Below are 128,441 nucleotides of genomic sequence, written 5' to 3' on the forward strand. Positions count from 1 at the left end.
GATAAGATTTTTCTTTTTCTTTTTTAAGGAAAGAAAGAACTTAATAAAAAGAGAAGATATCACTTACCGTTTTCAATGGTGGCCACTGTGGAGGTGGCCACAATTCTTAGATCTAGGGTTTTTCTATAGCCTTTAATTAATTGAATTTTCCATTTTTTAATTTTATAATTTAAATGAATATCATATTTATTTTTTAATCTTATCTTGAAGTGCGCCAAACACTTGATAGGATTATATATGTCTGCCTTTATTATCCAAATAATTTAATATCCTACTTTATCCTATCCTATTCTGATTATTATCCGGACGACCAAACGTAGCCTAAATACTTGACTAGACCCGAACTAATAAACCGGGATTTTATAGGTTTTCTGGGGTCTACAATGAATCTTTGAAGATGCGATCGTTATTGGATCAAGAAAGATTAAACCTTAGTTTTGGAGTGCAGGTTATGTAGCTTTTCCGTATGTTGCGATGATTCACTCAGAAATTACGAGAAGGCATATGTGATTACAATTGGATACGATTGGAGAATTGATTGTGATGTGGTTTGGTGTGAACAAAGTTATACTCTAAAAGGTCCTCCAACGTCGATCAAACCAAGCAAATGTGGCATGTAGCTTAAAATGTAGACATATTCGTCTGGCATGTACGTTGGCATGAAATGTCATACTTTTGGCCTCGTTATTGAGATAAGACAAAAGCTTCGATTTGTCCCTCTCGTCTTGTATGAAGTGGAAGAGAGAACCTGTTCCTTTTGATCTCTCACTTCTACGGCTCACATGTATTCTCATGTATGAATAGCGACGGATCTAGAATCCAAAGGTCCGGGGACCAAGCTTGTGCTTGTTATTTAATTGTATAAGGCATGACCTTTTGTGAGTATCTTTCACTTCCAACATCCTATGATACTGGATTTAATTCCAAGCCATTGAAGCCATATAACTCAAAATTACAAAAATCAAGCTTGAGCATAATGTTTGTAGTTTTGATGATCCGAAAATCATGACAAAGACAAAAAAAAAATGCACAAGGAACGCTGATTACCCATTTTTTTACGGCTATCGTGGATACAACTCGGTCATAGAGGCCTCATTTCTCGAGAACTGGTTAGTTTTGTTTCTTGATCCCTCGACCTCAGATTCCCTCGAATTGTAATCCTGTGTAGATGACGCATCAAATTCAATGGTGCTGTGCATGAAGAACGCGGGTCTCAACGGCACTTGGAGATCGACCAAGTGGTTGTTAAGCATGAGGAGGACTGAGGCCATCGTTGGCCGACTAGCCGCGTTTTCTTGGACACATAGTAGACCAATGTGGATACACCTCTCAATTTCAGTACTTGAACCAGAAGTTATAAAGGGATCAATGATGTTCGATATTGATCCTTCCCTCCAATTCTTCCAAACCTGCGAAAATTTGACAAAAGTTGAGTAGATTGATCTTCAAAATATTATGCAAATTGAGAAGGTATATTCTTATACTCACATAGCTTATTAGGATCTCAATGTTATTGTCCATGCAGTGATTGTTCCTCTGACCACTTATAATCTCCAGAATCAACACTCCGAAACTAAATACATCTGACTTGACCGAGAAGTTTCCGTTCATCACATACTCTGGCGCCATGTATCCGCTGTGCATCACAATAATTCTACCATATTAGTTCTGTTGTTTTCTTTGTTCTATTGGTAATCATTAGCTCTAGGAGGTTGTGGCACTTACTGGGTCCCCACGATTCGGTTTGTCTCTGCCTGAGTTTGGTCCAACTCAAAAAACCTCACCATACCGAAATCTGATATCTTAGGATTCATGTCAAAGTCCAACAAAATGTTGCTTGCTTTGAGGTCCCGATGGATGATACGAAGTCGAGAGTCTTCGTGTAGGTAAAGCATCCCTCGAACAACACCCATTATTATTTTGTATCGTCTATCCCAGTTGAGATCCACACGCTTTAGGGGATCTATGTGTTTTGATGGAATCACATTCTGTTAGACATCTATAAATCATTTTGCGAGGATCTAATTTCACATATGGCAACTCGAGAAACATACCAAATATGACTTGATCAAGGCTCGAATTGGGCACAAACTCGTAAATGAGAAGCTGTTCAACTCCTTCCAGACAGAAACCTAGGAGCCTGACCAAGTTCCTATGTTGTAGCCTAGCTAGTAACATGACCTCGTTCTTGAACTCTACTTCACCTTGGCTGGAATTTTGCGACAACCGTTTCACCGCGATTTCCCGTCCGTTTGAGAGCTGACCCTGAAATTTCACCAAAGAATGTCCTTGTGAGTATCGATTGGTACATTGAACCATTTCGAAGATTCTTAGATTGATGTCATCTTTGACTACTTGGTTGCTTAAATTTCGAATACAAGAGAGTAGAGGATGTGCTTTGTTAACTATTACCCTGTAAACAGCACCAAAACCGCCTTGTCCAAGCTTTTTGGAATCAGAGAAGTTATCCGTTGCCGCTCTAATAGTGCCAAAATCAAATTGCAGTGACTGTGCTGTGCTAATTTCATGGACAACTTCACCTGGAAAGACAAAAACACGGTCATTCAGAGCGAGCATCATTATCTTATAGTTTCACAACGGAAGTTTCACAAACTTTTAGTTCATATAATTGCAACTGCAGGTATTACTAATAAAACTTAAACCTTTAATCCTCATAGAGTTTTTGGCCTAAATGTCGAAAGCCATCTTATTATTTTGCTGGTGCAAAAGCGTAGTCATTTGTTAACTTAATTATTTTCGTGGTCTTTTCGGACCACATGAACAGTTGGTGTTCCGATGCAAAAGAATAAAGACTCGCCTTCAATACTCTGTCTGGGCTGCTTCATCTTCCTTTTCACTTTCAGGAGCACAATGACAACGCCGATGACAAGCAGTGCCGAAACACTTGTGACGACCACAATTATCACGGTCCTCGTCGAATTGCTATTTCCAACTGCAAGAGCTAAGGCACAATAAGTTTCATTGCTCTTTGCTTACTAAGTAATACACTGAAGACATTACTAAAGCGCCATTACGACTACGGAAACGAAACTCATGTCGAAAAGATATAACGAGAACAGATACGGACCGCAAATTACGATGTGAAAATACAGCGTGCTGTTCTCTGTCAACTCAAGGGAAAGTTATTTGGATTTCTGGATTTTTCATCCTACCAATTTTCATCGAATAAGATTCGGAATATATTGGAAAAAAGGATACCACAAATGTCTTAATTTTTATGTGGTGGTCACTAGAGGGTCATAATTTTTTATTTTTTTTACTTATGTTCCATCACTTATTATGACACTCATTTAAGTGTTGTGACTTTTTTTTTTCTGATCATTTGAATACCATAATTCTTTTAAAACATTCATCACAAGTGCCATGTCACGTTGGATTTATGGCATTTGGATTAATGTTTTTAACAAATTCTTGCACGTAAGTAATCCATTGAAAGTTATGTTACTCAAGTGAGTATCGTATGAAGTGGTGTCCCTATCCCCATTCACATTATTCACTAAACTTTTTAAGTTTTTAGAATAATCAGTTGCCTTTTCAACTTCAATTTCATTACTTCCAAAATTTTCTTACAGAAATCAGAGTACAGACAGTAAAATGGTTTACAAAAACAGAGCGGATCGAGGAAATCAGATGCAGGTTTGCAAATCTTTTGCAGAGTTAGACGTTCCCAATGTGCACATACGGGACCAATATATACATGCGGACCACCAACGATGGATTTCTCATCTTTGAGGAACACCACAAAGGAGGTGACCACCATTGTAACCCTAAAGATAGTTGCCATGGATTGTAACCCTAGATTGATTTAGATCTCTCTCTCTCTCTCTCTCTCTCTCTCTCTCTCTCTCTCTCTCTCTCTCTCTCTCTTAGATAACCACTGTGGTAGAGAGAGCAATAATCACAGTCGTCGTCGCCGGGTTGGATTGCCATCTCGGGCGGCGGTGATTGAGTCAATCGTCCTTTAGTCTTAGGTCTTGTTTTTAAGTTATTTGAATATTTCATTTTTTAACCCCGTCCTATCTGATGTTCCTAAAAACTTTACATGTCATAATATGTTTCTCTTTCAGTAATCGGTCAAATCAAAATATAAGTTAAAAAAATATGGAGGAATTTCTTATCAAACTTATAAGTAATAAGAGATTTTTTGGAAACTCGCTTATTTGGTGATGTTCATTTTTTTTTATTGATTGTTGATCATTTAATACACAGGTCTCATTTATTTGAACACCTAATAAGAGAATTTCGAAAAAAATTGCTATTATGTCTAACATTGCTAGTCAATCCTTTTCTGATTGGCTTCATTTTCGGACAATCAAACACAATTATCGAACATCTGTTAGTTGTAGCCTAAACTCACAATCGCATACGACAGCTTGTGAGCCATGAATGCCATAGTTTGTGATTCAATGAAGTGACCGTAATAGTTGACTAGTAGCCATATGGATGCATCAAAGAGTAAACGTATATTATTTTCCCGAAAATATGGACCAACCGATAACTTCTTTTTTCCCAAAAAAAAAGTATTTATTCAACCTACCGATTAAAAAAAATAAAATTACATGATTTATTGAGCATATATTAATAAAAAAAATCATATGATTTATCGAGTATGTAGATTAAGCTCATATGAACAATTGGTTGCGTGAATCTCATGGGAAACCCGGATATTTATAGGAAAAAAAAAAGAAAGAAAAAAAGATACAAACATCGTGTGCCTAACTCCGGAACAAGAGCCAACATACCAGGTGGTGGAGGCAGCACATCTGCCCCCTTCGATGGCGATGGCGGTGGCAGTGGGGGTGACGGCGGTGGCGGTGGGGGAAGTGGCTGGCTAACCTTGTCGAAGAACTGATTATTGGTCTCGTACAGGATCAGACAACTTGGCACCATGAACCGTCCTCCTGTGTACCTGGCACAGCAGTCCCTGATCGTCTGGACGCCTATCACCAGGCAGTCGCTGCATTGCTGCTCCGTCAAGTCCGGGGTGCACTGTACCAACGCGTAGATCATGTCAGGCCCCGCTGATTCATTCCCCGACGCGTACTTTCTCAGCGAGCCGCCACTCGCCGCCTTGGGCCATAGATCGTTCAGGAGCTTCTTCAGCGCTGCGTCGTACGTGTCTGGGCTCGAGACGTTGTAAGGGGTTCTCACCACGTAGGATGGTTCTGTTGCGACTGCGCCGAAGAACGAAGCGTCCGAATACCGGATGACGCAGTTATCACCGTAGAGGAGTGCCTCCTTCAGGAGGGGACAGAGGCGGCGAATGTCGGAGGCCAAGACATCGAGGCAGGCGCGGCAGCTCAGGGCGGTCAGGTCACCGCGGCAGAGGCCAAGGGCGTAGAGGGTTTGGGAGGTGCCGGAGACGATGGTGGAGGCATTGAAGGAGCCATAGGAGAAGGACGAGGGGTTGGCGGTGGAGATGGAGGAGAGGAGGGTGGTGAGGGTTGTTTGGTAGGGGCTGTTGGCGGTAAAGTTGCCGGTCGAACCACAGTGGGTCACTGGGAATTGGGCGTTTATGGTGGGAGCAAACATGAGAAGAAGCAAGAGAAGGAGATTCGGAGGATCCATCCTTTTTTTAAAAGATTTTTTGGGTGTTTTGGGTTTCTCTTTGATAGAAGTATAGCTCAACAGGCTCGTTCCCTAGACAATATGACTACCGTGATTAATAGGATGCAAGACATAATGTGTTGACTCATTTTATATAAGAGTGGCCGCCATGCCTAGCACGCTAGGCCCAACACATTATTAATTTGAGTGCATATTATTTTATAAGACATTTAAAAAATCTTTTGTACTTTTCCATTTGGATCGACATCGTACATCAATGCTTAGAGTCGTAAAGACCTTGAATTGAGTTTTAAATTTACATTGATAAGAGAATACGTTCAACATCACAGAAAGTTACATCTTGTAAAACCTTAAACAATGGAAGGCTATAGCCATCATCCACCTCACTAATTTAGCCTAAAAGGTCCATTGTCAAATTGGGTGGCCAAAATACCATTTTTAAAAAGCATTGCAATACTAAATGACCTTAAGAATTTAAATACAGTAAATTTGAAAATCGCAAGACACATGCGAAGTGTTTAATCTTAAGAAAGTGAATTTGTTGAAATATCTCATCAGAATTTGTTGAAATATCTCATCAATACTTCAGCAGAAAAGAAAAACAAGCCGCATCAAATCGGATTACCAAGCTTTTGCAGAGTAGTTGCAGAGTTGCCGTGTTTCTCACGGGGCAACGTTCAAGTCTCGAGAAACTGTAGACTCCTTTGACTGCCTCTCCGTCTTTTGCAACTAAAAAAAAAACAAAGCAACGAGGAAATTGAGTCGAAGAAGCATTGACTCTAATGGAAAAGCGCATACTCCTTTCAATGGAGTCTCTGTCTTCTGCAATTATAATAGGAAAGGAGTCTCTTGTCTTTTGCAGGCATCATAGAAAAGCATTGACGCCTTCTGCCGGGTCTCTGTCTTTTGCAAGTATAATAGAAAAGCAAAGACAACCGGCGATTTCCAAGCAATGTGGAATCGTTACCGGTGGAATCTTTACTAAAGATGATGTTTTCTCAGCAGATGATTAACCAGATATTAAGGAAATTTGTCAGCCTCTTTGTGATTTTAGTTTCAAGTTTTATTAAGAGCACTCAACGAGTAAAATCCCTAAAGCATTAATTCAATATGGGTAGTGCGTCCTTAAGATCGCATGAGGAAGTGAACCAGTTGAAATGTGCAAAACTTATCTAAATTTCACTTGACCCGCTACACCAAGAAAGAAGTCGAAATGTTGACACGGCATCTTTATATTACTTTATATGATCCAAGGAAACTTCGACTCAAATCTCCTGTTCCATAATTTAATAATAGAAGCCTAGTGTGTAGTGCTAGTGGGAAAGACAGAATCTGATATGGTAAACCAAGGACGGCCTCTGACCAAAAAGAAAAAAAAAAAACCAAGGACAATCAAAAGGTCTCTTGAGAAATAACTAAAACATAAAAGATTTCAGAAATGAAAACGAAAGAACTAGCGGGTTGAATGATTGCTAATGAATGGATGAACCATACTTTGATCACCTAACTGGAAGATCCAGCCAAATTTTAATTCACAATAGGCTATTAACCACTAATGATAAATGTTTAGGGTTAAGTGCAAAAAACTTACTTTCCCTATGACATGTTTTTTTTTTTTTTTTTTTTTTTATCGAAACATGTAAGTATTATTTATGCATTCGTCAAAGTACATCCCGACGCTATTGCATCAATAGTAACAAGATCCTGCAAAATGTAAGGAGTAAAGATGTTCCAATTATGGGCTAGGTCAAGTCTGCCATGGGCCTTGGCGGCCCAGTCGGCTGCTCCATTGGCCTCCCTGCAACAGAACTGCAGACGCACGATAGGGTATTCAGGGAGCAGAGCTGCAATTTCGTTGAAGAGCGATCTTTCTTCCCATGGTGACTTCTTCTTCCCATGGACGATATCAACCAAGATCTGACAGTTAGATTCGATTACTATCTTTCCCGTGTATATGCCTTGATTCCTCAGATGATGCAGAGTGAAGGTGAGCGCTTGAACTTCCGATTGAAATGCTGAGGCTACTGGAAACCGTTTGGTGTAGACATCTGTTAGGATACCCTAATGATTTCGACTAACACATGCCATCGTTCCTTCTTGGCTACCTGGGTAGTAAGATCCGTCGATATTGCATTTGAGGAAGTCGCGTTCTGGAGGTTTCCACAAATGAACGGTGTCAACAGTGGCCACCCCTGTTCTGGATCTGTCTGTGCTGGAGCTGCTCACTACTGAGGAAGATCGGAGGCTGGACAGGGCAAGGGCGTCGTCCACTGCTCGATGGGGATCCGGTGGGCTGTGGCGAAAAATCCAGCTGTTGCGCATACACCAGACTTGCCACAAGATCTGCGCTATTGTTGCCAAACTAGGTATGAGCCTTTGATTTGTTGCCCGTTCCGTGATCCATACATCAATCCTCTGTATTGTAGTAGATGAGACTGAAATGTTAACCTTAGGGTGCTTCCATACGTCGATCGTCCATGGACAGAAAAAGAACATATGTTCAATCGTTTCAGGGGTCCTGAGATTACATAGACTGCATATGGGAGAGGGAGAAATGTGTTGATGAAACAAATTAGCCTTAGTTGCAAGGGCATTATGACAAAGTGACCACATAAAAATGCGAATTTTGGGCTCTGTATGCATAGACCAAATCTTGCGCCACAATATTTGTGGGTTCTGATGTGATGAAGATGTCTGGGGAACCGTTGATGTGCGTGTCATGCTAACCATTGATCTATAATTACTCTTTACCGTGTGATTTCCATCCTTGGTAGGCATCCAGACTAACATATCTTTAGCATAGGCAGGTCGTATAGGAATTTTAACGATTTCAGTGCTTACCAAAGTATCGAATAGCTGTTGAATCAGAGGAAGATTCCATGTTTGGGTGAGAGGATCAATAAGATTGGCCACCCGTTCTAGCTCCTCCCTAGTTACCGGTCCACCTATTGTGCCGATAGGTAGCCACTTATCTTCCCGAATCCTTATATTCATGCCATCCCCAATCGACCAACTGATATGAGGTAGGATGGCCTCTCGGCCGAGAAGGAGACTCTGCCATCCCCATGAAGGTCGTGTACCTCTAGCTACCTTTTGGAAATTCACTGAACGAAAATACAACCCCTTAAAAACTTGACCCCACAACGAGCCAGGTTGGTGGATTAGTCGCCAAGCCTACTTCCCAAGCATCGTTTTGTTGAAAGCCATCAAATCTCGAAATCCGAGCCCTCCACCATCCTTATCAGTTTTTAGCAAATCTCATTTCTTCCAATGCACACCAACCTTGTTTGGGTCAGCTTTCCACCAAAATCCGGAAATTTTATGTTCAATAAGTTTACACAAAGATGTTGGCAGTTTGAAAACGGACATAGCATATTGAGGAATTGCCTGTACAACCGATTTAATTAGGATCTCATTTCCACCCTTAGACAGGAATCTTTCTTTACAGCCCTCAAGTTTTGAATGTAGTCTCCCTAATATCCAACCAAATATCTCCCTTTTAGATTTACCCCACTCTGACGGAATACCTAAATATTTACCATACCGATGTAACACCGGCATTCTAAAAATACCCGCCAAGTTTTCCTGTAAGGTGATCGGACAGTTTTTGCTGAAAAAAGGCCTGATTTGTTCCGATTTATAACTTGGCCCGTTGCCATACAATATTGGTTAAGAATATTAGCAAGATTCTGACATTCCATCAAAGTGCCCTTGAGAAAGAAAACAGAATCATCGGTAAAAAAGAGATGCAATAGTGTCTGGCATGAGTTATTCAACTTTATACCTGTAAGATGGCCAATGTGAATCACTTGGTGAATGAGAGTGGATAGAAGATTCGTCAGTAATATGAATATATAAGGAGAAAACGGGTCGCCTTGTCAGAGTTCTCTTGATGGCTGAAAATATGAAAGTTGTTCTCCGTTAAAGCGAACACTGAAAGAGGCTGTGGTTATGCATTGCATTAGTAGCTTCACCCATTGGGAATGAAATCCCAATCGTAGTAGATAGTCCTGTAGAATATCCCATTCAACTTTGTCATAAGCCTTTTGCATATCTGTCTTGAGGAGTACATTAAAGTGTTTCTTCCTTTCCCTCGTTCAAAATTGATGTAGTACCTCTTGTACAATGAAGACATTATCATATATTTGTCTCCCACTAACAAAAGCAGCCTGCTCTTCTGAGATAAGCTCACAAAGCCATGGTTTCAGTCGATTGGCCAATACCTTGGATATAATCTTGTATGCGTAGTTACAAAGGCTGATAGGTCTAAACTGGTCAAGGTTTTTAGGATGAGTGGTCTTAGGAATGAGAGCAATGATGGTCTTGTTAATGTCTTTAGGCAATACCCCGGAGCGGAAGAATTCCATGACTAAGTTAAGCAAATCATCCTGGAGGATATCCCAATGGGTTTGGTAAAATAGGCCGTTTAACCCATCAAGACTCGGTGATTTGGATTTCCCCAGCTGAAAGGCTGCTTGTTTCACCTTAGAGGCAGTGACTGGACTCATCAAATTATCATTCATATCAGCCGATACAATCTGTGGACACTGATCCAGAATTGGAGCATAGTTACGAGGGCCTCCTGTTGTATATAACTATGAGAAGTAGGCATTTGTTAGCTCCTTCAAGGCCTGATTGTCCCTCACCCAGTTGTGAGTCTCGTCTTGTAACATACCTATCATATTTCTCTATCGTCGTTGAATCGTAATTGCATGAAAAAATTTGGTATTCTTATCCCCCCATCGCAACCAGTTTATTCTAGAGCGCATAGCCCAGTACTTTTCTTCTTGCTACCATATAGTTTTAATCTCATCCCGAAGCTGAGAAGCTACCACTGTGTCCGTTCCAGAATTGTATGGTTGATTGATAATGATTTGAAGCTGTTGTTGTAATTGTTGAACCTTCAGATGGCCGTTAGAAAATTTTGAATGGCTCCAAACATGTAAGGCACGAGAAACCAGTCGTAGTTTATGCATAATGTCTTAATTACGTACCTTAACTGAGTTCCATGCTTTGTAGATTACATCTCGGCATTCTTGGTCTTGGATCCAGTAAGCTTCAAAGATGAACGGCCTAACGCCCCTTTTAGGTTGAGCTGAATTTGTCAAAAGAAGGGGGCAATGATTTAAGCCCATGGCCGGCAAAGCAAACACCTCTGCAGCAGGATATAGAAGTCTCTGATCCATTGTGCACAGAACACAGTCCAGTCTTTCCTTAATTAAGTCATCCCCAGCCCTATTATTCATCCAGGTAAAGGCGCAGCCCTTATTCTCTAACTCCAGCAAATCACAGTCATTGATTATAGTCCGGAAAGAGTTTAAACGATTCCAATTTGACTGTCGCTTTCCAACCTTTTCCCAGGGATAAAGGATCTCATTAAAGTCCCCAATGCAGAGCCAAGGTAGAGTATTGGCGTTGCTGATTCTTCTAACGTCCTCCCAGAATAACTAGCGATTGTGGAAAGATGAAGGAGCATGAAGACAGGTTAGCCTCGTCAGCCTATCATCCATGGAGTCACAACAGAGCATATCAAAAAGGTACTCCGAACACTGTTCAAACTCTAAAGATGCTAAGTCATTCCAAAAAACTTCTAAACCCCCTGCTATACCGATCAGGTTGCGCATAAAAGAGTTGCTGAAATGTAATTGACGTTGCATTTTGTGAAGCACTGATTCCTGATTCTTAGTTTCCATTAAAAACAAAATGTCGGGTTTTTCCTTGGCCGTCATGGCTTTTAGTGCTTGAACCATCAGGGGATTGCCCAAACCCTGACAGTTCCAACATATTAACTTCATTTGTGCATCAGTGGCTGTTTAGGGCCAGCCACCATCGCCCACTAAGTCACCTCACACGCTTCTAGAATTAATGTATCCAAAAACGAAGAATCATCAAAATCACTACAAGCTAAAAGTTTCAGATTATATGGGGAATACCTCTTTGGTTTTTTTGCTGATCCCAACTTCATTAGAGCCATAGTCCCTTTCTGTTTTTTTGTTTGTTGGTTGTCCATGGTGGGGTTGATGACGTCTTTCTGTTTTGCACTTGCAGGAATCTTGGCTGTTGTTATTCCTTTCTCACTTTGCATCCTTTCTCACTTTGCATCAACTGTGGTTGAATAGACGGAGCAGTCACTCCTTTATCTGAGATATGCAAAGCTGTCGGTGAGGGCAGAGGAACAATGATATCTTGTTGAGTCGACATTGGGACCGTGGGCATCAAGATTGGAGGCGTCTTAGGAACGGTTTCATCATTCAGTTCAGCGTCCTTCGGTGGATGATAGAACACGTTCCAGTAAGGACTATGCTCTCCTGCCTTCGCTCTCAGCCAATGACCGTAAGCCATCTTGAGTTTACCGTCCATTTTAGCCTCTTCAAAGGGATACGTAGGATAGTATGAGGCATAATGGCCTATCTTCCCACATGAGTAACAAAAGTGGGAAAGCCGTTCATATCGAAAGTTGATCCATAGAGTTCTGCCATCTAGGCGAAGCAGCTTGCCGGATTGTAAAGGTTCATTCAAGTTGACTTCGACCCTAACCCTTCCTGCTTTTAATGAGGAGCCATCATGAAAACTTGGTTTGATCTCTAAGACTTCTCCTACCTGTTTTAAAGCCTTGCTAATAACATGCTCAGAACTCCATTCCAAAGGTAATCCGAAGATTTGGACCCAAAAAGCACAACGACTAAAGTCATAGAGATGTAAGGGTGTGTTAGGAACCCATGGTTTAAGGATTACCAACTGATTGCCAAAAAGCCATGGTCCACCTTCCAGAATCTGCTGTTTCTCAACTGCAGAATGAAATTTTACTGTATATAGGCCTTCCTCTCTCAGTGAAAAGTCAACCTGGTCTATCCGCCATACTCGCCTCAAGGTACTTTCCAGTTGTTGACACCTAATTTAAATTCAATTTTTAGAAAATAAAAGATTAGAGGGAAATTTTGAAAAGAAATTTTGAATTCAAAATAATTCAACAGCCGGATTTTGGAGCCATTTCTTTGTTGGAGAAGTTGAGCGAAAATCTCCACCGGCGAGAGGTTGAGCAAAAATCTCCACCGGCGAAACAAACTCGAATTTTCGCTTTATAAATAGAGGGTTCTTCTTCACCTTTCGGCGGGGGGGGGGGGGGCGGGGGGAGCGAAGGTTATTTTTCGTCAAAAATTGAAAAGTGAAGAAAATAAAAAGAGGAGAAAGAGAGTACGAAAGCAGAGGAGAGTGTGCGGCTGCAAGGGAAAAAGTGAAAAAAGAAAGGAAAAGCCAAAGTAGAGGGGAAGAAGTGATGGGACATTTACTGTTCATCTTCTTCCCCACATTTGCTGCCCAATCGTGAGTTTCTCTTCACCCGCTGCGCTCGCATCGCCGGTCTCCACCAGCCATCGTCGCGCCGACTCACGACGACCCAAGCGCCGACGCCCAGCGACACCACCGCGCTTCCGCAACCCGCGACACCGCCGATTCCGAACCGGCCCACACCTCCGCTGTTGCTGCGTCCGCGACCACCCGGTGCTCGACGCCCGACGACCGCACCTCGCACCAGCGAGCTGCCGTCCCGACGCCCGTTGCAACGACCACCGCCGCAAGTCTCCTCCCGTGACGCCGGCCTGCGCGCGCCGACGTCCTCCCCGCTTTCCGTCCGCCGCCGGTGATAGCTCCGCCATTGCGCCCCATCCCGAGCCACCATCGCCGCGACGACCCGACGCTGCGCCCTCCTCCGAACCGACGCCGTGACTGCCGTGATCTGCGGTGCCCATCACCGCACGCCTCGCCCCTTTTGCGGGTTGCCGTGCTGCCCTCCGACCCGGCCGCCGGATTTCTCGCCGTGCTGCCCTCCCGGCGACACCCGACGCCACCGCCTCGAGCTCTGCTGCCGCCGCTCCTAATCCGAGCCTCTGCCGTGCTCTCGACCTACCGTTGCCTCCCCGTTTTTCATTGCGGGGCCTCGGGTAGTTTATTTATTTTTATTTATTTTTATACTTATTTCATGATACGTTAGCTTATTTTTAAGTCTCATTATTTGAATTGTAGTATTGTATGTTAATTATTTGTATTGTTTAGACATTATCCTTAAGGCTTTATCCAAGATTTTTGTAATAATTAGTTTGATCCGAGAGACATCGGATCATTCTTTTAATTACATTAATTTTGGATTTCTTGGTGAAATTTTAATTGTTAAATCATAATAATTATTTAATTTGATCCGTAAGACTTCGGACTAGATTATTTAATTATTTTGAGTTGTTGTGATGATTAGGGTTAAAATAATTGTTAATTTAACCCGTGAGACGACAGGTTATTTTTTCAATTATTTTGATCCTTTATTTAGTGGCTATATTAATTGTTTAGATTTAACCCTAATTTAATAATTATTCAACCTAAAAAAAAACTAAAAAGAAACTAAAAAAATCAAAATATTTAGAAATTGCATAAGCATATAGGACATTAGGGTTTAATATAATAGACACGTAGTTTAATTAATCAAATTTTTAGGATTATATTTCTAGGATTGCATTTTTAGATAATATTTTTAGGACTGCATTTTTAGATATTTTAAAAGAAATAAGTTAGGATTAGACTTAAATAGCCTTTTTTAGAGTCTTAGATATAATTGGCACATTTTCATGTTCTCATTTAAAAAAAAAAAAAAAAAAAAATAGTTTTCTAAGACGGAATAGGGTTTAAGTCAAATTAATCCCAAAAATGGATTAGAAAATTACTTTAGATAGCTTGAGTAGGGTTTTTATTAGTTTTGAATTTCAATAAAAAAAATATACGAAAATACAAAAATTTAGGTGCATGTTAATTAGTTGCATAATATGATCATTTAACTAGAATTTATTAGTAAAGTTAGGTCATAAGGTGCATAATAACTAGTTCGCATAATAGACCCATTTAATTAGAATTTCCACATTAATAAGATTAAGTCATTTAGTATATAATTAACATTTTTTAAAAGAAAAAAGAAAAATTAGGTGTCATGTCATTTAGAAATCATGTTTAGGGCATGCATTTTTATTAGCATTTTTTTATTGAATGTTATTTTATTGATTGTGCACCCGCATGACCACCATTTGCATGTTAGTAGCTTAAGTTAAAATTAATCAACATCGCTTGCAAAATATTTTTGAAATTAAAATAAAAGGTACCGAAAGGGCGTCAGATTAATCTAGCGTAATCATGTCCCCGGACCTATTGAATCTCTGGTTCGCAATAGTAAAGTATTCTCCCCTACTTTATTTGGGTTTCTAACCAGCCCTAATTGGTTAGTGGCGGCTCCAAATAGAATTGCATATTTAAATAGATTAATTTCTATCAAGTCGCGATTGGTAGGACTTGGGAGGGTTCGTGCCAAGTTTTCGGACTTAGTAATCTATTAACCTAAACTTTTAGGATTGGCCCTGAAAATTTAGGTCGCGACAACAGTGCTGGAAAGTTAATAGCTGATTTACATAGTACTTTACCCACTAAAAGCAAACGGCATTCGTCTAATTGCTCAGGTTGGAGTTCCTCTTCCAAAATGTCTATTTCCCGTGCAGGGCATAGCCTTCCCAATCGTTTACACAATGCCGCTATATGCAAGGAATCAGCACTATTATCCGAAGCCATGATCCTTAACTCAAACGGTATGAATGAGAGCAGGGCAGTATGATTTTACAGAAGTAAACAGGGGAAAACATCGCGCCTCATGCAGTACAAACTTGGCGATGGTAGAAAATCAGCGCTTGAGTAGTGTCCGAAGGCCAATTCAGATTATCCGACCAGAAAGACCCATTACTTCAAATAAGGAATTTCATATCTTATACAAGAATCCTCCAGAAACCAAGGGAAAGACTGAATTCTTAGTAGAATACTGAAATTGAAGTGTGTATTACCCTACCAAAGTCACAAGCAGAAACCATGTAGTTCAAGCTTTCTTACCGAATCGGATAACGACAACCAGTCTAGAGAAGCGACGAAGCGACAAATTGGAGACACATTCTTCGGCATCTGCAGTGGGTGAAGAACAACACACGAAATTGAAAGGAGAGCGGAGGGATTAGAGGGAGATTAGGGTTGCGATGGAGCAGTAAACTACCATCAATGGGTAGGCGATGCTCCACATGTTGAAATGTACATTTTTATATCAAAAGTTAATATGTAAATTTAAAGTACTTGCGTTTTAGGTGAGAGTACAACAAGTGTTCTTAAGTAACAACCTAATTCCACATTTTCATTGCACCCTCTTGTTCTAGGACCTAATCTTCTATTCTCCCCAATTTAGATGTTATTAATAATAGATTACCGAGAGAAATGGGTAAAAGAAATTTCCATCACACATATTGCTATTAAATCAGACTCAATGACATGGAGTAAACACATCATCGATTGCGCATGTAATCTACCACTTCTTCTAGAGATAAGAAATGCTAATAATAATAGATTAGACATACTTATCAAATCATTTATACCATATAGGTAATCCCATTGATATACATGAATGGTTGAAGAAGTTTGATTCAAAATGTGGCTCTAACGCAGTCAAGAGGTGGCTCAAAACATGTGAAGTTTTTGAACTTTCAAGACTTGTTTTCTTTTTTCTTTTATTGTTGAGAAAATTGTTGAAAAAGTCATAAACCTATTTTATGGAGAACAATTTAGTTATAAACCTTTTAATTGTACCAATTTAATCCTAAATATTTTAATGGTTTGTTAATGTAGTTCTAAAATTTTCAATTGTGTCAATTTAATCATAAACTTTTTAACGATTTGTCAATTTAAGTCTAAACTTTTTAACATTTGCCAATGTAATCCTTGTAGCCAAATATCCAAATAATATGTTTAGGACTAAATTCATATAAAGAAATTTTGATGATTAAGTTGGTAAATCGTAAAAATGTTTAGGATTAAATTAGCATAAAGAAAGTATGACTAAATTGGTAAAATATAAAAAGATTTATGATTAAATTGATACAATTAACATGTTTAAGATTGAGTTGTTTTTCGTATAATAAGTTTAGGGATTTTTAGACAATTATCTCTTTACTGTTCATTAATTTTTTTCTTTTTTGAAAGAAAATATTTTATTATTCATCTTTCCTTTTCTTTTTCTGTCACAATGATCAGCATCTCCAATTACGAGCCAAACTAAAAGCCACCTTGACGCATAAAGAAGCTCACAAGAACTATATTGGAATCCTCTACTAGTTATAACCCTAATTTAAGGGAAAACAAGGATAAAACATTGTGTCTCGATTTCTCTTCTTGCTTTTATTGTCATTTTCCTTGTAATTCTACCCTAAAGCCTAACAATTACCGCTTCTCGATGGACTTAAAGACCTTCAATTTGCTAAGGTATACAAAAAAAGGTTACACAATTAAACCTCGCAATCAAAATACGGGTGGTCGCAAACAGAGGGGCTATATGTGTGTGTGTGTGTGTTATCTATTTTAGAAGGAATGTAATGAAAATTAATTATTTAATTAAACACGAATAAATATAAGTACATCTTCAAAATTTTAAAAAATGACACGTACGAGTGCCCTAATAATGATTAAAAAACAAATTACTCCCAAGAGAATGTCTAAAACATTCGGCGTATTCGGCACTTGGTCCCCCACCATGATTCGGACCAGAAAGTATAGTTGTCCAATTCTTCACGTTAGGCATGTTTGGCCAGAACCAATCCCTGGAAAAATCAATCAGGCTCGTCGACAGCCATTTCGACAATTTTTGCAGTCAAGCTGCACGTAATCCATCAACTAGCACTAAATGTGGATTTTGATGGCACCATAGATCTCGTGGGTTTAGGAAGTCGCGATGAATAAGATTTCTCTCTGTTTTTTTTTTTTTTTAAAGGTCGGAAACATCATTAATTTTTATGTAAAAACATTAAGAGTTGAAGGCTGTGTTAGAACCATAACTCATATCTTGTTATTTAGACAAGCACTGTGATTTTTAATTCGCGTGCATCTTAAATAGGCTGTAATGAAACGAATTGTAGCCATAAGGAGGAAAAAAAAAGTCTTAGCTTTATCTAGAAGCGTTCTAGTGTTGAAAAATGAAAAAGCGATCTCAAAGACATAGTTATACGTAGTATCGGACATAGAAAAGATTCCTTCTCTTAAAAGCCAGCCTACACCTTGTTTCTACCATATTTGTACATTCATTTATCGAGTATTATAAGCGTCCAGCATGGAACCTGAGACACTAGAGCCAAATTTCAACTTCTTTCATTCCGTCTTCAAGTGTTAAACTATATTTAGTTTGGATTCTTGATGTCCTTGACCGATGATCTACATGTTTTAGACAAAAAGTAAGCTTGTGCGAGAGCCTTTAACACTATCAGTAAAATTGTTCTTCTGAGATTGGGGCAGAATGCAAACCTATCTAACTGATGCTCTCTCTTTCTGGTCTACTTTGGTCTTCAGATATTGCAATACGATGCAATTTGACTTGGTGAAAAGAGGAGGCATAAGCAATTACCAGTGTGACTTCGTACATTGTAGTCAAGAAAGTAATTTTTTTTGCCAAGTAATCAACAAAAGGTAGTCCGGAATCTATTTTATTGAAAACATTTTAGTTAATGCAAAAGAGTATTTTCGATCAATGAGTAAAAAACAAAAAACCAATACAAACAATGTATATTGGAGACGAGACATTGAGATGGGGCCGGAAAGACCATTGTTCAAACACCGACAAATGGGAAAAAAAATCTAAAAGTTTTGTAGAGAGCACGATTCTTGTCAATAGTCAGATGCAATTGTAGATCTTAGGAACATCAGCGAAGTGTTCATACTCTCAGTTACTTCGATTGCTTCATGGAAAAGCAAATGATTCTACTTTGTGTTTATAGAAACATTTAAGCGGCAAAATAAACTCTCAAAAGCATAATGCACTGTCTACACTTTGATACTAAAGATCAATTCAAAAAAGCCACAAGATTGAAATGGAAAAGTATGCTAGAATCTTATGGAATTGACACACCCACTGATAAATGAATCAATATTTGTCACGATGACTTGTATTGAATGATCTTTCAGTGATATTCTCGAAAAGAAGATCGACAGGTGACCAGAAGCTCAAACAAGAACAACACAGGAAAAACAACGTAGAGCAGGTTTAATCCATGTATTAAATGTTGCTTCACCAAAAAGCATCGATCCCATCGCTTCTGCACTGTACCACAAGTTCTTATCAAGGATAACTTCAGATGCAGCTAATCGTACTACATGGTTAGGCCTTCTTTCCTGTGCCTTTTGCTCCTTAGTTTCTTGTGCAACCACCATGAGTATCAGTCCATTCTGATCCACATCCATAGCAAAACTGAACCTGGCACCTGCAATTGCAAGACACCAAGGAACAACAACAAAGCTCAGAAAAAGTAGAAAAGAATGAATAATTGAACATTCGCAAACTCAGGTACCACTAACTTTGCCGAAGGATTAATAATAAAACACTAACCAGCACGATCTTCAATACCAGCCAGTGACAGAATTAAGCAAAGTGGCCACAGTGCTACTTATATAAAGATAGTGTAGTTTTGAATATCACTGATAAGGCTTGATGATTTATGAAACGTCCTATGCTTAATTATCAAACTACATACTGACCACCGCCTAGTCAAGCAGATTTCACACTGAATTCAAGCGTATTTTAACCATTAAAATTTGATGAATAAAGCTGAGACCTTGTACTTGAATTACATTAACAAGAGCTCATCTGCCTTTTATGTCATTTGAATTTTGAAACCCACAATCGATGACAATTCTTTTGTAAAACTGGAAGATTCCCTATAAAATCTGTTTCACCAACTACACACAAGCAACGTCTCTGCGACATCTATAGGATCTCAACAAAGAAGCTGTAATGTGTCAAGCTTCTTGATTTGGCTTGATAAATGATTTGCTAACAAGTAAATCTTTTCAGGGAACGTATCACGAAACTGCAAATGATGTGAGCACAGCCCTAAATCCTCTCCACATAAATTTGCATTTGGGGCATCTTTCTCATTTCCTCTCCTTTGCAAGCTCCCTCACAATGAGATCCTCAATCCCTCTCTCATCTTCATTCAGTGACTGAAACTCCTCGCATGACACGCTAGCGTGCCACGGCACGGAACACTCGGCGCAGAACAACCTATGGCAATACGGGCGCTCACTCTCTCTAATCACCTGCCCATCATCATAGTCCATGATCAAAAGGGCTGAGCGGTTCTGGAAAGGGCGATAGAACTTCTGCGAGTCGAGAAACATTGCCTCGCACAGCGATTTCTGCCCGATGTAGAGAACATTCTCAGGGAGGATTTGCCTGCAAAAATTAATCTGTAGGACACCCTTGCACTCCAATCTTGGGCATTTGATGGTGGTGAGTGTTGGTGTTTGTTTCGATAAACGAAGCATATGTGCATAAGTAAATTAAAATCAAAGTTTGATGGGAGCGGAAGTAAAAACGCTCATACACGTGTTTCCAAAGCATTTTTCGTGCATTTTAACAAAAATACATAGAAGAGCTAAATGGGCTAATCATATTAACCTTGTATTGTGCTTCAAATTTGGTTTTGACATTCTTTGGTTCTGAGCACGAATGTCTGATGTCCTTGTAGCAATGGTTGTGACATTCTTTAGACTCTAACCACGAACGTCTGACGCCTTCTGTTAACACCGGTTCTTTTAAGCACAAACGTTCAATGTCCTCACATCAATGGTTCTGACATTCTTTAGACTCTGACCACAAGCGTCTAATACTTTCTGGTAAAACCAGTTCTAACATTCTTGGACTCTTGACCATCAATGTCTGATGCCTTCCGATAATACTAGTTCTAACGTTCTTCAAAACGTCTAATCTCTTTGCAAGCTCTAACGTTCTTCAGATCCAGCCCCACAAGTGCCAAGCCTGTAGTTCAGACACATCACCAATTTTCATGTTGAATAGAAGAGAGATTTTGAAAGATCTCACAACCACAATTGTGCTAGCAATTGCTATCGTGTGAGTGATTTTGTTGATCAACATCAACACTCTCAATTATCGATTGTCAATTATCAATCATCCATCATTTAGCAATTTGCTCTCTGTATTACCTTTTATAGCCAGTGTGGATCACATTTAAATCGGCGCATTAACTCTAAACCAATTTAAAATTAATTCGGCCTAACTCCTGATAGACGTAAGTTCTAATACCGTTACAAACACTAATTTGGACATTAACGCTGTAACTATTATAGAGCATTATTCTAGACGTTTATTTGTGACTATTACAAGTTTTTATTCTGGGTATTAACTTTGTAACTGTTACAAATATTTACTTTGACTGTTACTACTGAAACTATTTAGAACATTAATTGGTCATTTAAAACTAAAACCGTTTCAGATCATTAAATTGTTCATTTATTTTGAAACTGTTTCAAATCATTAATGTGACCCTTAAGTTCTGAAACCGTTTCAGAACTTAATGTGACTGTTAAATTTATAACCATTTCAGATCTTTAATTTAGCTATTGATTCTAAAATCACTTTAGATCATTAATTATGCGATTAATTCTAAACTCACTTCAGATCATTAATGCAGCTATTAATTCTAAACTCAGTTTAGATTATTAATTCGGTCACTAACTCTGAACACACTTAAGATCTTTGATTCAGCCGTAGAGTTTAAAACCCACTTCAGACTTCGTAAACTCTAAAGCCCCTTCATCAGAACTTTTATTTCTAACCCAACTCAATCAAATTGGCTCAATTGCAAACACATTTGGAATACTCTCTCTCATTCAAATGTCATTCTAATTGGTTATGGTGTGTGACATCTCTAGGTTTATCACTGAGCTAGCAGCAGAACTTGAATTAACACACTAGCACAACCAAGAGAACTAATTGTCCAAATTAATCTCCTATTCCTGCAAACCATGAGTGACATCTAGCAATATATCATGGCTACCCCGATAGTGAGAAATGTTTTCAAAACATAATGAACCTATCGGCTTTGGCGACCGTGTAATTCAATCATTCTATCTCACCATGTCCCGATCAAATAAAGGCCATGGAACTATTGGTCAAGCCACCAATTTGATCATATGCCCAAATCTAATTGACATGTATTTCTTCGAGATATGAACGATTGATTCTTGATTATAACCCTAGCCGAAGATTTCAATACAACATCACGATTAGATCGCATAGGACATCAATCTTATATATCCATATATAACAAGAAGATAGATTCAATATTGCGGACACATGTGCCTTCGTATGTGAACAAAATATGACCACAAAGTACAGAGATGGTTCGACAAAGTGTCAATATGCACATTTGTGAACCATAGCCATCCAACATACAAGTCAACATTGTGCCTCAGGTTTAAGGATCTTACACCTAACCAAAGCATGAACCATCAGACATTGACCCCACTAAAAGCTTTTATGTCGCCAATCATTCTATGTATGTCACGTTTAGTGAACTTGCCCAAGACAAGCACCTGTGTTCTAACTCAGATATCATAATACCTAATGACATGTGACTCGTCATCCCCTCAAGTATTCTATACTAAATGGTGAAGCTTGAGAACACATCGGTCTCAACATGATCGTTAATAACCTCTCAATGATCCATCAACCGAGAACTGTTTAAAGATTCACATAACTATAACTTGTTACACATATTCTTAACACCTTAAGAATAGGTTCGAGCATAGTTGATCTTATAGACTTCATTCATATAAATTGGACAATGAATGAAAATCTTATTTGCCAGTAAATAATCATTGATATGTAACTATTACATGGTTGCTTTAAGTCATACAGCTAACAGTGACACTGTACAGGACTCTGCTCTCCACATGCCTACTTAGGCAGAGAGAGAGAAGGGTGTGAGAATACACGGTCGCGATCCTGAACATCTCTTTGGCCTCTTTTATTTCTGTGCAAATCTCGCATAAGCTCTCTGATGACTCACCACCATCTTTTTGAACGCCGATCTCGACTAGATCTATGATTTTCATTTGACTTATGTTTGGGTTTGCCTCAATCACTATGACATCCTGAATTTCGACCCCGTTTCGATAATATGAAATGGGATTTTTGTCGACACGTCTATGGCCATTTTTTTCAAAGCTGATCACTCTTGAGTTAACTAACCTATTATGTGAAGCCGTTAAGGGATATAAACGCAGCATACTTGAGAATTCGATTGGGAATCGATCACTCAACTGTGATAATCGACAATGGTCAATACGACACCGTTATAATCAATTAATGATCGGATATAGGTCGATTTGATGGAAACACGCAATTGAATGGTGGATGATTCCACCTGATCGCAAAATTCGTGTTGAATGGCACTAACCCAATTTTCTGTTGATTCTGTACTCGGTACCTATAATTGAAACCTTGAGATTTTTACAACAATCGAGAATCACCGACGAGTTGGAGATTCATAAACGTGGATCGAAAATTATCGATCACAGGTCAAACGCGATAAAATCTCTAAGAGCTACTCGGTAGGTTGGGTCGCGCTAAAATCACATTCGGTCGATTTTAACCATGAAATTGAACTCGGTTTTAGGAATCAAACGTTCGAGCGTGTCACGATTTATTTTAAGGACGTTGTCTCATCTTTCAAAGACATTTCATCAAGCTCGAAATTTTGCGGAAAAATCAATTTTGGACAAAAGAAATAGAAGAAATTCGTATGGGCTGCTCTAAGGGGACTTTTGGCCACCAAAAAGACTTTGTGAAGAAATGGGAGAAAAATACCCATTGGGTGGGTTTTTGACCTTGGGGGACAAAGAAGATGAAGCATGAAGACTTGTGTGGCATAGTGATGATGAAAATAGAGATATTTACGCTTAAAGTCTTTGCTTGGCTTGACTTTCTCCTCCCTCCTCACTCTCTCTCTCACACGCTTAAATCCTTTCTTCCCCCCCCCTCCCTCCCTCCCTCTCTGCCGAAGCAACCCCTTCCTCCCTCATCTCTCTCCTTTCTTTGCTTTCATTGATCCCCTTCCCTTCAACGGATCCCCTTTCTTTTGTTCTGCCACTCCACTCATGCCAAGACTCGACCCACCATTCGCCCATCCTAGTAGCATCCTTCACACCATTTTCATCCACCAAGTCTCCTCCCCTCCTCACGCCAACAAACCAGCCCTCCATTTCCCTTTTTCTTTACCACCAGAGCAGCCCAACACCACAGCCGAGCCATGTCCGTTCCGATCAATAGCTTAGCCCACTCCACCGCACCACCAGCACCGTCCCAACCTCACAGCCGCACCTGTCTGGCTCGCCTGGCAAGCTCAGCCAAGCCGAACCGCCCACCTTCTCCTTTGCCTAGCAAGCACCAGCCTTGGACGAGAGCTTGAGAGGCCATCATAGCCTCCGTCGAGCCTCCATTGGAGACACGGTAGTCTCGAGTTCTCGCTGCCGTCGTGTTGCCGTCCCCGTGAGCCTGCCGCCATTGAATTCCAGTGAGTTAACTCCCTAATCCTTGATCAGGTTGTTAATTGCGCTTAAGAGATTATATTAGTGTTAATTAGCATGGTTATAGTAGTGCTAAGAAAGATTAGTGCTAAGAAGGATTAGTGTTAATTAAGTTTGATTAGCTTAAATTCGGATCCGCTTATTGGACCATCGCTGTTTGCCATTTTTGTGGGGAAAAATATGCTACAATTTTGAGGTTGCTTCCTTCTTGACAAATGTTTTAGACATCTTTAGCTATGACATATATTTTACTCAAGATTTTAGGGATTTAAAAGAATGAGATTTCAGCTTCGTTATTTGCAAAATAGAATCTCGGATTATACTGGAACCAGTGACCTTTCGGTGTTCAATGGATTTTTATCAACTCTTAGGGTTCAAATTTCGAAAGAGTTCCTTCACAAAAGTTGTTCATCACATCTTTTAGTTTAATATAGTCAAATTTAATATCAAATGGATAAGTTTTGGACTTCAAACAAAACTGATTTTGGAAAGCAGAAATTCTAGACACGGTCACAGTTTTTGTAACGGTTTGAGCGATTCAATTCTCTTAATATAAAAATATCTGGGTCAAGATATCTTCACAAAAAATTTTCTTTTAAGTTTCTTTTATAACATATTCAAATTTGATAATTTTCTGAATTTTTTTTGTTATGTTTCTAGAATTAAACTTGGAGGCGCACGAGTGGCCCGGTTTCTACCAATTAGGATCGGTTATGGTTTTGTAGTTGTTCTTGGTGTCGTGCTTGTTGGATATTGTATATTTGGTGATATGGTTGACTTTTGGCATGCTTAGAACTTATGTGTGATATCATGATGTTGATTGCTCTTTGTTGGGTGTTTATCATTATTGCAAAAAGGTGACCTTATGAACTATTAAATAGAAAATAAATGAGGTGTCGGGTCCGGACACCAAAACTTATTTGCTCAATTAAACAATGGGATTTTAAACTAGGTGCATGCAAAGTTTGACGGATTAATTTTGAGTACATGGGCGCCTATGAATTATTTTCTAAATGTTTTGAGCCAAAAAAAAAAGAGAGAGGGGTTACTAAGGTTTGTTTTCAAAATAGGGTGGTTGGAAAATAAATTAGAAAAGAAATATGGTGTCAGGTTTGGACGCCAAGTTTTATGTGCTCAATAAAACGAGGAGGTTTTATGCTAGATGTGTGAAAAATTTGGCGGGTTAATTTTAAATACGGGACCCCATACGAATTTATTTCGGAGAGTTTGAACAAAAAAAAAAGGTGCCAAGTGAATTTTAAAAAGGGGTTTTGGGGGTTCTTGGCTACATGTTGGAAGCTAAGAGTTGGCTTGCTTGATGGGGCACCTACATGGTTAGGTTAATTAAGTACTTCAGTTTAATTAATCGCAATTTATTTATTTAAGTGTAATTTATTTAATTAATTATAATTGGCGTAAATTGTGACGGAATAGCCGTTTTGCAGAATTTTACGCTAATCGTCGTGGATGTGTTCATTTGTGAAATTGATTGCTAAATTATGCAATTGAGTGCTTGATGGTAATTTTTTATTATTATTATTATAAAAATATGATTTTATGGCATTTAATTAGAAAAATACCGGGTGTCGGTTTTTGATACCAAAAATATTTTATGTACTATATAAAATCGTGAAATTTTGAAATGGGAGAGTATCACATTTTATGATTCGATTTGACTGTGTGACCACACACAATTATTTTACTGGGAATTTTTAATACGAAGAAAATTGGCCAAGTCCATTATTTGAAATGGAAGTATTTGAGTGCAAAGTACGATGTTCTTGGCCAAGTTTGGATGTACATGTGATTGCTATTGGAACCCGTCACCCGATGAAAGTCAGGGAGGCGATGCCTGATTAAGTTTGGATGCCCTTAACAACGAATGCTAGTCGCAATGGAAGCTGGGCCAATGCTCCTACGGGAATGCCGTCTCGATATAGACGTTGCCATGCTCGACAAAGCGAGATGATGCCCGATTATGCCGGATGACCGCTGACTATTGAGTTGGCCGTGGTATAACTGGGACATGCCTTAGTGATTGAGATAGCCACACCTGATTATGGGCAAAATTGTGTGGCATGGAATGGGACATGTCATAACGATTTTACCTTATAATCAGGACCCATGTGATTGATTGATATATGAAAATGATGTGTTTCAATTATTGATTATGCTTGATGCATATATGTTGAACTAATATGCAGGGACGTGCTGAGGCAAGGTAAGATCTGAATGGTGCATGTTTAGGACTGCCTCTGAGTGAATTCTCGTCCTAATCAGAGTTTAGGGTGTTGACTTGCTGAGATTTTCTCACCTCATCATGGTTTAATATTTTCAAGTCCCTAGTGTGGATAACCCAGAGCCCAAGGTAGAAGGGTCTGGTGTGTAGGTGGCCTAGTAGTTTCTTTTTGAAACAAGACTTGTGTATAGACTGGTAGGACCAACTTGATATGTATATAAAGCGTGTTTTGTGAAAATCGGTCGTCCTACTTTTCTATCCTATGTTTGATTGTTGTTTGGGGTTTATTAGTTCGCTTTTGTATGTGTATAAAATGAATGGGTCGGCGACGCATCCTAGGAACGTTACAATTTAGTCGACCGCCGAGGGATGTTCGCATGCCTAGGGTTCGGGCGTGACAGTCACAACCACCAAAGACGAGGAAGACCCACTATCTCTTTTCGAAGTATTCATATTCATCACACAGGAGACTTCCAAAAACTCCGGAAACTGCAATTCTTCAGCATATTTAGAATCCGATACTTGAGGAACATCAAACAATAATGACAAGAAGAGATCATCTTGCGAGAGAAGATCAAAGTGCTGCTCCATCTCTCAAGTTTCTTTCCTTTTAATGTGCTTGTTTTGTGGCTTGTTGGTCTTTTGAAGGTCGCTTTGCTTGTTTTAAGATATCAAGATGAAGTGCACTATGCACGAAACCTTAGCGGAGAAGCTGCTTAATATGATTGGGACTTTAATCCCATCTTTAGGAGATTTTCTTTTTCAATCTTAGTTGTTGGATAATGCTATCATTTTTTGTTTAAAAAAAAAAAGGTTTTTACTAAGCTAGCTTTGCTTGGGTCAAGTGAAGATGAAGGATAATGCTTTCACATTGAAACTTTGATTTGTCAATTTAGGAGGATATCAAAACAAGAGGTCTTGAAATTTTATCTTTTCAGATCTTTTATTTGCCTTTCAATTATATCTTCCTGCATTTTAACCCTGGTATAGTTCCAGTCAAACCATTATAAAAAGCGTGATTATGTTAACAAAAAAGCATATTGGATCTATAATGTAAATGAGGTTGGCTTTGTATGTGTTTCGAGCTATGCCTTTCAATGTATGACCAATTGCTAGGCCTAGAGAAACTTAAATTGATAAAATAATTGAGAATTTGTTCTCTAGAACTCGAGATCTAAGGTTTGGTTCATACTCAATTTAAGTGCTTCGAGCTATGTCTTAAAAGGTAATTCTTCACAAATCTCCTTGCATCGAGCATATATGTATATAACAGTATGTATTTAACTAAATTGGAAAAGGATTTAAGTTTCATGCATAAAAAATGGCTCAATATATTGCCTGAGCAGTACACAAAGTAATCGCTAGGAGTATAATTTGAACTGCTTTGAGCTAACTTTCAAAAAAAGTAATTTGTCATAAATCTTCTAGCATTGATCATATATGTATATGACGGCATGCCTTTGACTAAATCAGAGAAGGACATTGTTTGATGCATAAAAAAATGGCTGAATATATTACTTAAGTAGTATACAAAGATTGTAATCATTGGGATTATGTATAGTATGATTTGAACTGATTTATCACCTATTTTCAACCCAAACTCTAATATTTGGTTTTTTTATTTATTGGAAAGACGTAATATACTATTAGTTTGTTTTCTTATGGGTTCAATTGAATAAATATTACCCTTAATCTTGTTAAACAAATATGCAAGAACCTTCATATCTTTATAATCTCAAAGTTTATATTTCCAATACCAAACAAGAAAGAAAAAGCACCTCCATATATCCATAACAATTATTCAAATCAAAATAAGTACAGGATATTGTGAGTGTGAGTAACATATGTTTTTAGTATTTTTCATACCATAGAATTCAAGTTCAAGCTCAAAGTCGAGCTCTTCAGCTCTAGTTCGAGTTAAACTCAACCTATGTACGGAGATTTAATTTTGGTGATCAACCTTAGGAAAGTGAAGTTTTGGCTTCTAAAACATTTCATCAAAGTAAAAGCTCTTACTCACTAGGTCATTTAAACTCAAGGCGAGTGTCACAAACTCAATTTATTTGAGCTGAGTTTTTGAATTTCAAGTCCTCTTGAGTCACACTATCACAGCTCATGTTCTGCAATGACAAGGGCAATGATCTAGATGTCCTTCAACTCAAAGGACGAAGCCTCAAACCATAATCAAAAAGTCTAGCTCCCAAAAGCCTCCATTGATAACACTCTCACCCTATTGGCCACTAACCGAGGAACTTGAAAAGATTGAAAAGGAATGGGATAAGCGACCATAGTCTAGTGAGTAGTGCTTATCTCTTCAAAGTAGGTCGACTAGCTACTATGCAGTATAAAGCAATACTAGAAAGTTGTAATCCAAAATCACAATATAATATACATGTTGAATGAAATATGTATTGTTTCATTTCATCTATATATAAATCGGAAATACTCATTTAAATTTACCATCATAATTCATAAATCAATGGTCAAGTCCATTGATCAATTTCAAATCACATAATCAAAAGGCTATCCATTGACTAATTTATTACTCAATATCCTACCATGGTTATGGCACGTGACAAGGCGACTAAGGTTCTCTCCTTGGCAAGTTCTTTATCTACAAAGTCGATGGCTCAGCCAAAAAATATATCCTTAATCGATACACATACTCACAAACCCCTCACTAGGTTCAAAGTCATATTGAGCATCAAACAAACATCATCCAATATGAGAAATCCAATCCAAACTTAAATCTTATAAATTAAATAAATAACTTTTCGAAACTAGTCCATCCGCCATTTCACAACCATTTTTTAAATCATTCATAAACCAATTCACAATACCTTGCATGACACACTTTCTAAACATTTCAATGAGTAGTAAATGCTCAATCTAGCTATTTATGCAACAATAATGTAATTTCTTAACTCGTACTAGATATTATCCATATTGCTTTCGAAATATTAATTTACAAACTTGAAGAAGAGATAGTACCACTCATCTTGGATTGTCTATGATCAAACAACGTACCTATACGCACCAAGAACCTTGTAATCCTAACAATTAAATAAGAATCGATATCAAAATCGAATAAAATACTACAACACCTATATAACGGCTATACCAAATTTAAACGTTAACGAAACAACTTCTACACGCTAACAGACCTCTCAACCAAAGCATATATTCAAAGTTATCTACAACATGGAGTTTGAGTGCGAAACTCAGTCACACCATAATTCTCTCTATCAAACTCCATTTCAAGCGTGTTTACAGTTAAAAAAAAGAAGAAGAAGATCTTTTGAAGTATTAGAAGACTCATAACTCGGTCGACCCAAATTGAGCCAAAAACCATCGAAATTCAACTTCAAAGCCGCTAGTCGCACATTGTTCACCACTCATGGCCAGCTTCAAAAATCTGTGTCGAGTAAACTACAAGTCCAAATTGAGTTTCCTAAAATCTTACGGCTCTAGAACGACCTAAACTATTATATATTTGTAGCTCAACAACTCCCTAATCGAATTTTGTAGTTTAAAATTCACGGAACCTCAAATTTGTGCCCTAAACCCAAATATTACTTTGATTAGATGAACAAGGGTGTGAACAATTATCGGACATTGCAATACATAGTTAAATTGGCTTGGCAAGGCATCAGGGGCACAAAATTCTCTTTTTTCTTTGTCTTTCTTCCACTTATTTCTTCTTTCCTTTTTTTCCCTCTCTCTCTCTTCCTTTCTTTCTCGGGCGTGCTCTTAATCGTGGTCTTCTTTTCCCCCTTTATTTCTTCCTTTTTTTTTGGGCCCTACACACGTTGACCAAGAAAAAAAAAAGGCAACTCTTACGCACACAATTTCAAGAATCATTAAGCAATATGAGGCGTAGTAAGAAGATATGATGATGTCAAGCTTAAGCAACATCATGTATTGATAATCTCTCAGATAAATTACAATTAATGGATACTTTTAAATTGGGAAAATTGCATAAAAAGTCTTAAACTTATTGAACTTATGTTAATTCAATTTTAAACATTTTAATTATGCCAATTGGATCATAAACATTTTCACGTTTTGCTAGTTGAGTCCATTTGGGCAATTTTTGCCAAAAATCACTAACATGAACATTGACCGTCTTATATGACATAATTGGTGCTAAAGTAGACAATTTGTAAAAATATTTTATCAAAATTTTAAATTACTTTTTGAATTTTTTTTTATTTTTTTTTATTTTGTTTGTTTAGTGAGGGAGGGCTCGATGATCTCACCTCAATCATGCCATCACTGGTGGTTGGGAAGGGTTGTGATGCCTTCCCCCAGCATAGGCGAGGATCGTTGGCCCTTGCCTATGAATAGTGATGGTTGACTAGTGATCTCACCAGCTAGAATTGTTTTTTTAAAGAAAAAAAAAACAAAACAGAGAAGAGAAAAAAAAAAGGAAAAGGAAAAGGAATAAAAATAATATAATTTAATAAAAAAATAAAAATTATTAAAATATTATAGAAAAATTGTCAACGTTAATACTAGTCGTGCCAAGCATGATGATTGGTACCCATGTTAACAATTTCTACTCAAATTAGCTAGATGGACCTAACTAGCAAGACGTGAAGAGGTTCAGCACTCAATTAGTACGATTAGAATGTTTAGGATTAAATTAACAAAAGTACAATAGGTTTACAACTTTTTGGAAAACTTCCCCTTTCTAATGTCTCAATAGAACAAACTTTCTAGAGCAATCTAGTAATTAGAATTTCTATCTTGGTGCAGCAAGCTTAATTTAATGAGTCGGTCAATTGAAAAAAAAAAAACGATGGACTCAAATAACATTTATTGAAGAGTCAAATGCACCACTTATGGGAGACCCACCAGTCGTGACATCATCGCTTAAAATACCTAAGTTTTACATCAATATTTAGATCTTAAAATTTGATATGCTTGACAGGAATTGCGGTCAAACTATAAATAACACAGCATATGGGAACACAGGAATTCGAATTTGACTTGTCTTACCTAACCCATAAAATATGTTAGTAAACTATAGTATGTTGCGATTGTAATCAATCGGATGCATCACGAGGGAAAAAGACCTGGCTAGTTTCTATAATACATGGGACGGGAAGTCAACAAATTCAGTTCACAAAACTTACATATATTAGAAAAAAGATAAGTAGATGATAAGATGAAAGTGGTTAACCATCTGAAAAGCATTCAAATGGTGGAACCGATTTGACTCAGTAGAGAATTGGAGATAAATTCTCATGATTTTCTTGGCAGCTACATATATGTTTAAACCAACTACCGACGTTGAGGTTACCTAAAATCACGCCTAAAATAACCTAGTCCAACACGAATTCTATGAGAGCAAGCTGTTCTGGCTGTTCTTGTCTTAACACAAATAGTACCAGGCATGACTTTTCGTGAATATCCTTCACTTCCAACATCCTATGAATCTGGATGTAATCCCAAGCCAATGAAGGCATATAACTCCTAAATAATCTAAGGAAGAATCAAGTCATGAGAATGTAATTTGATGATCTAAAAACCATGACAAACACAAAAAGTAATGTGCAGGGCACACTAATCTCCCATTTTCTAAGGCTACCGTGGGAAAGGCTCGGTCATAGAGGTCTCGTTTTTTGAGAACTGGTTTGATTTGCTTCTTGATTCCTCGACCTCAGATACCCTCATACAGTAATCCTCTGTGGACCGCATATCAGATTCGATGTTGTTGTGCATGTAGAATGCGGGTCTTGATGGCACTTGGAGAGTGACAGAGTGGCTATTAAGCATGAGAAGGACCGAGGTCATCGTTGGCCGGCTAACCACATTTTCTTGGACACATAGTAGGCCAATGTGAATGCACCGCGCTATTTCAGTACTCGAACCAGAAGTCATGGAGGGATCGATGATGTTTGATATTGATCCTTCCCTCCAATTCTTCCATACCTGCAAACATCGTGACAATCATTGAGCAGATTGATCCTTGGATTATGCAAAATGAGAAGGTATGTTCTTAAACTCACATAGCTTATAAGGACCTCTGTGTCATCGTCCATGCCGAAAAGAGTGTTCTTTTGACCACTCACAATCTCCAAAACCAACACTCCAAAACTGAACACATCTGACTTGATCGAGAAAGTTCCATGCATTGCATATTCTGGCGCCATATATCCACTATGCATCACAACAAGTCCACCATGTTAGCTCTACAGTTTGGTTTGTTCTTTTGGTAAGCATTAGTTTTGGGAGGTTGTGGCACTTACTAGGTCCCCACGATTCGGTTAGTCTCGGCCCGAGTTTGGTCCAACTCAAATAGTCTTGCCATACCAAAATCCGATATCTTAGGATTCATGTTTGAGTCCAACAAAATGTTGCTAGCTTTGAGGTCTCGATGGATAATACGAAGCCGAGACTCTTCGTGTAGGTAAAGCATCCCTCTAGCAACACCCATTATTATATTGTGGCGCCTATCCCAATTGAGATTCGCACGCTTCAGGGGATCTACGCATTTTGGTGGAATCACATTCTATAAGACCTCTATTAATCATTATGCAAGGATCTGATTTCATGAATGACAACTCAAGAAACATACCGAATATGAACTGATCAAGGCTCGCATTGGGCACAAACTCATAAATGAGAAGTTGTTCGACTCCTTCCAGACAGAAACCTAGGAGCCTAACTAAGTTCCTATGTTGTAGCCTGGCTAGTAACATGACCTCATTCTTGAACTCTACTTCCCCTTGGCTGGAATTTTGCGATAGCCGTTTCACCGCAATTTCCTGTCCATTGGAGAGCTGACCCTATAATTTCACCAAATTAGGTCCTTGTGACTATCAATTGGTACATTGAAGCATTTCGACAAGTATTGGATTGATGTCATCTTTTACTATTTGGTTGCTTAAATTTTGAATACAAAAGAGTAGAGGATATGCTCTATTTATTATTACCATGTAGACTGCTCCAAAACCGCCTTGTCCAAGCTTCTTGGAATCAGAGAAGTTATCCGTTGCCGCTCTGATAGTGTTGAAATCAAATTGCAGTGACTCAGCTGTGCTAATTTCATGCACACCTTCAACTAGAAAGACAAAAATGCGGTCATTCAGAGCGAGCATTATTATCTTTTCATAATTTTCATAATGAAAGTTTCACAAACTTTTATTAAATCTAAACCCTTAACCTTTTGACCCTTATAAAGTTGTTGGCCTAATTGTCGAAAGCGATGCAGCTCTTACCACTTCGCTCGTGTAAAAGCATAGTCTTTAGTCAACTTAATTATTTTCTGATCTTTTTTAACCTCATGAACAGTTTCTGTTCCAATGCGAAAGGATAAAGACTCGCCTTCAACACTTTGTCTGGGCTGCTTCTTCTTCCTTCTCACTTTCAGGAGCACGACGACAATGCTGATGACAAGTAGTGCAGAAACACTTGTGAAGACCACAATCATCACAGTCCTCGTCGAATCGCTCTTTCCAACTGCAAGAGCAAAGGCACACTGATTACTAAGTAATGCGCTGGAGAAATGACTAGCGCCATTACGACTGTGGAAATGACTAAAGCACCAATTACGATGTGAAAAACACATCACGCCATTCTTTGATAATTCAAGGGAAGTTCTTTGGATTTCTGGATTTTGTCATCCTATCAATTATTTTCATCTAATAAGATTTGGAAAATATCACATTATTCTCTAAATTTTTAAGTTTTTAGGGATAATCGATTGCCTTTTCGACTTCAATATCATTACTTTCATGCAATCAGAGTAAAAACAGTTAAACGGTTTCGAAAACAGAGTGGGGCAAGGAAGCAAGTTTACAATTTTTTTGCAGGGTTATTAGACGTTTCCATGTGCACATATAGGACCGATATATACATGGTGACCACCATTGTGGTTTGATGGATTTAGATCTCTCTCTCTCTCTCTCTCTCTCTCTCACGGGTCCCATTTTCTTCAACACCTAATAAGAGAGTCTCGATAAAATTTCTTAGTATATCTAACATTGCTAATCAATCTTATTCTGATTAGCTTCATTTTTGGACGATAAGATACAATTAAGGCAAGTTTTAGCATCTCTTTTCCTTTGACGACGGACGGTATAGTTCTAGTTATAATCAAAGATCCCATGCTGTTTCGTGTAACCAATGTTTCAATTATGGCTTCGCAATTTTCTTTCCCTTTTCTTTTTGACTGAATGATGAGACGTAACGAACATCTGCACTCATATCTTGACCAAGACTCACAATCTCATATGACAGCTTGCGAGCAATGAATGTAACTCAATGAACTGACTGTGATAGTGACTAGTATCTATGTGATGCATTAATGATTAAACATATCTTCCTTTCCCGAAAAAATATGGACCAACCGATGCCTTCTTTTTTATCAAAAAGCAGAAAAATTACATAATCTATTGAGCATAAATCAACAAAAAAAAGAAAAAAGAAAAAATCTTATGGTTTGTAAAGCATGTAGATTATGCTCATATGAAGAATTGATTGTGTTTATCTCGCACGAAGCCCGTATAATTTTATAGAAAAGAAAGACAAACGCCTTGTACGAAACTCCTGAACGAGAGACAAAATACCTAGAGTTGGAGGCAGCACATCTGCCTCCTGTGATGGCGATGGAGATGGTGGCGGCGGCGGAAGTGGCTGACTGACTGGGTCGAAGAACTGATGATTGGTCTCGTACAGGATCAGGCAACTTGGCACCATGAACCGTCCTCCTGTATACCTGTCGCAGCAATCCCTGATCGTCTGGACGCCTAACACCAGGCAGTCGCCGCATCGCTGCTCCGTTAAGTCAGGCGTGCACTGCACCAACGCGTAGATCATGTCAGGCCCCGCTGATTCGTTCCCCGACGCGTACTTTCTCAGCGAGCCGCCACCCGCTGCCTCGGCCAACAGACCATTCAGGAGCTTCCTCATCGCGCCATTGTACGTCTCCGGGCTCGAGACACCGTCAGAGGTTCTTGCCACGTAAGTGGGTTCTGTGGCAACTGTGCCGAAGAACGAGGCGTTTGAGTACCGGATTATGCAGTTCCCGGTGTAGAGGAGTGCTTCTTTCTGGAGGGGGCAGAGGCGGCGCATGTCGGAGGCCAAGGCATCAAGGCAGCCGCGGCAGCTCATGGCGGTTAAGTCACCGCGGCAGAGGCCAAAGACGTAGAGGGTTTGGGAGGCGCCAGAGATGGTGGCGGAGGCATTGAAGAAACCATAGGAGAGGGACGAGGAGTTGGTGGTGGAGATGGATGAGAGGAGAGTGGTGAGGGTGGTTTGGTAGGTGCTGTTGACGGTGAAGTTGCCAGTCGAACCACAGTAGGTCGCTGGGAATTGGGCGTTTATGGTGGAAGCAAACATTAGAAGAAGCAAGAGAAGGAGATCTGAAGGATCCATCTTTCTTTTCTTTTTTTTGGGTTTGTGGGTGTCTTGGGTTTCTCTTTGATAGAAGTATTACCCAAGAGACTCCTTCCCTAGACAATATGACCACCGTGATCAACTGGGTGCGATACAGAATGCATTGAATCATATTATATAGAGGCAATTGCAGTATTTGACACGTCAAACTTGACAAATTATTAGTTTGAGCGTATATGACATTATTTTTTAAGACATTTTATAAAATAATCCTTTGTACTTTTCCATTTGGATCTGTCTTATTTCAATGTTTAAAATATGTAGAGACTTTAAGTTGAGTTTTAAACTTACACTGTTATAAGAATACGTTCAAGATGACAGAAAGTTACATTTAGTAAAACCTTTTAAAGGATGAAAGGCTAGAGCCATCATATATCTCACTAATTTTGGCCTAAAAGATCCATTATTGGTTAGGGTGGATTCGGAATGGGTGGCCAATATATCATTTTTAAAGAGCATTATCATACTGAATGACTTAAAGAATTTGAGTTTAGTAAATATGAAGAACGCAAGACATAAACCTAGGTTCTAATATAAAGAAATTAAATTTGGTGAAATGTCTTATGAAAATTTAACTTATTTTTCATCGTTAAAATAAATAATTTATCGCGTCATCAGTGCTTCAGAAGAAAGACACACACAAACCACATTAACCCCGATTGCCAAACTCTAGCAGGGTTGTTGCAGAGTCGTCGTGTTTTTCAAGGGGCAACCTTCGAGTCTCGAGAAAGTATGACAAGACAACCGGCGATTTCCAAGCAATGAAGGAGCATTGACTCTCTGATGGAAAAGCCAAGACTCCTTTCTCGGAGTCTGTCTTCTGCAATTATAATAGGAGTATCATTGTCTTCTGGGGGTAGATAGAAAAGCATTGACGCCTCCTACCGACTCTCTGTCTCTTGCAAGTACAACAGAAAAGCAAGGACAACCGGGGATTGAGTGCAACAAGAGTTCTGGTGTGACATAATTGCACTTAACTTTTCCATGCACCCTTTTGTCCTCGGACTCCGATCTGCTATTCTCCCCAATCTAGATGAATCTGCACACACATCACTAGATATTTAGCCTCCCCGATGTGGAGTAAACACATCACCGACTGCGTATATAATCTACCCTTCTTAATTATTAGGATTCACCCCAGTGGCCATTCTTTCAATATAGAAGAGGGAGGTGAGAAGTTCAAACCCCACCTTCTTTGAACGATGAGAACGGAGATGCGTAAGTTTCAGGAGTGGGCTTCGACTCCCACACCCTACAAAAGGCAGGGCAAAAGTCTGAGAGTGTGAGTGTAAAATAGAAATAAAGTAGGACTGACCAAAAAAAAAAATCTAACACTTCTTAAAAAATGCTAATAATCATAATAGATTAGACAAAATTATCAAATCATTTATGCCATAAAGGTAATCCCTTCGATATACATTCATGGTTGCGAAGTGTGATTCTAAATGCAGCTCGAACACCATCAAGAGGCAAACTCAAAACATGCGCAAAGTAATATTTTGAATTTCCAGATTTTTTTCTTTTTTCTTTTGATGTTGGGCAATTTGTTAAAAAAGTCTCAAACATATCGTACATATGACAATTTAATCATAAACATTCAATTTGTGTTAATTTAATCTTAAATCTTTTGACGATTTGTCAATTTAGTCCTAGATCTTTCAACTATGCTAATTTAGTCCTAAATATTTTGATGATTTGTTAATTTAATCCGAAACATTTTGACATTAGCCAATGTAGTCCTTATGGGAAAATATCCAAATAATAAGTTGAGGATTATATTAGCAATTCTTTAAAAGATTTAGGATTAAATTGATATAAAGAAAAGTCGATGACAAAATTGGTAAGTCATTAAAAGTTTTGAGATAAAATTGGTATAATTAAAATGTTTATGAGTGAATTGGTTGATGTATTATAATTTTACAATTTTTGAACAATCATCCCTTTACTGTTTATCTTTTTTTCTTTAAAAAAATATTTACTGTTCATTTTGGAGATTGTAGAGGCGAAGAACACCATGGCTCTCGATAAGCTGGTGGGGCTGTGGATGATTGATCCAAAGAGAGGTAAGAGGTTCTTTTTTAAGTTACGCATTGTCTGGATTTGATATGCAAAGTTTAGTCAAAAAGAAAGAAACAAAAAAGATGGATAGTAAAAGAAAAAGAAGATGAAAGGAAAAGGAAAAAAGAAAAAAGAAAAAAAATCTCAAAATTCAAAAAAATTACTCGAAATGATGTTGTTTTGAGTAAATTTTTTTGTCAGGTTACCAACATGCCACGTAGAGCGGGTAGTGATGACTAATTCATTACATCAAAAATTTAAGGTGAAAGTTGGTTGGACAGACTACGTCAGAATTTCATAAAAAAAAAAAGAATTAAATTAAAAAATTAAAAAGTTAATGACTAAATTAATATTACTACATAAATTTGGAACTAATTAAGTAATTTTTCCCGCACGTTCATTAGCGTATACTTTAGCATGCAAATGAGCTATATATCCTTTACCATGCATTTTCATTGCGAGACATGACTTCGTCTATTTGACCAAACCCATTTCTTACACAGGTGCTACCACTTCTCAACACACTTTATACCTTCAATTGCTAAGGTAAAAAAAAATAAAAAATTACACAGTTAATCCTCGCAATCATGATATGGGTGGTCGTAAACATAGAACCAATATATATATATTAAACGGAAACGTAATGAAAAACAATTATTCAATCACAAATGTATATATAAGTACATCTTCAGTCGAGCGCTGTTATTTTTAATTCGTACACGTCATAAGTAGGCTAAATGAAACGGATTGAAGCTATTAGGAGAAAAAGAAAAGTCTTAGCTTCACCCAGAAGCGTCCTAGTATTGAAAAATGAAAAAGCGATCTTAAAGACGTAATTATTTGTAGTATCGGACATAGAAAGGACTTCTTTCTTAAAGGCCACCCTACCCCCTGTTTCTACATATTTGTACCTTCATCTATCGAATATCGAAAGTGCTCAGCCTGGAACCTGCCACACTAGAGCCAAATTACAACTTCTTTCGCACTGCCTTCAAGCATTGAAATATGTTTACTTTGGATTCTTGATGCCCGACTGATTATATACATAGATCTTAGATTAAAGTGATTTTGTGTGAAAGCCTCTAACACAATATCAGTAAAGTTCTAAGATTGGGGTAGACTGCAAACCTATCTAACTGATGCTCTTCCTGGTCTACAATGGTCTTCAGATATTGCAATACGATGCAATTTGACTTGGTGAAAAGAGGAGGCATTAGCAATTACCAGTGCGAAATGGTATATTGTAGTCAAGAAAGTTTATTTATTTTTGGCCAGGTAATCAACAAAAGGTATTATCTCAGCAACTTCTGCTGAAAGAAGTAGCTATTTTGTAATCTACATTCTTGGGTCCATTTTAGTGAATGCAAAAGAGTATATTCGATCAATGAGTAAATGACTAAAAACCAGTACGAACAATCTAAATTGGAGATGAGATATTGAGACGGGCAAGGAAAGACCATTGTTGGAACCCCGACAAAAGGAAAAAAAGAAAGAAAGAAAGAAATCCAAATGTTTTAAAGAGAGCAAAATTCTAGTCAATACTTCGATGAATGGCAGATCTTAGGAACATCAGCAAAGTGCTCATGCTCTCAGTTACTTCCATTGCTTCACGGAAAAGCAAATGATTCTACTTTGTGTGTATAGAAACATTTTAAGCAACAAAATAAACTCTTAGAAGCAAAATGCAGAGTCTACTCTATGGTAATAAGGACAAGTTCAAACAAGCCACATGATTGAAATGGGAAAGTATTCTGGAATCGTATGGAATTGACACCCGTTGATAAAATGAATCTATATTTGTCACTATGACTTGTATTGAATGATCTTTCAGTGATATTCTTGAAAAAAAGATCGACAGGCGACCGGAAGCTCAAACAAGAACAACACACCCTGGAAAAAATCATAGAGCAGGTTTAATCCATACACTATATGTTGCTTCACCCAAAACATTGATCACATCGCTTCTACACCATACCACATGTTCTTATCAACGATAAATTCAGATGTAACTGATTACATGGTTAGGCCTTCTTTCCTCTGTCTTTTGCTCCTTAGTTTCTTGTACAACCACCATGAGTATCAGTCCATTCTGATCCACATCCATAGCAAAACTGAACCTGGCACCTGCAATTGCAAGCCGCCAAGGAACAACAATGTAGCCAACAAAATGTAGAAAAGTATGAACAATTGAACATTTACAAACTCAGGTACCGCTAACTTTGCCAAAGGATTCATAATAAAACACTAACTAGCGTGATCTTCAGTACCAGCCATCAACAGAATAAAGCAAAGTGGCCACACTACTTACATAGACAGTGTACCATTGAATATCAGTGATAAGGCTTGATGATTTATGAAACGTCTTATGCTTAATCATCAAACTACATACTGACCATTGCCTAGTCATGCAGCTTTCACACTGTATTCAAGTGTATTTTTACCACCACAATTTGATGAAATACGCTTGGACCTTGCACCTGAATTAAATTATTATGAGTTCATCTGTCTTTTATGTCATTTAAATTGTGAAATCCACAATCGATGACAAATCCTTTCTAAAAATGGAAGATCCCCAATAAAGTCTGTTTCACCAATTGTACACAAGCAACAACCCTTCGATATCTATAGGATTTCAGAAAAATCTCGACAAAGAAGCTGCAAGGGGTCAAGCTTCTTGATTTATCTAGATAAATTATTCGCTAGCAAGTAAATCTTTTCAGTGAATGTATCACAAACCTGCAAACGATGTGAGCACAACCCTGAGTCCTCTCCACGTAAAATTTGCATTTGGGGCATCTCCCCCATTTTTCCTCCTTCGCCAGCTCCCTCACAATGAGATCCTCCCTCCCTCTCTCATCTTCATTCAACAACTGAAACTCCTCGCACAACACACCGGCATGCCAAGGCACGGAACACTCGGCACAGAACAACCTATGGCAGTATGGGCACTCGCTCTCTCTAATCACCTGCCCATCATCATAGTCTTTGATCAAAAGCGCTGAGCAGTTCTGGAAAGGGCAATAGAACTTCTGCGAGTCAAGAAACACTGCCTCGCACAACGATTTCTCCCACATGTCGAGAACATTCACAGGGAGGATTTGCCTGCAAGAATTAATCTGTAGGACACCCTCACACTCCAATGCTGGGCATTTGATGGCGGTGACACTGTCCTGGACTTTGGTCTCCACATACCTGCTTATGCAGAGCGAGCAAAAGCTGTGAGAACACACGTTCCCGATCCTCAACATCTCGTTGGCCTCTTTTCTCTCTGCACAAATCTCGCAGAAGCTCTCTGATGACTCGCCACCATCTTTCTGAACGCCTATCTCAACCGGGTCTATGATTTTCATTTGGCTTATGTTTGGGTTTGCTTCAGTTACAACCACCAAAGATAAAGAAGACCCAGTATTTCTTTTTGAAGGATTCATATTCATCACAGACGAGACTTCTAAAACCTCCTGAAACTGCAACTCTTCAGCAAATTCAGAATCTGATACTTGAGGAACATCGAACAATAATGACAAGAAGAGATCATCTTCCGAGAGAAGATCAAAGTGCCGCTCCATTTCAAGTGTTTTTTTCTTTGAATGTGCTTGTTTTGTGGCTTGCTGGGCTTTTGAAGGTCGCTTTGTTTGTTTTATGCAGTGCGCTGCGAACGAAACCTTAGCGGAGAAGTTGCTTTATATGATTGGGACCTCCTTCTTCAGTAGTTTTTCTTTTTAAATTTTACTTTTTTTGGATTGTGTTATCATTTTTGTAAAGAAAAGTTTTTACTAAGCTAGCTTTGCTTGGGTCAAGTCGAGACGGAGGATAAAGCTCTCACATTGAAACTTTGATTTTGTTGCATAATTTAGGAGGATATCGAAATAGGGGATCTCGAACTTTTACGTTATCATATCTTTTATTTGCCTTTCAATTAACCCTGGCCTAATTCCAGTCTAACCATTATAAAAGGCGTAATTATGTTAACAAAGAAACATATTGGATTTACAATGTACATGAACGTGTGTATGCATAAGTAGACTAGAGGATAGAGCTTATGTTTTTCCTAGGACTCAAAAAACTTCTCATTTTAGAAAGGTCAAGTATTTTTTCCGTTGGAGGATGGTGGTAAAAACACGGTTAAATAAAGTGATCAAAGATATATATGCTCCAAAAAGAAAAGCAAAAATTCTTTTAATTGAAATTGTTTATAACAAGGATCTTTATGTGGTGTCAATCTATAAGAAAGGAAAAACAAATTTGGATTAGGTCCCAAGAAGGAAAAATCTCCTAGTTAAATCCAATTATCATAAAATCTTAATTTGAAGAAGATTGATTTTAGATTTGAAAATACTTTTTAATCAAAAAAATTTCAAATCCAATTATATCCAATGGGTCCTAGTCAGTCTTTTACATTTGCTGTAAATCTCACAACACTGTAATGGCATCGAAAAACTATCCTTTTTTGTTTAATAATTAATTGAATTCATAGGAAGAACAAAAAACATACCTTATTCTTTATTCAATAACCACTCACATATCTATATTAAAAGTGCGAGATACATATCTCAATCTTACTTTTGGATATTTTGACACCTAAATATTTGCTAAATATTTTAATATAAAATTGCATAAAAGGAAACCAAGGATCAATTTGGCCTTTACAAAAATGTTTTTCGCATCACCTAGGTATTAATATAATTAGCTTTTACTATTTTTTTTATTCCCCTTATTTTTCGGATAATTATTTTTAAGAGAGAGAGAGAGGGCAATGCCCACGCCCCAGCCCTCCTTCTTTGTCTTCCGTGTGGGCCGAGACCCATCTAGCCCCCTCACCTTTGCGACCCACGCACCCCTCCTCCTTTCTCCTTCCTTCCTTCTTCCCCTCTCCGCCTCTGTGCCTCACGCACAGAGACCGACGACGCGCGGAGGACAATCTACGGCAGAGAGAGGGAAGTAGGCCGGCAACGGATGGGACTCGCCTTCAAAGCGGAGCAGGTGGGCAGTTGAGAAGACGGCCGGTTCGGCCGCACCAAGGCCGGTCGGCACACCGAAGACAGGCGGCCGAAGCCTCCGTCGACCGGCCCCTCTCGGCCGATAAATAGAGCTCCGGGCGGAGGCCAAAGAACACACACGAAGAGAGAGATCGGAGGAGCGACCTCGGAGGACTTCCCCTGAGAGACATCTAGGGAGGCTCGAGAGCGAGCAAACCCGAGAGGGCCGGAGAAAGAGGGAGATCCGAGGAAGGCCAGATCTGTGAGCGAGCTAGAGAGAGAGAGAGTCGCGAGTGTGAGCCCCTTCGCCGGATGCAGCACCAGTCGCTTGGCCCGATGCCACCGCTGCTTCGCCACCAACGAACTCCAAGCGTTCGACGATTTGCCCGAGAAAATTGGTGGTCGGGATTTGGGTTGCCATGACCAGAGAGTGATGGTCGGCGATGGTGGCTGGCTGGGCAGAGGTTGAGTCGGCAGTCGACAAACACATGTTTGGCCACAGCAAAACCACAAGACAAATACAGCCGTGGAAAATAGACCATAAGTTTATGGAAAAAAAAAATTGAGATTGCATCACACTTGTATTATTAACATCCTAATTTTTTTCCTACGGCTATGACATATATACCTATCAATTTCTCCTAAGTAAAAGATCATTCTCATATTCAATTATATTTAACTAGTGATTTGATAAAGTTGTATTGTTCAAAGTGGTGATGATTATACAGGAACATTTCCAAAGTCTCATGAACAATATATGAGCAATTGCTAGGCTAGAGAAACTTAAATTGATGAAATAATCGAGAATTTGTGTCTCTAGAACTCGAGATCCATGGTTTGATTCTTACTCAATTCAACCGCTTTGAGCTATGTTTTAAAAAATGTAATTCTTCATGAATCTCCTAGCATCAATCATATATGTATATGACGGCATGTCTTTGACTAAAAAGGACTTAGTTTGATGCATAAAAATTGGCTCAATATGTCACTTGAGTAGTACATAAAATTCGTAATTGCTAGGAGTATATATAGTATGATTTGAACTACTTTGCACTATGTTTAAAAAAAAAAAAGTAATTTGTAACAAATCTCCTAGCAACGATCATATATGTATGTGACGACATGCCTCTGGATAAATCAAAAAAGGACTTAGTTTTATGCATGAAAAACTGGCTGAATATATCACACGAGCAGTATACAAAGATAGTAATTGCTAAGAGTATATATAGTATGATTTGAACTAATTTATCAACTATTTTAAATCCAAACTCTAATAGTTTGGATTTTTTATTGGAAAAACGTAATATACTATCAATTTGTTTTGTTATGGGTTGATTGGATAAATATTACCTTTAATCTTTCCAATAATTATGCAAGAAGTTTTTCTTTTGTTTTGTTTAGTTATTTATTTATTTATTTGGTAAGGAATTATGCAAGAAGTTTAATATCTATATAATCTCAATATATTTCCAATACCAAACAAGAAAGAAAACACTCCTCCATACATCCATAACAATTATTTAAACCAAAATAAGTATATGATATTTTGAGTGCAAGTAGCATATTTTGATTATTTTTTATCGCTCAAAATTCAAGTTTAAGCTCAAGGTCAAGCTCTTTAGCTCCGGTTTGTGTTAAACTTGAGCTATGTACTGAGATTTAATATTGGTAATCAACCTTAGGAAAGTGAAGTTTTGGCTTCTAAAACATTTCATCAAGTAAAAGCTCTTAATCGATAGCCCATTTAAACTTGAGGTGAGTGTTGCAGTCTCCATTTATCAGAGCTGAGTCTTTGAATTTTAAGTCCTCTTGAGTCACATTGTGACAGCCCAAATGCTACAATGATAGGGGTAATGATTCAACCGTCCTTCTACTCAAAGGATTAAGCCTCAATCCATGCCCAAAAAGTTGAGATCTCAAAAATCCCCATTGATAATACTCTCGCTTTATTTGCCATTAACCAAGGAACCTACAAAGATTGTGAAGGAATGGGATGAGTAACCACAGCCTAGTCAGTAGTGCCTATCTCTTCAAAACAAATCAAGCAGCTATTATGCATGTATAAAGCAATATTAGAAACTCGTAATCCAAAGTCATGATATATATATATATATATATATATATATATATATATATATATATTGAATCGAATATGTATTGTTTCATTCAACAAATCTTTATATAAAAATAAAAAATATTCATTTAAATCCACCATCACAATACATAAATCGGCGATCAAGTTTATTAATTAATCTCAAATCACGTGTCAATGGCTCATCCATCAACCAATGTATTGCTCAATATCCTATCATAGTCACAACACAACACGACGTTTAGTGATAAGGCGACTAAGATTCTCCCCTTAGCAAAGTCTCTACCTAGAAAACTAGTGGCTCAACCTGAAATGATATCCTAAATTGGTATGCATATCCACAAACCTCTCACCGGGTTCATAATTATATTGAGCATCAAACAACTATCTTCCAATACTAGAAATCCAATCCAGAATTAAATCTTATAAATCAAATAAATAACTTTTCGCAACATAATCCATTCGCCATTTTTTAACCATTTTTTTTTAAATCATTCATAAACTAGTTTGCAAAGTAGTTAATATAACTTCACAACACCTTGCATACACATGCTTTCTAAAGATTCGTAAATATGGAGTAGTAAATGCTTAATCTGGCTTTTTATACAACAACAATGCCATTTCTTTACTCATACTATATGTAATCTATATAGTTTTTGAAATATGTATTTACAAATCCAAAGAAGAAAAAGTACCATTCACCTTGGAATGCCTTTGATCAAACAACATTGTTATAGGTGCTGACAACCTCATAATCTTAACAATTAAGCAAAAATCGATATCAAAACTGACTAAAATATTACACAACTATGAAATGGCCATACTAAACTTAAATGTTAATGAAACGACTCCTACTCCTAGGCATTAAAAAAACTCTTAACCAAAGTAGATATTCAAAGTTATTTACAATGCAAAACTTGAGTACAAAATTGAGTTACATTGTAATTCTCTCCATCAAACTCCATTTCAAGTGAGCTTACAGTCAAAAGGAAGATCTTTTGAAGCATTGGAATACCCATAACTTGGTCAACCCAAAATCAAGCCGAAAACTATCAAAATTTGGCCCTACTCTTGAGGGTTAAGAGTATGCTCCTAGATGCATATTGTGCTTTATTATTTGCATTCTCGCATTTTCATGGTTCGGTAGTTTTTTTGTAATTTGCTAAACTTGAAAACCATTTTATTAAGTTCTTGAGCATTATTTTGAGAAATAAATGGAGTCTTTCGTTCAGCAAAAAAATAGTTGCAATTTATCAAATTGAATAAGACTTGATGTCACAAATTGAATAAGAATTGATAATAGAAATTTAATTTGTAATTTCATCTAAAAAAGACTTGTATTTTCTCAAACAATGTTTGATAATTTCGTATGAAATTTATAACCTGAAAACATTATTAAATTAAAAGCCCAAAAGCCACTAGTTGTGCATTGTTCATCATTTGTAGCCAACTTTTAACTTTTTTTTTTTTAGCAAACTGTAAGTCCAAATTAAGTTTCGTTAAAATCTTACGATTCTACAACACCATAAACTATCATTTATATATATATATATATATATATATATATATGTAGCTCAATGACTCCTTAATCAAACATTATAGTTCAAAATTCATAAAACTTCAAATTCATGTCCTCACCCCAAATGTCACTCTAATTAGATGAACGAATGATGTGAACAATTACCAAAAGTTGCGATACATAATTGAATAGGGTTGGTGAGACATCCGTGGCACAAAATCCTCATCTTCTCTTTCCCTTTCTTCCTCTTCTCTCTTCTTTCCTCCTTTTATTTTTCTCTCTTATTCTCTCTTTCTCGAGTGTGCTCTCAGCCGCGCTCTCCTTTCCCTTTTTATTTCATTTTTTCTTTTTCGTTTTTTTGGGCCCCACGCATGTTGACCAAGCAAAATTAAATTGCAACTTTTGCACATAATCCAAGGAATCATTAAGCAATATGAGGCGCGTAAGAAGATATGATGCTCTCAGAGCAAAAAAAAAAGATATGATGCTGCCAAGCGGAAGTGACATCTTGTATTAATAATCTCTTGGATAAATTACAATCAATAAATTCTTTCAAATGAGGAAATTATCTAAAATGACATTAATTTATAGCACTTTTACCAATCCAAACTGAAATCTTTTAATGGTGTCAATTGAGTTTTAAACATTTTCATATTTTACTAATTGAGTCTATTTAGGTAATTTTGCCAGAAATCACTAATATAAACTCTAGTCATCCTACTTAATATGGCAAGACCGAAGTAGATAATTTTTAATAATATTTAAAAAAATTCAAATTTTTTGGATTACTTTTTGAATTTTTTCTTTTATGCTCTCTCTTTTATTTTTTTTACAACTCTAATCAGTAAGAACTGGATGACCTCACCTCGATCTTGGTGAGAGCGCGAAGGCCCTTGCCTTTGGCTTGCAAGGGTTGCGATGCCCCCTCCCTCAACACAAAAAAAAAAAAAAAAAAAAAGGAAGAAGAAAAAGCCTAGGCAAGGGTTTGGCCTTGTGGATTGTGATGGTTGATTGATGACCTCGCCGGCTAGAGTTCTAAAAAGAAAAAAAGAAGATGAATAAAAAGAAAAATTAAAATAAGTTAATAAAATCGAGAAAATATTAAAATATTATTAAAAATTGTTTACATTAACGTCAACTATATCACATAGAATGATTGGTATCCATGTTAGTGATACCTAGCTAAATTGGCTAGATGCAATTGATAGGCAAATGGGAAAATGTTTAAAACTCAATTGACACAATCATTATTAAATTGGTAAAAATTCAATAGGTTTGGAATTTTTTGGACAATTTTCCTTTCAAATATCCCAATAAAACAAACTTTCTATCGCAAGTCTAGTACTTAGAATTTCATTCTTGTTGTAGCAATCTTAATTTAATGCATCGATCAATTGAAAAAACCAAAAAAATGGACCGACGCAAATAACATTTATTGAAGAGTCAAATGCACCACTTATGGGAGACGTGCCAGTCGTAACATCGTTGCTTTTAAATACCTAAGTTTTATACTGTGAAAGAAAGAAATAAGTTTTATATCAATAAATGAAATATTTAGATCTGAAAATTGACGGGAATACTATACTGCAGTCAAACTAAATAACTCTGCATATGGGAACGGGGGGTTCAAATTGGTCTTTTCTCACCTAACCCATAAAATATGTCGGTAAACTATAATGTATTGCGGCCATAGTCGGATGCACCACAAGAGTAAATGACCTGCCTAGTTTCTGTAATACACGGGATGGGAAGTCAACAAATTCAATTCATGAAACTTACGTGTATAAGAAAAAGGGTAAATAGATGATAATATGAAAGTGGTTAACTATATAAAAATCATTCAACTGGTGGAACCAATTTGACTAAGTAGATAATTGGAGACAGATTCTCGTTATTATCTTGGCAGCTATAGACATTCTGTGTATCTTATATATCTGTTTAAATCAAACTACTGACATGCAGCTCACCTAAAATCCCGCCCAAAATGACTTAGTCCAACACGAATTCTGTAAGAGGAAGCTGTTCTTGCTGCGCTTATCTTAACACAAGTAGTGTCAGACATGACTTTTTGTGAGTAACATTCACTTCCAACATCCTATGAATCTAGATGTAATCCCAAGCAATGAAGCCATATAAATCCTAAATAATCTAAGGAAGAAGTAAATCATGATAATGTAATTTGATGATCTGAAAACCATGACAAACACAAAAAGTAATGTGCAGGGCACACTGATCTCCCATTTTCTAGGGCTACCGTGGGTACAGCTCAGTCATAGAAGCCTCATTTTTCGAGAACTGGTTCGCATTGCTTCTTGATTCCTTGACCTCAGATACCCTCAAATTGTAATCTTGCATGGATGGCATATCAGATTCGACGCTACTGTGTATGTAGAATGCGGGTCTCGATGGCACTTGGAGAGTGACTGAGTCGCTATTAAGCATGAGAAGGACTGAGGCCATTGTTGGCCGGCTAATCATATTATCTTGGACACATAGTAGACCAATGTGGATACACCTCGCAATTTCAATACTTGAACCAGAAGTTATAGAGGGATCAATAATGTTTGATAATGATCCTTCCTTCCAATTCTTCCAGATCTACAAACATTTGACAAACATTGAGTAGATTGATCTCTAGAATATTATGTGAAATAAGAAGGTATGTTCTTATACTCACATAGCTTATAAGGACTTCCGTGTCATCGCCCATGCGGAAAAGAGTGTTCCTTTGACCACTCACAATCTCCAAAACCAACACTCCAAAACTGAACACATCTGACTTGATCGAAAATGTTCCGTGCATTGCATACTCCGGCGCCATATATCCACTGTCCATCACAATAAGTCCACCTTATTAGCTCTATAGTTTGTTTTTTTCTTTTTAATAAGCATTAGCTCTAGGAGATTGTGTCACTTACTAGGTCCCCACGATTCGGTTTGTCTTGGCCCGAGTTTGATCCAACTCGAACAACCTCGCCATACCAAAATCGGATATCTTTGGATTCATTTCTGAGTCTAACAAAACGTTGCTGGCTTTGAGGTCCCGATGGATGATACGAAGTCGAGAGTCTTCATGTAGATAAAGCATCCCTCGGGCAATGCCCATTATTATCTTGTGCCGCATATCCCAGTTGAGATTCGTACGCTTCAGGGGATCTACACATTTTGGTGGAATCGCATTCTATAAGACGTCTATTAATCATTTTGTGAGGATATGATTTCATGAATGACAACCTAAGAAACATACCAAATATAAACTGATCAAGGCTCGAATTGGGCACAAACTCATAAATGAGAAGCTGTTCAACTCCTTCCAGACAGAAACCTAGGAGCCTGACCAAGTTCCTATGTTGTAGCTTGGCTAGTAACATGAACTCGTTCTTGAACTCAACTTCCCCTTGGCTAGAATTCTGTGATAGCCGTTTCACCGCAATTTTTTGTCCGTTGGAGAGCTGACCCTGAAATTTCACCAAATTAGATCTTTGTGAGTATCATTTGGTACATTGAAGCATTTCTAGGAGTATCAGATTGATATCATCTTTGACTATTTGGTTGCTTGAATTTTGAATACAAGAGTAGAGGATGTGCTTGGTTTATTATTACCATGTAGACAACACCAAAACCGCCTTGTCCAAGCTTCCTGGAATCAGAGAAGTTATCCGTTGCCGCTCTGATAATGCTGAAATCAAATTGCAGCGACTCAGCCGTGCTAATTTCATCCACAACTTCACCTAGAAAGACAAAAACGCTGTCATTCAGAGATCATTACCTTTTCATAGTTTTCATAATGAAAGTTTCACAAACTTTTAGTAAATGTAAATCCTAAACCTTTTAACCTTTATAAAGTTTTTGGCCTAATTGTCGAAAGCGACGCAGCTCTTGCTAATTTGCAGGTGCAAAAGCATAGTCATTAGTCAACTTAATTATTTTCATAATCTTTTTTAACCTCATGAACAGTCGTCGTTCCAATGCAAAAGGATAAACACTCGCCTTCAACACTTTCTCTGGGCTGCTTCTTCTTCCTTTTCACATTCAGGAGCAGGATGACAATGCTGATGACAAGTAGTGCAGAAATACTTGTGATGACCACAATAATCACAGTCCTCGTTGAATTGCTCTTTCCAACTGCAAGAGCAAAGGCACATTACGTCTATGATCATTGCTTGCTGCTTACTATGTGAAAGATACATCACGCGATTCTCTGATAACTCAGGGAAAGTGTTTCGGTTTTCTGGATTTTGTCATCCTACCAATTTTCATTTAATAAGATTCGGAATATATCACATTTCCTAAATTTTTAAGTCTTCGTGGATGCCTTTTTGACCTCAATTTCATTACTTTCATCAATTTCTTACGAAAATCAGGGTAAAGACCGTAAAATGGTTTACAGAAACAGAGTGGAGCAAGGAATATCCAATGCAAGTTTGCAGAATTTTTGCAGAGTTATTAGAAGCTCCCAATGTGCACATATAGGACCAATATATACATGCGGATCACGGCTATGGATCGTAACCCTAGCTCGATTTAGATCTCTGTCTCTCCCTTAGATGACATGACTGTGATAGTTGACTAGTATCAATGAACTGACTGTGATAGTTGACTCGTATCCATGTAGATGTATGAATGATTAAACATATATTCTTCTGCCAAAAATATGGATCAACCCGTACCTTCTGCCAAAGAGCATTTAAAAATTACATGATCTACTGAGCATATACTAATAAAAAGAATCTTGTGGTTTAACAGAGCATGTAGATTAAGCTTATATGAAGAATTTGATTGGGTGAATCTCACGCGAAACCTGCATATTTTTATAGAAAAGAAAAGACTGAAACGCCGTGTATGTAACTCCCGAACAAGAGCCAACTTACCTGGTGGTGAAGGCATTGCATCTCCATCCTGCGATGGTGGTGGCGGAGGCGGCGGAAGTGGTCCACTGACTGGATCGAAGAACCGATTATTGCCGTACAGGATCAGGCAACTTGGCACCATGTACCGTCCTCCTGAGTACCTGAGACAGCAGTACCTGATCTCCTGGGCGACTAGAGCCAAGCATTCGCTGCATTGCTGCTCCGTCAAGTCTGGTGTGCACTGCACCAACGCATAGACCATGTCAGGCCCCGCTGATTCGTTCCCTGATGCGTACTTTCTCAATGAGCCACCACGCGCCGCCTCAGCCGACAGACCGTTCAGGAGCTTCCTCCTTGCTGCGTCGTATGTGTCTGCGCTCGAGACATTGACATCGTCGCCGGTGCCTGCTACGTAGTCGGGTTGTAGCACGACTTCACCAAAGAACGAGGCGTCCGAGTACCGAATGATGCAGTTCCCGCTGTAGAGGAGTGCCTCCTTTTGTAGGGGGCAGAGGCGGCGCATGTCGGAGGCCAAGACATCGAGGCAGGCGCGGCAGGTTTCGGTGTTTAAGTCACTGCGGCAGAGGCCAAAGAGATAGAGGGTTTGGGAGGCACCGGAGATGGCAGCAGAGGCATTGAAGAAGCCGTAGGAGAGGGACGAGGAGTTGGTGGTGGAGATGGAGGAGACGAGGGTGGTGAGGGTGGTTTGATAGGTGCTGTTGGCAGTGAAGTTGCCGGTCGAACCACAGTTGGCCGCCGGGAATTGGGCGTTTATGGTGGAAGCAAACATGAGAAGAAGCAAGAGGAGGAGATTTGCAAGATCCATTTTTTTTTCTCTTTGGGTGTGTCGGGTGTCTCTTTGATAGACCCGACATGAACGAAGGGTTTAATCTTAAGAAATTAAATATGTTGAAATATCCAATGAAAATTTATCACGTCATCAATACCTCAGCCAAAAAAAATAAATACATACACGCACACCACATCAAAGAGAGACCCGAGACACCTAAAGAGAAAAAAAAAAAAAAAAAAAAAGAGAGAAGAAAAATGGATCCTCCAAGTCTCCTCTGCTCGCTCGTTTCTCACGTTTAGCAAAACTGTTGCAGAGCGGTTGCAGAGTTGTCGTGTTTCTCATGGGCCAACGTTCGAGCCTCGAATAAATATCGACTCCTTTTACTGACACACCCCACATCAAAGAGAGACCCGAGACACCCAAAAAGAAAAGAAAGAAAAGAAAGAAAAAAAGAGAGAAGAAAAATGGATCGTCCAAGTCTCCTCTCCTCTCCTCGTTCTTTCTCACCTTTACCAAACTGGTGCAGAGTGGGGGCAGAGTGTCGTGTTTCTCATGGGGCAAAGTCTCGAATAAATATTGACTCTTTTTACTGCGAGTATAAAAAGGCGACCGGCGATTTCCAAGCAATGAGCAACTGGAGTCTCGACGAAGCATCGACTCAAATGGAAAAGCAAAGTCTCCGTTGTACGGAGTCTCGGTCTTCTGCAATTATAATAAAAAAGCGTTGACGCTTTCTGCCGAGTCCGTCTATTGCCCCGCAATTGCCGAGCAATGTGGAATCTTTACTAGTGAAACCATGACTAACAATATTATGTTTTGCGACGGGTGATTAACTAGATGTCAAAGGAAATTTGTTTGTCTCTCCTTGTGATTTTAGTTTCAAATTTCGTTTAGAGCACTCCAAAAATAAAATGCCAAATGCATCAATTGATGTAGATAGTATCCTAAAGATCGCACGGAGAAGTGAATCACTTGAAATGTGCGAATGTTGATCCGGGCTGATCCAAACTTCACTTGCTCTGCTATACCCAAGAAAATAGTTGAAAAATAATGTTGACACAACATTTTTATATTACTTTGTTCGGTCACAGGAAACTTCCATTTAAATCTCATATTCCATAATTTAAAATTAGAAGCCTAGTGTGTAGTGCTAATGGGAATGGGAGAATCTGATATGGTTACCGAGGACGACCAAAAAGTCTCTTGACCAATGGCTCAACATAAAATATTTGGAAAATGAGAAAGAAAAAACTTGCAAACCGATTTATTGTTAATGAAGAGATGAACTGTACTTTGATCTCCTAAGCGGAAGATTGACTCCAGATTTCAATTTCCGATTGACTGTTAACCACTAATGATAAAAGTTTAGGGTTAAGGTACCGCTATATATATGTAATCTTTAAGATGCGGCTTTATTTTGCTTCTAAGACGATTTTTACATATACTTAACGGAAGCCATAGATCCTGTGAAATTATTTTTCAAGTTTGAGCTGTGTACACTAGTCTCACTTTTTAATTCAAATCAAATCTGGATTCTAGGGGCGGCAGAAGGTGGTTTCCCCCAGAAGGTGGTTTTCTAATCTGTGGGAGAAGTTTATCTTCGATCAATTTAATTTTTTGTACTTTCTTTATATTGCCAAAAACATAGAGGGTTTGGGAGGTGTCAGAGACGGCTGCAGAGGCATTGAAAAAGCTGTAGGAGAGAGACGAGGAGCTGGTGGTGGAGATGGAGGAGAGGACGCTGGTGAGGGCCCCTTGATAGATGCTGTTGGCAGTGAAGTTGCTGGTTACGAGGAACCGACACCCTTCGAGGGCTTTTATATTGTGTCGGACACTTCGATACGTGTCCAACACTACACGTGTCAAAAATTCGATACTGATCAACTTTTTCGATACTCAAGTTGAAATTTAACATACGAGTTTCGACATGTGATTCCAATATCGATGTCGACTTTAAGAATTCACTAAATGAGATGTCAAAATATAAATGTAAAAAAAAAACACACAATAATAAAAATAATAAATGATATTAATAAATGAAGAATTAATGTTTTTAGTGCATATTCATTATAGGCTTGTTTATTTATTTATTTATGAATTTGATTCAAATAATAGTAAAAATGATAATTTTTTATTTATATATAAAAATATATATTTAATATACAATGTGTCCAAACGTGTCGGAATTTTCTATTTTTTTATAAACGACGTGTCGCATGTCTCGTGTCGCATGTCAAGTATTGGTGCTATTTAAATTATTAGTTGAACCATTGTAGGTCGCTAGTAATTGGTCGTTTATGGTGGAAATAAATAGGAGAAGAAGCAAGAGAAGGAGATTTGGAGGATTTTTTTTTTTTTTTTTTTGGTGTTTCAGATCTCTCTTTGATGTAAGGATTACTCAATAGGCTCAAGGCCTAGATAATATAAATACCATGATGGATAGGGTGCAAAATAAAACATGTTGATTAATTTTATATAGGGCGGCCATCATGCCTGGCATGCGAGGCCTTATACATTCTTAGTTTTAGTGCATATTATTTTATAAGATATTTAAAAAATCTTTTATACTTTTCTATTTGGATCAACATTTATTTAAATGTTTAAAAGTTGTAAAGAACTTGAGTTTTAAATTTACATTGATGTATGAATTCGTTCGAGATCACAAAAAGTTACATCTTGCAAAACCTGGAAGAATCAAAGGCTAGAGCCATCAGTCACGTCACTAATTTTGGCCTAAAAGATCCATTACTAGGTTGGGTGGATTTGAAAAGGGTAGCCATAGTACCATTCTAAAGAGCATTTAATGACCTAAAGAATTTGAATTTAGTTAATATGATACCACACCAAATAAACAAAGAATTTAATCTTAAGAAAGTATCTGACTGAAAAGAACTTAAGAATGTAAATTTCTTGAAATATCTTATGAAAATTTACCAAGTCATCAATGCCTCAGTGAAAATAAAAAACAAAAATGACAACAACACGGATTGCCAAAGTTTTGCATGGAGCTGTCGTGTTTCTTAATGGGCAAAGTTCGAGTCTCGGAAAAGCAATGACTCCTTTTTTGGAATCCGTCTTTTGCAAGTATTAAAAAAAAAAAAAAAAAAAAAGCAAAGGAAACCGGCAATTTGCAAGTAATGTGGATTCGAGTCTCAAAGAAGCATTGACTCCTTTCACTTAGAATGACGATTTACAACCAAAGTGGAATCTTTGCTAAGGGTGATGTTTTCTCAATAGATGATGGCAAGGAAATATACTCATCTTCGTGTGATTTTAATTTCTAGTTTTATTGAGAGCACTTCAAGGGTAAAATCTTGGCTGCATCAATTTGATGTGGGAGAATATGTCCTTAAGATCAAGCTGATCTGGGCTTCACCTAACTTGCTATATAAAAAAAAGTTGAAAAATAATTTTTACACGGCATTTTTTATCACTTATTCGGTTATAGACAACTTCCACTAAAATTTCTTGTTCAGTAATTTTGAAATAGAACCCTCGTGTGAGTGCTAGTGGGAATGGGTGAATCTAATATTGTAAACCAAGGACAGCCAAAAAGTTTCTTGAACAATAATTCAACCTAATATTAACAATTTTCATTGAAAATCGCTGATATGACAATTTTTCATATAGAACAGCCAAAGATAATTGGACTATTATATTAATGATTTTTGGCGAAAATTGATCAGAATGCCTACATTAAAATTTTACACAAGGGTTTGAGACTGAATTGGCAAAATTAAAAAAAAAAAATTATGACTGACTTGACATATATACAATAAGTTTAGGACATATTGAATTAATTACATTATCGATGCTTATATCTGTGAATTTTCTAGCAAATAATTGCAATACATGATGCTTTGGTAAATTAAAATGATTCATAACATTGGTTTATAAAGTAAGCTGGCATACTTTTGTAAGGTATTGAATATACTTTGTTTACCAAATGAAAAACCGTTAGAGACTAAATATTGTAATTCACAGTTCCGAATATATTAATGTGAATTTGTATGTCAATAATTGATAGGGGTGTGCAGCCGGACTGGGTATACCCGAGAATCAGATAAGCCCACCCGGAAGACAAGGTTGGGAACTGGTTCCCATTGAAATTAGTTCGGGAACCGGTTCCCAAAATTCGGAACCGGTTTAAATCAGTTTGGGAACTAGGTTCGATTGATTACTCACTCAGGAACCGGTTCCCAGATCAGTTTTAGAATCGGTTTTGTAAGTATAAGTCCAAAACCGTATTTTTTCCCCTTATTTCTATTCTTACTCCCGCAATCACAGGGCGTTTTTTCCTCTTGGCTCTCTCAAACACGCACATCACTCCTCCTTCATCGTTCCTCTTCCTCACTTGCTCCCCCCCCCCTCTCGCACCGTCCGATAGACGGACGGTGTTCATCGTCGCCAAATTCTTGTGTACTACGTGAATTAGCTCGCCTAATTTATCTTTTGTAGAAGGTTTTATGCTTGCATAAATGAGTAGCTTCATATAGTACTTGTAGTAATAAGACTAATATTAGACCCATGTTTGTTACTAATTATTTGCCTTATGATTTTATTTATTATAATTAGCCATATGGATCCTTAATTCTTCGTTTAGTAAAAAAGTTCATGTATTTATTTACTACAAGTGCTTAATGTTTCGAGAAGGATTACGCTATTTTCCCATGTAGTAATACATAATTCGAAGTCGTATAGGATATTGGGAGATTGCAAAATAGGTTCCAATGAAAATAGGGTTAACCCTGGAACTAGATCGAAAAAACGGGGTGGGTCGGGTACAGGGTCCAATTCAAATAAGGTCAAGTACATGGTCCACAAAAAGGGAACTGGTTATAACAAGATCGGGTACATGGTCCATATCTAAACCTTACCCACCCTAGACTTGATCACCCCTGATGATTGATATAATCAAGGTTTAGACTAAAACAATTAGCTATCACAAATGCCATATCTTTTGTTTCTTTCAGTTGGTTCAAATATTTAATTGAAAGAAAGGTGGAAATGTTCCAAACAAGACTTTAAAAAAAAAAAGAAAAAAAGAGAGAGAAGTAAAAAATGTCAACATGTAAAATATATTGAACACTGTATTAAAATAATTTAGGCTTGAGCATAGGATTACGCACTCAATTTCTGGTCATATGAATGAAGAAAATGCTTTATAAGATTGAAGTTAACTTTCTTATTGTTGCGACCTTCCCATAGACAAACCATCAAAAGGAAAAGCTAATGGATTCCTAAGCTTACACTCAGCACGAACTCTTGATTATTCAATGAATGATCAACGAATCATTCAATTCTTTTAAAATGGACATTTGTTTACACCAAAAAATGACTAACTTTTTTTTTTTTGGGTCAGTCCTATTCTATTCCTACTCTAACACTCACTCTTAGACTTTTACCCTGCCTATTGCAGGGCATGAGAGTCGAAACCCACTCTTGAAACTTACTCGTCCCCACCCATCTCCCCTGAGAATGTGGGGATTTGAACCCTTCACCTCCCCCTTCTATGTTGGAAGGGTGACCACTAGGATGAATCCCAATGGTTAAAAAATGACTAACTTTTGATTATTATTGACATGCTAAACTTAATCAATGAGAGCAGAGTTTGGTCATTTATTAATAGAATCATTGATCACTTGAAGAATTGACAACGTAAAGAATCAATAGCTTCAAGGAGTCAACAAAAGGTAGAGTTAACAATTTCGGATGCAACTGTAAAATGAGTAATCATCAATGTAGTGGAACAAAGCAATCGTCAAAATGGTGAGGTCTAACAAACCGTCCAAATGGAGTAGATGAAACCATCAAATGGTAGAGTCAATATTGTTGATTATCGTAGTCTTTGGAAAGCCCCCACCCCACGCCCTCCCTCCCTCGAACAACGCACAAGACCTGTTATATGTTATTTTGAATTCTTCAATGTAGCTATCGTTGTTGTTGAAATACTTTATCGTTTATTATATTTCAGCGTGTATTTTAGCTGTAGTTTTTAAATATATGCTGTTGATTAAATTCTGACCTTGCATCTTTATGTTCTCTAGTTTTGACATCGATTAAATTTCTATAAAATTTATGTACTTTCAGTTATGTTTGAAGTGAAATTACTAGTTTCCTTATGTAATTGTTTTATTTTTTCTTCTAAATTGCGGAACCTACCTCACGTGAGGTAGGTTTCGCAATTTCAATTTGATTTTGACTAAAAGAGGTAGGTACCGCAATTTAAGGGATTTTGTCACAGACACAAATTTCGGCAAAACACCCCATGACCAAAATTTTCAAAGATACTGACTTTATTAATCCAAAATTTGATCAAGAATCAATCTTTCCTAATTTAGCAATCCTCATGTGCTTTTCACATATCAAATTCGGCTATAAGAGATAACCAATGGGTTTGGCCTAATTTTATGCTCTCGCGGGCTTAACCTAATTAAGCTCAGAGCCTCCCTTCTTAATTTAGTCCAATTATAATACAATCTATGTGGGCTTAAGTAAAATGCTCTTGACATCTAGATGCAATTTAATATGTTTTTGTTTAGGTAGGGTTCAACCCTAATTTTCTATGTAATGGATAACTAAATATATCACTTAAAATTAGATGCCAATACTTATCCTTGAATAAGGACTTTTAATTGCTCTTGAAGCATGTAGTTCCTTCTACCCTGATTTTTTTTTTTTTTTATGCACTAGATATATTTAAAGATTTCTTTCACAGGTGACCACCACGACGGGGTCATGTCTTCCAGCCTATGGTTCTTCTTCTTTAGATATTTGAAGGATGGCGTCAATCAACCAAGATGATAGTGGTTGCCAACCCAAATTGCATGCTTTTTTTTTTTTTTTTTAACTGTCGAGTCTCCTAAGCGTGAGTTCAGGTGATGCACATGTGATATTATCCTGGCCTCACTATTCTTATTCGACATTCAACCACCAACACTCGGTGATCACCGAACTCAAGTGGCCACCGTGTGGTGGTTGTGGGCCTCAGTGGGCCGCGACTTAGTGGTCTGATCTCCATCACCTTTTTCTATCTATCAAGTTGATTACATGACCTTGTGTTCCTCCAAAGCTGAATAAAGTCGAGTGAGTTGGGCTATTTTGTTCTCAACCTCAAGCGGAGACTTGGGAAAGAAAAGTCAAGGCTGTGAACTGCCGTGGACTAGTTTGTTCCTCCACTGCTATCTTTCTTGGAAATTTCTTCATCCAAAAACGGTACATCCTCGAACGACATCTATCACTTCACTCATCTTTTTGTGAATTACCAACCTTAGATTTGCCCTCACCTTCCAATACTTAAGTCTTCGCCTACAGGTGTCACTTCTTCCTTTCCTTTTGCCATTCACCATTTTGATTAAACTTCTTAGCCCCTTATTATATCACCTCTATCTAAAAACTTAAACTATTAGTTGAAAGCGTAATTTGGCATTCAAATATTCTAATACTTTTCTTCGTGTGTGTTGCCTCGATTTAGCCTAAGATTAAGTGCGAAAATATATAGTAAGAAAAACAGATAAGAGGTCCGTAAAGATTTGAACTTAAGAACTCATGCTTTGTTCCATGTAGAATTTATGAAACTATTGCCAAGCGTAGTTTAACATTTAAATATTCTAAAAGTCAAAATGAGATGTTAATGTTGTTTGTAAAGAATTTGTATTTTCTATTTTAGTATATGTTCGATTGCCCTGAAATTGGCTTTATACCGCATTGTTAATATATTTGCCCTTAATCGGAAAGCAGGCCTACTTTACAAAACAATAGAGAATTCCGTAATACCTTTGCACTCAATAAAAATAAAAGACAAATTAGCATCAGTAATATTAAATTAACATACTTTATTTTAGCATAATTTATTAATACTTATATTAGTTTCAACCTTCAATACAACTATTGAATAGATTTGAATCGTCATTATGACTCTGACTTATTTTAAGAATAAGTGATAAGTTATTTGTTATTGAGTATATATATATATATATTATCAAAAGTATCCTGATTACATTTAAGCTTTGACATGGCTTGTGAGTTTCGTTTGAAGTAAAGTTGTTGATTTCTTTATTTACCTATGATCATGTTTCGAGTCTCTACAAAACTTGTCTTCATTGATTAAAAATCAAAGAACAACTTTCAATGAAAGGTATTTCATCTTGAAAGAAATTCCAACGAAACAATGAGTCCATTTCAAACAAAATGTTACATTCATTTTGTTTGTATTAGGGTTAAGGGATGCTTGATAGGTATGCGCATAATTAGGTAATCATCGATACTATCACATAATCAAAGATTTCCTTCTATTTTAAGGGGATCACAATCCTTTTTCTTCCCAAAATACCCACAATATTTATTATAGAATTTTGTCAGTAGGGAAATGCATAAAATTATCACTTTTTTTTTTTTTTTATCTCTCACATTCTTCGATTTTAAAATTTAAAACTTTTCTACCTTATAAAAATCCTTACCAAAAAAAGTTCACATTCATGTGTATATATTTTTTTCATATTGTATAAAAAAATTCTTTAAGTTATTTAATAATTCACATATTTCACAATAAAACGATGATACAAAATTTTGAAATGTTCATTTTTGCATACATGCAACATGTGCGCACTTTTTCTAGTAGATATATAAATAGATAGATGAACTCTGTTATGTTGTAGCAATGTATAGAGACCAGTTATCATGACCTTGTTATCTAAAGACGTGTTAAACCCTTTCAATGCACATGTCTATAAAGTTATCAACGTTCTTTATATCTGAAAAATTCCAATTTCATTGGTGATAATATCTATGATTGAAGAATAAATATTTGTACAGGCAAAAACTCACATAGATGGCAAGATAAGGAAAATTTCTGAAATATTCGTTGGACGGTGAGAAGGAAAGTATCTAAATTTACCTAAAATTCCCTTAGTTACGATAAATTATTATTAGAAATTTCACTTGAGGACCCAGCCGGGAGGAGGACAGTCCAACACGAGTCCCCTCCCATCTTGTCATGTTCTATTTTGCCCCGCAAGGAAATGATCTCCCACTCGTCGTTTTCTGCATGTGCGTGCAAGCAAATATCTCCACGCACTTGCAAAAGGAAATTTTACGTGTATGGCTAGGATTTGTCATAAGACCCACTTTCCCGCTCGAGGATCAAGATTGTGCACGGCAAAGCCAGTCAAGGATCCCTTTATCTCTCTACGATTTACTTTCCAGCTTCTTTTTTTTTTTTTTTTCTACTATACTTTTTATTTTCAGATTTTACCCTAATTCTTTATAAAATGTGAGAATTGAAACTCGCTCTTAAATTAAATCATTATCATCTCAATTCCTCTAAAAATATAAGGATTTGAACTCTTTATCTCTTTTTTTTATATTAAAAGGATGGCACTCAAGCAAATTCAATAATTCATTTATCTCTTTTCGAGAAGATTGAGATGCATGATTTGTCCCTCCGTCAATCACTCGTTTTCTGGCAAAGAAAGAAACAGAAAAGATTTAATGAACAACCCCAACCCCGAGACAGAAAGCGTGGACTAAGTAGATATTTCGACGAAGCAACCTGTGTAGGAGCTACACCAGCTATTTGTGTTCATACATTATTAGCCTCTCGACACTAATCAAAGAAACACCCAAAAAATCTCTTCCCCTCCCCCCCAAAAAAAAAAAAAACTAAGAAGAATGGATCCTCCGAGATCTCTCTCTCTCTTCCTTCTTCTCGTGTTTGCTTCCACCGTTAACGCCCGAGATCCTTTCCGATTGCCAAGGTGTTACAGCAACTTTCACCGCGGACGCCGCCTACCCGACGTCCTCACAAACTCCTCTCCTCCATCTCCACCCTTAGCTCCTCGTCCCTCGCTTGGGGCTTCTTCAATGACTCCGCTCCCGTCCCCGGCTCCTCCGAAACCCTCTATCTCATCGGATCTTGCCGCGGAGACCTCACTGCCGAGAGCTGCCGCAACTGCCTCAGTGGCTCAGCCATTGACGTCACCCGTTCCTGCCCCGACACGAAGGAGGCGATCTTCTATGGAGAGAATTGCACTGTCCGGTACTCTAACACCTCGATCTTCGCCACAGTTGCGATTGAACCCAACTACATTTTGACCAAAGTGCGCAACGTCTCAAGCCAGGTCACGTTCATGCTGGATACACAGATGGAAGGTCTGTGGCGCGAGGCAGCCGGCGGTGGCCCACTGAGGAAGTTTGCTACAAGGAACATGTCTGTGGGGCTTGACACGATTTACGCGATGGCGCAGTGCACACCAGATTTGACGGAGGAGCAATGCATCGAGTGCCAAGAGACAATATTCAGCGACATCAAGAGATGTTGTCTCGGGAACGCAGCAACGAGGACCACGGTGCCGAGTTGCCAGTTCCATTACGAGGTCAATTATCGGTTCTTTGACCCAGTTGCCGAGCCACTTCCGCCTCCGCCTCTGCCTCCGCCTCCTCCTCCGCGGCCGCCTCCAGGTACGTCAGCTCTTGCTCAGGCATTAGGCACGTGGCTTTCTGTTTTTCTCCTCTTTTAATCCGGGTGGATTAAGATCATCTGATTATTAATTATACGAGTTCCACATGAGATTTGTATGATTAACTGTTCAAACAAGTTTAATCTATATGCTCCATAGACCATCTAATTAATTTTTCGGTCAGCGCGTTGGATAAATACAGTTTTGCCAAAAAGAAGGTACGGAATAATTCCATATTTTCAGCAAAAGAAGCTAGGGTCCATGCCTCAATCTTTGGGGCATGGACATGGCTAATAGTCGGCTGTCATGGTGAGTTCATTGAATCAAAAGTTACAGCAATCGTTGCTCACAAGCGGTCATGTGAGATCTTTAAATTAATAATAAAGTGAGTTTAGGCTAAGGCTAATGAATCATTAGCAGATGTTCATTAATTCTCCTCATTCAGTTACCACTGTTCGTGAATTGATATAAACACAAATGTTTTTAAGAATGAGAGAAGTAGATCGACATCTAAATCGATCTAGGGTTAGAATCCATATCAACCATCTTTAGGGTCACACTGCTGGTGGTGAGCACTGCTAATCGTCAAAAAAAAAAAAATTGAGACAAATTGTCGAGCTTAAATCAGCCAAAAAGAAATACCGTATGGGAAACATATGTCTGAAAGTTGTGCTTGCAACAGCAAGGCAATTTATGGTCCAATTACCCTTAAACCTATTGTATGGATGTCAAACCTTTTTATAAGATTTTAATGTAGTCCTTCCGGCCACTTCTTGTCAGAAATCCCTGCCATGGCAATGTGTGACATAAGATGACTAGCAATGAATGAATTGACATGTCATTGATTTTCTTGCAAAAATTGATCCGGAAGGATTACATTCAAATTTATCATCAAGGTTTAGGATTAAATTGGTTAAATTTTAAAATTTTAAAACTAAATTAGTATCTGTACAATAGAATTAGGACTAATTGGGTAATTTTCCCTCTAACTTGGTGTGTGGGTTCATAAAGAAGACCAAAATTGGACTTCTTGTGGCGGTGGTTGATATATTCATAAGGTTAATGTGAATAGGGTTTTAAAGAGGGATTTAGACCCAAGTGCTCGCGTGCTGCAGCAGCCGCAATAATTCCCTATTGCCGAAGTTAGTAGGTGATCAAACTTGGGTTGTTAATCCAGAAATTTTTTTGCTTCTTAATATTCTTCATTTATTCGTCTCCGTCAATTTACCAAAAACTGAAACTGATAAATGCTAGAATTGCAATTGAAGTTCAGACTTTCTCGTTTAAGCCTCTCTATTTAGATTTCTCAAGCCCCTTCTTGCGTTTCTAATTGCCAATCTTCACGCGTCAGTCTTAGGCCATATTCCTACCTAGTGAAGCAGTGTTAGAATGTTTATATATCATACACGCTTTCATCTAAATTGTTTTTAGATTATTTTAGCAGTTGTCGCATATACAAAATGGAAATTGTGCAGGAAAAAGCAACAAATCTACCATGATAACCATCGTCATTACCGTTCCTATTGGAGGTGTTATTGTCCTTGTCTTTCTCATATGTTGTTTGCTTCGAAGAAAGGGAAAGAAGACACATGAAGTTGTCAAAGGAAAAGATGGTAAATCAACTATTTGCCTTTGTTTTTTTGTAAGCTATTTACGCCAAATGAGCATATTATGAAATTTCTTTATTTTCATAAGGAATCGTATATGTTAATTAGACGAATTAAGAGTTCGTTTGATATAAATTTAGCACATATAATGGAAAATATCAAGAACAAAGATCAGATTCTTCATGCTCTTTCAACCTTCAAAACTACACTTGACTGCACAAGCAATCATAATGCCATCAATAAGTTTGGAAATGTAACATCTCATTTCTGGCCTTCAAGATAAATAGATGCAGCAATTCTACAAAAATTTTCCCAAACACCAATGAAAATCTCTCCTTTTTATAGCCTGCTGCATCAAGACAAGTCAAACAATCTCAGTGCTTTCATGACATAGAAAGCAGTGAGTTCAGCCTTGATTAGAAGACTATCTGTCAATTTCCTGAAATATAGGCAGCTTATCCTCGACCGCAAACCAAAATATGAATTCAAATCTCAGCAAATTAGATGAAAATCAAATCAGCCAATACCATTCGACTCTTGTGGCTCTTTTCCTCACAATCTCCAAAGCTGAAGCAGAGATAAGAATGTCACAAGAAGCAGCAGTGCAAGAATCTTGGTCATCCAAAGAAGCCTTTGAACAAATTACACCACAAACAGCTGCATGGGCCTTTTCCATTTAGAGCATAAATCATATCAGCTGCTTTTGCAGTTCAAAGTAGCAGAATCGTCAAGTACTCTCCTTGGGAATACATCCAGCAAGATCCCATTCGGATGCCATGAGTCATTCTAGAGGGATATAGATTCGACATGACCAACCATAGAACGGGGCCTCAAAATGCTCCTAACGTTTTGCAAGTCTCTCCAAGCATAAGTAGCATCTACACCACAATTAACAGACCTAGCAGTACCTTCAGCATGAAGAAGTGATTGTGATACAAGATTCATTTCATTACTTTATTACCGATATTATTGATGATATTATAATTTTTTTCTTCATGACCAATCAAGAGGGAAAGATTTCACTAGGGTAAGGGGACAACCATGCCAGCCTAATCCAATGCTCTTCATTGTGATAATGTTCCCAAGCACCGACAACCATATAAATGCCACTAGGAGCCAATGTCGATACAATTTGATAATCAAATTGCGTTTTTTCTTAATTTAGGTGCAAATGAACTTACCACCGTGGAGTCCTTGCAATTTGACTTGGCTACAATACAAGCAGCAACAAATGATTTCTCTCCTGAAAACAAGTTGGGTGAAGGTGGATTTGGTGAAGTTTTCCAGGTACATATTACATATAACTTAGAAACAATGAAGAATGCTTTACATTTGAATTGAAGATAATGGTGCCGAAAAAAAAGGAAAAAAAAAATGTAATGCTTTTTTAGGTTAGTTTTTAAAAAGTTGTGATAAGGAATTACACGGTAAATTCAACACACTTTAGGGTAGACTTCCGGATGGACAACAAATCGCGGTGAAGAGGCTATCTCGAAGTTCTAGACAAGGTGATGAAGAATTCAAAAATGAAGTTCTATTAGTTGCGAAGCTTCAACACAGAAATCTTGTACGACTGCTCGGATTTTGCTTGGAGGGAGATGAAAAACTACTCACCTACGAGTTTGTGCCAAATAAAAGCCTTGATTACTTCTTATTTGGTATGTTGCAATTTAACCTTCTTATGTACATTTGCTTCAAATAAAATGTTTTAGCTTTCACTAGCTTTGGAAAACTTGAAATTAAGAGGTTTTCTGTTCTTTCAACTTATTATAGTTTTTTAATTTAAGCTACCTTTGATCGATGAGAGCCAAATATATTCACCTTGAGTTTTTGAATAGGTGCCACATGCTAGCACATAATGAGTTTTGGTGCATCAATGCAGATCCCCAAAAAAGTAGTCAATTGAATTGGTCATTACGATATAAAATAGTATCTGGGATCGCTCGAGGAATGCTCTATCTACACGAAGATTCTCGTCTCCGGATCATCCACCGTGACCTAAAATGTAGCAATGTCTTGTTAGACAGTGAAATGAACCCAAAGATTTCAGATTTTGGCATGGCAAGGATTTTTGGAGTTGATCAAACTCAAGCTAGCACAAATAAAATCGTGGGGACCTTGTAAGTCTTAGGTCTTGAGTAGATGACTTTGTCATTGGATGCTAGACATGCTCATTTTATCCATTTAAGGATACTCATTGATCTGCCTATAATTATGCAATATACATGTGGCTAATGTTCGGTTTTACAGTGGTTACATGTCTCTAGAATATGCAATGCATGGAAAGTTCTCGGTGAAATCTGATGTTTATAGTTTTGGCATACTGCTTATAGAGATCATTTGCGGCAAGAAGAATAACTTCTACCACCAATTGGATGGGGGAGAATATCTTGCTAGTTATGTAAGTTTCGCTATGCTATAAAAGCAAATATTCACACTGCACTCTTTGTAAATTTGGTCAAGTGAAATTGAAATTCCTTTGTAAAAACTTAGTCATTTAGCCTAAAGAAACACTTATGGTCCTTTTCCATAGTCATATATGGATATTTGCTAGATTCAAATGTCTTGCATGATGATTCATTGAATTAATGCCACAATTTTGTGAAGATTTTCGAGAATTATTGTTGTAGGTATGGAATAAATGGAGGGATGGCATGCCCTTGAAAGTGTTGGACCCGGCTATCATGGATTCTTATTCAAGAGATGAAGTCCTTCGTTGCTTGCACATTGGCTTACTATGCATTCAGGAAGATCCAGCTATTAGACCCACCATGGCAACCGTAGTTCTCATGCTCAACAGCAATTACTTTCAACCCGCCATTGCCTCGACATCCAGCCTTCTTCATCCGAAGTAGATCGGGGGGACTAAGCATCCCAATGAAAGAGCTTGGATTGAATCAATCTACTAGTAGGACCATGCCTTCATCAACCAATGATATGTCGGTTACTGAATTGTACCCTCGGTGAATGGCTACATAAGTGAAAATTATTCTTCTTAGATGGATTCATGGTGAGATTGCTTGGCCTTCCACCGTGATTTTTTATGATCCATCATAAAAAATCAATGTATTTGGAGAATAAGTTATTGATTGCTTAAAGGGATTGTATGCATTTAAAAGAATATACATGTTATTCATCATAGTTATTAAGATTCTTCTAAGTTGTTATTACTATTTGAAGCTAAATCATACATCGATCCTCTGTAATTTTGCACATTTATAAATTTTTGTGCATCCATTAGGATGAATACTACTTCTCTTGTCTAGACTAAATAATGCCCACTAGACTATACATTTCTTCACCTATTAGTTGGGCTTTGGTGTTGTTAAAACTATACCTGTAGGCTGTAGGTGCTCAATATCCGATAGGGTTTCTCTTGGGCATTGGTCAACCTTGGTGGGATTTGTGGGCCCTTATTGCATAATGCCAATCTTATCTGGCCCATTTCCATGAAATCCCAGTTATCCACCATTTCTGTGAGGCCAATCAATCAACAAACTTGAAGCCCTCCCTTGTAATTGGTTGCCTATAGCCCATCTTAGCCCTTTTGAGCGATCCTTTGTTCAAAAGCGTTCTTTGTTGTTCGGAAATTGTTAGTTGAAGAAATTAAAACAATCCCTTCAACCAAAAAGGAAAAAAAAAAACCAAAAGTTTTTGTATTCTTTGACAGTATTTATAGCTCAAGACAAAGATTATCTAAACACTTTGTGAATGCACTTTCTCTTACAAAATCATGAATAAATTGGTTGTAGTTGTGTCTTTTTAGTACTTTCATTTATTGATGTAACTTTTTCATTAGTTGTCACAGTATTTAAATTATATTAGCTCCATCAATATCTTGTCATGGAGTTGGCTAGATGAGTGCCTAATTGTTATCCTTCCACAACAATTCTTGGTGACAGGTTTTGCAAAACCCTCACCAACAACGGTCACTAATCTACAAGCCACCTATAATGAGAGTTTTAAATCGATTTTGACTTCTTACTTTTTTTTTTTTTGTATGGTTTTGCCCATAGGCTATTGGTTTCTTCTAGTAATGTTAGCTCATCCACATAACTACAACAATACCTTTTTAAAGAAAGACTTTGAAGGAAGACAATGAAGCAAGTCGGCTCATGTTATGGACGTATTGTGTTCGAGTTTCAGTACATAACTTTTTCAAGCATAAGATTATTGGGAATCAATTTATACCAAATACAGTTATCTTCTCACAGTATCTATTAATTTAATAAGCTATCCATTTTTGAATTTCCTAGAACCCACTTGACAAAACTTTTTAAGTATTCAAACATTAAAAATCACCCGTGGAAGGACCATACTAGGTGGTGATCACAGTAAGCTTTTGGGCAGCTTAAAGCCGTAAAGCCCCAAGGACTTTGGAGAAATAGGGCCAAGAAGATGGTCCCATTGTACTGGGTGGTTTACCCACTGTTTTGTTCTTCTCTTGTTCGATAAATTAGCGGCAAGAATTTAGTCAAATCGCATTTATTCATACATGTCTTCTCTCCTTAACCTTTGAACCAAAATTTACCCAATTAATCAATTAGATAGCAAAACATCAAGTGGGGATTTCATATTCTAAAGATCGATTTGGTAAAGACATTAAGTGGTCCTCCTAAACTTCTAGAAGGTCAACCCAGATTTCATGTTACACTCAGGTGACTAGCCTAGAATATCGATCGGTCTAGTGATAATCAATTCAAGGCGAGCTTCCCCCATGTACAGGCACGCCTTCTTTTTCTGGATTTATTTTTTCTATTTTAAGGTTTTCTTTTTTAGTGATGATCTATATGGGGAACTGGGCTGGTTCTCTATGTCTAATTCTTATGCACAAGCCAAATTCTAAACCATTAAAAATATGTCATGAGTTTTTGTTTTAGCAAAATATTAGGCTTATTATGGGCGCACATGACAACCATTCTGTTCTAGAAATAGTTTAAAACGAGAAATAGATTTTTCTATTTCTATTTTTAAAAGAGTTTATAAGCAAAAATAACCGTTTGATAACGATACAAAATTTCTACTATAAAAATAGAAATTCGTTTGATAACGATACAAAATTTCTTCGTTTCGGACGGCGGTGACGACAACCGACGACCTTTAATATAAAAAATAAAAATAAAAATGATTTAGTAACAAAAAAATAAAGAATAAAATAAAATAAAATAAAATAAAATAAATCATAAAAATAAAATTAAAATATCATTTTATTTTAAAATAAAATATCCTTAAAAATAAATTTATTTTATTTATTCTATTCTATTTTATTTTACGAATAAATTTATTTTAAAATCAATAAAAAATAAAAATAAAAATAAATTTATTTGGCAAAACACTCAAGGCAAATAAAAATAAATTATTTTTAATAAACTAAAAATAAAATGATAAATAAAAATAATTTATCTATTTTTAATAATTTTTTAATAAATTTATTTTAATTTTTAAATGAATAAAATGAATATATTTATTTTTATTTATTTTTATTTTTAATAAAATGAGGAGAGGCAGAGGAGGAGGCAAAGACGTAGAGGAGATGAGGGAAGACTCATCGAAATTAGGGTTTAGTGGGAGAAATTGTTTCCGATTTCTCTTCCAAATCAATTTATGGAATAGAAATCTATTCTAGAAATAAAAAAACTGAATAGGTTTATCAAACAGGTTTCTATTCCAAAAATAGGTTTGGAATAGAAAAATTATTTCTGGAATAGAAATTTTGGTTATCATGCACCCCCTATATCTAATTTATATAACTGATTTATTAAATTATATGTCGTGCTATTATTAATTTTTTAATATAACCAAATATTTAGAGGATTACTCACAATTTGACATATATCCTATTAAAACAATTTTGTAAACTATTTTTAATAAATCTAGCTCTTTGGTTTAAGATGGTCCTAGTCAACTTTATGAACCTTCTCTAATGGTCTACGCCTATGGAGATATCCCTTCCTACCCTAGACAGTATCTCCACCTGAAATTGGGAAAATTGTCCAAAAAGCCCTAAACCTATTGCATTTTTACTAATCTAGTTCTAAACATTTCAATTTTATTAATTTAGTCCTACACATTTTCATTTCTTACAAATTGAATTCATCTGGCCAATTTTGGTTGAAATTCGCTAACATGGATACTGGCGATGCCACATGACATGGTCGACACGCGTTAACAATTTTTAATAATATTATAATATTTTTTTGAATTTTTTTATACATTTTTTATGTTTTTTCTTTTCACTTTCTTTTTCTTTTTGCCTAGAGCTGTCATTGGCCATGCTTGTCGAGCTAGCCTCGCCTACCACAAGTGAGGCCCAATTGAGCAAGGGTGAGCCTAACCCTTGCCTAGGCCAAGGCGGCCTCGTTGGGCGTCACCTCCATCCAGGCTGGTGAGGGGAGCCCTCGCCGAGGCCTGCCCTTGCCTAGGCAAGTGTCGGCCTCGCCCATACCAGATCTAGTGAGGGTGCCTTGGCTTGGGCAAGGCCGACCTTCACCAAGTCTTGCCTCGGCTAGGGCAAGCCTCGCCCGGGCTCACCCTTGCTTAGCCGGGCCTCACCTATGGTGAGCGAGGCTAGCCCGGTGGCCATGGCTTATGGCTAGCCACCGGATAAAGGAAGAAGAAAGTGAAGAAGAAAGAAAGAGGAAAAAGGAAAAAGAAAAAAACTTAAAAAAAAAACGAAAAAGTGTATACAAAATTTAAAAAAATATTAAAATATAATTAAAAAATGTTTATGTCGGCAGCAATCATGCCACATAGTATTGCCGATGTTCATGTCAACAAATTCCGGCCAAAATTAGCTAGATGAACTCAATTAACAATAAGTGAAAAAGTTTAGGACTAAATTGACAAAATTGAAAAGTTTAAAACTTTGACAAAAGTGTAGTAGATTTAGGACTTTTTGGACAATTTTCCCTCTCGAAACCTCTGCAACTTCTCGATCTCATTTTTTTGGTAGACTTTTACTAATCAATTGAGTGGAAATGAACAAACAAACTTGTTTCCTATTTTCATTCAACATGATGATCTTACAAACTTGAAATAACTATTTTGATCATGCTCATGAAATGGTTGAAAACCCTCCCTGTTCATGTCCATTATGTAGTCAATCAATAGTGCCTATACTTCTTGTTTGGGCTTACACATTGAATTGCAACTTCTTTCATGATAGAAAGAATATTATTTTCTATCACGTGGCTAAAGTTAAAAAAGTCAAACACTCAAGTCGACATCACCACAGTAACCCCCACAACCTCGACCAGCCGGCTTCAAAATACATATTAAGTCAAATTATTCCTTATTGCCAGCTTTGCGTCTCTACCCAACAGGTCAAGCACGATGTCTCCTAGATAAAATGAATGCAGGAGTGAGATGATGTCTCACGTTACCTTCTCTTTCCCTTCACACCCACAACAGTTCCTTTCTCAAACACAAGCATGTGAAAGTTTCCTAGGTAAACATAGATCTCTCTCCCTCTCGTGGAAAATGTGTTTGCTCGGATTGACTGTCCGTTTTCTGGCTAACAATATGGTTACCCAAGCATTTTACTTTAAAGATGGATCCAATTCTACACAGAGTTGGTGACACTGATGTAAGCCTTGTAGAATCTTTAATTCTTTGGTTTTGAGATTTTCTTTTTTAATGACGAGAAGATCCCTTTTGATTATGCAAATCAATAATCCTCGTGGGAACTGAGTCGGCTCTATACATCTCCAAATTCTAAACCACTGAGCCAACTGTCATGGGGTTTTGTTTCAGGAAAATACTAGACTTACTAAGATTAGTTTATACAATTAATTTATTAAATGAGGTATCAGGCCATTATTGATTCTTTTATATAACAGATTATTTAGAGGATCACTCACAATCGTACATATCTCCTAGAAAAACAGTTTTGTAAACTATTTTTTTTTTTTCACGATCGAAGTTTTGTAACCTAATTATAAAATTGAAAGCTATTTTACATTGCATTGAGATTTTGCCTTAAAGATTAAAAATTAGAAAAGAGAATTCTTTGTAATAAGAGTCTGCTAGGCTAGCGGTACTGTTACGCTATATTTGTAACGGTGCTCTTGTGGGACTCATCTTTTGCAATTAGAGTATAAAGCTTCCAAAGTTAATTGCCAAAATTGGCATTTATGCTGTAAAACCACAAAAGCCAAACCCCTTAAAAGAATAACGAAAAAAAGAATCATATCATTTAGCTCAATATTAAACACCTATAGGGAACAAAAAATCAATTTAAACATAGGTTTTCATATTTAATTTAGGTTTCGGTTGCTAGTCTCACCAAAATCTCAAATTAGTAGGACACGTTTTCGAACTGGGCATTAGGTGATCATTACCAGAGCAAAAGAACTAATGCTAAACGAGCACTCGCCCCTCACCTGCTCTCAATGCCGACGTGGCCTTCGTATCGTAGTTTGACTTTGGCTACGATGCATAGTGTTTGTACTTTGTCAATCAGTAGCTTGATTATTATCATATTTTTTCGACTTTGCATAACTTTTCCAAAATAATTTTCTTGTATATACGAAACCATTTAAAAATCAAATTATTAGAGAACTTTTCCGTCACTTTTTCCCGTCACTCGTAAAAGAACTTCAGGCCTCTGGGAATTGTCTACACTACACTGGTTTGCTAATTCCTACATACTTAGAAAAGGATCGTAAATGACTGGGAGCTACTCTACGATGAAGTACTTCTATATCCCTCAGAGCGAATAATCCGAAACTTTCGCACGAGTTGTGTCATTTCATGCTAATTGTAGGGTAAAAACATTGTCACATTTCGTAGTAATTTTTCATTAGTCCTTTTCTGAGCCAAACAAACTACTTCACATCCTTTACTCAATCGGCATTGCAAGTATTTCCATTGGCATTGGGAGGTGACTAATTGAAAAAGTTGTTCGGTAATTTTTGGTGCAAATCAATTATACACACGCAAATGCATTTCGTGAAGCAGTAGTAATGTGTACCTGTGTCGAAGATTTTAGCCGTGGCCTACAAGGAGTTGTACTAGGTCAACAAACTTGTCCAATTGGGTCCAATACATTTCCTCACGTAAAATCAAGGAAAGTTCGAATAGTTTCCATGGCAACGAGTACATATGAACCTAGTCCAAGGTACTCTCCGTACTCTCACTTGAAACTGAGATATTGGAGTTACATGTTATCTCGACTTTTGTTGGTTAAGTCTCCCTACTCAACAAAAGAATGCAAATCGCGCAATCGACCTTGTCAGTGACCCTGTACGAGGCCAAAAAGGTGACCATCCTCGTCGTTCATCTTCTTCTCTTACCCCGACCTGAGTATTGATGGCCTAATAATAGTACAGTATTCACAATTTTTCGATGAATCCAATACGGTGTGAACATAAACCAACATCCAAAGTGTGTTCACAATTTTGCGTCCTAGATTTCAAAACATGTCATTTTATCTTCTAAACTTTTTCGATCAATGATGCAGCAAAATCAACACATAATCTTAGGTCCCCATCTCTCTCTCTCTCTCCACCTCCACCACAGCTCACACGGTCCTCACCTCATTGTCGTGCCTCGCCACTAGCAGCAATCACTTCCCCATTGGATTGGTCTATCCTTCCACAAGTTCGCCTCTCTATCACAAAAGGAGGAGGGTGGTGATATTACCCGTGGAAGTAAGGAAGAAGCGAAGGAAAATATAAACGGGAAAGAAAAGGAAATGAAGAAAAAAAAAGGTATAAATTGGAAGAGTAAGTTTAGATTGCTTTGATTACTGGGGTTTGCTCCATGGTCACTCTTCCAACATGGAATGGGGAGATGGGGAAGTCGAATCCCCACATTCTTAGGGGGGGTTTGAGTAAGGACGATTTAATTTCAAGTGTGGGTTTTGACTCCCGCACTTTATAAGGAGATAATGCAAAAGTCTGAAAGTGAGGATTAGAGTAGGAGTAAAGTAGAACTAACAAAAAAGAAAAAGTTTAGACCGTTTTCTTTTTATGTTAATATGTCATCTTCTCAATTTAGCAAACTCAAAAGGTCAAGTTACACTCATCAAAAAAGAAAAAAAATAATGTCAACTTACTCTAATAACAAAGAATCTTAATCCATCATAAAATTTAGTTGGATGTGAAGTTTTTTTTTTTTTTTTTTGATGATCTAGGGAACCCGCGCACTGTACCAACACAGACAGCCCAACAGGCTCGGGGTAACGAGGGGTAAACCCTGGGGCGATGCTAGTGGAGGACCCACCACCCCGACGTCGCACTTAAGATCCCGTGCGACCAGCGGGATTTGAACTCCTCTCCTCTTGCAAAGGATCATGGGAGCACTTATCCAACTAGGCCACCATAGGCGGTGGTGGATGTGAAGTTTATTCATATATAAAAACCAGTATGATGCCCGAGCTGTAAATTCCAAAGCACCTAACAACTTTTCCTTAGAAAAGGCACGTCCTTCATTGGAAAAATGAATCGGAAACGAGAGTGAGGTATTATGCTGCATAAAACAAGAGTTCCTACATTTTTTTTAGTACGAAGACGAGGATGAAGTTTCCTCTCTCTTTCCCTCTCATATCCAGTTAGGTCGACATCCTTAGACTTTTCTTTCCCAAGTCTCCGCTTGAGGATGAGGACCAAAGGCTGCGCATTTGGCAGTCGGGATAAAATTTGGGATATGATATGATTTGTCCTATCCTACGTTTGGTGCTCGCTCAGGATAGGATAAAATTGAATATAGGGGGATATAGGCAAAATAAAATTATCCCATGAGGGGTGAGATAAAGATAAATAGGATTTCTAACGTCTATAATAGGAAAGTTATTTTCTCGAATAACAAACTTATTAAATTAAAAAAATTGAATTTATATTTCAATATAAATAATATTTGAATTCTAATTTAAGAAATTAAAAATAAAAAAATTATTTTTAATTAATCTTATTTTAATTTATATATTCAACTTTAATTCTATCTTATAATAAACATTCAATCAATAAATTAAATATTTATATTTATTATATATTTAGGTCTATTAGTACAGTTTGCTATTTGACAAAGTTGTATTAAAAATGATGAAAGGGGAAAAAAGAAATAATAAAAAAAAATATAAAAAGAGGAAAAATAAAATAAAAATAAAATAAAAATAAATTAAGAAATAGTGTTACGAGAGATTTTTACCATCTTCATTTATAAACATTTAGGTTCATTTATAATGATATACCCTTTATATAAAAAAAAATGTACATGATATGATGTGAATATATCTGACTTTAATATTACGATTCACAAAACAATGGATATAATATAAAAAAATCTCAGGATTTCATATCATATCCTATCCATTCTTATCTCGATTAGAAATCCGAATGACCAAACGTAGCCAAAGAGTCCCACTCGGTCGACATTATTCTGGTTTGGAAAAACGTAAGATAACGTAATTGACTTGCTTTAATGACGGGACCATTAATCCCAAGGTTCATGCTTCCATTGGCAGGAGGAGGAGGATACGTTTGCATGACATGGGCCTATTTCTTATTTGGTAAATCTCAAATGAGATAGCGCAAATTATTTGGTAATTCAAGATAAAATTAAGAGGAAAAGAAAATTATATAAAGAATCTCACTATCAATCGAAGGCACTTACAATCGGACCACCATGTCGTGGCCGCCTAAGGCCAATGACAACCTAGCGTGGTGGTTGCCTAACGCTCAATAGTGGATAACGATAGGGAAGTGAGGAAGGAATCATGCGAGCACCACCTGAACTCGTGCTTAGGAGACTTAGCCATTGTGGTCTTAGGCTGGGGGCACCCAAGCTTGCAATGCAGGTTGGTGACCACTATCACAGTGGTCGATTGAGGCCGTCCTTCGCATATCTAAAGAAAAAGACCAATATCACTTTTTCACCCCATCTTTTATATATATATATATATAATTATAAGGTGGTATTTCCACCAGTTTTCGCACATATCGATTTATTCACCTCCTCGAGATGCATGATTTGTCCCTTCTCATTATTGGTTGAAAGCCTGATGCTATCCCATTTAGGGGTGAACGTGGTTCCCGGGTAGAACCGGGAACCGGGGAACCGCGGTTCAATTCCCGGTTCCTGGTTCCGGAACCCTTTCGGTTAGGGCTCAAAAAAAAGCCCTCTTTGATTTTCATGACACTTCCAGTCTTGGTCTCGGATGCTTGTGTTCTCTCTTCGCTTCTCTCTTCGCCCTCTGCTGACTGCTCAACGCCACTTGCGATTCTCTCTTCGCCATTTGCTCTGCACTTCTGTCGGCCGCCGCGTCTCTGAGTGACCCCTACTCGCTCACGCCGACATCAAAAGCCCTCTGCAGCAGATCCCAAGCCCCGCCGCGCCTCGCCTGCAGCCCGCACCGACCCGCGACGACCCGACGTCACTCCTGCTCCGCCCACTGCTCCTGCCCGACGCCGCTGCTCACCCCCGCCGCTGTGATCCCGCGACGCCGTTGCTCTGCCTTCGCCGTGCCCCGAAGCCTGCGACTCGCAGCGCCCTCGCCTAGCTTCGAGCTTTCCCCGAGCGACGCTGCTGCAGGTTCTCCCTCTCTCCCTCTCTCTCTCTCGATCGCTCTGTCTTGCGCTCGATCTATCCTCTCTTGAAGTTTCGTTAGTGGAAAAGTTTGTCTAGGTTTGATATTTGAACCGAACGAGCTCTGGATTCTGAAATGACGATGCTCTGATAGGGTGATTTTGTTTGTGGATCTTTCTTTAGCTGCTTTTGTTTACTGGCCGCTGAATTGGCAGTTATTGTGAGTCCGGTGTTGCTGCTCAGTTTGCATTTCTTGCATATATTTGATTGAAGGGTGTTAAGCAAGTTTTACCTGAATCGGGTGACAACTTGAGGCATGTTCGGAATCCAAAAACTAGAAGTGGAACAAGAAAGAGCACAGTTTCCATAGCTTTATGGATTTTCAATTTGGGGCTCTACGTGTAAGTTGCATCTTCTCTGTATCTGGAATTAATTTTATGCTGTTATGGATACACACGTGCCTCTAAATGACTAAAACTTCCAGGAACTAAGGGTCTCTTTCAAGTCTATCAAGCATGAACTTCTGGTCACCCACAGAAACTATTAAGAGGAATTCAACAGTGTTGGTTGGTTTACTAGAATTTTTCTGTCCATCAATGCAAATCTTTTAATTTATGAAACGATTTCAAAAATCCACTCAATCTTTTTTCTGCAGGAATACAGGTTGAAGCATTAGCTGACGCAGCAGAGAACTATCACCAAGTTTTTGCAGAAAATTGGAGGCTATTTAATGAGGTTCAAGATCTAAAAGGTGCATGAATTTCTACTCGCACTTCCAATACACGTGGCATTTGTGAGGGTCGCAGCTTTTGATTTTTGTAGCTTGTGTGTTGCACAGGTAATATCAGAGTGTATTGTAGGATTAGGCCCCTACTTCCTGGACAGAGTGGAAAACAGTCGATCATCGAACGTATTGGTGATGATGGACAGTTGGTTGTCGCTAATCCCTCCAAACAAGGCAAAGATGGCCATCGCATGTTCAAGTTCAACAAGGTGTATGGTCCGGCTTCTTCTCAAGGTTTCTCTCTCTCTATGTTAATCATGTTCTTTTAAAATAGTCTCCGGGTATTTACATGTAACTATTAGTCATCTATGTCTTGTAGATTTTTTTTTTCTTTTAAGCTGATTTTATCTCAGTTTCTGATTTTTAAATCCTCCAATTAAGAATGTCTTGCTTCTTGCCTGATTGTTGGCAGAGATGGTATATTCTGACATCCAACCCTTCATTCGTTCTGTTCTTGATGGATATAATGTGTGCATATTTGCTTACGGCCAAACTGGTTCAGGAAAAACCTATATGATGGTACAAGTCCTCTCTACATTTGAAATTTCCTCAATAAATGTTCTGTCCTTACAAACTTACTCAATGTTATGCGATGGCATTGCCAAAGTGGTCCTAGTGCAGCGACTGAGGAGAGCTGGGGTGTCAACTATCGAGCTCTTAATGACCTTTTCAATATGTCTGAGAGCAGAAGTAGAGCCGTCGTGTATGAAATCTGGGTTCAAATAGTTGAGATCTACAATGAACAAGTGCGAGATCTACTCTCCAGCGATGGCTCTCAGAAGAAATATCCTTTTGCAGCATTATAGTTACTTTTAAGTTAAATTAAATAAGATTCGTTTGTCCTCATTATGGAAGTTCCAAACTTAAATAGGAAGAAGTACTTGGTTTTCGTTAACATGCTTACACTAGGGATTTCATCAATCTCTCATGCAAGTGGTCTAGCTGTTCCAGATGCTAGCATGCATCTTGTGAGAGCAAGCTCGGATGTTATGGAACTAATGGACATAGGACTTAAGAATAGAGCCGTTGGTGCCACCGCATTGAATGAAAGAAGTAGCCGCTCGCACAGGTTCTTGATCTGATGTTCTGTTTTCAATTGATGTTCTAGATCCTAATGCATTTCTGTGGTTCCGAGATGTAATTTTATTTGAAATTTTGTGGCGATAGTGTCATCACTGTACATGTTCGTGGGACAGATGTGAAGACTGGAAGCGCATCACATGGTTGCGGGAAGCGAAAGAGTCGACCGCTCAGAAGTAACTGGTGACAGACTGAAAGAGGCACAGCATATAAACAAGTCATTCTCTGCCCTTGGAGACGTCATTTTTTCTCTTTCGCGGAAGAGTCCTCATGTGCCTTACTGTAATAGCAAGCTCACTCAAGTGCTACAGAGTTCTTTGGGTAATTCTCTTTATAATGCCTTGAATTTGCTTATCTTGTCTCTATAAGATTGTAGAATAGTCCAAGTACTTGAGAGTGAAAATCAGAAGCACTTCGAAGTTTCTACATGCATCCGTATATCCAAAAGAGTTTCCTCATGTGCCTTACCGTAATAGCAAGCTCACTCAGTGTGTTTATTATTGTTTCTAAAATGCTGTTTGCTGTTTGTGTTATCTCTTCGATGAATGACACGTTTGTTTATTATTGCTGCATTCATTTCCATTTTTTTAAACTAAAAATGAAAAAAAAGAACCTGTTAGAACTCGGAACCGACCCGGAACTTGTGACAGGGTAGGTTCAGGTTCTTATTCTGACGGGTAGGTTCCGGGTTCCAAAAATGAGGAACCTGTACCCGAGGGTAGGTTCCGGGTTCCAAGCGGAACATGTAAGGAACCGGGAACCGCTCACCCCTAGTCCCAGTTACCTATCGAATGCAATAAGCTTGTTTTACCGAGGTACTAAGATTGCTGTCACGACTACTCTTCATCCATCTCTCATTGCCAAGATAACCATTCACAAGCATAACTCATGAACTTGAATGACAATAATAATTGGTATTTCCTTGCTTTTGTGCTTCTCAGTGACTTCAATGAGAGATCAAAGTGGGTTGAGGTACATTATGATGTTGCAAAGCCATATTGGTATTAAGAAATCACACGTCAATTCCAGAAAAATAATGTTCGTAAACAATTCACTAAGCAAAATATAATAATAAAATAACAGAATCAGAAGAACATATCAGAAAATTTATTAATGAATTTCAACTAAACCCGGGCTACGTCTCCACGTAGAGGTACTCTGTGAATCCACTAAATTTCGAAAAAGTTGAAATACAATTATGATATTCTTTTAAGATTAGAGTACAAAAAAATTGAGAACCCTCGTAAAGAAAAAAAAAGTCACTTTTTTTCTTATATCTTTTCTTGCCTCTCTATTTTCTTTTTAGCATCTTGCCGTCTAGCGTCTTGCCATCGCTAATATAAATGTTTCACTTTCAACCTAAAAGCAAATCTGATAGAAAAGACAAAAAAGTCCTTAAAAATATTTGGCTTCATCTATAACAATTGAGTCTACGAGAAGTGTTCCTATTGAGATGTGGTTCATACTCTCCATCAATAGAATGGCATGGGGGTTCATATTCCCCATCTTCAGTTGGACATAGCCCTAATTTAATTTAGGGATAAGTGCAATAGAAGTCTTAAAACTTGTAATGAAAATGTAATTGAGTCATAAAACTTGCAAAAAGTGCAATTAAGTTATAAAACTCGTTAAATTGGTTTAATCGAATCATAAAGTTAACACCGCCTAACTTTTTAACAAAAAATGCTAACGTGATATTTAAAATGAATTTTTATTTTCTATATGGCTTTTTAAAATTATCTTTATTCAAATTAGATTTAAAAACTAGAAAAAAAAGCTAAAATTTATTTTAAAAACAAAACAGTTAAAAAAAAAAAGAGAAAAAGAAAATGGCCGCCACTTCCGCCGTCGCCCTCGGATCCGGCGAGCCTTGCAGGCCCCACGCGACGGCCGACGAGGCCTCGCCCAAGGCGGGGATGCCTCGCCTAGAGCGGGCGACCCTCGCTCGAGGCCGGCCACCCCCGCTAGTCTCCAGCCCCTCCGACGATGATTGCCGTCCTCTCCTAAGCAAAGGAAGTGCCTGCCATTTTTTTTTTTTTGAATTGTTTTGTTTTTTAAATAATTTTAGCTTTTCTTTTCTAGTTTTCAAATCTAATTTAAATAAAAATAATTTTAAAAAAACCACATGAAAAATAAAAATTCATTTTAAATGTCACGTTCTTTTGCGCCACATTAGTATTTTCCATTAAAAATGTTGACGATGTTAACTTTATGACTTGATTAAACAAATTTGATAAATTTTAGGATTTGATTACACTTTTTACAAGTTTTAAGACTCAAATGTATTTTCGTTACAAGATTTAGGACTTCTATTACACTTATCCCTTTAATTTAAGAGTGAACCAAGATAGAATTTTGCACTTCAAATTTTTTTGCTCACTTTTACTCTCTAGTTTTCTTTATAATTATGTGGCTAATCCTAACAGTTCCTCCCGGCTCGATCAAATACTTCCATGTTCTAACAAATGGGATTCCAAGACTGATAATATTTCTAGAATGTTGTAATTTCATGGAAGCTATTTTGTAGGCACGTCAAAGTCAGATTCTACATTACATAACACGCATGTCCCATGAAATTTCAAGTTTCTTGTAATTTGTAAACAAAAACCTGTCGAAGTATATTTTCTTCTTCCTTTTGTTCCAGTTACAGGCATGCAGATTGGGTTTAATTCGCATATCAAGTTTTCAATCATGCACGGCCTTTGCTTTAGTGGTTTTGTACCTCCCAAGACTTTGTTCTACTACGAACTACCACGACTAGCAGACTTCTAGATTAGATAAATCAAATGGACATATTTCCTGGATGTCTTGATTAGTTCCGTTTGATTCTAATGATCGTAAGTGTCATCAAAAGAATTATGCTTTTTTTCATTTCCATTTTGTCATATGCTGTAATTCCACTGCACGATTTCGAATTTACAATTTGAATTTCTATTAATAGAACCTATACGAACCACATTTAGTTCTTGATGAGATATTCCTTTTCATTCAGAATAACTTCTGATGAACTTTTGACAATGCTTTAGTACTTCCCCCCCGTGCACTTTGCTCTCTCGTGCTCAGCAAATTGGGTTGACCTTCGACTAAAAAAAAAAAAAAAAAAAATGGGGTTAACCCGATAAGAGTTCGTTTTGAAGGTAAGGCAAATTGCGAGGGACTTAGGACGTGATCAACTGCCCGGACAATGTAAGAATCGAAGAGCAAATACAATTACTTTCAATAGTCCAGAATATTTCAAAAATATTAGTGACTTATATGTGACCTAAAAATTTACCATTTTAGGATGATTTTGTTGTCATTTCAAGTATAATGGCATATCAAGAAGGATTGTGTCTTATATTTCGTCTTTTGTAATATATATATATATATATATATATATATATATATATTATATTTGAAAGTGCTAGTATGAATATCTAAAGAGGGGGTGAATAGGTGTAAAAATAGATTATGCAAAATGTAGTGAAAATCTTTACTTTTAACCTAAGTCCGAATAACAATGACTTTTGAAACCGAGTCCGAAGAACAATAGACTTTGAGCGAGTTTAGACTTTAGCAGTTAAATAGAACTACGAATAAAATAAAGAAGTTTAGGGATGAGAATAAGAATACATAATTTATAGTGGTTTGGCTTAGATCAAACCTACGTCCACTTTCTCACGCTAACAGCATTCTAGTTAGATTTCATTATGTAATCAATAAGAGATTACAACTTTGAGTGCAAACACTTAGTATTAGATCACACTATCTCACTAAGTCACTCTTTTGATATTTCTTTCACGATCACAAATGTTTAAGCTCACAAGAGACAAATCTATGATCGAAAATTGCTTAGATTTTGGAATTATAAATTCTACACTCCGTTTCTTACTTGCTTATCGGTCCTTGATCTCTTTAAATACTCATCCACTTCCAAACTAACCGTTGGGCAGTATCTTAGATGATCGTCTTCCAATCTACCCATTGGACAAATCTGTATCTAGAAGATTTGGTAACCGTTGAGTGATAGAAGTAGAATCCCAAATTGATTCCGATCGCCCGTACAAACAGAATCTTGGTTTCAATAAGTAGAGCTTCTTCGTTTAGAAAGAGCTTATTGTCTTTAAGATCTAATTATCAATCAATTAGATTGAGTCAATCAAATCAATCTTGATGTAGAATCCAAATCAAATCACTAGACGTTATATGTTTGGGGTTTGTGTTACGTTCTGTCAAGTTATTTCGTTTTGAATTTGCTTCGTTCTAAACATGCGTCTCGTTTTGAATGTAAAGTGTGAGAGTGTTTTTTCTGAAGTAGAGTCTGAGTGTAATAGACTTTATAATCTGAACGTCAGTTTGAATAAGTTCGGCTCCAGCATAAAGTTTGTCTTCAAGTTCTTCATTCACGTTCAGTCTGGAATTTGTCAGAGTTAGCAGACTTCTGATGTAGAACATACTTTGACATTAAAGTCCGACAGTCTTTAAACTTTGACACAGAAGTTTGGAAATCTTTAGAACAGACTTTGGACAAGTGTTACATTCAGTCTTCTGGTTCTTCCAAGTATAGACATTAATAATATCATTTACATGTTCTATCATCTGCATAGTTTGTTACTCAACAATTAAACACGTTAGTAGCCTTTGATTTATTTTGTCATTTTCAAAACATCATAAGGGATTTCCCTAACAATCTCCCCATTTTTTATGATGACAAAACAATCTTTGAATATGCAGATGTGTAATCACACTTTCTAAAATAATGATAAATCAATCATCAAATTTTAGATTTTCAAAAAATGTGATTTGAATCAAAAGACAGCAAATAGATTGAGCATAACAATATGTAGAAAAATAATTGCAGCTCAATATTAGAATATCAACCAATCAACACATATGCATATTTATATTCTCTCTCCCTTTTTGTCATAATCAAAAAGCGATAAAAAGTATCACTTGGAGAATATAAAATGATAACAAATATGTCTTGCATGAAACATAGTTTCCAAAAATCAGCTTTTATAAAGTAAATCGAATATTAAAGATATGCAATATAGCTCACTTCGATCATATATATCAGCAAATATCCAATAAAAATCACGGATGCATTATAAAATTTACTTGACCCATTTTGTTATAATAAAACGATAATGTAAATAAGATATTTGTTAATGACAAAAGGTAATAAAATATGCACTAACCTGATTTTTTAGAACTTGGTAAGTTCTAATCACATTTACCTTTTCTCTCATTCCATAATAAGATTATGATCAATTCAAAAGATTTTTCTATAATTGATCAAAACTCCCCCTCAAATTGTTGCCTTTTTGAGATGATCACAATTCTTTCTTTTCTCTTGGATTCTCTTTCTCCCCCCGTCATCAATACAATATTTGCAAATAACACTAATTGTGGCTTGTGGACTTTGAGCATAATATTTTTCCATTATTTCCTTCGTAACAACAATATCCACAACTGTTGACACCTAAATTTTGACGACCCATTAAGACATTTAAAAAAATTAGGGGTTAATTTTATCCCTGAAAAAATAAAATCACATGGCATATAGTTTAGGAACATTTTTGTTTATTTTATTGACCGACGGCGAGTGTAAAATTTTTCACATATTCCGTTGATTCTTCATACATTTAGGCAATATACACCAAAGGATATATTTTCAAGCAAAAAGGAAAATTTTGGATGGGATATTTGATAAATACAAAAGGTAATATTGCGGGATGCAACGATATATTCGGTGGTATTTTGCATTTAAAAAAATTAGAAAGTAAAATATACCACGAAGATCTAATTTTTGGCTTATAAAAGGGACCGCGTACGGACAAAGTTGAGAGGAGGGGCCACACAAAAAAACATACGGCCAGCTTTTCTCTCGGTTTCTAGGTTAAAAATTGAAAGCAAGAGAGAAAATGTTCTTCCTTCGTTTCTAGGGTTTTGAGGGGTGAAGTTTCATTGAAAAGAAGAAAAGAAAAGTCAAAGGGAAAAGTAGAAAAAAGCAGAGAGGAAAGGACGTGCGGCAGAGAAAGAGAGAGAGGGGGAGAAAAAAAAAAAAAAAAGAAAAAAAGGCTCCTGTTCATCATCTTCTCCGAGTCTCCCATCGCCGTTCCACCTGCCGGCCTTTGCTGCGCCGGTTGCCGCCCCTGTTGCCTTGACGTCGAGACGCTGCCGCTGCTCCCACTCCACGCGACCCGACGCCAGCGACCCGCGACGCCCTGCCACCGTCTCCAGACGCGGCTGCTGAAGCCGCGACGATCCCGACGCCGGAGCCTCTCCTGCCCTGCTCTTTCACCCGATCGTGACTGCTCAGCGCAGATCTCGCCTTTGTCGAACCCGTTCGCCGGTCTCCGCCGCTCGAGATCCGCCCATGATGCCTCTGCCCAACGCCTGCTGAAGCCACGACGATCCCGGCGCCCCTGCTCGCCTCTGCCTGTTAAGTCGCCGCCGCTGCCGAACCGAGATCCAAACGCCGGAGCTCCTCGTCGCAGCTTCCCGGAGCCGAAGCCCTGCGACCCAACGTCCCTGACCGCCGCACTTCACCGCCGCAACGCTGCTACCGCCCCTGACCTGAGCACGATTCGCGTTGCCCGAGCGACGATCCCCGGGAGCCCGCGGCCCGATCCGATTCTCTTATCGGACGCCACGCCCTATAGCGAGATCCGACGCCGCCCCGTGCCGATCCGTGACGCCCGCGCTGCTGACGTGCCGCCCCTACCTCCCTCGCCGGAACCCTAGCCGACGAGCTCTCCCTCGCCGGACCTCCGAACCGGCCAAGCTTTTTCTTTTTCTTTTTTTTTTTTAAAAAAAAAGAAAAAAAATTAAATTAGGTATTTTTACTTTACTTTATTAGGCAAGTTTAGGTTTTGTTTATTTGTTTATTATTATTTGTTTATATGTTGTTTTCTTTGGTTGGAATATCTATCTATGCATAATTGGAAATCCCAATATATCATCTCGATTCGCAACCGCGCCAAGGGGCTTTTTTATTTCATTTATAAGGCTTTAGATGAAATAATTAATCAAATGGGAGTAAAATTGATAATTTGATCTTTAAGGCTTAAGATCAATTTATCGATTTTATTAGCAAAATATTATCTCTTGATCCGAATGATGCGATTTTTGATGATTTTGAATGAATTGTCTCGTTTTAATTGCCTTGTTTATCTCGAGATATATTTGAGTTAGAATATTGCATGTCTTAGGGTTTACATGTTTAGAATAGGAATTTTATTTCAAATTTGAGAAAAAAATCAAAAAAATCCAAATTCAAATAAATCAATTTAGGTTGCTAGATTTTAATTGCATGTTTAATTATTTGGCAATTATTAATTTAAAAAAAAAGGAAAAAAGGAAAAACACAAAAAAAGTCATCATACACTTGTCATGTAGAATTAGGGCATATTTTGCATGTCATTGCATATTAGGGTTAAATGGCACTTAGTTTAATTTAGATCATTTTTTAAATAAGTTTAGGCATTTTTAGATATATTGCATTTTAGGATTATTTAGGCTAAGATAATATTTTTGTTTGAATTAGGATATGGCTCAACCTAATTCCTAATATAAATTAATTAGGATCTTAATCTAATTAGGTAATTTTCACATTTCACCTAATTTCGAATTTCATAAAAAATACAAAAAATGTCTTAGAACAAATTAGTTTCAATCTCTAGGAAAAAGAAAATAAAAAATGTCATATACACGTCATTAGGGTTAGATTCATTGAAATGCATGTTATTTAGTATTTTTGCTAGGCCCATTTAATTAGAAATTACATATCATTAGGATTAGGTCATTTAGTTAATATCGCATTGCATATTGCATGATTTTCATTAATTAAGTGAAAACAAAAAAAGAAATTGCGTGTTAATTAGAAATCATATCTAGGATTGATGATGTGAATTCTGATCTAACAATGCAGATGCTTTCGTTGCTATGGGGTAAGTCCTGCAATTTATTCATTGCTTTCTTGGATGTTAAATTGGTGGTTTGCGCACCCGTATGATAACCTCACATGTTAGGGAAATAGTTTAAAACCAATTCAAGCTGCCCGCAAAACCCTTTTGTCAAAATAAAAGAAATGGTACCGAAAGGGCGTTAGAGAAATCTAGCGTAACCAAGTCCCCAAACTCATAAATCTCTGGTTCGTAGAAGTAAAGTAAAACTCCCGTTACTTTACTTTGGTTTCTAATCGACCCACCAAAAATAGATTAGTGGCGACCCACCAAAAATAGATTAGTGGCGACTCAAAATAGATTAGTGGCGACTCCTAATTGAAAATCAATTACATGTTAAGAATTTGAACCTAAGTCGCGAATTGGTATGGGCAGGAGAGCCCGAGTTAAGTCTAGACTTAACAATCCATTAGCCAAAACCCTGGTGGTCCGCACCGAAAAAATAGGTCGCGACAACAACGATAATTTGTATTTTGAAATTTGAGGCAAAATTTATTTTTCAATCAAGCTCTTCTCGAATTCAACCTGCATAAACTTAATGAACTTTTTGCACAAATAAGTTGTAATAATATCCACAAAATATTTAATGCCCTTACTTCAAATAAATAAATTGAATAGCATATATAAAATTAAAATTCAGAACTACTCAACCTTTCGTACAACACATTAGGGATTTCCTTAACAAATTGCAAAAACTTTACACAATGAAGGGAATTTTTGAACCTCCAAAAGATAGTATAGAATCTCCATAATTTTTAAATCGAGCTTTCCAAAATCCATATGGAAGATTCTTTTGTCACCTGCAAATTCTTGAATAACAATCTTTGCAAAAATATAATGTAATACCTTCCTCCGAATTGCGGATCAAAACTTGCTAGATATAAGATATCTTCTAAGAATATAGCAAGAATATCCATGAATATGCAATAATATCTTTCAAGATTAAAGTGATTTTTTTAAGCATAAATCTAAAAAAATATATTATTGATGCATTTCGCAATAAGAAAGATGATATTTCTAACACGTGCCAAATCAAGTAAAAACTTGTAATGTCTTATATTTATGACAAAAAAATATTTGCAATATAAATCATATATAATTCATAGGCAATCATCTAAAATCATGATAAATGTATGTAGAGATTTGCAAGGCAGGATAAAAAAAAAAGTCTCTTGCCCAAGGTATATGTTTGCAATATACCATTGATTAAAAAAAAAAAAGATCATTATCAATCTTCGCCCGAGATTCTTTTCTTATTGCACCAAAATCTGCGTAGATTCGCAATCATTCTTGCCTTATTGAATTTCCTGCAATCAACTCATTTCCTTTTTGGTATCCATCAATTTGGATCATTCCATTTCGTTAGAGTAAAATAGAAAATCTCCATAGATAAACAAATATTCTTTCTTAATTCATCATAACAAAGTAATCAAAGAAAGAATATTATGCACAATGATATTTTGAAAAATAAATTCTCACTTAGTCATAGTACGATAAAAACATAGAGAATAAAATCCTTGAGTATCTAAGAATATCTTGCATAATAAGTTAATATCACGTAAAACAGATTTTTAAAATGCAAAATATAATAAAATCTGAGAGCATAAAAACAAACCAAATAAACTCAATTGTCTCTAAGCAGGATATTTAAAAAATAATTACACGTATTAGATCAAGTCTCAACTCATGGATCACAAAAACAAATCACTCGATTCTTTCTTCAATAAAACAAATCATAGAATATGTTCATTATAAAATCCGAATCAACCAAGGATATATCGAATATCAAGTATAATGAGAATTATTGCCCAAATCAAATTGAGAATAAAAAAAATTAATTACCGAATTCTCTTTCTTCTTCTCCTTTATTTCCTGCAAAAACTGCTCACATTTTCTTTGGTACCCATATTTTCTTGGGTCCATGAGAGTTAGTAGACTTTGTTGTTTTTACCCAATCTTTCTTAATAGGTCTCTAGACTTTAGGACATTCTTTCTCAAAGTGTTTTGAATCTCCACAATTTGAACACTTGAGGGCATTTCGACCAATAGGTTTTGTAAATATTCTTTGAAAATGCTTTTTGTACGCAAGTCTAGGAGGTCTTTGTCTAAGTCTCTCATTGACTTTAGGAAAATCAATTAGAGAATCACTTTCCTTATTGAAACCAAGTCCTGACTTATTATAGTAAGGTATTTGTATGGAAATGATATGCTCTAATATTTTTGAACCATTTGAATATTTTGCTGAAATATTTGAAAATTCCTTAAAGAATCATTTTCTTTGACAAATAAATCTCAACTTTCTTTTGTTTGTAGAAAATCTTTTGCAAAATTTCAAACTTTTCTTTTCGAGAAAGATCCTCGTTGCCTAAGCCATGAATTCTCCTTTTTAATTCAGAGATAATTTTAAGAGAATATTTGAGGTTTAAGCAAAACTCATTTATATACTTAAGAACTTTAGTAGGAATTTCTGAATAACTTACCTCAATTTTCTCATCGGATTCTCAGTCTGTGTTTAAGTCAGACTCTAATTCTAAGTCTGTGTCTGAGTTAGACTTAGATTTTGAATATGCCATCGAGCATATTTTTCCTTCCTCATCATCTTCTTTTATTATTCTTTTCAAGCAATTCTGCTTGTATTGTCTTCTTTTACTGAATTTCCTTCATTTTCTACTCAGTTTTTTGAATTTCTTAATCATAAAAGCAAGTTCTTCGTTGTCCATGTCATTTTCTGAATCTGTATCATCAGAATCAGTGTTAGATATCAAAGCGATGGACTTCTTACCTTCCGGATCGTCTTCGTTGATTTGTTCCACTTCGTAGGATTGAAGAGTGCCAATCAATTCATCAATGGAGAGTGGCATAATCCTTTGAGTCTCCCGGATTAAGGTTTTGACATGGTTTCAATCTTTCAAGAGACCTCGCAAGAGTTTGTTGACCTTCATTGGAGAAGAAATTGATTGACCTTGATATGCTAAACCATTTACAATTTTTGTAAAACGACTGAACATATCTCCAATCGACTCTCATTGCTTCATCTTGAAGGATTCATATTTGCCGAGTAGGAAGTTTACTTTTGTCTCTTTTACATGATCAGTCCCTTCATAAGTGACATGAAGTTTATCCCAAACTTCTTTTACTATTTCACACGAAGAGATTTTGTTATATTCAGCAAGAGACAAAGCGCAATATAAAGAATAAATGACTTTTGCATCAAGAGTTTCTCTTTTGGACATCTCCGTCCGAGACATAGGAGCGGGGGGTTTGATTTCTTTGTCTTTGCTATTCTTATTTGATGTAGACGTAGCAGTGGGATTGATTCCTTTTTCCACAACATCCCATTGCAAAGGATCTTTGGATCTTAAGAATGCTTTCATTTTGTTCTTCCACAAGTTATATTCATTTCCATCAAAATATGGTGGCCCAGTGTTGTTTTGCCCTTCTATAAGTCTTAGTGTCAAAATACTAACCATAGAAGATCTTTAGCTCAAAAGTAAAAACACTTTTATAAACCGAGCACTTGGCTCTAATACCAATTAAAAGTGCTAGTATGAACATCTAGAGGGGGTGAATAGGTGTAAAAACATATTCTGTAAAATGCAGTGAAAACCTTTACTTTTAACCTGAGTTTGAATAACAACAGATTTTTGAAACTGAGTTTGAAGAACAATAGACTTTGAGCGAGTTCAGACTTTAGCAGTTAAATAGAACTACGAACAAAATAAAGAAGTTCACGGATAAGAATAAGAACACATAATTTATAGTGGTTTAGCTTAGATCAAGCCTACGTCCACTCTTCCACGCTAACAGCCTTCTAATTGGATTCCACTATATAATCTGTTGGAATATAATACGAAAAACGACAGGATCTTGCAAATTACGTCAACGTGAAATCACCAGAGAAATAAACGAGAAAAATCAGGACACTAGAAATTTACGTGGTTCGGTCCGAGTATCGGTACCTACGTCCACGGGGAGAGCCAACAGCAAATAATTCACTAAAATCGGAGAATCAGAATTTACAATCACTCAATCGCTCAAGTGTTTCCCGCACCTAGATTTAACCCCAAACCATAAGTGTTTATAAATAAACAACTCAATTGGGAATAAACTCACGGCACAAAATTACCGCGCGACAAAACTCTCTACGTATGGCTTCGTGAGGCTTCAAGATCTTGCGGATCTTCTTCAAGCGGCGTGGACGTGCGCGGCTTCTCACGTACGTAGGGCTTCAGCAGACGTTGAGCGGCTTCTTGCTTTTCGCGGCTTTACTCTACGTAGGGTTCTTTCCACCTTTATACGTGTGCCGAGGACTCCGAAATCGTGCGCCCAAAGAGTTGAATGGGCCCACCATCCACGTGCAGGCTTCCTCTCTTGGTGGACTTCCTTTGGGCGGCTTCTCTAGGTGAAGAAAGAATGGGCCCACCACCTTCTATTTCCATGTCTGGACTTCACGCCAAAAGTGTGTGTGCGAGTGTGCCCAAGGTCAAACCTTTGACCTTGGGCCCCACCATTAATCATCCACGTCCGAGGCTTCACGGCTTCATTCTTCTTCTTCAATTTGGATTCGGCAACAGCAAAGAAGAAAGTTTCCCTTCAAATATTTTATTTTTATATTTCTTCTTTTCCAGCGAAAAACTCGAGACATAATTTTACAATTCTCCACCTTGGCTCGATGTTTGAAGCCAAGTTATAGTGCTCATCATCCATGCTGCTCTCCCAACGCCCCGACAGGCGCTCACTCTCCACAGACGCCAATAGAGCTCAAGCAGAGCTTGACCTTCGCCAAAGGAACAAACTTAGTCATCATATTTGCCGGGTTATCTGTTGTTGTAATCTTTTTAACAGTAACATTACCCTTAGCTAAGACATCTTGGATGAAGTGGTACCTGATGTTGATATGCTTCATTCGCTCGTGATAAACTGGATTATACGCCAAATATATCGCACCTTGGTTATCACAGTGTATATCCACACTTTTATGTTCTAACCCAAAGTCCGAGAGCAAACTCTGTAACCATATCGCCTCCTTCCTACAAAGGTTAGTGCCATGTACTTTGCCTCAATCGAAGACAAAGCAATGTGATCCTGTAAGGACGCTTTTCAACTAACTGCACCACTCGCTAGCGTAAACACGTACCCTGCTAAAGACTTGCAATCATCCAAGTCACCGGCGTGATCCGAATCTACAAAACCAATGATCTCACTGCCATTGCTGTCCCTCCAGTATACTATACCCACGTCTATTGTCCCATTCAAATATCTGAGGATCCACTTCACAGCTTTCCAATGAGTTTTACCAGGACGCTTCATATAACGACTAACCACGCTCACAGCTTGTGAAATATTAGGCTTAGTGCACACCATAGCATACATAATACTACCCACGACACTAGAATAAGGAACACGGGACATATGCTCCTCCCCCTCCTCAGTCTGCGGTGATAATTTTTCTGAAAGTTTAAAGTGCTTCGCTAAAGGTGTACTTACAGATTTTGCTGACTGTATATTAAAACGTGCTACAATCTTCTCAATGTATTTCTTTTGAGATAGACGTAAAACTTCTGTAGTCCTGTTACACAAAATCTCCATACCCAAAATTTTCTTTGCAGCACCTAAATCTTTCATCTCAAATTCAACATTTAATTGCTTCTTCAGCACATCAATATCAGACATATTATTAGCTGCTATCAGCATATCATCAACATACAAAAGTAGATAAATCAAAAAACCATTCTCTAATCTCCTAAAGTAAACGTAGCTGTCAATTTGACTTTTTGAATAGTATTGACTAGCCATGAAAGCATCAAAACGTTTATACCACTGTTTAGGAGACTGTTTCAGCCCATACAAAGATTTCTTTAACAAGCAAACATGATCTTCCTTACCCGGAATAGCAAATCCCTCTGGTTGCCTCATGTAAATCTACTCCTCCAACTCACCGTGAAGAAACATAGTTTTCACATCTAGTTGCTCTAACTCGAGATATTGTGAAGCAACTAAGGCAAGTAAAACACGAATAGAAGTATGTCTTACCACAGGAGAGAATACCTCATTGTAGTTAATGCCCTCACGCTGTGTATATCCCTTCACCACAAGTCTCGCCTTATACCTCGCTGCCTCGACACCAGGAATGCCCTATTTCCATTTAAAGACCCATTTACTTCCAACAATCTTTTGGCTATTTGGTACTTTGACCAGCTCCCATGTCTGATTTCGATGGAGTGATTCCATCTCTTCACTCATAGCCCCTAGCCACTGCAATGACTCCGAATTAGCCATCACCTCAGAGTAAGACGAAGGTTCATCTATCTCCACCTCATCACCTACAGTCAATGTATAAGCAATATTTGTATAACCATAACGTACCGGTGGTTTAATTTGCCTTCTCTCTCTATCTGCGGCTATAGTCTGCTGCGGCTTTGCTGGTTGTTCACTATCACCGACTTCAGGAACTGCGGCTTCATCTACAGTCTCAACCTCTGTTACCTTCGAGGTCTCCGGAATCTCCACTTGAAGCTCCACCTCACTAATGACACTATGATCTGTCTTCTCTGCTGGTTGTGTCTCAGAACTCCTCTGTTGAAGCATTGCAGTCTCGTCGAAGATCATATCTTTGCTGATTAGAAAACCGGGTGATCTGGGATCGGTGCACCACAGCCGCTAGCCTTTCACGCTATGTGCATAATCCAGAAATATGCACTTCTTTGCCCTCGGCTCAAGCTTACCATCACTCGCATGAGCATACGCAGGACATCCGAATATACGTAATCCGGAATAATCAACAGGTTTCCCCGACCATACTTCCTCAGAAGGCTTCCACTCGATAGCAGACGGTAGAGATCGATTTACCAGGTAACATGACATGTTCACTGCTTCGGCCCAAAATTCTTTGCCAAGTCCTGCATGCGAAAGCATGCATCGAGCTCGCTCAAGCAAAATTCTATTATTCCATTCTGCCATGCCATTCTGCTGTGGTGTCCCAGGTATTGTGCGGTGTCTTACAATATATTCTTTCTCGCAGAACTTGGTAAAATCTTTACCACGAAACTCCATGTCATTATCGGTTCTCAAGCACTTGATCTACTTATCTGACTGCTTCTCAATCAATGCCTTAAATTTCTTGAACCGATCAAACACATCATATTTGTGCTTCAGAAAGTATACCCATACCTTCCTCGAATAATCGTCGATAAATGTCAGCATATATCGGGCACCTCCTTTCGAAGGAACTGAAGACAGGCCCCAGACGTCTGAATGAATATATTCAACTGGTCGTTTGGTCGAATGAATAGCTGTTGTAAACTTAACTCGGTGCTGTTTCCCATAGATACAGTGCTCACATAAGTCTAGCTTCCCTGTTTTCTGACCCTTCAACAACCCCCTTTCACTCAGCATCGTCATACCTGCCTCACTCATGTGCCCCAAACGCATATGTCATAATTGAGTCAAGTTAGAGTCTGACTCACCTGATGAAACTACAGCAGTTCCGGTCACGGTCTCTCCTAGTAGATGATAGAGAGTATTCACTTTCTTCCCTTTCATCACTATCATAGCACCTCGAGAGATCTTCAGTACTCCACCTTCAATAGTGTACCTACACCCGATGTCATCGAGTGTCCCTAGAGAAATAATGTTCTTCTTGAGCTCCAGTACATGCCTCACATCTGTTAATGTGCGAACCACCCCATCGTGCATCCGGATCCGAATTGTCCCTATCCCCACAGCCTTACAGACTGCATTATTCCCCAAAAGAACCCTACCACCATCTGCAGCTTGGTAAGTAGTAAACCAGTTCTTATGAGGCGTCATGTGATAAGAACACCCCGAATCCAACACCCATTCGTCTCCTGACGAAGTAGCAATCACACATAAGACAGCTTTTGCATCACTAGTGCTCTCCTCAGCAACGTTTGCCACACTACTTGTAGCATTCTTCCTGTCAACTTTATTCCTCCGCTTTGGACAATCTCTCCTGATGTGCCCCTCCTCATGACACTCAAAGCACTTCACGTGTCCCTTGGACTTTCTATTGCGTGATTTCGATATGCTTTTACCTCTGCTGCTACTAGGCTCTCGATGTTGTTCTCTACCCCGAATCGTCAATGCTTGCACTGCTCCTTTTGCCAGATCGTCATCTCGCAACTTTCTCTGCCACTCCTTAGAGAATAAGGCGGACTTTACCTCTTTTGAGGTAATCGTAGTACGCCCCTGCAATAGCGAATTAGTAAAGTGCTCTCATGACTCTGGTAAAGAGGCTAACAACATCATGTCTTGTTCTTCATTATCAAGTATCTTACCGACGTTCTTCAGATCCAACATAAGTTTATTAAATTCATCTAGGTGGGTTCTGATAGACGTACCTTCAGTATATCTAAATTGAAACATCTTCTTCAGCATATACAAGCGATTGTTCAAACCTTTCTTCACATAGAGTGCTTGAAGTTTTGCCCATAATGCTGTGACATCCTTCTCCTCAATAACCTCTAGTAAGATCTCATCTGACAAATTTAACAAGATTATGCTCTTTGCTTTTTGCATAAGCTCTACCCTCTCTAAGGCTTTCATTATAATCGGCAACTCATCTTCGCCATCTAGTGCCTTGGCCAAACCTTGTGTTGTCAATAAAGCCCTCATCTTGATGCTCCATAACACAAAGTTATTTCTCCCATCAAACTTCTCAATTTCAGATTTCCTCTCAGACATAATTGCAATAATAAAATTTCCAGATAATAATCAGACAAGCAAAAGCCCCAAATCACAATCAAGTGTTACGTTCAGTCTTCTGGTTCTTCGAAGTATAGACTTTGATAATATTATTTGCATGTTCTATCATCTGCATAGTCTGTTACTCAACAATTAAACTCGTTAGTAGCTTTTGATTTATTTTGTCATCTTCAAAATATCATAAGGGATTTCCTTAACAATATTTAGGTGCACTTTGCTAAGATTTCTTGTATTATTTCATTTGCTCCCTTTGTGCTTGGTTCTACATAAAAACCACACCTAGTAACTATATGAATTATTCTTATTTGTTACGGTCACATGGCACTGGATGCCATATGCAATGTTACCCAAATAAGAATAGTGCAGAAGAGAGATTTTGATTGTGTAATAATCAAAAGCGCATAAGCCTTATTAATGAGTTTAATTATATAACTATCTAAGGTAATATAGTAATCAAGAATGTACACAATCAAATAAAGATATGGAGAATCTCCAAGATTTATGTAACATTATGGGAGATATGGAACATCAAGGGAAATATCCTAAAGCTCTATCATCCCCTCAAACTCAAATGACATAAAAAAAAAAAAAATCAACTTGAGTTTAGATAAAATATCCAACCAAAAAAAAACAAAAAAACAAAACAAAACACTCGGATGGATAGTTGAAGCGGTTTGGTGTGTTGAAGAGAGAACTAATTGATCTTAATGTGACTGCTTACTTGGCTATTGTGTGTTGTCGTGATTGTTGTGCAAACTACATAGCAAGAGGCTATCGTTTGGACAAGATGCTGCTATAGAGGAGGCTGCTGTAACGGTACATCAAGAGGCTGTTCTCGCACAAGAGCCCACTGTCGCAATAGGAGGCTGCGTGGTTACTGTGCAGGCTACGCAACTGGAGGCTATCATGGGGCTGAAAGTTGTCATGGCTGGTTTGTAACAAGTTGATGTTGTTACAAACTTGACAAACAATGTCGATGATCGATATTAAAAGAGGGATATCAATAATACTAGAAAAAAATGACATGACATACAATCTGAGTATTATTGAGATCGGCACGTGACAATACGACATGACGCGCTAACACATCATTTATCAAAAAACAAAGAATTTCAACATGTAAGAACACGTTGTATATTAAAATATATTTTTATATATGCATAATAAATTATCATTTTTATTATTATTTCAATCAAATTAATTTGATTTAAATATATAAGTAAATAAAAAAATAAAATAAGTCTAGAATGAATTTGCACTAAAAATATTAATCATCATTTTTTAATTAATATTTATTATTTCAATTTGATAAATTTAACTCAATTCTAATAATTCATAAAACTTGAAGAGAGAGAAAAATCATTTATTGAAAATTTTTAAAATTAACCTCGCGTGTCGAAATTCGACTCAAGTATCGAGAATGTCGAGAAAGTTGACCAAGTGTCGGATTATCGACATGTGTTGGTCAAGTGTCGGACACATATTGGAGTATCAGATATGACATAAAGGTTCCTGGAAAGTGTCGAAGCTTCCTAACATATAGTATATGCTCTAGCGTGTGCACTTGAGTGTGCAGCCGGTGCACTCAAAGTTTATTGGGGATCGCCTAAACTAGATAAAGCGAAAACGAGAATTGAGTAATTTTTGTACATTTCTATATTATGTAATGAAGAGTACATACAATCAAAGTAAGATATGGAGAATCTCCTAGATATATACAACATCGTGAGAGATATGGACCATCAAGGGAAATATCCTATATATCTAAAATGTTGAAATACCTTGACTATGAGACTTATATACTCTTTATATACTTATAGTCTCCCTTTATCTATTAGTTTGAACTTTAATGTAGACTTTCTAATGTAGTATCAAAGCCAAATTCTACCTTAGTTTATTTGGTGTGTGTTTCTATCCCTTGTTTGCCAAACTCCAAGTGTCATTCCTAATTTGGCTTGCACGTGAGAAAGGTATTAAAATGTCCCACATTGCTTGACTATGAGTGTATGTGCTCTTTTTATGGGAAAATTACCAAGAAAGTCATAAACTTATTGCAATTTTTCTAATTTAGTCATAATTTTTTTTTTGCCAATTCAATCCTAAACCATTTATAATTGTGCAAATTTAGTCAATCCGGCCCATTTTGACCTGCCAACACTAACATGGACAATATTTTAATGATATTTTATTTTTTCAATTTTTTCCTTTTTTTTTTCTTTACTTCCCCCTCCTTCCTCCGACCAAAGGCAAGGCCAATGAGGCACCTCCTTAGCCTTGAGGAAGCCTGGTCGAGACTGGGCAACCTTGCCTAGGTTACTTACTACCCTCGCTAGCCATGGACAAGGAACAACCTCACTAAAGGCCACAAGGTCGAAGGCTACAAACTTGCGCAGCCTTTGGCAAGGGCTACCAATGGTGGGGCGAGGCTCACCCTCACTGGATCTAGTGAGAGTCAAGCCTCGTTGGCCATTGGCAATGCCCATCCTCACCATATCTAGCAAGGTGGTGCCTTGCGAGAGACAATGGCCTTGCGCGGCCTCTCGCCTAGGCGAGACACACCGGCCATGGGCAAGTCGTGGCCTTGCCATGGCTGGGTAAGGTCGAGCCTCGCAAAATCTGGTGGAGTCTCATCGTTGCTGGGTGAGGCTAACCTCCCCAACAGTCGCCTCCAGCTAGTCATACGGAGAAAGGAGGAAGAAGAAGGGGAAAAAAGAAAAAAATATATTATTAAAAAATTATTCACATCAGTATTGACCGGATGACCGATCAAAATTGGCCGGATGAACTGAATTAGCATAATTGCAAAGGTTTATGACTAAATTGAAAAAAAAAATAATAGGTTTATGACTATTTTGATAACTTTTCCTCTCTTTTTATGTATGTGGTTTCCCTCCACCTATAAGACTAAATTTTTTTATTGGACCTTTTAACATGGTATCAATAGCAAAAGCATAGAATAAACACAACTAATCCGAGTAAGAAATAAATGTAGAACATAAACTTGACGTAGAGGATTTATGTGGCTAGGCTGAACATGCTTACTCCATGGGAAGAGATTGATGAGAAGTTTTGCTAAATCAAAAAGAGGAGAGAGAAGCTAGTAAATTACTAGAATAGCTTACAACATGGGCAGAAGTATAGCATAAGTGCAAAAACTTAGCACATGGGGGTCAATTAAGTTACAAAAGTTACGAAAAGTATATATACATGCCACTTTCTTTGAAAAATGGACAGCTGAGTGCCAAATCTAGTGACTTTGATAAAAAATTTCACGTGGCAATTTTTTAATAATATAACTCACCTACATGACTCGCCGGAGAGCTGAATCAGAAGAAAAAAAACCTAAAACGACGTCGTTTTGCCTCTTATTTTAATTTTAATATAAATAGTAATTTAATTTAATTTTAAAATAAATAATAAATAAATTTTAAAAAAAAGGGGGTGAGGATGGGTTTGCAAAACAGTAGGGCTGAGTCCTCACTGCCATCTTCCCACCATTGCCGAGAAGCGCTAACGATAGTGGGGGAAGGGTCGACCTAGGTGGCTGGGTTTTGCAGGCCCTCGTCATCAAGTTGTTGGCCCTTGGGCAAGACCCAACAATTCCAGCTGACCCTCCCCCATCGTTGCCGGCCTTTCTCAACGACGGTTGGGAGATGGTAGTGAGGACTGTGCCCTCACCATTCTGCAAAACCATCTTCCCCTTTTTAAAATTTGATTAATTAATTATTAATTATTTATTAAATTTAGTTTTAAATTAAATTAAATTAATATTTATATTAAAATTTAAATAAGAGGCAAAATAAAGTCATTTTTAGCTTTTTCTTTTGACGTAAGCTAGCAAAATAATATTATTTTGCACTTGTCTCACTAGAAAAACATCAAGTTAGTATTTTGGCCAGATTTTTCGCCGTTAGCTCTTAATTGATCTATTTTGCTCCGATTTTGACACTTATACAATTATGAACTTTTGATACTCAAGTGTCCTTTCGTACCAAATTTTGACACTCTAGATGTCCGCATCTTCTAATGACTAGAGAAGCTTACAACATGTTAGCTAATGAAGTAATCCGTGATCCTAAAGTGTTTTCTTTAAAAAGTTGACCCTTCAAAGCAACCTGCATAGACCAAAGGTGTGAATTTAACTGTTTAGTGCGGTTTGCATAATGTTTCATGAATTTTTAGGTAGCAGGGTCAATGCCCAAAGAGGTAAGGCTGCGTTTGGTAGTCAGGATAAAATTCGGGATAGGATATGATTTATCCTATCCTATATTTCTTTGCTCGGGACATGATAAAGTCGGATATAAAGAGGATATAGACGGGATAAAATTATCCCATGGGGAGGATAGGATTTCTAATGTCCATACTAGGAAAGTTATTTCTCTCGAATAACAAACTTATTAAATTAATAAAATTGAAATTATATTTCAATATAAATAATATTTGAATTATAATTTATATATTTCAATATAAATAAAAAAATCATTTTTAATTAATCATATTTTAATTTATATATTCAATTTTAATTCTATCTTATAATAAACATTCAATCTATAAATTAAATATTTATATTTATTATGTATTTTAGGTATGTTAGTACAGTTTACTATTTGATAAAATTTTATTAAATAATGATGAATGGGGAAAAATAAATAATAAGAAAATAATATAAAAAGAGGAAAATTAAAATAAAAATAAATTAAGGAATAGTGTTACGAGAGATTTTCACCATCTCCGTTTATGAACATTTAAGTTCATTTATAATGATATGCAGTTTATATAAAAAAAAAAAAAAAAAATGTACATGATATGATGAAAACATATCCGACTTTAATACTGCGATTCACTAAACAATGGATAGGATATAAAAAAATCCCAGGATTTCATATCCTATCTTATCTAATCCTATCCCGATTAGAAATCCGGACGACCAAACGTAGCCTAAGAGTTTCCATTCTATTTTCACCCTTCCACTGCATATTTCCTGGCTAGACTTCTAATGAACTTACTAAGAGTTTTGACCTTTCAAAAGCATAAACTTATCTGAGCAGCCTGAATCGTCTTGCTATTGAATTCAGCTTCGATCCTTTGGCAATGATATCATCTAGGGTGTGGATCAGTCATCAAAGCTTCGTTTATTGATGTCGGTGTTGATCCATTAATAGATGAAGTTGACATTTCTCTACCCCTGGCATCTGTCAAATATGCAGAATACGCAGGCTGTTCGGCGTTGGGATGGTTGCGCTTCGGCTCTCAAGCATTAAATCCACTGAACCTGTGGTAGGCCATCTTGCTACATTCTCTTGAACATATCACAATGCAATGTGGATACATTTTAACACTTCACTTCTCGAACTGCCATTTGACATGGGATCTATAAGGCGAAAAGGTGTTCTTTTTCTCCAATTTTTCCACGCCTGCAGTGCAGAGTCACAAAAGAAGGTTAACAGGTTTTGTAACTTCACATGTGAATGGAGAAGTATTATAGATTTTCACTAGCTAAATTGTTGGATGAACTCTGCAATTGCGTACTCACGTAGCTCAGTAGGTGCTCTGAATTCCTTAAACTGCTAAATTATGGATTCTTCCTGCGACTGATGATCTTTAATACCACTCCCCTGAAACTATACACATCAGTCTTCCCAAAGATCTCTCCACGCTCTACAAATTCAGGTGCCATATAGCTACTGCAACACATAAAACAAATGCACATCAATCAAGAGATCGAAATTGGTGTATGTTTTCATTGTGTACTTTTTTAGAAAGATAGAAACAGACAACGAAGCTTGAGGCACACGTCTCTCCGATTGATAGATTACTAGCAAACAACTTATCAGTGAAATGGAAGCAAAAAAGTTTCACGTCCAAGTTCGTACCAGAAATGAATCCTTCAAGGTTTGCATTGGCTGTGAACTCAAGTATAAGAATTCTTTCCCCTTCTTCCAAGCAATACTCATGGAGCTTAATCAGAATTTTTGTGATGAAGCCTGGCCATCACAGTGGCCTCATTCTTAAACTGTTGTTGACCTTGATTAGAACACCCTTCAAGCCTCTTCACACCTACATATCGTCCATTTTCAAGCTTGCCCTACAGTCGAATTTTCATACACAAGAAACAATGTTCATCTCCATGTAGAGATATAATTCTTAAATAAACACTGAATAAACTAGCCGATACACTTTCCGGAATCTCCCTTTTCCAAGCTTATTGGTTTCTGAAAAGAAACCTGTGGCAGTCCTGATCTCGCTTATTTTGAACCTTAAGCTTTCAGTGGTTTTGATCTCGTCTCTTGCAGAAGAAATGCAGAGCAATCAACATGAGATATCCAGAATCCGAACCGAAAAAAGTAATTTGATCTTAACATGCCATTTGGTCTCTCAGAAAAGGAATATAGACCAAAATTGCAGCGTTGTCCCTCCCACACTATTCAAACCTAGTGATAAGCTTGATAAGAAGTCACTCAATCAACTCAAGTGCAGAACACAAACAACGGATAAATCCACTAACCAGATGAGACCTCCCATGGATTACTTCTTCTCCTTCTAAGAAAGCAACACATAGAGACAATAACCATCAGGAAGAGAACTGTCAAACCTACCGCAGCAATGTCTATGTGTAATGACTTCGACGTATTACCTGCCAACACCAAACGACATGTTTTATCCAATTTGAAATTGAGACTCATCATTGCTGACATTTCAGATTTGAATGGTTCTTTATATAGCTCAGACATCCGAAAATTTTGCTTGACTAATCCCCATTAATACATGAACTGGCAAATTTCATGTATATCAGATAACTCAAGTAGCAGGCCTGGACTCTGAATGAGAATTGTAACTAAAGAATTTTAAGTCACCAGTTACAGTAAAATGGAACGAACCATCGGTTAATTGCGCATCTGGAGGCGGAGGAGCAGGAGGGTCAGTCTTGGCGGCTGCAGTTGGCGGAGATGGTGGCGGATTGCCAGGATCAGACTCTAGAAACTGGTACAAGTCCCATTGGAAAAGGCAGCTAGGCTTCTCAACAGTCCTACCTAGTCTTCCATGGCAACAATTTTGATAATCATTAATGCATTCCCCCAAGCAACCATCGCAATGAACCCTACACAAATCAGGGCTGCACTGCAACAGTGCATACAGAGTCTGCAGGTTTGGCAACACTGAGCTCCCTCTTGCGAACTTGCGCTTCAACGTCCCCATCGAAGCCCATGGCGCTGCCAGCACCTCCGTCAAGTTCCTCTATATCCGATCGAACTGATCCTGATCCATCGGGATGTTGCCAATGCGATAAAGCTTCAAGGTTGGAAATGTCTGCTTCACGCCATACATTGGAGAATCAGAGTAACGGATGGAGCGCGGAGGATCTTCTATACCCCATGAGTACGCAGCTTTCCGCTTTGAACACTTACCCCTCAATTCTTCAGCAGCAGAGCTTATGCACTTCAAGCAAGTGTTGTTCGAAGAGTCGCCTCTGCAGAAACTGAGCACGTAAATGACATCCGAGCCTTTCCAAACTTTCCTGGAGTAGAACCCGCTGTTCGAAGCCACATCGCCAGGGAGAGAAGAGAGGATGAGCACTCGGTTCCTGGCGTAGTCACCAGCGGCTAAGTTGCCTACATCGTAGCAGTAATAAGCATTGGAGAGGTCGAACAATAGGATGTGAAGACAGAGAAGGACAGGAGGAAGACGACGCAGAATTGGAGGGATGGAAGGAGGCTGTACAGGCATGGTGGTTGCAGAATGCTACGGCTTCATTGTTGAAGACGAGAAGTACGAGTCGTCCCCTGTGACCTTGGAGTGAAAAAGTGAATTGCAAGGTCATGGTTAGAGTATGGTGAAGCTCTGGAGAAAAAAATTGGTTGACAGAGATTAAAGTAGACGAGGACAATAAAGGAGGAAGACCATTATGAGATCTTTAAATGAGTTGGTATATTTATCCAACACAGGGCATCCGTGGTCCATGTCGACCCTTGACATACCTAAGACGATAAAAATTATTAATTTTGCCACGTTATCATTACGACAAAAAACTTAAAACTTCTCTCCTTGAAATATGCTTGTTTGGTAACTAGCCAATTTTGGCTACTTCTATTCTTTTGTTCCCGAAATCAAAATAAAAAAATGAACATAAATCCGTTTGATAATGTCAATTAATTTTTTTTATTATCGGGAATAGATTTGTTTTTGAGAATAGATTTAGAACAGAATCAAGAAATAAAATATATATATATATATATATTTTTATTTTCATGAATAATTTCAAAATCAAGCCATTTCTTTTCTCTTCTTCTTCCCAGGCGGTCAGCCGAGCTCAGGGATCAACCAGAAACAAACAAGGTCTAGCGACCTTGCCGAAGCCTTGCCCAGCCACGTTGAGGTCGACCTCGTCGGGAACGGGGAGGTCGCTGTCTTTCATCTTTGGCCAATCATCGGGCATTGTTGAGGCCTAGTGACCGATTAGAGGAGGAAGACGAAGAGAATAAAAAATAAAATTAAAAAAATTATTAGAAAATTATTAAAAAGTTAAAAGAAATTCTACGTCCCAAAAATTTTTTTAGGGTCATACCAAATGCATTTATCATCTTTTTATTTTTTATTTTTTTAAGAATTGAAATTTTGTATAATTACCAAATACATTCAAATATTCAGAAATTTGTTCGAGGAACAGAATTTAAAAAAATATTTCTAAATAAAAAATCGAGAATAGAATAGTTACCAAACAGACTAGTTTGTACAACCACAATTCCTTCTTCCAATGATAGAACAAATTACTTTGTCAGAGATATACAAGAAGAAATAAATGTGATAATATAGAAATTAAAGGAATATATAACTGGTTTTCAAGGATATAATATAGAGAGCTCTATCAAATCGCCCATATGTTAATTCATTCCACAAAAGTGCCGACTTTATCTTCAATTTGTTAATCTAGAAGCAAGGCCCTCTTCAACTCAAGAGGTTGATGATTGGCTCTGATACTAGCAAAAGCCCGATTCCTTTATCAAGGAGATCACCAAGAGAAAGCTAGGTCCGAATATTCAATTTAACTCACATTCACTCAATAGCTTAAACTAATGAATTATAGCCAACTAGGATATATTAACCGTTCTACGCCACACAACTTATTTGATGTCGGATTTTTTTAACACTACTCACATGTATATCTCAATTATTTGGAAGACTATAATACCCTCAATAGGCATTTGTGGAATTAAATGCTTTAACCGGTAACTGTCCTTCTTGTAGATGTAATAATTTCAACCATTAGACCTCAAAGAGTAACAAGATTCATATATAACTTAGCAGTTCTTGCACGCATCGACTACATATTAAAATTTTATACAATTTTCTCTCAAGTTAAAAGAAAAACTTATCACCAATCCAAATAAAGTTGACAAAATCATTCATTTTTGTCGCCTTAAGTATGCTGACATAATTTTTAGTATTCCTAAGGCGATCGAGAAGGTTTCATGTTTGTCGCCGTCGATTCAATAAAGGCCCATCTTTGATTGAATAATGGACAAAGTTCTAATTCTTAAATTCTAGTTAAGGAGACAAAAGGTCGTTTTTGTCGCTAGTGTGCGGCTGGTTCACGCTAAGGTGACGATATAAAAGATAAGCAAATGATGATTTCGTCGCCCTAGGTCGCACCTAATTTTGTCACATTTGGATAACCTGAGGCAACAAAAGCATTTTTGTCGCAAAATATTATGTCGCCCTAGGCTGTTTTTCTTGTTGCGCCGCTTGAGCTTCGCATTTCTACGTACTGTCTAGATCTTTACCTGTTATGCATGAAGCGGCCTATTTGTTTTAAATTACTGCTCCTTCAAATGCTAGTTTAGTGAGTTTAATCTCATGAAATTACAAACAAGTTGAAGAGGAAAAAAAATGAAAGAAGTAAAACAGGTTTGGTTCGATCTCAAATTGAGTTAAACCGCAAAAATAGTTTGATTTTGTTCTTAACTACAATATGGTATGGTTTGATGCGATTTTCTTTAAATCATATTTATTTAATGTGGTTGGGCTTGACATCCAAAACCGCAACAAACCATACCGTGCTTATTTCTATACTTAATTCATTCACGTGACTTGCAAAATGTTTCATGGGTATTCATATAAACAGCTCTTTAATATAAAAAAGAAAAACAAGAAAACTCTCAACTCTATTCTTTTTACAGGAAAAAAAAAAAACTTCCAAGTAAATGTTTTCTGAATTTTAGTGGCGTGTGGTTCACAGCAAATGAACTAGTCAAAGAAAATATTTTCCACCAATAAAAGAAACACATTCAAAAGTGAGAAACATGTTTTTCCCTTTTCAGAAAGCAGAAAATATTTTCCATCCTCTTTTTTTCACTTCTACAGGCACTTTCTTTCACCAAACAATTTGATCTCCATCGAAATTGAATAAAAGACAAATCATAAAGAATTTTCAAATGATTAACTAGTGGATACTCTGCTTGATATATTATCTCCGTGCTTATTTGTATAATATTCTACACTGTGACCATTCTGATTTTCTGTTTTTTGATTTGTTATTTCAATAATTACTACTGAGATTTAGTTCAGTTTTCCAGGTTTGCTGACGAGTTCTCCTCACAACCCGCAAGTTCTAGTCTTTTCTGGTGTTCCCACACCCCGGCGTTGATCCATCAAACTCCGCCGTCGCGTGTCATCACTGCCCAACTACGGCTCAGCCCCCTGTTGTGCCTTACCGTCGTTGTTTGATCCCTCGACATTGTTCCTCCTTGACGGAATTCGTTCGTCAGCAGCCATAAATTCTCACCATCGTCGGTCACCGTTGGGCACCATCTTCCAAATTAGGCAGCCTCGGAAATTAAACTTAATTTGAATATCCTGTTGCCCAATCTGGATTATTTGAATTCTAAGTTTGATTTGGATTAAATTTCAAGGCATTACCGAAAAGAAATCTTTCCGTGTTGGATCTGCATATACTCGAGAATTCGATCTTTAAGAATTAAGATCGGATGCCCAATTATCTTTTTTCCTAATTTGGATATGGTGAATATTTAGTTATGTGGATTTATATATTGCTTACAATTAATTTAGGAAACTTTCTTATTTTGAAAAATACAATAAAAATTTGCATTACATGGTAGGATAGATTGCATTCATCTTGTTTTCTAACTTAGAATTGTATATTTAGGAACCGTGAGGTAATTTAGAAAATTGCCTAATTTAGATTAGGGTTTAAAATATATTATTTCCTAGTTAAAATTAGGTTATCATATTTTTTTTAGGTAGTTTCCTATCCTAGCCTAAAAGAAAATCATATAAAAATAATAATATGCATATCCCATATAGAATTAGTGTTCATATCACATGTTTTCATCATCAATGCCATGCCATTTTTGTCACATTATCGCATGCCATGTCATCAATGCCACCTCATGACATACCATGTCATCTCATTTCATGTCATAATTTCCATGTCATCGTGTAATGTCATTTAATGGTTGCATGTTTAGGCTCATATAAATAAAATGGCATGCCATAGTAGATTAGTTCATAATTTTTTCCCATCATTAAAATTAGGTCATGTCACAAGTCATTAGTTTTATAATTCATGCATGTTAAACTTATATTAAAATTGCATATAGTTTAGTTTTCATAAACAATAAAAACCCAAAACAGAGACTTAGTTGGAATTGTGTTAGCATTTCGAATCATATTTAGGCGAGGCATGCATTTTTTTATTTATTTATTAACAATTGCAGATTTTGGGAATTAATCATAGGATTTTGTGCTTTGCTTTGCATTTAGGGTAATCATATTTCTTGCAATTTATTTATTGCTTCAGTTTATTGAGTGTTAGGTTGTTGATTGCGCACCCGCTTGATAATTTGTTAATGGTTTAGGCTTAAAGTCAACCATGATTGCTTGCAAAACGTTTTTGAGATAAGAGAAAATGTACGGAGATTGCATTGGATTTATTTAGAGTAACCAAATCCCCATATACATAAATCTCTCATTCATAAAAGAAAGATATTCTCTCGCATCTTACTTGGGTTACCGATCGACTCCAATGGGTTAGTGGTAGCTCTTAATTGAATTAATTTGCATTCTAAATTAATTAAATCCAAACTTGAAAGTAGTGGTTGATATAAGCTTGAAAGAGTCTATGCTAAGCCTTTAAACATTGTAATCCACTAGCTTTTCTGGCCGCGACAATTACGACTGAATATATCCAGAGAATCGATTCCTTGGTGCCCTTACAAAGGTCCCCATAAGTAACCACAATCAAACCAAGAAAATGCGGCATGCCTAAGCTTAAAATGTAGACATACCTTTTTGCAATGTGCGTTGTTGTGATATATGATATTTTTTAGCTTAGTTATTGAGATAAGACATAGGCTTTGATTTGTCCGTCTCTTGTCTTCATGAAGGGAAGAACCTGCGCGATCTTCTTCACTTCCCGGGCTTACATGCATTCTCATGAACGAATAGAGACGGATCTAGAATCTTAGGATCGGAAGACCAAGCTTGTGCTTGATGTTTTGTTGGGGTATGGTTATGTTTTCCATTGAAAAGAAGACATAGTGTCCCGCTACCCACTGAGTGGGCGGGTGTCTAGGGGGCCGCCTCACTGGGGGTCTTAGGGGGCTGCCTCAATGGGGGTCTTAGGGGCCGCCCTTGAACTACTAGAGGGCTTTTATAGTTTAGGCTCATACGTTATTAGTAATTTGAGCTTGTACCCATAAATAACTACTGGAATCCTTTGCTAGAAAACCCTAGTTTAGGGGTGAATCAAGATAAATCTTGTATCTCGATTTCTCTCTCTTGCCTTTATTCTCTATTTCATTGTGGTTGTCTGCCCAATCCTAACAGTTTAAGTAATTATTATCGAAAGAAAAGGTACAATAATGCTAAATTATCTTCTCGATTCCACCATGCAATAAAAATTGCAAATGTTTCCACACAAAATCAATGAATTTGTGGACTGCCGTTGGCACGACACAGCGTACAATTAAAAAATTTGATGAAGGTCTAACTGCAGTGGGGCAGCAGAATTACAGTAGCGCCTGGACTTGTGGCTTGAATCCTCATGTCTTAAATCAGACCAAATAGGGTAAGGCATGACCTTTCAAGAGTATCCTTCACTTCCGACATTCAATGATTCTGGATTCAATCCCAAGCCAATGAAGCCATATAACTCCTCAATAATCTAGAGGAAGGATTAAATCATGAGAATGTCATTTTTATGGTCTAAAAACCATGATAAACATGAAATTTAGTGCACAATGCACACCGATCTCCTGTTTGTCAGGGCTACGGTGGATATGGATCGGTCACAGAGGCCTAATTTTTCAAGAGGTGATTCGATTCGACCTCAGATACCCTTGAACTATAATCCTGCGTAGATGACACATCCGATTCAGCACCCCTGTGTATGAAGAATGCGGGATGCAACGGCACTTGGAGAGTGACCGAGTGGCTATTAAGCATCAAAAGGACCGAGGCCATCGTTGGCCGGTCAGCCACGTTTTCTTGGACACATAGCAGTCCAATGTGGATGCACCTTGCGATTTCAGTACTAGAACCAGCAGTCACAGAGGGATCGATAATGTTTGTTATTGTTCCTTCCCTCCAACACTTCCAAACCTGCAAACAGTAGACAGACATTAAGCAAATTGATCTCCCAAACATTACGCGAAATGGAAAGGCATGTTTTTGTACTCACATAGCTTGTGAGGACCTCTGTACTATCACCCAAGCGGAAAAGATTGTTCTTCTGACCACTCACAATCTCCAAAATCAGTACTCCGAAACTAAAGACATCGGATTTGACAGAGAAGTTTCCGTGCATAGCATATTCCGGTGCCATATATCCGCTACACAATAAGTCCATCTTATTAGTTATATAGTTTTTCTATGTTATTTTGGTAAGCCTTAGCTGTAGGAGGCTGTAGCACTTACTAGGTCCCCACTATTCGATTTGTTTCTGCCTGAGTTTGGTCCAACTCGAATAGTCTCGCCATACCGAAATCCGATATCTTTGGATTCATGTTTGAGTCCAGCAAAATGTTGCTAGCTTTGAGGTCCCGATGGATGATACGAAGTCGAGAGTCTTCATGTAGATAAAGTAGCCCTCGTGCAACACCCATTATTATCTTGTGACGCCTATCCCAATCAAGATTCGCACGTTTCAGGGGATCTACACATTTTGTTGAAAATGTTCTATTAGACATCCCTTAATCATTTCATTATTATCTGATTTATGGAATGACAACCCGAGAAACATACCAAAAATGAATTGATCAAGGCTTGAATTGGGCACAAACTCATAAATGAGAAGCCGCTCGACTCCTTCCAGACAGAAACCCAAGAGCCTGACCAAGTTCCTATGTTGTAGCCTAGCTAGTAACATGACCTCGTTCTTGAATTCTACTTCTCCTTGGCCTGAATTCTGCGATAGCCGTTTCACCGCGATTTCCTGTCCATTGGAGAGCTGACCCTAAAATTTCATCAAAGTAGATCCTTGCTGAGTACCGATATGTCATTGAAGCATTTTGAAGAGTATCACATTGATGTCATCTATGATTATTTTGTTGTTTAAATTTTGAACATGAGACTAGAGGGTGCTTTGTTAATTAGTACCATGTATACAACGCCAAAGCCACCTTGTCCAAGCTTCTTGGAATCGGAGAAGTTATCAGTTGCAGCCCTGATAGTCCCAAAATCAAATTGCAGCGACTCCGCCGTGCTAATTTCATCCACTTCTCCTATAAAGGGAAATACACGGTCATTCAGAGCATGATTGTCTTTATTTATAGTTTTACAATGAAAGCTTCACAACTTTTAGTACGATAGTTTATGTTAACTACAGACGATGAGAAATGTATAATTGGACATGTACGAGAGGCGCGCATGAATGTAACGATCAAAATATCAATTCCATGCTCTGGAATTCTCAACCCAATTTGTTAAAAAAATCTAGCCTAATGTCTCTATTGTGTTGGTGCAAAAGCATAGTTATTTGTCTTCGTTATTTCAGGGTCGTTTTAAACTGATGAACAGTTGCTGTTCCAAAGCAAAAAGATAAAGGCTCACCTTCAATTCTTTGTCTGGGCTGCTTCTTCTTCCTTTGCACTACCAGAAGTATGGCAATGCCGATAACGAGTACCACAGAAACACTTGTGGCGACTGCAATGATCACAGCCTTAGTTGAATTGCTCTTTCCACCTGCAAGAGCAAAGGCACAGATTACAAAGTAATACACTGGAGAAATCACTAAAGCCCGTTTTGAATGCGGAAACGAAAGGCGTGTTAAATATACCTTACTCCATTCACTAATAATTCGAGTGGAAGTTACTCAAATTTCTGGATGTTATCTTGCCAGGTCTCGTCTGAGGAAGAGTTTGACATTTGAAAAATATCACATTATTCTCCAGAATTAAAAATTTTGGGGTATAATCGGTTACCTTTTCAGCTTCAAGTTCATTACTTTCATGAATCTCTTACGGAAATCAAGGTATGACAGTGCAATGGTCTATAGAAACAGAGTGGAGCAAGGAACAACAAATTCTAGTTTGCAGACGTTCTAGTCAAAAATTTCTGCAGAGTTATTTGCTGCTCCCCATGTGCACATATGGGACCACTATATGCATGAGGACTACCAACGAAAAGGATATAAGAGAAGGGACAAAATTAATTACAATTTATTGTTAATTAGGGATAAAAGAACCGTAATAGAGGACTATATATGCCTATTTTCTACATTTTTCCAAATCAAAACGTAAGATATCAAAAATGCAGTGGAATTTCTTATCCAACTCAATCTCGAGAATGCTATACGGAATAAGAGACCTTACTGGAACCCTCTTATTAAGTGATTTGCCGATTTTTTTTTATTGGTTGTCGATTATTAAATGCACAGATCGCACTCATTTGAACCCCCATTATTGCCACATCATTTAGTAAGAGGATTTGGGCAAAACTTCCTAGAATGTCTAAGAGCACTGCCAGCATCACCGTGTAACGTGTAACGCTCACTTCCATTTTTTCTTTTCCATCCCTAACACTTGTGGTTGAAGTATGACCGTTGTTACACGGTTATGCAAGCATTTCTCAATTTTTTCTAGAGTACCGTTAGCATGACCGTGCAACAAAGATCCGCTAACGAACCATTACTCTTAGCCTAGACTTACTTTTTATTATTCAATTTGAAAACCTCATATGACAGCTTGTGAGCTATGGATGGCAGTAATTACGATTCAACTAACTGACTGTGATAGTTGACTAGTAGCCATGTGGAAGCATCAAAGGTTGGAGATATGAACCCTTACTTTCTTCGGCCGAAATCATGGACCAACGCACACCTTCTTTGTGGCAACAAAGCATTTATCCAACGTACCGATCCAAACTAAAAAAGAAAATTGCATGATCTAAAGGGCGTGTAGATTAAACTCTTTTTTTTTTTTTTTTTTTGGTCGGTAGATTAAACTCATTTGACTGACCAAAAGAACTATTAATCGTGTAAATCTCGTGTGGAACCTGCATAATCAGTTATAAGAGACAGAGACAGAGACATAGTCGCTAAACAAGAGCCAACGTACCCAGTGGTGGAGGTGGTGGTGCGGGTGGCGGGGGAAGTGGCTCACCGACCAGGTCATAGAACCGAGCATTGGTCTCGTACCGGAATCGGCAACTCGGTGCCATGATATTCACCCCCAACTTCCCGACACAGCACTGCCCAAATATCCCGACGACTGTCACCAGGCAGTCGCTGCATTGCTGCTCCGTCAAGTCCGGCGTGCACTGTACCATCGCATAGATCTTGTTGTAATCCGCTGACGCATTCCCCGTCGCATACTTCCTCAGCGAGCCACCGCCTGCCGCCTCGCCCTGCAGACTACCCAGCAGCGTCCTCAGTGCTGCGTTGTACGTGTCTGGGCTCGCGACGTTGTTAACGTTGGCCAGCTGGTAGACAGGGTCGGTTGTGACCGTGCCGAAGATCGAGGCATTAGAGTACCAGACGGTGCAGTTCTCGCTGTAGAGGACCGCCTCCTTCTGGAGGGGGCAGAGGTCACGAATGTCAGAGGCCGAGGCGTTGAGACAGGCGCGACAGCTCTCGGCAGTGAGGTCGCCGCGGCAGGAGCCGATGACGTAGAGGGTCTGGGAGGCACCGGAGACGGTGGCGGAGGCATTGAAGAAGCCGTACTTGAGGGACAAGGAGTTGGTGGTGGAGATGGAGGAGAGGAGGGCGGTGAGGGTGGTTTGGTAGGTGCTGTCGGCGGTGAAGTTGCCAGTCGAACCACAGTAAGGAGCTGGGAAAAATTGGGCGTTAATGGTGGAAGCCAAGGTGAGAAGAAGCAAGAGAGGGAGATTAGGAGGATCCATCTCTTTCCCGTTTCTTTGGTGTTTCGGGTCCTTCTTAGATTAATGTCGATAGGCTAATAATTTGTGAATGTATAGCTTGTGCGGCCCCTATACAAGTTGCTTCGTCGAAATCTCTATTTCGTCTACGACTTTTATTATGGCCTGGAGGTTGTGGTGGCTTGAATTTTGATACAAATGAAACCATTGAATCTTTCTCGTTCTTCGCCAGAAAACGAAAAATTGAGAAAAGTCAGATGGATGACTTTTTCAAGAGTATCATTCAATATTCGTACATTTCTACTTTTTGAAAAAGTAACCGAATGGAGGCCAGGTGGATCTTTTTCTTGGCCATCCATTTTCACATTTTTCGTAGTCAAGCTGCTTTTATTGTCTTCCATGTCTATCAGCCAGCACCGAAGGTAGACCCAAAGTACAATAGACACCGGGAGTGGAGCAAGTCATGAGCCATGGTAGAAAGAATGGGAAAGCATGAAATTTTGCTCTATGATCAACTTCAGAATGTCAACATTGTCTTCTCTAACTTTTTAAATGTATTTGGAGTAGCTTGCCTTCAAGTACATCTTAACCTTACTTGTAGATGACGAGGAAGGACTAGCAAAAGCTAGTGGGGTTATTCTTATTTTTTATGGAGAGATAACCAAACGGATTTCTAGGCACTATTCAATGAGCACACTATCTCCACCCACAGGATGAAGTTCATCGTATGGAATCAATTGGTATATGCATCATACATATTTCGGAACCAATTCCTCATCATTCCCAATGTCTTTTCCATCTGGACCCCCTCATATAACTCCAAATTTTTGTAAGAGGGAACAAAGCAGAGTTTCGAGTTCCTTCGACTTAAACCTCGAACCCAAGATAATAGACAAAAAATAGGTGCAATTTTCTTATACAATTTGAGGGATTTCAGCCTCGTGGCTAGTACCGATTTATCGAAGGAGGAACCATCCTCATTGTTTGCTAATTTAACCGACATCATATATAGCAATAGAACGGATTGCTTGATTGATAATCGCAGGATCAAGCATCTGTTGCATCGTTGAAAACCTGCAAGAAGTCCCCAAATACTTCAACAACCCTCCAATTTTGCTGTTTCAACGATGACAGACCGACACTTCTGCTACGAGGGGTGGAGTACAACGCCTGCATTATTCTTTCTCGGGAATTAAGTTGAAACGCTTTTAAAGATGTTATCATTATCCCTTTCGCACTAGTTGGATAATCGTCACTAGGTTGGAAAACTCGTGTTTGAACCCATTTCAAAGCCGTGTTCCGGAAGCGAAGTATGGACTTTGGCTAACATCATATTTTCAATATCAATGTCAAATTTTTTTGCCTAGGGCTAATACCAAAGCATAAATATTTTTCAAAAAATAATGTATGCTCAAACTCATACTTACTGAATTTTGAACACTTGCCCTTATAATTAGATGAAATATTCGATTACGCACAATTGATAATAAAATATATATCTGTCTTCTTGAATACCAACATTGTTTACTCCTCTGGAATTTTTAATAATATTTTTTTACGTGAATTATCGTGCCCCACGTAAGTTTGTTGTGGTAGATCTTGACTTCTGTAACGACACCTTTGGCTATGTCTAACGCCGGTCCATTACGATCCCGTATGTACTTTAAACAATTGGTAGGAAGCTCTAGCGTATAAGTTTATAAACGATGATAGAGATTGGAGTAGACAAGGACAACAGCTTAAGGAAACAATGGAACCTTCGAAGTTGACCTTTTTCCAACACGGATTCTTGTGGCCTGGTCAAACAATATCTCGCTCTGTTTTTTCTTCTCAGAAAACAATAATCTTCGAACCTGTGTTTTTCAAACACCCAAACATTTGACGAAAATTGCCAAAAAAACCCGTAAATCAATATAATTGTACAAATTTAATCATAAACTTTTTTAATCAATTGAGTCTAAATATTTTGCATTTATGCCAATTCAATCCATTTGGCAATTTTGTCATAAATAGTAGATATAGACATAGCTATTTTATTTGGCATGATAGACATTAACATAAATAATTTTTACTAATATTTTAATATTTTTAATTTTTAATCATTTATTATTATTATTTTGTTTTCTTTTTCATTCTTTTTTTCTCTTCCTTCCTTCTTCCTTCGGTCAATCACTGAGCCCTAGTGACTGGCCAAAGTTGAGCCTCAAAAACCACTAGCGATGCTCAACCACGCCATCACTTAGTGTGGATGAGCCTCACCAGCCCCTAGCAAGGCTCGTTGAGCCTCACCAAGCGACAATGAGGTCAACCTTGCCAATAGAGTTTTTTTTGTGGGGGGTGGTTAGAGGAAGAATGAAGGGAAGGGGAAAAAAAAAGGAAAGGAAAGGAAAGGAATAAATAAATAATTCAAAATTATTAAAAATGTGTCTGCACCAACATAAGCCACATGATGTAGAACAATTGATATCCATGTTAGCTATTTTCGACTAAAAATAGCCGAATGGACAAAACGGCATGAATGTAAAAGCTTTAGAATTCAATTGAGAAAAAAATGTGGAACTGAATTGACACAATTACAATATGTTTAAAATTTTTCTTAGTAATTCTCCCCACAAATAGATGTAGTCAAACAAAGCAAATAAAATAAAATATGACATATGACATTTGACTGATATGAGTGGTAGAGTACCACGAATGCACCTCACCATCATCAATATCAACTCCAAATTGACCTCTTCACGTAGCCCCAACTTTTCGTAATATGGAAAAAGCAGAGTTTCAAGTCCTTTTTACTTGAACCTCAAATCTTAGATCGTGGACACACAAATTAAAAAAAAAAAAAGAAGGAAAATTCTTACACTTGTAAAAAGTTGGTGGTGATAATAATGTTCATGGACGGTGGCATAAGGGTACGGAGTTAAGGCACAATGATGGTGCCCCAATGCCACGGTGGTGACGCTGGTCTTGGGTTGCTGCTTAAGGAAAGAGAGGGTTGTGGCAGCGTCCCAACCGTTGACTATGCTATGGTTGATGGGGCACCGTGGAGTACACCTAAGGCGATTGAAAAAAAAAAAAAAAAAATTCGCCTTATTAATTATCATTTGCATAATGTTGATATTTAAATTTTATCCTTTTTTATTCAAGACTTAATCACATAGAACATGAGAGATTAGTCTCTAAGAAGGAAAATGATAAAATAAATAATTTCATTAGAATGCATCGGACGTAAATATTATGGGCATTTGCATTATTAGTATTAATTTTTTTTAGTAAAATAAAAAATAATTGAATATGTTTTAAAACTAATTTAAAAAGAGATTTAAAATAAATAAAAAAACAGAGTGGGGCCGAGCTGGGCGGGCCAGCCCGGCCCCTTCTTCTTTCACTTCCTTATCTCCGCACCACGCACGCCAGTCCATCTCTTCTCTTCCGGCTTGACCCAGTCATCCCTTTCCCTCCTTCTCCCTGTCCTTCTCGCTGCTACAGTAAGGACGCGAGTACAGTGGCAGAGGAAACAGCGCGGGGCGTTCGACGGCAGCGGGTGGTTGGGTGCAGACCGGCAACGGCAGCTGGCGTCACAAGAGGCCAAGCGCGCCGGTAGCCATTAAAAGAGAGAGAGAGAGAGAGAGAGAGAGAGAGAGAGCCAGTGGGTGTGGGGGAGAAGGAGCTCGAGAAGGTGGCTGGCCGTTGTCGGAGGTCCGTCCACTAGCCCCCGTCCGCCGTGGCCTTTCCCTCAACCATGTAGGTCTTCCCCCCCGAGCGTAGGTGCCCTGTTTGTTTTGGTAGCACACGCCAAGTGCTTGTGAAAATGTCTCTATTGGATCCGTGGCCACATCCTCTGACCTTGGTTTGCTCTTGAAGTGCTGGTTATTGTATCGTCGTTTTTTTTCTTCGTTGAGGCCCGGTTTGTGTGAGTCCCAACCCCATCCACGTGGTGCTATGCTGTGTTTTAGTTTTGCGCATCAGTTGTTAAATATTCCGGTGCGTTTGGCGCCTCGGTTGATCCTGTGTCCTCTCTTTGATTGATGCCCGTTAGGTATTCGACAAATATTTGATTGAGCTTGTGTGGCTTTTCTTTGATTTATGCTTGCTTCCGTACATCGGCTTGTAATTTGATGCAGTGTGTCCATGAGGTAGTGGTTGGCATGGCCCGTGGCGTAAGGTGTTAGCCGACGTGGGCATGATTTGTTTGGTTTTGGCTCGATGAAGGAGATCATCGGTAAAGGAGGCATATGGTTTGGGTGAGTTTCGGTGAAAATGTTGCAGAGAAGAGTGTGGAGAAGAAAGAAATAAAATAAGATTTAAAAAAGAGGAAAAAGCAAAAGCAAGAAGAAAAAATAATAGAAAACTATAAAAAGGAAGATGGGCTGGTTTTGTTTAAGGGCTGGGCCGAATCCTTTATGGACTAGGTTGGGCCAAGAATAGAAGACTGGAGGGGGCCGGAGAAGGCTGAGTGGGCTTTTTCCTTTCTTTAAAAAAACTTCATGGGCCTTTTTGGTTAATTCCTAGTGGGCCTTAGGACCGACCAGTTTTTTTGTCCAACCCGGTACGAATTCTCTTTTCATAATATTGAAATTTAATAAATATTAAATTAATTTAAAATATTAAATTTAAAATACTTTAAAATTTATTCAAAAATTCAAAAATACTCAAAAATATTGGAAAATTCGAAAACTCATAAAAAAATTTAAAAATTTCCAACAAAATTCCAAAAAAATAAAAATAAATAAGAACCCTTTGAAAAGTTTAAAAATAGACTTTTTGGAATGTTTTATTTTAAAAGAAAGTGGAAGCCTCGTGACTTTAAAATTGTGCTAAAATTGAATAAGCACTTAAGACTTTATCTTAGATTTTTTATTGTCCTTACAAACAATTGCCCTTGGTTGCACAATATTGATACATTGGTGTTGGCTTTACTTTAGTTTGGCTAGGATTGTCATTTATCTTTTTCCTTGGTGTGAGGTGTTTCCTAACCCATGTGTCGCGACCAAAATTTCGAGTTAACCACCTAGAGTTTGGCTAATGAATTACTAAGCCTAAACTTAGCTCAGGCTCTCCCAAGTCCATACTAATTCGTGACTTAGGTTCAAGTTCTTAACATGCAAATAGTTTTTAATTAAGAGTCGTCATTAATCAGTTTACGGAAGATCAATTAGACACCTAAGTAAAATAATAAGAGAATTATTTTACTTTTACGAACTAAAAAATTTGGGTATGGGGACTTGGTTACACTAAACTTTTCTAATGCCCTTTCAATACATTTCTCTTTTTGTTTCAAAAAAAAAATTGCAAGCAGCTTGAATTGAGTTTAATTTACTTCTCTAACATGTGAGGTGATCACGGGTGCGCAAACCACCAATTTAACACCCGAGATAAAGTAATGAATAAATTGCGTAACTTACTTCATAGCAACGAAAGCATCTGCGATGTTAGATTATAATTCACATCAACAATCTTAGATATGATTTCTAATTAACACGCAATCACTTAATTTTTTTTTCCACTTATTTAATGGTAATCATGCTTTATGCAATGCAATCTAACCAAATGACCTAATTCTAATAACGGGCAATTTTTAACTAAATGAACCTAGCAACAATCACTAAATGACATGCATTTCATGAACTTAATTTTACATGACATGCACATGATACTTTTATTCTCTTAAAAAGCATGCAATCTATCCTAAATAATGAAATTAATTTACTCTAAGATAATTTTTTTGAAATTTTTCATGAAATTCGAAATTAAGAAAAATGAAAAAAATTATCTATCCAAATTAAGATATCATCCAACTTATATTAAGAATTAGGTTAGGCCAAACCCTACTTTAACTCGAATGTTATCTTAACTTGTTAATCCCTAACTTAAGAAGCAATCTATCTACGAAAGATTATCTAAACTTATAAATACTATCTAGAACTAAATTACATGCAATTTTATCCTAATATGCAATGACGTGCAAAGAGTGCCCTAGCTCTAGGTTTTTTTTTTTTTTTTAATAATGAAATTCGAAATTAAAATTGCCAAATAATTGAACATGCAATCTAAAAAAAACTAACATCCTAAGTTGATTTTTTTTATATTTATTTTTTAAAATTCAAAATAAAATTCCTATTCTAACTATGCAAGATAACCCTCAAACAAGAAATATTCTAAAATTGACCTAATTCTAACTCAAATATTTTTTAGGTTTTTCTTTTACAAAAAAAAATTAATTAAAATAACACGACAGCAAACTAGGCAAGATAAGATTGATATCCATCAATTGACAAACTATATCTCGTGCTTGAGATCGAATTAGTGTCAAGTCGAACAATGATCATTAGAGAAATCGGTTATATTTGGTGAACTATTGAATAAATTTGATTTTTCATGTGAGCGATTTGGACAAGTCCCACTTGTCATCATTTTTTTCAGGCCGCCAATAGGATGACTGTCCACTACTAAATGACGGTGGAACGGTCACTGTACAGCCACAAAATCATTTTGTGGAAACCGGTAGCCTTCTTAAACCGATTTCAATTTTAGACCCCATTTCCTTTCTTTCTGTTTTTTGGACTTCGAGACAAAGTTCAAAAGGGTCAAAAGGGGACCCACTGAATTAATGTTCTTGAATATGAATAAAGAGAAAATAAATTAAATACCAAAATATAAATAATTATAAGGAGAAAAAAATTATCACTTATTAAAAAGAAATCATTAATATTATTCTAAATATTTATTAAATTTAAAAGATGAATAAACACTTGAAACGTTAACTTTACAACTTATAATGAAATTATCAACCAAAAAAAAAAAAAAAAAAAAAAAACTAATAACAAAATTAATGTGCAATTGAATGGCTCCTCGTTCCTTTTGCTCGAATCAAATTGTTATAAAAGAACTCTTTAATGACAAAAAATTATGACCAATGATATCGGTTATGCATAGAACAAGAACGATTTTTTAGTCTTATGTAAAGAAACAAATCAAAGTAATAACATTTAAAAACATTGATTTAGCTGCCTCTTTTGATTTTTGTCTCCATATTTAAGTTTGTAATAAGGAACTATAGAAGCGAAAAAACAAAAACAAAAAAGGAAACAGAGTCAAAAAATTGAAACAAAATTAAGCAGTCCACCGGTTTCCACAAAATGAATTTGTGGCTGTCTTGTGATCGTTACACTGTCATTTGGTAGTGAACGGTCATGCAAGCATTTCCCTTCTTTTAAAGTCCCTCTCTCTTCACCCTACTTCACCTTCTATCATCTCTCTCTCTCTCTCTCTCTCTCTCTCTCTCTCTTCTCTTTTTCCTTTAGAAGTACAATTCCTCGGGAGCTCCCATAGCGAGGCCGGTCGCCCAGACCGTCGTGGCCCTTCACCCACGGCCAGTGAGGCCATGGCAAAATCAGACTTAATATTATGAAAAAGGAGAGTCTGGCCGGAGGAAGACAAGCTATACACACACATGCAATTTCAGGTCCAGTCACGGGAGCGGGAGGCGGAGGTTCCGGAACGGGAGGTGGAGGGGCCGGCGACGGCAGGGCTGAGGCATCATAAAAGGGGTAGAGCTCGTATCTCAAGTTGCAGCTTGGAGCGAGCAACCTCCCGCCTTGCTTTCTCTGTGGCAGATTAGCGATCGCAAACTGGAGGCACTTGACACAGTCTGACGCCGTCAAGTCCAGCGTACACTGTGCGAGTGCGTACAACTTCTGTGAGCTAGTGGAGTTTGCCTCCGCTGCTGCAACCTTCTTCCCTGAACCGGGTTGGGTCGGTGACGTTCCCAACGTCATACAAAACACGATCTAACGATCGCTCCATGGCAGAGAGGATGGACCGGTTCGAGTGCTGCAACATGCACTGGTCGTACCATATTGTGGAGACTCGCTGGTTCGGGCATCTATGAAGGATATCCTGTTCTCCGGCGGCCACGCAGCGGCTGCACTCGGTGCTGTTGAGGTCGCCGCGGCAGAGGAAGAGCCCATAGGCCCGTTCTAGAGGGTTTTGACCGGCGATGGCATTGGCGAAGCCGTCGGTGCTGCCGGCGGCGGCGGAGGAGAGGGAAGAGAGGAGGGCGTGGAGGTTGGATCGGTAGGTGGAGTTGGGAGTGAAGAGGGTGGTGTTCGGGCAATCATGAAACAGATAATCGGGTGCAGCCTCAATGCTTAAAATGTCGATGAAGAAGGAGGAGGAGGAGAGACAGAGGGAGATGATGAAGCAAGAATTCATTTTTGGCTTGGCTGATGAATGGATGGGGACTTCATGATTTACAGTAGCAGGATCCTAATTTTGTTCTTGCCGCACGTTGAATATCTTTTTTTAACCTTTTCTCCTATTATATTAGCGGTACGACTGCCGGAAAAAATAAGGAAGAGTGGGAGTGAATTTTTGGGGAAAAAAACAAAAAGGAAGAGAGAGAATGTGTGTCATCGTAATTTATGAAAGGGAAACTAAAACGAGAGCATGACGGCACTTGTACTCATTTGAGAGTAACCGCCCTCTTTGCGCCACATATTTTCCCAAGGGAACTGGTGACCTTGGGAAAATCATAAATCCCAACTGGAGGGGTTGCTAGCCCACCGAAATAGCAATAAGGGAATAGAAAAGAAACTTTTAGACATTGTTTGCCTCGTTTCTTGAGAAATTCGTGAATACCACTTCACGGGGAATTTTTAAATTAGGAAAAAAATCAACTAAAAAAATATAAGGAAATGGAAAAGACGCTCATAAGAAACATCATCAATATAGAATAATTCTAATTCAATATAATAAGAACTTTATAACAAGACAAATAAATGTACAATTTCTATTAGCAAACGTCACCATGATAAAACATTTTTCGCACTTGCAATCACGAAAGTAAAATAATCCTTGGAGCATTGTAATCCAAGTGCAATAAATCATGTCCTTTCACCTATACAAATGACTTTCACTTTGAATAGTTTATATATAATTGATGAGATTTGAATGGGTAACTTCTCGTTTGTAAGCTGGAAATTTCTCAATACTCCAAATACACTAACAGTGGAAAGAGAGACTAATTTGTATTTAATTGAGTAATGAAAAAAAATTTGTTGTTATGTACGTTAATATATCATAAATTTTTAGGATTTTTTTGCAACATTCCTTGAATAGAATATTTTGCTAACTTTGCTTTTCAATGGCCACTCTCTCCATTCCTGAACTTGCCGGTTATAAATTACCTATGAAAGAGCACCTGTAGTCCAGAATTCATCGTCATCCTCTAAAAACGACAGTACCGTTAGCTTAGCAGCATCAGGAAACAAAAGGGTTAGCAACACTCCCTCTTGCTGGTAGCCAGCTATCATTTGATGGCAAACCAATAGAATTCTAAGCCCTCCTAGCGCAAACCCCATAAAGAGAAACAAGAAAGTGGTCATGTCCTATTCTGCGATTGCTCGAGTCAAACCTTTAAGGCGCGTTTGGTAACGTTTTTGTTCAAAAATTGTTCCCAGATTCGGGAACAATTTTTGAACAGAAGAATGCGTTTGGTAAACTTGTTCCGGGAATAAAAATGAACAAAACACGTTTGGTAAATTTGTGTTTTTTTTGTTTCTTTTAATTTTTAAATATTTTTATTTTATTTTCTTTCTTTCTTCTTTTGGCCGGTTGCCGGCCTCGGCCATGGCCGGCAACCGGCCAACAAGGGCCGGCGGCCTCACCTAGCCACGGGAGGCTTGCCGCCTCGGCGAGGCCGAGCCTCGTTGTGGTTGGGCGAGGCTCGGCCTCGCCTTGGTGGGCAAGCTTGGGCTCACCAGATCTGCGGCGAGCCCAAGCTCGCCCAACCACCGATGAGACTTGGCCTCGCTGGGCCATCGCCGGGCCGGCGAGCCTCGCCGGTGGCCGGGCGAGCTCGGGCTCGTCGGATGCAGGTGAGCCCGAGCTCGCCCGGCCGAGGCCGAGCCTCACCAGACCTTGACGGTGTCGGCGGCCCTCGACGGTTGGTCGCCGACCATGACCGAGGCCGGCGACCGGCCAAAGAAAAAAAAAAAAGAAGAAAAGAGAGGAGAAAGAAATTTTGTTCTTAAAAATTGTTCGAAACAAGAAACATATTTTTTTTTTTTCGTTCTGTTCCAAATGTGTTCTTGGAAACAAAAAAATGGATTTGGAATAAAAATGTAAACAAATGCGTTTCTGTTCTTTTTTTGTTCCCATGAACAAAAAAATAGGATTTTTATTCATAAATAGAAAAAAAGAACATTAACAAACAGGGTCTTAGTCTTTTCGGACCAAGAAAATTCGCTACCAAATATAGCATATTTTATTTGCATGACGTTACATCCCGAACGCCGAAAGGAAGCGTACTTTTTGAGCCAGATAAAAATATGGATTTGTGTACTATGAGACAGTGATGCTCAAAGCAATTTTTGTGCGTTTGGTTGACGTTGGGAAAATGCGAAAATGCGAAGTCATTTCCTCGAAGCTCTTTGCCTCATGTGTATTTTGCTCAAAGCAAATGGCATTTGATTAGTGACTTTCCGTGCAATGTTTCACAAACTAATTTGAAATTATAAAGAAAAAGAAAAGAAAAGAAAAAATAAAGGGCACCGTTTGTCTTCTTCGTTGAAGAGAGGTACATGAGATTGATTGCAGATCTATCTTCCATCCACCATTTCTCTACAGATCCTTAATCAAAAAAGTCTCAATCCGTCAAACCCCTAAGACTTGGTGTAGTAGCCAGAATAAAATTTAGGATAAATTATCCCACATTTAGTGCTTACTCAAGATAAAATAAAATCTAATATAAAGGATATAGGCCAAATCAAATTATCTCATTGAAAAGGTGAAATAAATGTGGATAGAAATTCTAAAACCTATAATATGAAAGTTTTTTTTCTTGAATAACAAATTTCTTAAATTAGCAAAATTGAAATTATATTTTAATATAAATCATATTTGAATTTTAATATAAGAAATCACAAAAATTAGTAATTTTATTTTTAATTTAATCTTATTTTATTTATATATTCGATTTTAATATATCTTATAATATAAATTCAATATATAATATATTTATATTTATTACAAATTTTAGGTATATCAACAGTTTACTAATTATTAAAATTTTATTAGAGAATGATGAAGGGAAAAATAATTAAAAATAAAATAATTAAAAAAGAGAGGAAACATAAAATAAAAAATAAAATATGCAAGAGTATCACAAAAGATTTTTATTATCTCCGTTTGTGAACTTTTAGGTTCATTTACAGTAATATGTCGTTCATACTAAGAAAATGTATATGATATGATATAAATATATCAAACTTCATTATTGTAATTCACCAAATAATGAATATGATATAATAAAATATTTGGATTTCATATTCTGGATTAGAAATTTAGATGACCAAATGTAGCTTGACTCTTTCGCATTGGCTATTGTGCGATAGCTAAGATTGATTGCACCACATCGGACTATAGGCCGCCATGGTCGTGTGAACTTGTGCCAACCTAGATTTGGCCCTTCGATAGTTGGCTCTTTGACGGTTGGTGAGACCAGAGCGAGGGCCACAGAGGATGCGTGACGCTAGGCAGGGCAACGTCGAGGTCCTACAACCTCGGCGATTGCTCTCAAAGGGTTGCATAAGATAGATGATGATGAGGTTTAAGAAGATGGTGGGTCGACCATTGACCTTTGCGACTTCAACATCGACGCTCGCTTGCATGATCTCGATCTCGGCGATTGGTGACCTCAATGATCTTGGCGACTAGCTAGCATAAAGATGGTGGGTTAAAGGAAATGGGAGCCAAACGCTTGAAGAAGATGAATAGTGTTTTTTTAAGGGTAAAAGTGGAACATATAATAACCGCTAAGGTAATATTGAAAAGAAAGAAAACATCATTAAACCCCACAATAACAGTCCGAAGATAATGTTCCTCTTGCTAGTAGCTAGCTATTATTTGATGGTAGACCCCTAGAATTCTAAGCCCCCCTAATAAAGACAAAGAAAATTCGCTACTTTTTGTCTTTTCTTTTTTCCTTCCTTACCAAGAAAATTCGTTACCAGATATAGTATTTTTTATTTGCATAACATCACATTTCTCTAGCATAATGCACACGCTCTCTTTAGTCAAAAGCATGTTGTCCACTTAAGGCCTAGAGTTTTTACTATTAATGAAACCCTAAACTCCTACTATATTTTTAAGGCGATATATGTTGTAGTTATAAACTTATAACCTGAAATTGGAAATTCTGATATTGATGCTAATACTGAAGAGATTGGCTAGTTGCAACATCGTGGTTTTTTCCCTTTTTGATTTTGTACAAAATCCATGTGCATTCTTTTCTATATATACTTTTTTTTTTTCATTTTGAATATTAGAATTCCCAAAAACATATTAGACAACCATACACGTGAAGAATGACATATATTAAGTTTGCGATGTTTTTGAGGGACTTTTTGTATGCATTGGTTGTACAATTGATATAATATAGCGGATTGATTATGCTATCTATGTGATAAATTTATCAAGCAATTTTCACCTCTTTAATTTGATCACGTGCCTTTTTCTTGTTGATAGACCGATACCCGTCCGCTGCAGACACGGTACTAAGCCAAAGTCCAATATTTTATCTTGTCCGGTCAAATTTAAAATGAGAAGACCGTCCCATCACACGATAAAAAGTGCTGGTCAACTCCTGACCACGAAAACTTACTATATCGGGACTTAAAGAAATATTGTTTTGCTTAATGTTTTTTTTTTTTTTTTTGGTAAAATTGTTTTGCTTAATGTTTGTTAGATTAGAATTCCTGAAGTTTGTCCCGTTTATGTATAATTGCTTGTATATTATATAAAACGACATATAATCATTCACATGACTACCTTTACAATGTAGTGTGTAAATTTCCTCACTTGAGCACATCACTAGCACAAATTTTTTTACTATAGTCATGATCACCTAATGCATGGTTCGAAAACATGTGCTATTAGTTTGAGATTTTGAAGACTAGCTACCACAAGCTACATTAAATATGAAAAGCTGGGATTTCTTTAACTTTTGTTTCCTATAGGTGTTTAATAATGTGCTAAATGATAAGATTCTGTTTTTCGTTACTCTTTTAAAGGGTTTAGCTTTTGTGGTTTTACGAGGCACGTGCCGATTTTGGCAATTAATTTTGGAAGCTTTATATTCCGATTGCCAAAGATGAGTCCCACAAGAGCACCGTTACAAATATAGCACAACAATACCGCTAGGCTAGCTAGACTCTTATTACAAAGATTTCTCTTTTCTAGTTTTCGTCTTTAGGAAAAATTTCAATGCAATGTAAATAGCTTTGGATTTTCGTTCACAACAAGGAAATAAAGGCTTTCGGTGGTCTTATTGGCATACGGCAATGGGGTCCTTGAATGGAGTGAAGTTGCAACAAGGTAGCTATAGGTGAATCTGTAATTGGATTGAATCATTCAAAATGGAAATGCCCCTTCCCCCACAAGCACCTACTCCTAACAAAATGAAAAGAAGTGAACTCCGCAAATGAACCCAGAGCTAGTTGGTTCCCCCCTGAAATATGTTGACGCGCAGCAGTTGACAGGAAAATTAGGTGTAAAGCACTGTTTTGGTGCGGGATTGGAATAATATAAATAAGGTTTTCTTGGGGGTGGGGGTTGATCTACATTACAGTTGTTATGGCATTATTGCTAGAGCTGGTATTTGTACTCTTTGACTGACTTAACTTAAGACATCGGATGATGTTGAATGAAGTGCTAATTGAGGGACTGAAGGAAAGACTTTCTATCAACATCAGTTCCAACTTCTCAAATGCTGGCCCAAAATGAAAAGCAAAACAAAACTTCCCGAGGAAGGTTCTTGGCAGGAAACTCTAGCTGACTTGCCATATCGAGTGGAAACATAATTCTCGAATTCATGGTTCAATAATGAGACCAATTTTTCTGACGATTCTCCATATTGATTCAACAAAACTGTTTATTGATCGGGAGATGAATAATATGTCGAAAAGTTAAAACCTGGAACCATAGAATTAGGTTTATTAAAACTAGTCTACAAAGCTGTTTTACTAGGAGATATGTTAAATTGCAAGTGATCCTCTATATAACGGGTCATATACCAAAATCAATTATAGCCATATATATCATTTAAGAAGTTGATCGTGTAAACTAAATCTTAGTAAGTCTGGTATTTTTTCTAAAACAAAACTCCATGACGTTATCTTAACAGTTTAGAATTTGGTTTGTGCGTAAGACTTAGATGAATAGAACCAACTTGGTTCCCGCACAGCAGGGGTTATTGATTCACATAATATAAATGGATCTTTACGTCGTTAAAAAAGGAAATCTCAGAACTGAAGAAATAAGGATTCAATAATGTTACTAACTCTAGATAAAGTCGGATCTATTTTTAAATGGAGCCGTACATAATTTTCTATGTGAGAATCGTGGAAAGGAAAAGAAGGTGACATAAGAGATCATAATACTCTTGCATTCTTTTGTCCAAAACGATTCCGAGCACAACCCGTTGTTTAGAGATGCAAAGTCGGCAATTTTTACGCCTTTAAATGAATTTATCGACTTCTTTTGTCTCTGAGCTACTTTTCTAGGGGAATAATTTGACTTAAAGTGTGTGTGTATATATATATTGAAGCCGAGTCAGGGCGACTGATGCTGATTTAAGTAATCGAGAAGTTGAATGAGGAGAAATCATCTTGGGGGGTAAGCCATTAGAAAAGTTCCATAAAGTCGACTTGGGCCATCTTAAACTAAAGAGCTAGAATTACTAAAACTGATTTCTAATATGGTATCTTTTAAAGGGTCAACCAAAACCATGAGCGCGTCAATGGTTTAGGCCCGTAAATTTAGGCCAGCAATCGTCTTCTAAATGTATTTGGCGGTTTAGTCATGTGATGTCAAATCACATTTCGAGTTAACTCCTCACTTCAAGGAGTCACTAAGGACACACATTTCAACCACTCTATTTCTATCATACAACTGTTTTTCTATCCTTCACTTGTTTCTAAAATAAAAATCCCTTTGATAAAATTATTTCATTTTTCTATTTTTAAAATAAATTTTTACTCCAAAATATATTTGAAACAGAACTCAAAAGTAAAAATGTTTTACTTCTCTATTTTTAAAATAGAAATGAAAAATAAAAACTTTTCTTATCGTTTGTCTTCACTACTAGTCGGCTGCCATCGGCCGATCACTGTCCGTCGACTGCCACCCACCGCCCGCTATTCACTGCCATTGTTGGTGGCCACCGTCGTCCGCTGCTCGCCATTCGCCATTGCCATACATCGTCCATTAGCCGTTGCCGCAGTCTGCCACTATCGCCTGCTGCTCACCACCACTAGTCATTGATCGTCATCCACCAGTGTTTGGGAGGGAGAAATTTTATGTCATTATTAAACACGTATTTTTACATAGAAATTCATCCAATGATATATTTGAACACGTATTTTATGTCAATTTCTTATTAGAATTTATTATCATTCGCGCATTAAGAGAGATGAACCCTTTTGCATGGAATGGAGTACGGCATCATCTGTACCAATCAAAAAAGTAGGATGAGATGAAGCCGTCTCATCCTCTTGTTGAATACACAAAGATGAAGGGTGCATTTGGTTCGGCATTTAGAAAGCTCATTAGGAAAATGCAAAGTAGTTTAACCTAAAGGGTTTTGGAGGAAATGCAAAGACTGTTTGGTAAATTCTGTTTTGAAAATCAATTTTGAGAGAAATGTTGTTTGATAGAAAATACATTTGCAAAGCCCCTTTGATGATTAATCTAAATATTTTATTTTTTATTTGTTTAAAATTTTAAAAAAATAATGTTTGCAACTTTTTTAATTTATATTTGACAATAATGTTAACAATATTGTGTAAACAATTTTATTAAAATTAAAATTCCTTTTTTTTGCTAAAAAACATCAAATGGAATTGCACACAATTTCTAGTGTATATCAATGCACAAAGCAGCAAGGCTTGATTCAATACAAATTAATGACCCTAATGCCCCGAGGCCTCCTATGTTTTTTTTTCCGTGAAAATTTATGGTTCTAGCTCGAG

At 37.6% G+C, this 128,441-nt stretch overlaps 12 protein-coding genes across 12 annotated transcripts; 3 read left to right on the forward strand and 9 right to left on the reverse strand.

Moving 5' to 3' along the window:
- Nucleotides 1-1,061: 1,061 nt before the first annotated feature.
- On the reverse strand, nt 1,062-5,589 carry LOC104447077 (putative receptor-like protein kinase At4g00960). Its single transcript, XM_039313868.1, has 7 exons — nt 4,764-5,589; nt 2,819-2,953; nt 2,413-2,540; nt 2,055-2,265; nt 1,726-1,963; nt 1,489-1,636; nt 1,062-1,409 (listed from the first exon to the last, which is right to left on the reverse strand). Exons 1-7 carry the CDS (start codon nt 5,587-5,589, stop codon nt 1,062-1,064), a joined length of 2,034 nt encoding a protein of 677 aa, XP_039169802.1.
- A 25,977-nt stretch (nt 5,590-31,566) lies between these two features.
- On the reverse strand, nt 31,567-33,493 carry LOC104445467 (cysteine-rich receptor-like protein kinase 10). The gene is made up of 5 exons (XM_039312332.1): nt 33,208-33,493; nt 32,850-33,060; nt 32,521-32,758; nt 32,281-32,431; nt 31,567-32,203 (listed from the first exon to the last, which is right to left on the reverse strand). The coding sequence occupies exons 1-5, from the start codon at nt 33,370-33,372 to the stop codon at nt 31,856-31,858; spliced, it is 1,113 nt and encodes a 370-aa protein (XP_039168266.1). The 5' UTR covers nt 33,373-33,493; the 3' UTR covers nt 31,567-31,855.
- Nucleotides 33,368-35,655, reverse strand: LOC120293273 (cysteine-rich receptor-like protein kinase 29). Its single transcript, XM_039312333.1, has 2 exons — nt 34,843-35,655; nt 33,368-33,733 (listed from the first exon to the last, which is right to left on the reverse strand). The coding sequence occupies exons 1-2, from the start codon at nt 35,648-35,650 to the stop codon at nt 33,489-33,491; spliced, it is 1,053 nt and encodes a 350-aa protein (XP_039168267.1). The 5' UTR covers nt 35,651-35,655; the 3' UTR covers nt 33,368-33,488.
- A 3,855-nt stretch (nt 35,656-39,510) lies between these two features.
- On the reverse strand, nt 39,511-41,363 carry LOC104445152 (probable E3 ubiquitin-protein ligase RNF144A-B). Its single transcript, XM_010058974.3, has 2 exons — nt 40,466-41,363; nt 39,511-39,853 (listed from the first exon to the last, which is right to left on the reverse strand). Exons 1-2 carry the CDS (start codon nt 41,293-41,295, stop codon nt 39,781-39,783), a joined length of 903 nt encoding a protein of 300 aa, XP_010057276.2. The 5' UTR covers nt 41,296-41,363; the 3' UTR covers nt 39,511-39,780.
- Nucleotides 41,364-48,260: 6,897 nt separating this feature from the next.
- On the reverse strand, nt 48,261-51,989 carry LOC120293257 (putative receptor-like protein kinase At4g00960). Its single transcript, XM_039312300.1, has 7 exons — nt 51,188-51,989; nt 50,307-50,441; nt 49,920-50,047; nt 49,564-49,774; nt 49,235-49,472; nt 48,994-49,144; nt 48,261-48,914 (listed from the first exon to the last, which is right to left on the reverse strand). The coding sequence occupies exons 1-7, from the start codon at nt 51,954-51,956 to the stop codon at nt 48,567-48,569; spliced, it is 1,980 nt and encodes a 659-aa protein (XP_039168234.1). The 5' UTR covers nt 51,957-51,989; the 3' UTR covers nt 48,261-48,566.
- A 1,696-nt stretch (nt 51,990-53,685) lies between these two features.
- LOC120294008 (cysteine-rich receptor-like protein kinase 25) lies at nt 53,686-62,476 on the forward strand. Its single transcript, XM_039313869.1, has 2 exons — nt 53,686-53,703; nt 61,724-62,476. The coding sequence occupies exons 1-2, from the start codon at nt 53,686-53,688 to the stop codon at nt 62,474-62,476; spliced, it is 771 nt and encodes a 256-aa protein (XP_039169803.1).
- Nucleotides 62,477-63,879: 1,403 nt separating this feature from the next.
- LOC104447482 (cysteine-rich receptor-like protein kinase 10) lies at nt 63,880-67,075 on the forward strand. Its single transcript, XM_039312299.1, is given in 7 exon segments — nt 63,880-64,029; nt 65,189-65,310; nt 65,471-65,681; nt 65,906-66,143; nt 66,274-66,424; nt 66,654-66,824; nt 66,826-67,075. Coding segments are annotated over 7 exon segments (1,176 nt in total). The 5' UTR covers nt 63,880-63,911; the 3' UTR covers nt 66,991-67,075.
- Nucleotides 67,076-77,196: 10,121 nt separating this feature from the next.
- LOC104429427 (kinesin-like protein KIN-14C) lies at nt 77,197-78,940 on the forward strand (the record flags this gene model as incomplete). The annotated part of the gene is given in 7 exon segments (XM_039313870.1): nt 77,197-77,299; nt 77,387-77,566; nt 77,745-77,851; nt 77,938-78,103; nt 78,275-78,401; nt 78,500-78,547; nt 78,549-78,940. Coding segments are annotated over 7 exon segments (963 nt in total), but the record flags the coding sequence as incomplete, so codon positions are not given.
- A 22,101-nt stretch (nt 78,941-101,041) lies between these two features.
- Nucleotides 101,042-102,279, reverse strand: LOC108959972 (putative cysteine-rich receptor-like protein kinase 35). Its single transcript, XM_039313871.1, has 3 exons — nt 101,961-102,279; nt 101,652-101,716; nt 101,042-101,167 (listed from the first exon to the last, which is right to left on the reverse strand). The coding sequence occupies exons 1-3, from the start codon at nt 102,277-102,279 to the stop codon at nt 101,042-101,044; spliced, it is 510 nt and encodes a 169-aa protein (XP_039169805.1).
- A 39-nt stretch (nt 102,280-102,318) lies between these two features.
- Nucleotides 102,319-103,516, reverse strand: LOC120294009 (cysteine-rich receptor-like protein kinase 22). The gene is made up of 2 exons (XM_039313872.1): nt 103,427-103,516; nt 102,319-102,795 (listed from the first exon to the last, which is right to left on the reverse strand). The coding sequence occupies exons 1-2, from the start codon at nt 103,514-103,516 to the stop codon at nt 102,319-102,321; spliced, it is 567 nt and encodes a 188-aa protein (XP_039169806.1).
- A 4,535-nt stretch (nt 103,517-108,051) lies between these two features.
- On the reverse strand, nt 108,052-112,457 carry LOC104447067 (putative receptor-like protein kinase At4g00960). Its single transcript, XM_039312296.1, has 8 exons — nt 111,654-112,457; nt 111,384-111,386; nt 110,149-110,280; nt 109,696-109,817; nt 109,342-109,552; nt 109,015-109,252; nt 108,779-108,929; nt 108,052-108,699 (listed from the first exon to the last, which is right to left on the reverse strand). Exons 1-8 carry the CDS (start codon nt 112,435-112,437, stop codon nt 108,397-108,399), a joined length of 1,944 nt encoding a protein of 647 aa, XP_039168230.1. The 5' UTR covers nt 112,438-112,457; the 3' UTR covers nt 108,052-108,396.
- A 7,657-nt stretch (nt 112,458-120,114) lies between these two features.
- LOC120294010 (cysteine-rich receptor-like protein kinase 25) lies at nt 120,115-120,624 on the reverse strand. Its single transcript, XM_039313873.1, has one exon. The coding sequence runs from the start codon at nt 120,622-120,624 to the stop codon at nt 120,115-120,117; it is 510 nt and encodes a 169-aa protein (XP_039169807.1).
- Nucleotides 120,625-128,441: the final 7,817 nt, after the last annotated feature.

Source organism: Eucalyptus grandis, chromosome 5 (genome assembly GCF_016545825.1).
Source record: "Eucalyptus grandis isolate ANBG69807.140 chromosome 5, ASM1654582v1, whole genome shotgun sequence".
Taxonomy (NCBI): Eukaryota; Viridiplantae; Streptophyta; class Magnoliopsida; order Myrtales; family Myrtaceae; genus Eucalyptus; species Eucalyptus grandis.

Coding starts and splice junctions, on each gene's coding strand:
- LOC120294009 (XM_039313872.1), bottom strand. CDS start 103,516: ATGCCCGATGATTGGCCAAAGATGAAAGACAGCGACCTCCCCGTTCCC. Junction 102,796..103,426: donor CTGGGCAAGGCTTCGGCAAG/GTCGCTAGACCT, acceptor ATGCCTGTACAG/CCTCCTTCCATCCCTCCAAT.
- LOC120293257 (XM_039312300.1), bottom strand. CDS start 51,956: ATGTTTGCTTCCACCATAAACGCCCAATTCCCGGCGGCCAACTGTGGT. Junction 50,048..50,306: donor GCCCAGAGAAAGTGTTGAAG/GCGAGTGTTTAT, acceptor TTGTCTTTCTAG/GTGAAGTTGTGGATGAAATT. Junction 48,915..48,993: donor CGGAAGTCCTTATAAGCTAT/GTGAGTATAAGA, acceptor AAATGTTTGTAG/ATCTGGAAGAATTGGAAGGA.
- LOC104447067 (XM_039312296.1), bottom strand. CDS start 112,437: ATGGATCCTCCTAATCTCCCTCTCTTGCTTCTTCTCACCTTGGCTTCC. Junction 109,553..109,695: donor GCTTTGGCGTTGTATACATG/GTACTAATTAAC, acceptor ATGAAATTTTAG/GGTCAGCTCTCCAATGGACA. Junction 108,700..108,778: donor CAGAGGTCCTCACAAGCTAT/GTGAGTACAAAA, acceptor TACTGTTTGCAG/GTTTGGAAGTGTTGGAGGGA.
- LOC104445152 (XM_010058974.3), bottom strand. CDS start 41,295: ATGGAGCGGCACTTTGATCTTCTCTCGGAAGATGATCTCTTCTTGTCA. Junction 39,854..40,465: donor TGTGCTCACATCGTTTGCAG/GTTTGTGATACA, acceptor TTGCAATTGCAG/GTGCCAGGTTCAGTTTTGCT.
- LOC120294010 (XM_039313873.1), bottom strand. CDS start 120,624: ATGAATTCTTGCTTCATCATCTCCCTCTGTCTCTCCTCCTCCTCCTTC.
- LOC108959972 (XM_039313871.1), bottom strand. CDS start 102,279: ATGGGGACGTTGAAGCGCAAGTTCGCAAGAGGGAGCTCAGTGTTGCCA. Junction 101,717..101,960: donor AGATGCGCAATTAACCGATG/GTTCGTTCCATT, acceptor TGGTGTTGGCAG/GTAATACGTCGAAGTCATTA. Junction 101,168..101,651: donor TGACAGTTCTCTTCCTGATG/GTTATTGTCTCT, acceptor ATTCGACTGTAG/GGCAAGCTTGAAAATGGACG.
- LOC104445467 (XM_039312332.1), bottom strand. CDS start 33,372: ATGCTCGCTCTGAATGACCGCATTTTTGTCTTTCTAGTTGAAGGTGTG. Junction 32,759..32,849: donor CCTTGATCAGTTCATATTCG/GTATGTTTCTTG, acceptor CAAAATGCGTAG/ATCCCCTGAAGCGTGCGAAT. Junction 32,432..32,520: donor AACCGAATCGTGGGGACCTA/GTAAGTGCCACA, acceptor TGTGATGCATAG/TGGATATATGGCGCCAGAAT.
- LOC120293273 (XM_039312333.1), bottom strand. CDS start 35,650: ATGGATCCTTCAGATCTCCTTCTCTTGCTTCTTCTAATGTTTGCTTCC. Junction 33,734..34,842: donor TGTGCTGCCTCCAACTCTAG/GTATTTTGTCTC, acceptor TTGCTCTTGCAG/TTGGAAAGAGCGATTCGACG.
- LOC104447077 (XM_039313868.1), bottom strand. CDS start 5,589: ATGGATCCTCCGAATCTCCTTCTCTTGCTTCTTCTCATGTTTGCTCCC. Junction 2,954..4,763: donor TGTGCTGCCTCCACCACCTG/GTATGTTGGCTC, acceptor TAGCTCTTGCAG/TTGGAAATAGCAATTCGACG. Junction 1,964..2,054: donor CCTTGATCAAGTCATATTTG/GTATGTTTCTCG, acceptor CAAAACACATAG/ATCCCCTAAAGCGTGTGGAT.